A 122,345-nucleotide genomic window follows, 5' to 3' on the forward strand; every position below is an offset into this window, starting at 1 on the left:
TGCAATAGTTTGTCTGTAGTTCCAGTGTCATTTCTGGGATGTGCTCTGTGGGTTGCCTGGCCATCTTGTGTGTTGGATTCTCATTTCTGAGAGATTCCTGCCTCTCCCAACGCAACAAAAATACACAATTTGGAACGGGAAAGGAAATGTCCCGAGGCTGCTGGGGTTACGCACAGTGCCCACTCTTTGGGAAACTCTGTTTTAAAGCAAACTGCTTAGGTTTTCTGATCTCTTTGATTTGGCCAATGTTCATCCTAAAAGTCTCTGAGGAGGTCTCAAATCTGTACCTGCAAAAGTGCCTGAGAGATTGTAGGGATGACAGTCGGGAAGAGTTTTCCCTAAATGTGGCCTTTTCATATTCAGCTCTTTTTGAGCTGCTCCCTGGTTCCAGAATTGAACCTGGACATTTGAAGGTTGCCTAAATAGTCTCCCCTACCCCTGGCCTTACTGACTGAAGGGATATGGAGTGGGACAAAGTATTCAAACTTGAGTCCTTAAATGGAAATATCATAGTACAGAGTCACTGCAGAGGATCTGTTCTAAGGTAACTATCCCGTGGGCACATCATGGTTATTACTAAGCTGCAAAGCACCATCGTTTGGAATGTCAGGAGCCATGATAGAGAGTTTCAGTATAGTGACTGGACAGAGTAGGTAAATAAGAGTTCCTGTTTACCCTTGATCACAAGGAGCATTCAAAGAAATTCAGAACTGATCAGAGGAAACACTTCCCCCACGCGTGAAGTAAAATTGAGGTGGGTGCTATCAGTATATGAGAGAGGTGTATGTGGATGGATGGACAGATAGATGGCCATGTTTGAGAATGGACTGATGGCTGTCTGCCATTGCTGAGCAACCTTAATTCTGTGGTTAACAAAGTTTTGGGGTGGCAAATTTCCTTTGTTCTTTGAGGAATTGGTGACAGTGAAGGGGACGCAATTGGGTTGCAACTCTGAGGGTGGACAAAGAGGTTTCCTGGAAAAAGCTTCACTGTCAGATACAGAATCTGCCCTCTTCCTGCCCCTCCTAATCCCTTGTGGGTCAGGAATGTCCGTCGGGATGGGAGGAAAGAAGGTGGTAACCAACCGGCTGTGAGGAGCACATCTACCAGCTGGAGTTAGCAAGGGGAAGGAAAGGGGAACCCCCCCAGGCACCGTATTCCATGTTAGTGTCTCGTGTGGATGGGAGGGGCTCTGCTACCCCCTGCAGCATAGGACGTTCACAGAGACGTGAAGTGACCCATTCGTCTCAATGGGATGTTCTCACCTGAGTGAGACCCCACAAGGGCGTGGGGAGGTGTAAACTGACTCGTTCATCTCAACAGGCGTTCTCCTTCCCAAAGGCTGCCATGGCCCTTCTCGTGGAATACCAGTTTTCAAGACCGTCAGGCTACGGCAACGTAGGTTGGGTTTAGAGTGATACGAGTATTAAGATCAGCTCACTTACCGAATGACCCAGAAGTTGCATTAGGACATACAGCCTTGCCCCTGCTGTGACATAGCACTATCTCAGACAATCTCACTATGCCTGAGGATCTGAGAGCTGTCTGTACATTGAAAAGATGCTCATACTATAGAGGGTTGCATAGTGGGAACCCCTGGATCAAATTACTCCAAATTTTCTACCACAAACTCTACCCCGGAACCTATTGCAGCTTACTGGCTGTGAAGAAAAATCTCCCCATGCATAGAATCATAGGACTGGAAGGGACCTCAGGAGGCCTTCTAGTCCAGCCCCCTGCACTCATGTCCCCACTCGCTTGTCTCTTCTCCAGACTAAACAAACCCAGTTTTTCCAATCTTTCCTCACAGATTTCTAGACCTGCACGTGGCTTTCAGAGCAATTTGAATATTAACCCCTCCCCCAACATTTCCTTAGTAAGAGTATGTAAAGATATCCTAAGTATGTATCTGACGAACCTTCTGGACTAAATAACCCCAACGAGATTTACGAACTTTACCTCTGGCCCTCATGTGGCATGGCAATCGGATGGCGGGGAGGTAGCGCTCCCACCGTTACGGATGGACTGTGACCTAGTGTTCACATTCACTAGGAAAGATTAAAGAGAAGTCCACATGATCAACCCAGCACCATGTGACTAGGTGAGCTGAAAATTGAAACTGGTCTGCAGCTACCCACTGCTGAAAGAATCAGACTCAGAGACTTGAAGGTTGGCAGGGACCATCATGATCATCCAGTCTGACCTCCTGCACAACGCAGGCCACAAAACCTCGCCCGCCCACTCCTGTAATAGACCCAACCTCTGTCTGAATTACTGACGTCCTCAAATCATGGTTTAAAGATGTCAAGTTACAAAGAATCCGCCATTTACACTAGTTTAAACCTGCAAGTGACCCGTGCCCCATGCTGCAAAGGAAGGTAAAAAAAACCCATAGGGTCTCTGCCAATCTGACCCAGGCGTGGGGGGAAATTCCTTCCCAAACCCCAAACATGGCAATGAATTCGACCCTGAGCATGTGGGCAAGATCCACCAGCCAGACCCCTGGGAAAGAATTATCCATAGTAACTCAGAGCCCGCACCGTCTAGTGTCCTGTCTCCAGCCATTCTAAACATCAGGGAAGTGAAGTTCCCAAGGGGAGCAATGGGGGAAAAAAACGAGCTGGCTTCAAGACTGAGCTTGATAAATGTATGGAGGGTCTGATAGGATGGGAGAGCCTGTAATGGCATGCAGTCTTGAAGCCAGCTCGGTTTTTTCCCCCATTGCTCCCCTTGGGAGGCAGTTCCAGAACTTCACTCCTCTGATGTTTAGAAACCTTTGTCTCATTTCCAGCCTAAACTTGTTGAGGGCCAATTTATATTCATTGGTTCTCGTGTCCACATTGGTGCTGAACTTAAATAACTCCTCTCTCTCCCTGGTATTTATCCCTCTGATGTATTTATAGAGAGCAATCATATCTCCCCATAGCCTTCTTTTGGTTAGAATGCAGGGCTTTAGACAAGTGAAGATACAGATGGGACTGTATGAAACCACAGAAGGGCCCATGGCCAAATTTTCCATTAGGCAGAACAAGGGTGTAAGATAGTGTCAAAATGTACGCACACCTCTTTCCAATCAAGGGCTAAATCCTGAGATGGAGCGGCAAGTCCTCTGCCCAAGGGACTGAATTCTGAAGTCCCTTGTGAGCTTTTTCTCAGTCTTTACTAAGGTGAATCTCTCAGTGGAATAAATGGGTGCTTGGATTCATTGATCTCCAGGGCCATCTTAGTCCATTGAGTTCAGAGAGCATTTTGAACCCTTGATTTCAATGGGGGTTTTAGTCTAATGCCTTCAATGAGCGTTTTTGCTCCATTGATGTCAGTGGGAGCTTTGCCTGAGTAAAGGCTTAAAGAGAACCAAAGCCCGAAGGCACTGATCCAGATGGAATTCCAAATCCAGAACATTTGTCAGGATCCGGCCCAGTGCGGGTGTCTTTTGAAAAAGGATCTTACAGAAAGTAAGCAAAGACTTTGGTATTCTTTTCTGAGGATGTGCCATGGCTCATATGGTTCCTTGTTTATCCTGCCAGGACCCTTGCCTCTGACACTGCTTCATGCTCACAGCTTCAGTGGGGGGTGGGAAAACGTGTCTAACAACTGATCAATAGCAATTCTTCTGAAAAATTCTTCTGCAACCCTTTGGCTTAACATTCGGCAACATATGTTTGGCACCACCTTAAACGCTAGCGCTCAAACTCCTAGCCAGCAGGACGGCTGATGCAATGGCTCGACCCCATTTGTGCTGCACGATAGCGTGTGTTAACAAGCAGCGTTAATTGTCTGATTTCCCCAGTCAAAACCTGGAGATGTGTTTTTTTTAAAGGGTTATAAAGAGACCAGAATGTCCTTGTGACACACAAGAGCTGTGTGTCCAAGATCTGCAGATATGTTTCCCAGGTAGGTGAGGCAAAGTAGGTGAGGAAAATCTTAGATAAAAAACTAAACAGTTAGAGAGAGACAAGGTGGATGAGATAATATCTTTTATTGGACGAGCTTGTGTTAGTGAGACAAGTTTCTGAGCCACACAGAGCACTTCTTTGGTCTACTAAAAGATATTACCTCTCCCAGCTTGTCTCCCTAATATCCTGGGAACGAAACAGCTACAGCTGCTCTGTAAACACAGTTATAGGCAAACAGAATCGGCTATGGCCGCTTTAAGGCTCTGCATACAGGTTCCTCAGCCAGATACTTTGGACTTATAACTTCATTTTAGTATGGCAAAAATTTTCAGGAGAAAGCTGGAATATTATTCATGTTGCACCATAAAAGTGTAAAAAGCTTTTTCTTTCTTTCTTTCTTTGCAAGAGAGAGCTCTGGTTTTCTCTCTCAATGAATACAGAGAGATAGTGGCCGTGTCTTGAAGATGCACATTTCTTTTGTGTGATTGTTTAAATAACAAAGAAAATTCCTTATGCTTGGATTAATCAACGCTGTGATTTTATGGTAAAGGTGAGACTGCCTTTCTTTTACCCATGTAACAAGTTGTTATTTGCTTCCTATATTGAGGACAAGAAAGGACTGTAGAAAGGACTGATTCTTATCTTGCTTATGGTTGGTTTAGACTGGAGGGCTAAATAAATAGAAATTCTATGATGCAATTATATATCAATGTGTGACAAACTGGGAAAATGTCTGTATTAGATCTGAGAAATATTGTATCTGACTTGGTTTCCCTGTTCAAGTCTATGTTTCTTCCAGACTCAATGCATGGTTACATCAAACAAGATGGAAAAGCGGAATGGTAAGGAACTCAGGAAGGGTAAAACAATGACACAGATAAACCACCCTCCCAGGTAACTGCTTCAAACAATGGGCTGAGACATCAGTTGGGGGATGAATCTATGGGCTAGCACCATCCAGGTTAGAATGTTTTTATCTCCTGGAGGATAGGGATGAGATCAAAAGACTGAGAGGTTAAAAAGGTGCCCTGGGCTGAAAGGGAGGGGTGAAATGGTTAGCTGCAGATACACAGAGCTGGAGGCTGACACGGAGACAGACTTAAAAGAGAGCAGCAGGCTTGGGGAGGTGGGTGACATGGTTAGACTGAAAGGGAAAGAAGATGATCTTAACAGATACCTTTTGCAAAGATTTGAGAAGAGATGTAACATTACTCTCTTACCGCCCAGTGGTGCTATGAGGAGGCCTAATGTTTCTAGAGGGCTTTGAGATGGTTAAAGGCAACAGCTACAGAAAAGCAAATTGTTTTTCACCTAATAAAATGCATACTGTAACTGGGTCTGGTACCGAGACAGTACGTTAAGGTCAGGAGTCATTACAAATGTGTTAGGAGTTCTTTAAGGGACCAGGACAATTGCCTCTACATCTGGAAGGATGATTCAGCAAGAAGTAAACTTTATTCATAAATGATCTGGAAAAAGGGGTAAACAGTGAGGCAGCAAAGTTTGCAGATGATACAAAACTACTCCAGGTACTTAAGAGCAAAGCTGTCTGAAGAATTACAATAGGATCTCAGAAAACTGGGTGACTGACTCGGCAACAAAATGGCAAATGAAATTCAGTGTTGATAAGTGCAAAGCAATGCACATTGGAAAACAGAATTCCAACTCTACATACAAAATGATGGGGTCTAAATTAGCTGTTACCACTCAAGAAAGAGATCTTGGCGTCATCATGAATAATTTTCTGAGAACATCTGCTCAGTGTGCAGTCAAAAAAGCTAACAGAATATTAAGAATCATTAGGAAATGGATAGATAATAAGACAGAAAATATCATAATGCCACTATATAAATCTATGGTACGCTCAGATCTTGAATACTGTCTGCAGTTCTGGTTGCCCCCACTCTTAAAGAAAGATATATTAGAATTGGAAAAGATACAGAAAAGGGCAACAAAAATGATTAGGGGAGTGGAACAGCTTCTCTATGAGGAGAGATTTATTCCTACCCTTTTATTTTCTGTCTTTAAACCAGTTACTGATCTACGAGAGAACCTTCCCTTTTACCCCATGTCTGCTTACTTTGCTTAAAAGCATTTGGCATGGGATCTTGTCAAAGGCTTTCTGAAAGTCCAGGTACACTAAATCAACTGGATCACACTTGTCCACATGCTTTTTGACATCCTCAAGAATTCTAATATATTGGCGAGGCATGATTTCCTTTTACAAAAGCCATGAACTGGAACAATATTTTTAAAAACAACGAGAGTTCTGTGGCACTTTAAAGACTAACACATTTAATTTTTGTAGGCATAAGCTTTCGTGAGACTCAGCTCACTTCGTCAGATGCAGAGGTAGAATGATACAGTAAATAGGAAACACAGATATACAAGTGCGTAGAGAACAATGGGGGAGGTGGATGAAAGCCGGGTATTTGAGGGCTAATGACAGTCATTGAGTAGGAGGTGAGAATGGGTGAGCAAAGCAGTTACCTCTTGTAATGAGAGAGCCATTCCAAATCTCTGTTTAAACCCAGTTTGAACGTGTCAAGTTTGCAGATCATTTCTAACTCAGCAGTTTCTCTTTGAAGTCTGTTTTTGGAGTGTTTTTTGGAGAAGTACGGCGACTTTCAGGTCAGTGACAGTGTGCCCTGGGAGATTAAAGTGTTCTCCCACTGGTTTATGGATGCTATTATGTTTTATGTCTGATTTGTGTCCATTTATCCTTTTGCGTAGTGATGACCTATCACCTACAGTCCGCAACTAAAATCTCTCCAACACATCATTAAAGATCTATAACCTACCCTAGCAGATGATCCGTCTCCCGCTCAGGCAGTGGGCGACAGACCCATCCTGGCTTACAGACAGCTCCCCAACCTGAAGCAAATACTCACCAGCAACCGTACACCCTACAAAAAGTCCAACCCAGGACCCTATCCCTGCAACAAACCCCACTGTCAGCTCTGCCCACACATCGACTCTAGTGACAGCATCACTGGTCCTAACCACATCAATCACACCATAAGGGGCTCATTCACCTGTACATCCACTAATGTTATATATGCCATCATGTGCCAGCAATGCCCCTCTGCCATGTACATTGGCCAAACTGGACTATCACTACGCACAAGGATAAATGGACACAAATCAGACATACCAAATAATAACTTCCATAAACCAGTGGGAAAACACTTTAATCTCCCAGGGCACACTGTCACTGACCTGAAAGTCGCCGTACTTCTCCAAAAAAACTCCAAAAACAGACTTCAAAGAGAAACTGCTGAGTTAGAAATGATCTGCAAACTTGACACGTTAAAAATGGGTTTAAACAGAGATTTGGAATGGCTCTCTCATTACAAGAGGTAATTGCTTTGCTCACCCATCTTCACCTCCTACTCAATGACTATCATTAGCCCTCAAGTACCTGGCTTTCATCCACCTCCCTCATTGTTCTCTATGCACTTGAATATCTATGTTTCCTATTTACTGTATCATTCTACCTCGGCATCTGACGAAGTGAGCTGAGTCTCACAAAAGCTTATGCCTACAAAAATTAAATGTGTTAGTCTTTAAAGTGCCACAGAACTCTCATTGTTTTTGCTGTATACAGACTAACACGGCTACCCCTCTGGAACTGTTCCACATGGAAGGCACAATATTTTTAAAGCTGGTGAAATGTTCCTAGAATATTGTGTACACGTTATAAATCATCAAAGTTATTGTCATCAGAATAATAATCAGTCACTCAGTCTGGTGTTGGATGAGAGTGATTGTTAGTCATTTTTTTCAATGTGTTTCTCTCTTCAGGCACATGGAAGATAAAAATCAGACTACTGAGTTTGTCATGGTGGGGTTTGTCACGCATGCAGAACTTCAGAACTTGCTCTTTGTGGTGACCTTCATCATGTACATGGTGTCGTTGATGGGGAATATCCTCATCAGTGTCACAGTTTGGCTTGACCCGGCCCTTCACACCCCCATGTACTATTTCATCTCCAACCTGTCCTGGGTTGACATGTGTTACACCACAGTCACTATCCCCAAGATGCTGGAGAACCTGCTTTCGCAGGACAGAACCATCTCTTTCAATGGCTGTGCTGCCCAATTGTACTTCCTACTCTCCCTAGGGACCACCGAATGCTTCCTCCTCGCTGCCATGGCGTACGACCGTGTCTTAGCCATCTGTAACCCTCTGCGGTACGTGGTCCTCATGAACAAGCAACGGTGTGTCCAGCTGGTGGCAGGCTCGTGGGTCAGTGGTTTGCTGCTCTCCTTGGGGCAGACCTCACTCATCTTCACCCTGCCCTTCTGTGGGCACAACCGGATCAACCACTTCTTCTGTGACATTCCTCCCCTCTTGACCCTGGCCTGCGGAGACACCTCCATGAATGAAATTGCTGTCTTTGCGGCCGGGATGTTAATTACCCTGATCCCTTCTTTGTTGATCCTGGGGTCTTATATCCACATCATCTCCACCATCCTGAAGATCACATCATCCCAAGGCAGACGCAAAGCCTTCTCCACCTGCTCCTCCCACCTCATTGTCATCATGCTCTTCTATGGCTCCGCCAGCGCCATGTATCTGCGACCCAGGTCCAGCTACTCCCCAGAGAGTGACAAATTCCTGGCCCTGTTCTACTCCGTGGTGACGCCCACATTAAATCCCATTATCTACAGCTTGAGAAGCAAAGATATCAAGAAAGCCCTGAAGAGGGCGATCACCTCAAACGTATTTCTCAAGCGGTAAACAGGGACGGAGAGGACTGTGGGTCACCTTGTTACCCCCTGCCTTAAATGAGAGGGAGTCTTTCATGAGATATCTGGGTGCCAGTTCATGATACCATCCACCTTTCAGCCACTCAAGCACTTTCCTCTCAGCTACGCCAGCCCTAACTTCGCCTTGCAGGTTACCACCAGTCCTTAAGCCTCTTTGAATAATTCCACCAACACTGGCTATTCACAGAAATTCCCGATCCTATGCAGCCAGATATGCCGTGTATCCCAGTTTATCAGTTTCACCTTTAACCAGCGCTCCTGCATACCACATAGCACTTGTGAGCACGTACAATAAACCAAAAGGAGATTTATATCAGAAAGGGTAAGGATTAAACACAGGGGAAGTGGTGGAAACACATGGTTACGAAGCAAAACAAAATATGAACCTGGGTCTACTCTTATCAATAGTTACCTTTCCTATCTAGTTAGGTGGATCCCACCCTATCTCCCGAAGTTGGGAGCTGGTTGGGTTTTCATGGCATTACCCACAAACCACACTGTCCAAGGTCCAAGATCTGAGAGAGTCCACCCTTAATTCAATGTCTCTGGGAAAATACAGACTAATCATTTCACTGTCCTGCAAACAATTCATTAGTATTATAGAATCATGGAATATTAGAGTTGGAAGGGACCTCAGGATGTATCTAGTCCAACCCCCTGCTCAAAGCAGGACTAACCTCAGCTAAATCAATTCAGGCAGGGCTTTGTCAAGCTGCAGCTTAAAAACCTCTAAGGATGGAGATTCCACCACCTCCCTAGGTAACCCATTCCAGTGCTTCACCACCCTCCTAGTGACAAAGTTTTTCCTAACATCCAGGCTTGACGTCCCCCACTGCAACTTGAGACCATTGCTCCTTGTTCTGTCATCGGCCACTACTGAGAACAGCCTAGCTCCATCCTCCCTGGAACCCCCTTTCAGGTAGTTGAAGGCTGCTATCAAATCCCCCCTCACTCTTCTCTTTTGCAGACTAAACAAGCCTAGTTCCCTCAGCCTCTCCTCATAAGTCTTGTGCTCCAGCCCCCTCATCATTTTTGTTGCTGTAGTGAGGGTCTGCGGAAGATATATTGTGATGCGATTGAGATAGTGATGTGGCAGGGTTGATTAGGGCCGCTTGAGGAGTAAATAGGTTATGTAAGTTGTTTTGTAATTTGTTATCTGGTTGTACTTTGTGTTAAGGAAAACGAAGTGCGAGCAAGGTCAGTTGTTGTACATAAGCCAATTTCTGTGGTTCCTTAGAGTAAACATGCTATGCTGTATAAAAGCCTGAAATGCAAGTAATTAAATGAGACTTGGCCATGAGTCCACTTGGAGTGCCTGGCACCGATCCCCTGCAGCACATTTCGCAGAGCCGCTTGCTAGGGTCTCCCTCTGCTGTTCGGAGCGTATGCCGTGATTAAAGATAAGTGCACCTAACTGGTGTGGGCGTGTTTTTATTCCTCACCTGGTATCCAGAACCTGCAGGCAGCTGTGAGCAGCGGTGCCTGGCATAACACCTGCCTGCCCACCCATCCATCCATCCCATCTATCTATCCATCCCATCCATCCATATTAGTGGTTGCCCTCCTCTGGACTCTCTCCAACTTGTCCACATCCTTCCTTTGATCCTTTAATTAAGCTACTCAGTAAGTTGCCGGGAGATACCAAAGCTACACTAACTTTGACTGACTGCGGCATCTCCACTGCTCTGCACTGACAAGAAACGCCCTCCGGTCGACGCAGCCTTACACTTTTCACGGGGGTGGCTTTACAGCGTCGACTGGAGAGTGCTTCCAGGGTCAATGGAGTGGGTTTCCACTGCCCACTCAGTCGATCACGAGGGGTCGGTCTGGCAGTGTAGACATGCCCTTAGGAGGAACTTCAGACTTGGCTATGCACCATTTACATCCCATTTTGTAGGGCTTAGGTGGGGTTTAAATGGTGACTAGACTTTTGCTGCCTCTCTGCAGAGGGGTGAATGCCGCTATTATTATTAATTTCTAATCAGAGATTAGGGCCACCCTGTGCCAGGTTCTGTACATTGTTGCCACCGAAGTGGAATTGACTCTGAGCTCATTCACCCCAACATAAATCAGGAGTAACTTTATTGACTCAGTTGGGCCACTTCTCTACTCACTCACCCGCATGCATATCCTGAGGAATTACGCTGTAGTCAACGGGATGAGAGTCAGGGTTAGTTTGGGGGCAGGCAGAGTTGTGTCACTGGAACTGGGATCGACAACATATGGGGTGGGAAGGAGACTGGGATAAGTTGCAGTGAGGAGAGGATGGGAGATTTGGACCGGAACGTAGAGCCAAGGGGAAAGACTGTCAGTATGCCAAGGTGATAAGAGCAGAAGAAGAGGATTGGGACTGGGTCACGGACACGGTGCAGGGGCGGGGACAGAAGGGCTCAGACTTGTGGGGGAATGGGGACCAAAGGGGCCAGGATTGGAGAAAACAGAGGCAGAAGGGTCACTAGAGAGCACTTCCCCTCCGACCTTGGACCAGAACCCAGGATTCCTGGATCTTGCCATTCCTTTGTTGTTAGCAAAGAGCTGTGATAACACTGGTAAGGTGCATGGCTCATCTCCCTCTAGTGGCTAGCCCATATAAGGGATGACAACCTACTACTACTATCGGGTACCGTGTTAGCTCCCATATAGGATGTCTGTGCTGTAGATCTGAAGGTTGCAGCCCTGCAGATGCACCATGAGGGATTCAGCATGGCACCATAAGATCTGATACCTCTCTTTTTTTTTTTTCCCCTTTTCTTTTCTTTTCTTGCTTCTTAAGACACCTAGGAAATTACACCAAAATCCCCACAGTGAAACATGGAAATGAAATGTGATCATGTAATTAAAGACTGTATCATAACACTGATGAAGGGGCCAAATTACAGTTGCATAGGCACATAGCAAGCACGGGTATTTCTTTAGCTCACAAATTTGTGTCTTCGACAGGGATTGTATGTTTTGTTAAACTCTCCCAAATATTTTGATCCCTCTCCTTTCAGGGACTGAGTCACTCATGGGGAATCTGGTCTGGTAGGCCCAAGGAAGTGGGTGAGTCAGGGCTTCACAGTGAATGGCTCTTGCATTTTCTAAAAATTTGTTGGGAGGTGTATATCAGGATCCACCCCCATCCCTCTTCCTGAGTGCTTTTCTGGACAATCCTGCTAGTGAATTAACTCAATATAGTCATGGAGTAAGCATCATAATAACCTAGTCAAGAGACAGTATTCATAAATCATTACAGGCAGCTCCAAATCTGTCATACCATAGTCAATAAAACTTGACATTCAAATCCCCTAGGCAGCTATGAACAACTCAGACACATTCTTTAGTAAAATGTTTGATAATGGGCTCTTCTGTCTAGCAGACAAAGGTAAAACATGATCCAATGGCTGGAAGTTGAATGTAAATGATTTTAGACTGGAAAATGAGGCGCGGATTTCTCATGATGAGGGTAAATTAACCATTGAACAATTTACCAAGGGTCGTGGTGGATTCTCTATCTCTGACACTTGCTAAAGCAAGGTTGGAACTTCTTTTCCAAGAAGAACTGCTCTAGGAATTAGGTTGTGGTTCTCCTCCCTGTGTTATACAGGCGGGCAGACTAAATGATCATTGTTGTCTCTTCTGGCCTTGGTATCTGTGAATATTTATTTGCCTTGGGTACTGCAGGGGTACTGAAGATATTTGTGGGGAATCATCACCAGCAATAATTTTGTGGGTCATGCTCAGCGTGATTAATGCCCCACTCCTAAGAAGTATTTAGGCACCTCACTCCCATTGAAATCAGCAGAGTTTGTGGCTAGTTTCACGATGGGACTTAGACATCCTGGTACTCAGCATCACCATGCATAACCGTTAGGTGGCCTAGAAAATCACGGGGTTACCAAGCCGGAGTTTGCTGCCCAGACTCCTTACGCAATGAATGGGGAGAGAGAGGCACCTCAGAATGGGATTCACGAAAGCCAGCTCGTCGCCTGAACTAGCTGGTGGGAGATGCTGAGGAGGGAGTGTGTCCTAAGCTCTGTCCCTTTCTGGGATTTAGGTGCCTAAATCTGGGCTGCAGGGAGGCACATCCCTCTGCTTTGGAATCTCAGATGCAAACACTCCATTGGCATTAGGCACCTAGATCTGTTTTTGGGAGGAGGAGGCAGTGGCCAAGGACTGCACTTACTAGTCTTAACCCAGCCCTTAGACCTCTTGTTCAAGCCCCCCTTCTCCCTCCTTCACCATAAATGTGCTAACCACCAGGCCGCAGAGTCATTTGCGCACATGCTGTCTCTCTCTCTCTCTCTCTCTCTCATTATTTAATCCACCATGGAACAGTGTGAACGGGACAGTCCGAGGGAGACTTGCATCACAGTATTCCATAGCCAGGTGGTCCAGGCACTCATGTGCAAGGTGGCAGAGAGCCATTCAACTCCCTTCTTCCCCCCCATCGGGCTGAGGGCAGACTGGAACCAGAGGTCTCCCACCGCTCAGCGAAGCGCCTAACCACTGGGCTAAAAGTGATGAGAGACAGCCTTCCCCTGCCCCGGTTGCTTGCCTTGTGTGAGATGGCCTGTGGGGTCATGCTCCAGAAGATAAGCTGACCGCTAACTCAATTGACCAGGCTCCAACGGTGAGTTAGCTGGAGGAAAGCCTGTTGTTTCTCTCCATTGGTGCACTGCTCTGCGACTTAGGTGCTGGGATACCTGGAGTGAGGCTGCAGCCTGCATGGTCAGACGCAGGAATATAGGTGTCCAGGGAGCCTTTACTGCAGCTATCAATGTGTTGACTGAATTTAGATGCCTACAGAGTTTGGGGTCAGATGAGCTGGAGTTTTGTGAACCCAGGGGTGCCTGATTCTGGGATTTGGATGCCTCAAAGGGCTGTTAGATACCTTTGTGAATCTAGCCCTTGGTGCCTAACACTCATTGAAATTCATTTGTGTTAGAAAAAAATGACCCTAACTCCCCAACCACTAGTTAACACAGTCAATTGGACAGAAACCTCTAATGAAGTTTGTGCAAAGTTTCTTTATTTGAAATGGACTGATTCCCATGGGACACCCTGAACCCAACAAAGTCCCATAGTTTACGAAAATATTTTCCTCCTTCTCAGTCTCCTCAGAGCCTCTTTAACGTCCTTGTTCCTCAGGCTGTAGACCAGAGGGTTTAAGATGGGTGTGAAGACTGTATAAACCAGGGCCATCACTCTATCCACATCACCCACGTGGCTGGACTTGGGCCGCAGGTACATGGCGCAGGTGGAGCCGTAGAACAAGATGACCACGGTGAGGTGGGAGGAACAGGTGGAGAAAGCTTTGCTCCTTCCATCGGGGGAAGTGGTCTTCAGGACGGTGGAGAGGATGCGGGCATAGGACACCAGCACCAGGAGGCAGGGGAATATAATGATTGACATGCTGATGAAGAGAATGGAGACCTCTATCCTGGAGGTGTCCCCACAGGCCAGCTTCAGCACGGGGTGGATGTCGCAGAAGAAGTGGTTGATCTCGCAGTAGGACAAAGAGAAGATCCAAGAGACGTTGCCCAGGGGCATAAGGATTCCGCAGATCCAGCAGGCAGCGACCATCTGGGCGCAGGCTGTGGGGTTCATTATGACGGGATAGTGCAGTGGGGAGCAGATGGCCCTGTAGCGGTCGTATGCCATGGCGGCCAGCAGGTAACACTCCGCCGTGCCAAGGAAGATCAGGAAATACATCTGGATGGCACAACCCGAGAAGGAGATGGTCTTCTCTTCTGAGACAAAGTTGAGCAACATCTTGGGCAGGGTGACTGAGGTGTAGCAGATCTCCAGGAAGGACAGGTTGCAGAGGAAGAAATACATGGGGGTGTGGAGGGCAGAGTCCAGCACTGTGATGAGTATGATGAGGCTGTTTCCCATCAGCGTGATGGTGTAGATAAGGAAGAAAAGCACACAGAGAATCACCTGTGTGTGGCGGTGATGGGAGAAGCCGAGGAAGGTGAATTGGGTCACGGTGCTGTGATTTCCCCAGGCGGTGGGTCTCATCTGCGCAAGAAGGAGGAAAAACGTATTGTGCGTCAGCCAGATCCCCAGGTTTAAATTGACCAGAGTAAATGGGCCGGATGCCCAGCTGGTGTAAATTGACATAGCTCCATGAAAACTCTCCTTCCTCCCTGACAACCACTGAAGTCAATTTTAGGGCTGTATTAAGTCTCAGATTTTCAAAGCTACCCAGGACATTTGAACACCCAATTCCCAATAAAATGAAGAAGAATGATCTTCAGGCTTTGAATATCTTAGTCAGGATAGACTTGAAAGGCAGCCAATGTAAAACGTCAGCATTCACACGCACTACTCCTTGGATCTATCAGTTCCACCTCTCTTCTGAATTAGCCACCGGAGGTGTCCTACAGAAATCTCCCGGCCGTCCTCTGGATCGGATGTTCAAGCTGAGTGCACATAAGTGGAGTGGCATTTAAAAGTTGCCTATGGAATGTGGACACCAATGGAAAAATCTTTGCCTCAGATAAAAGATAAATTATACACATAGAAAGGGAGGGATAATGTGGAAGTAGTGATCTCTCTATTTATCTAATCTGAAACCTCTGTCCCTCTATACCATTGCTTCAGTACTATCTATGGTATATTTGTAGGCGTGGCAGAATTCAAATATTTTAAATAAGTTTGATGGATAATATCAATGTTTTTTGTAATCCTTTTTTTGATTATCAATTTAAATGCCCACAGCTGTGCAAAATGATGGATTTGAAGGATGTTTTTATTTTTATTGATGTAAATTTTCACAGTTGAGGGAACGTAGAAAGGGATCAGAAAATAGGCTGCATGAGACAATATTTAATAACAATACGCATGGATACTCAAAATGTTAAAGCTTTATATCCTTTAAAACTCAGATTCACATGTCAAAGTAAATATATCTCTGTAAGTTCTCAGACAGCATTTTTCTTACATTGTCTAGCTGTATATTTGATTATTTGAATATTTTTTCATCGGTTTGATCAGTGAAATAGATGTTTACTGACATTTACCAATAAAAATCTGTATTTGTAAATCACCTGTCACTGGACAATGTAAGCTGTACATGACACAAGAAATTAGTGTGAAGAAAATAATTGCATTTTAGTTAGTTAGTGTTTGAAAATGAACCTCAAGGATCATAGTCTTCAGTGTGGTACTTATGACCGCCCATTCCCTGCTAGCTTTCACTTGAAATGTTAGAGTCTAAATGTCCTATCACTCACACTGGTGTAAATCAGGAGTAACTCTCTTTAGGTCCCTGTGGCTCATTCTACATACACTCACCCTGTTAAGAAAAAGCTGCACTGGTGAAAGTGGATTCTCCTCTCACTTAATCTGATTTTAATCTTTTTTTCTTGTACCTTGCTCTGACTCAATGTCTGATACCCACCTAGAGGATTCTCACCCCAGGGCCCCCAAATAGAAAATAGAATATTGTGTATGTAACATTAAAAGGGAAGGAGCTTCCTTCAAGCCCGCACTCTCCCCCAAAAGGTAATCTATGGGATGGAAAATAACCCTGCAGATTCCTACTGGCCATGTTTACTCTGGAAAAGAAGACGCTGAGGGGAGACCTGCTAAAAGTCTTCAGCTCTGTGAAGGGTTTAAAGAGGACGGTGATCAGTTTTTCTCCACGTCCACTGAAGGTAGACCAAGAAGTAATGGGCATACTCTGCAGAAAGAGAGACATGGGTTAGATATTGGGAAGTTAAGCTCTGGAACAGGCTTGCAAGGGATGTTGTGGAATTCTGATCATTGGAATATTTTAAGAACAAGTTGCTAAAAACACCTGCCAGGTCTGGTGTAGGTTTACTGGGTCCTACCTCAGTGCCCAGGGCTGGACTTTCTGACTTCTTGAGGTCCCTTCCAGTCCTATGTTGGTGGGTTCCCATGAATCTCTTCTCATTCACGCCAGCACAAATCAGGAGTAACTCCACTGGAACCTGTGAGGCTAATCCTCCTTTCCTTCACCTCAGGGCAATCAGGAGTCACTCTGGTGCAATCAGTGGAGTTGTAGTATCAGAGTCACGAGAATCAGGCTGAGTGTTATCGATCTATAGCTTGAACTTCTCATGGAGATCATCCAATTCAAAGAAAGCCTTTTAAACTGAATCCAATGGACCCACTCTGCTTTATCTTCAGTAGTGCAGGTCTGGATTCACAACAAGGTAACTGGGAGCAGAGCAGAGCTTAGTAGCACTCTTGCATTGGCACTTTTATTTTGAATGGATGGTGGGACACACCACAAATACGGTTCGGAGTTGCACTGGTGAACACGGTTAATTTCAATGGCTCTGTGTAACTGAGAGGATAATCTGACCCTGTGCTTCCTTGGCATCGTGTGAGATTCCAGGCAAAATAAATAAATAAACAGAAGACATACCTTTGGCACCAAGAGAGAAATCTGCAATGGATGAATGTGTGGGTGGAACAGAGAGACTTCACCTCCCTTCTGAGACTGCAGGGAGAGTATTCCTTCAGCTTTTGGTAGGCTGCCTTAGGATATTTTACCAACCCAACTACCAGACAGAAGACCTGAATCTTTGTGGTTCTGAAAGTCTCCTCCGATGAGCTCTGAACCTGAACAATCAGGGGACTGGGTCTTTATGCTCAGCTTTTCAAAACCGCCTAGGACTTTAGTCAGATGGCTCTCATTAACATTAATATAATCTTTGTGGACTGTGCACCAGGGGACCCAGCTATAATTGCTCATGCTACACTGGTTTTTATGTGTGCTTCGCTGATTTTTTCTGCTGTCTGTAGTGCACACACACATTATCATCAGCAAAATCACAATGAAAGTCATCCTAACAACTGGCATGCTTCAAAACAAATGTTGAGAAATTAGAGATGGCTCAAAGAAGAGCCACAGGAATGATGTGGGGGCTGGAAAACCCGGCTTACAGTCAGAATCTCATTCTATAATCAATAATAAAATCAATAAGGGCTCAAACTCTTTAGCTTAATCCATGGAACATTAAGGGATGACTTGGAGAAGCACTTACACAGGGAGAAACTATCTCATAACAAAGGGTGATATATCCTTCAGACAAAGTCAGAACAAGAGCCAATGGCTCAAAGCTGAAATGAGATGAATGGAGACTGGAAATCAGGTGGACATTTTTTACAATGAGGCTAGTAAGTCATTGGAACAGGTTCTTGAGGGATGAGATGAATTTTCCTTCACTTTGGAAGTCTTTAAATTAAGATTGGGGTGGGATTTGCAAAGATGCCCAAGAGGGTTCAACGTGCAACATCTCATTGAATTTTAATCCGATTGAAGCACCTAACTCCCTTAGGCGGGTGTAAAAATCTCAGCCTACATGTCTTTCTAAAGGGAATGTTCTAGTCCAGAAGTTACCGGGCTCAGAGCAGAAATAAGTGGGTAGCATTCTTTGGCCTGTGTTATATAAGGGTGATAAAGCTCCATTCCGGCCTTAACCATCTATGAATTATTGTGTAGTAGTTGTGGTGGGAGTGGCGTACCCCGAGGGCCTCAGCCACATCATACTCACCATCTTTCCACGCAGATACAACACGTACACAGGGGTTAGGTCTAATTCCCTCCAGAAGGAGCCAGCCGCCTCTTTCTGCTTCTAGATCTTAGGCAATTGTCTATTGGAAAATGCTAATTAAGTGGAAGTGCAAAACGTTCTGCGGGAATGCATTGATTTTGTCAAAGATTTTGATGGAAACCAGCCAGCAAGCTGGGCGGTTGGCAGATGGGTGAGGGGATGGCATGCCCAGCTCCCCCAGTTCTCAGGCCAGTGAACTGTTCATGTCCCAGGGATCCCCAGTTTGTCAGCTCCCCGAGATCCCTGGCTCGCCATCTGTTGGTTGACTGACACCCTGTGCTGTCCCAGCTCCATTCTGTCCAAATCTCCCACCTGGCTCCCCAGTCTGGTCAACTCTAAGCTTTTCACTCCCCGAGTGCCCACCTGATGGGCGGCCAGGTTGCTCATCACCTTTTGATTCCAGGCTGCCTGGTCAGTTCTTGTGCTGCCAGGTTGCTTGCAATCCCCATTGGCACTCATGGTGGTTAGATAAGTGGGTGGGCTCCCCAGCTGTCTGGCTTCTTGGGCTCCAAAGAAGTCCAGCTCCTTGGCCTCCTTCTCTCCGCTGCAAAGGAAATTGGGATCCCTGGCCTGCCTGCCTGGTGCAAAGGTGGAGAGATGTGCTCTCAGGCTGCCTGACTCCCTGGGTTGCTTGGCTCCTTGAGATATCCGGGCAGGCAAGGTGCACTGCTTGCAGCCCCAGCTGCCCCGGTGGCTTGCCAGCTTGGTCATCTCCCTGTATGAGATTTTTTGGGGAAAAAACTCATTTCCACCCCTAGTGAAGTGGAATTTTTTTAAATGTCCCTGCTACAGAAAACGTTGCATCTCCAACTTTTCATTCTGCTTTCAAATCGGGGCAGGGGAGCAGGAATAGGAAATGCAATATTTTTCACACAATGTAAGTGGTAGTTCCCACAGAACTCTTTCACTCACTCTGTCTCTGAAATAAAAGACATAGGGTCTGTGGAAGAGCTGGACCAGTGACCGTGATGTGGCCAATCTGGGCTGGCGGCCAGCGCCGTGTTCAGGAACCAGAGGCCAATGAGTGGGTCTGAAGTCAGGAGCCAGGTGTCAGAGCGGAAACAGGATCAGCATGGAGTCAGAAAAAAAAGAACCATAGCCTGGGGTTGGAGCCAGGGCAGTCAGCAACCAGGGCTGGGAACAGGGCAGGGCTGGACTTAGTGACTGGCCAGTTGACAAAGTTATGTAGGCACTAAACGGTGCAGGTAAGTAACTAGTGCAATTTTTTTTAAAATGCCACAACCATTTGGCACCGAATTACCAATGGTTTTAGGTACTTAGGCACTCGTTAGTATCCGTTAATAAATATGAACCCTTTCAGTTCTTTTTGTATATTTGATTCAGGTATATATCAACTATTCTTTAGAATCTTTATGATATGTAACCGTATTTGGGAGTTTATGCAGTAGGCTGTTTTTTAATAATCCATGGCTCATTCTTAACTATAAATCTCCAGATATTCTTGGAAACCATCTCCTTAATATAGCTATAATGCTGACAGAAAAGTATATAGACTTGAAAACTAATAAGGGGGGATTATTCCAGCAGACGTTTTCGGTTGGGAAATTAATAGGGAAGGGTGATGTTGGGGGAAGAAGGACCCATGGAGAGAGATTACCTTGAAGAATTGTTCGACTTCTCAGCTGTAAAGAATGATGCTTCACACATAAATTAGGTAAACTGAGAATGTATGGAATGACATCAGAACGTGTTGGTTTTTTTGGCAAAGAGGTTTTCTTTGCTTGGAAATCCTACATAATGACACTAGTATGGGAACTTAGTTTGGTTGACTGAAACAGTGTGTCCCTCCAGATAGAGTAAAGATGAGACACAGAGCTAGCTCTTTATCCTTATCCTCATCCTCACATCAAAGAGTGGTACTGTATCTATTCTTTCCACGTTCTGTATACTGTTGTACTAATCCCTGAGTGACAACATTTGATTAAATAGAATCATAGAATCATAGAGTCGGAAGGGACCTCCGGAGGACATCTAGTCCAACCCCTGCTCAAAGCAGGACCAACCTCAGCTAAATCATCCCAGCCAGGGCTTTATCAAGCGGGGCCTTAAAAATCTCTAAGAATGGAGATTCCACCACCTCCCTAGGTAACCCATTCCAGTGCTTCACCACCCTCCTAGTGACAAAGTTTTTCCTAACATCCAGGCTTGACGTCCCCCACTGCAACTTGAGACCATTGCTCCTAGTTCTGTCATCTACCACCACAGAGAACAGCCTAGCTCCATTCTTCCTGGAACCCCCCATCAGGTAGTTGAAGGCTCCTATCAAATCCCCCCTCATTCTTCTCTTTTGCAGACTAAACAAGCCTAGTTCCCTCAGCCTCTCCTCATAAGTCTTGTGCTCCAGACCCCTCATCATTTTTGTTGCTCTCTGCTGGACTCTCTCCATCTTCTCCACATCCTTTTTGTCGTGGGGGGCCCAAAACTGGACACAGTACTCCAAATGCGGCCTCACCAATGCCGAATAGAGGGGAATAATCACTTCCCGCGATCTGCTGGCAATGCTCCTACTAATGCAGCCCAATATGCTATTAGCCTTCTTGGCAACCAGGGCACACTGCTGACTCATATCCAGCTTCTTATCCACTGTTACCCCCAGGTCCTTTTCTGCAGAACTGCTGCCTAGCTCATCGGTCCCCAGTCTGTAGCTGTGCATGGGATTCTTCCGTCCTAAGTGCAGGTCTCTGCACTTGTCCTTGTTGAACCTCATCAGATTTCTTTTGGCCCAATCCTCCAGTTTGTTTAGGTCCTTCTGTATCCTATCCCTACCTGGCAGGGTATCTACAATTCCCCCCAGCTTAGTGTCATCTGCAAACTTGCTGCGGGTGCAATCTACCCCATCCTCCAGATCATTAATGAAGATGTTGAACAAAGCTGGCCCCAGGACCGACCCCTGGGGCACTCCGCTTGTGACCAGCTGCCAGCTAGACATGGAGCCATTGATCACTACTTGTTGAGCCCTATGCTCTAGCCAGTTCTCTATCCATTTTATAGTCCATTCCTCCAACCCATACTTCTTTAACTTGCTGATAAGAATATTGTGAGAGACCGTATCAAAAGCTTCAATAATTCCAGTTGAGCCTGTTATTCAACCATCTTGAGTTGCCATTAACTCAGGCATGCAACACCTCCAGGCATCTAAATACCTTTAATAAACCGAGCCTCTGTGCCTCTGTTCCCATTTGTATAATGGCTTAGCCTGTGCTATGTACCTGTGGCCCAAATCCAACCACGTACGGGACGTAGACCAAGTGATGCTCTTTTTTATATCGTCATCACCCCCATGTTAAACCCTGTGATCTACAGTTTGAGAAACAAGGTGGTGAAGGATGCTGTGAGGAGTTCAAAGGAGGACGTTTTATAAAAATAAAGTAAAATTACCAAACAATTTCTTCTGCCTGGGTTCACACTACATGTAAGGTAGAGTCATTTCCTGGCTCCACGCTGGACTCACTGTGTCAGGTATAGACCTAGAAGTTTTAAGGACATGAGGGGTCATTATCACCCTCCAACCCAGACAAATTCATGATTGTTTCCTATGACATCTTTTCTACCCACTCATTTCTACGATTCTCTCGTAGGAGCACCAGTTGGAAAACTAAGCAGGGAAAGGCTATCTTAGGCAGGATGTGCTGTGAGTGAAGTTCTGGAACAGCCTTCCAAGGGGAGCAGTGGAGGTAAAAAACTGAGCTGGGTTCAAAACTGAGCTTGACACATTTATGGAGGGGATGGTATGAGGGAGAGCCTAGTTTGGCAAGTGACCGATCTTTGACTACTGGTGGTAGACATGCCAATGGCCTGTGAAGGGACATTAGGTAGGGGGGGTTCTGAGTTATTACAGAGAATTCTTTCTTGGGTGTCTGGCTGGTGAGTCTTGCCCACATGCTCAGGGTTTAACTGATCACCATATTTGGGGTTGGGAAGGCATTTTCCACCAGGGCAGATTGGCAAAGGCTCTGGGGTTTTTTGTCTTCTTCTGTGGCATGGGGCACAGCTCACTTGCTGGTGCATTCTCTGTACCTTAGTCTTTAAACCATGATCTGAGGACTTCAAGAACTCAGTCATAGTTAGAGGTTTATTACAGGAGTGGGTGGGTGAGGTTCTGTGGCCTGCATTGTACAGAAGGTCAGACTAGAGGATCATATTGATCCCTTCTGACCTTAGAGTCTGAGTCATTCCAGTGAAGTTAGGATTCTTGGGTCCTGTCATCACCTGAGTAATACGATTAATGCAAAATGTCTTGGTCGTTTGCCTTATTTTTAGATTTTTTTTTTCTTTTTTTCAGCATTGCTCTCACCGTATAACATGCATGGGAGTTAGCTACTGCTTTCCATCTATGGGGGCTATGTTCATCTACCATAGATTGCTAATTCTGTGGCTCACTAGATGAATCCAGTGTCCAGAGCTCCCTATCCAGAATTAGCATAACCTTAGTTGTACCTAACTTAACAAAGCATGGGCAAAGGCAGAACAAGCTGAGGTGTCAGTTCTGACTCTGAGGCTAAAAGATAGCAAAATTTTGTAATAGGTCTCAGAGAGAGAGAAAGAGAAATGGGGACGGAAAGAGAGAGACAGAGGAGCAGCCTTTGTTTTCACCATCACTTGCATAATTTTTGTAAAGGAAACTGAAAGCAGTTCCATGTCAGCATCATACCAATCTATTCAAATTCTTTGTGGGGGTCAACAAACACATGGACAAGGGTGATCCAGTTATTTAGTATACCTGGACTTTCATAGAGCCTTTGACAAGGTCCTTCACCAAAGGCTCTTAAGGAAACTGAGCAGTCATGGAATAAGAGGGAAGGTCCATTCGTGGATTGGTTAAAAGGCAGGAAACAAAGGTTAGGAATAAATGGTCATTTTTTAAAATTATTAGGAACCATTAGGAAAGGGCTAGATAATAAGACAGTCAATATTATAATGCCACTACATAAATCCATGGTACATCCACACCTTGAATACTGTGTGCAGTTCCGGTTTCCCTATCTCAAAAAAATATATTAGAATTGGAAAAGGAACAGAGCAGGGCAACAAAAATGATTAACTCCATGCAACAGATTAAAAGTACTGCGACTTTTCAGCTTGGAAAAGAGATGACTGAGGGGGAATATGATAGAGGTCTATAAAGTCATGACTGGTGTGGAGAAAGTGAAGAAGGAAGTATTCTTTACCCCTTCACATAACACAAGAACCAGGAGTTACCAAATGAAATTAATAGGAAACAGGTTAAACAAACAAACGGAGGTATCTCTTCATATAATGCACAGTCAACCTGTGGAACTTGTTGCCAGGAGATGTAGTGAAGGCCAATAGTACAACTGGGTTAAAAAAAAATAGATAAGCTCATGGAGGATAGGTCCATCAATAGCTAGTAGCCAAGATGCTCTGGGTGACCTTAAATCTCTGACTGCCAGATGCTGGGACTGGACGACAGGAGATGGATCACTCCATGATTGTCCTGTTCTGTTCATTCCCTTTAAAGCACCTGGCATTGACCACTGTTAGAAGACAGGATCCTGGGTAGATGGATCATTGATCTGACCCAGTACGGCTGTTCTTATGTTCGCAAAACTCTTGGGTACACTCAGCACAAATTCACAAATAGTTTGTTGATCCAAAACAATATTTTTCAAAGAATTAACCATTCACCCATAAAATTGTCACTCAGCTTGGATGGGAACTAAGTGGACTACAAGAAACCCCGTGCCTCCCAGGCAACAATCCATTCCACACAGGACACCAAAACCAGGAGTCCGTTTCTGGCACCAAACGCTTGTGATAAATGGGCCTACAATTTTACCCTAAGCATGAATTTAACTGGCAGAAGTGAGTGAAAGTTCATAAGATGCCGCGATAGCCTCAAAGAACTAACGTCGAGTGGAAAAGGTACAAAACAGAAACAGAAAGACTGAGTGAGTCCAAACAAAAAGGCCTAAATCAGGGACTGTGTTAAGATCATGCCTGGTAAACAAGCAAAGTGTGGAATCAGAAATCAGTGAACCAAAATTGGTGTGTGTGAAACTAGGCCTCATTGGTGGACAAAGTAATGAGGGAGTGGCTATTCCACTCACCGGTCTCTTTTGGGGTCCTTATGGAAAGAGAGACCTTGGATAGAAATTGGCTATTAGACACTGCTACCCCTACCTCCTCCTGGGACCCTGGCCTTCTTCATCCTGATCTTGAAAGATGTCCTGGGTAGACCGGGGTCAATAGAGAGACAAAAGACATCACCACCTTCACTGGTTCCAGCTGGATTCTAAAAAACCACCTGGGATAAAATGGGATTGGACGGTAACAATAACGACTACTGGAGCTCCAGGCCATCTCGACTAACGTTTCCTTTCCCCCAAAGGACAGCTATGACCATCTTCGATACCATCTAAGAAACTGTCAAACAAGGGCTTTTTTTCCTTCTAAAAACTCTCTCCAGGTAAAGGGAAAGGGAACGAGGGTTGTTGTAAAAATGAAAGCCTGACTTCATACTTTACCTTCCCAGTACTTTGACTGCTTTTCCTTCTTTTCTGTGTCTTTAATAAAGGGTTAAAAAGATTTTTAATGGTGTGTATGCCGTGGTGCCAAGCAGTCTGGGGTCTCTGTGTACCAAACCTTGTTTAATGTTGTCCAGCGACTGGGTTACATTAGCACCTTTGGCCCATGCTAAATCAACACAAGATCGACAAGCCAGATATTACCTCTTTTACTCACATGGAGTAGTATTTTACTCAGCGAGTAGCCCTATTGAAATCAGTGGGATCAGTCGCAGGATAAGGTTCTGCCCCATGTGAGGGAAGAAGGAAGAAATGGGTCTTTAAATTGCTAGTGGTTTCAATGCTTGGTGAAAGCCAGGCGTGACTCCTTCGCTCAGCCTGGCCAACGGTTACTGTCACTAGTAGCTCCCTTGACTTCAGAGGGACTATTTGTGTGCGTAACCATTCATTAATGTGACCAAGGGGTTCGTTAGCTGGCCCTCAGTGCACACCCAGAACTGGTCACTAGCACCTGAGGGGGCAGATTTTAACCGGTGGGATATGGACATAAACACAATCTGTATCCCATTTCCTGAGCCGGGCAGCGCTTAGCTGTTCCAATGGTAACTGCTAACAGCACAGGAGCCAAACTCACCCAGGGCGTAATCTCACTGCCCAGAGAGGAGTTACTCCCGGAACAGATCTGGCCCCCTGATGTTTACACAGAACTGGCTGGATTCCCCTCGATGCCCTTTGGGAGTTAACATCCCAAAGACATTTCCACCACTTGCTTCTCTGGGACCCAGTGGGGATGAGCGTTGGGGAAATTCATCTTGTCAGAATGAAGTCATCCACCAACTCTGCTGCATGTGATGGGGCCAGAGCCTCCGCTGGTGAAAGCTCCATTGACTTGCATGAGGCGATGCCAGTTGACTCCAGCTGCCAACCCAGAAAGTTTTGTTCCTCCTGTTTGGTGAATCCCGCAAGGTCTCATTGAGTTGCTGTAATTTAACATCAAGTTAGTTTCAGCCTTAACCACGACTGAGAAGTTAGCAAGCACCTCCCGTCTCTAGGGCGTTTAGTGCAATGGGCCAAATTCATCCTGAATGTAACTCGGTGGACTCCAGTGTCGTTACACCAGTTGAGCCCACGGAATGTTAACGATCCCCTCGGCGACCTGTGCGGAGTTGAAACTCTTTTTCATGATCGTTTCAAAGACTTTTTAATAATGCCCAGTGGGACCCATTAATCTTAAATGCCTTCTGTTGGTAGCTGATCAGCAGAGCTTAATTGTGAAGCGATAAATCAATACAAATAACAGATCAATAACATTATGATAATAAAAGTCCATATGGGCACTAGACCAGGTAGCTATCAAGCTGCTTAGATACCAAGGTGATGGACACCTTGGACATACCTAAGGTGCATAGATATGGATCATTTTTCCAATGTGATGATCCCAGTTGCAAAGCTAAAGTTACATTCTCTGAGGCTGAGTGACTCTGGAGAAAGCTAATTTGTGGTTTGAACAGACAGGGCAGCAGCGATGCAGAGTGAAGTTTGTACTGTCTCTGATGTGAGATGAATTGTCGGGTCTCACACTCGTTCACAATGGAAAGTCAATAAATAATTGTCTTTATAATATACAATGAATAATATAATAAACTCGTTCACAATGGAGACAATTGGCTTTTCAAGCGAGCTTGAGGGAGTTCAGTGTCCACCCCCCCTTGTTTTTTAATGACGTCAGGTGCATGACTTCCTTAGGCCACTTGGAAAATCCCACTCCAAAGGAACATCACAATTAACATTAATTAAACAGTCCTGTGTAGGCTTAGCCAGCGTGCAGCTGCCCTTCCACTGTGTGGTCACCCTAACCACTCTGTGTCCGTACTTCAGCCTTCGCCACTGTATTTATGCAGGGGAGGTTTGTGTACCAGTGTATTCTGGGAAAACCTGGGCAGCTATCCCATGATGCCTGAGGCAGGGGAAGAGTGCTAGAGGACAGACTGACAGATCAGCACATGGGCCTAACCCTCTATTTGCTATCCTAGCACAGAGAGTTGGGGGGAAGGAAGATGGGACAAATTAGCGACACCGGCTAGGTTAGGGGATGCTTTCTCCACTGCAGAAAATCAGGGTGACAGCTCACCTACCGGAGGAGAAGCACTGGCCAGCCTGAATCTTAGTCAGCAGCACTTATTGGGCGAGATACCCAAAAAGGGGCCTGAGCGTCAGAGTGGCGGGGCGCTCAGGACATTCTGTGGATCAGGCCCCTTCAAGGTGGCTCCAGGAGGGCATCCAAAATCACGTGTCACCTTTGAAAAGTTCAGCTGGGGTTTTCCAAAAGGGCAGAAGAGCCAGGAGCGTTTCTCCTACTGAACACCAGTGGGAGTTGGGTTCCTAACCCTGTTAGGCTCCTTGAGAATCCCAGGCTAACATGCAGGCACAAACCATGTTTAGAAAATACCAGGTCATCAGCCAGGACATCAACCTAACGAGGGAATTATCGTGTGGACAGGGATTTGAAGGGGGTCCTACCAAAAAAGGATAGCGCCGCATTTGGAAACCAGGCCTCGATGCCTATCCTGTTCTTTTAGTAGGGTAAAATAGGAGCCTCCGGGCAGGCAACTTTTCATTTGTTCTAAAATAACTTGTATATACAGGCCATTTTAATAAGAATCCCTGTGGTTTTTTATAGCACTTTTCATCCACTGATCATAAAGTACTTTACAAGGGAGATGAGTATCATTAGCCTCGCCCTACAGATGGAGAAACTGAGTCCTGGTGAGGTGAAGTGAGTTGGCCAAGGTCATCTAGGACATTAGAAGACCTAGTTTCTATTTTCAGCTCTGCTGCTGAGTCTTAGTTTAGCATTATAGCTACTAGCCCACCCTGCCTCTAGACAAGCAGGGACCATTCAGCTTAATTGTTCTTATAAAGTCATATTCATAGGTGAATCTCAGAGCACTTAAATTTACAAAGGACGCTGGTTAAATTTTAAACAGTGCCTAAGTGGTTTAGGAGCCCACGTCCAATTTTCAAAAGTGACATGGGCACTTAGGCGTTTTAGATAGTTAAAGGTATGTAGGCACCTAGTGCCATTTCCAGAAGTCTTTAGGTGACAAATTGCCGTGGGTTTCAATGGCATTTACGGGCCTTGATACTTTTGAAAATCTGACCAGGCACCTATCTGCAGTGTGAGGTGCCTAAATACCACTGAAAATGGGCTGTAAGTCTCACTGAGAGTTAGCAGGACTTAGAATCCTAAGTGCTCAAGGGTCAGATTTTCAAAGGCACGTACATATTTTTAAAAGCCTGCCCCAAGTCATTTTTGAAAATGGGATGTGGCTGTCTAAGTCAACACAAGAACGTAAGAGCTACCGTGCTGTGTCAGACCGACAGTCCATGGAGCCCAGTATCCTGTCTCTGACCAGAGCTTCAGAGGAGCGTCCAGAACATGGCAATTATGGAGTGATTCACCCCTGTCTTTCCCTCCTGGCTTCTGGCAGTCAGTGGTTTAGGGTCGCACTGAGCATGGGGTTGTGTCCCTGACCATCTTGGCTAACGACCCTCGATGGACCCATCCTAATTTTTTTTAACCTAGTGATGCTTTTGGCCATGGCGAGGAGTTCCACAGGTCGGCTGTTTAAAGGTATTTAGGCACTCAGCGCCCATTGAAATCAAGAGAGTTAAGTGCCTAATTACCTTTAAAAATCTGACCCTCGGTGCCTAACTCCTATTAAATTCAATGGGGGTTGGGCACCACGGTGCCTTTGAGCATCCTGTCTGCTTTCTTTGGCACCTAAATATATTTAAAAACCTGGCCCTTCCCCCATGTCAATATCTGCATGTTATAGATGGGGAAACTGGCACAGACAGGGGAAATGATTTGGTGTATGTCACACAAAGGGTCAGTGGCCAACGGGAACAGAACCCAGGTGTCCTGGCTTTCAGCCCACTTCCCAGATTGTTACTCAGAACTCAGTGTTGCACTAGAAGCTGAGGGCAGGAAAACTTGGGTCAAATCCTCATCTGGTGTAAACTAGAGTAATTCCATTGAAGTCAATGGAGCTATGCCCTTGTATATACCAGCTGAGCAAAGCGTGAGTCCTGATTTACCCCAGTGTAAGCAATAAAAGAATCACTCCCTTGTTTATCTTTCCTTACTGGATGACCTTGGACAATCATATCCCCTCTTTGTGCCTCAGTTTCTCTATTTATAAAACCAGGATCCTGGCACCCAGCTTCTATATAGCACCTTTCATTCATAGAGCTCTATGCACTTTACAAATGCAGGTCAGTATCCTTATTCCTATTTCATAGATGGGGAAACTGAGGCATGAGACCTCGAGCCACTTGCTCAACATTTCACATCATCTGTCACTTTGGGAAGGTGGAGAACCCAGATTGTGAAACTCACAAGCTACTGCCCTACGCACTGGGCCAATCTGCCATCTCAGTCACTGTTGTTATTACTATTCACTCATAGAATCATAGAAGATGAGGGTTGGAAGGGACCTCAGGAGGTATCTAGTCCAACCCCCTGCTCAAAGCAGGACTAACCTCAGCTAAATCATCCCAGCCAGAACTTTGTCAAGCCAGGCGTTAAAAACCTCTAAAGATGGAGATTCCACCACCTCCTAGGTAACCCATTCCAGTGCTTCACCACCCTCCTAGGGAAAACTTTTTCCTAATATCCAACCTAGATCTCCCCCACTGCAACTTGAGACCATTGCTCCTTGTTCTGTCATCTGCCACCATTGAGAACAACCTAACTCCATCCTCCCTGGAAACCACTCGCTCATTTCAAGTTCAATGTGAGTTTGATTTCAGAAAGGATTGAAGGATCCTGCTCCTTCGGGGTTTCAGGAAATCTGATGTGATCAACTTTGTGCTTGTGATACAACACAACAGACTTGTGTTGTCATCAGTCACAAAAACTTTGACTCCTGTGAATAGTGATGGAGAAGTTCTTAATTATCTGTGTGTCCCGAACTCAACCTAGTTGTCCCGTACCGACCATTATTTATATGTGCGTGTTCCTAATTCACTTGAGAAGGCCCACGCAAACTTTTACCCATGTGAATATTCATGAATCATGAGCGCAATCCCAGGCACCATTATTCATGTGAGCATTCCTTGCTTGAGCAAGTTAATCCAGGGAAAAAAATGAACCAATATGAGTATCCTTTACTGCTGCAAATAGTTGCATGACAAGCTTTATTTATGTGAGAATTCCTAACTTGAGAGTTGCCCCGTCAAACCATTACTCATGTGAGGAGTCTTACTCAAACAAACATTTACTCATGTAAACCTTTACATGTGTAAATCCTGATTCATATTCGTAGTCCGGTGGAAACCATTATTACTATATTCCTTACTCATGCATACCTTTGCTCATGTGAGCATTCCTAACTTGTGCTTGCAGTCCCTTGCAAATCAGTACTTGCATGAGTATGCCTCAGTTATGCTTGCAGTCCTGTTAAAAAATGAACGATTCTTAATTCGCCATGTGCAAATTCACTCACTTTACTTCTGCCTCTAGTCTCATTCAAGCCTTCATCCATGTGAGTAGTCCCATGCAAACCTCTACTCATGTTGGTAGTCTTTGCTCATGAGAGGAATCTCATGTAAGATTTTACTGTTGTCTATTTTCCTAATTCAACCAAGTAATTCCTTGCAAATTCAGGCCTGGTCTACGCTAAAGAATTAGATCGACTGAGCAATGTCGCTAAGGGCTGTGAAAAATTTAATGCCCGGAGTGCCGTGGTCAGGTTGACCTAACACTATAGGTACAGGCAGCTAGGTTGATGGAAGAATTCGTTCATCAACCTAGCTACTGCCTCCTGAAGAGATGGAGTCACTACACTGATGGGAAAACCCCTCCCATTGGTGTAAGAAGTGGCTGCACCATGGTGCTGCAGATCTATCTGCAGTACCACAGCCATGCCGCTGTAGTGTAGATGCACCTTTATACTCATGTGAGTATACCCAACTCATGCTAGCAGTCCCAAGCAAACCTGTACTTGTAGGTGTGTTCCTTACTCATGCTTGGAGTGAAATTTTCCTACCGGATAGGGATACTGAGAGGCTAAATCCATTGCTGATAGAGTAAGATTTTGCCTTGGAAGTAGCTGGGGCCACATAACTACCTAGAGAGATTTCAGATACACCATTGCATTATTTTAACGTAACATTTCTATACTCTACCGTTTTCTCTCAAAGGATCTCAAAGCACTTCTCCAAAGTGGATTAACTATCATTATTCTCATCGTACAGATGGGGAATTTAAGACACAAAGGAGGGAAGTGACTTGCATAAAGTCACTCAATGAATGAGTTGGTAGAGTCAGGAATAAATCTGAACACCCTTGACTCAACTCAGACACTAGCCATTGGAAAGCACTGCCCCAAACTTGGATGCTATGGGCTAAATAGCACCAAAGAGGCTGTAGGAGACATGAACTAGATGCGGTAAAAATTGATTGATTGAGACCATTTGGGGCATGATCAGAGCCATGTTTTGACCCAGAGATGTGAAAAAAAACCAACAACACTGTATTAATAGATGCCAAGCATCTGAAATGCTATTTTGTTTGGGGGCAGGGAGCTATGTCTTGGGTATCCCTTGCTCAAATGATACTGAATTTAAATCACTAACCGTAGTTTCATCATCATGAGACACATCCAATGTAAAGTCAATGCAGGTAAGCATACAATTTAAGAGTACTTAAAATAATGACTAAAAAGATTTAAATACAACAGAGCTAGCTCTTCGCTATAGTATACTCTGGTGGGGAAGAGAACCTCTTACAGAAGAGAGTTTAAGCACACAAAATAAACACACAAAAAAGGGAATAGAACAAAATTAAATTCTGGTATGTTACTGAACTTAAACCAGGTACATTTTGCAGGATTCATTCACATATATCAGAGTTTCAGGCAAAAATAACCCTTTCTGAATCAAAAGCTGATTCTCCTTGGCCCTACATTATTCTGAGAAAATGGGAATTTATTTCAGGAAGTGTCACTCCTGATTTACACCAATGTGAGAGAGAATAGATTCAGCCTATTGACTCTAAGGCAGTTATTGCTGATTTACACATGTGTATGTAAGAGAGGAAGGCACATTTAAATGGATGGAAACATAAACCTGAAGTAATTACATTTTCTGTAAAAATAGTTTCCTGCCCAGTATTCTTCTCAGGGCGCCTTTCACCTCCTTGTTCCTCAGGCTGTAGATGATGGGGTTTAACATGGGGGTGATGACCGTGTAGGAGAGAGAGAGCAGCTTCTTGGTTTCTGGGGAGTAGCTGGATTTTAAGGAATTTAGGGACCTATCCCAACAAAAGCAACATAGCTTGAGATTCAGATTCTTTCAATGTACAATACCAAAGGCCACATTGCAAGAGCCTTTCAGGTAACAGAAGCATTCACCTGCCTGGAAAGAAAAAAAAATCACAGTTGCCTTGAACACAATCGCCAGCCCAGCATTCTCCAGAGGGCCCCCTTCACCTCTTTGTTCCTCAGGCTGTAGATAATGGGATTTAACATGGGTGTGAAGACCGTGTAGGAGAGAGAGAGCAGCTTCTTGGTGTCTGGGGAGTAGCTAGATTTGGGTCGGAAATAGGTCAAGCTGGCAGTGCTGTAGAACATAGTCACCACCATGAGGTGGGAAGAGCAGGTGGAGAAGGTTTTGCGTCTGCCTTCAGCCGAGGGTATCCTCAGGATGGTGGAGATGATACGGACGTAGGAGGCCAGGATGAGGATGAAGGGGAACAAGACAATTAAAATGGTGCCCGTCACGGCGTACATCTCAAAGAGGTAGGTGTCTCCGCACACCAGCTTCAGCACCGGGGGGCTGTCACAGAAGAAGTGGTTCACTTCCGTGGGACCACAGAAGGGGAAACTGAACAGCCAGCTGGTCTGCACGGTCCCTACAGGAATCCCTGAGACCCATGAAGTCATCGCCAGCTGGATGCAAACCCTCCTGTTCATGACGACCGTGTAGCGCAGCGGGTTGCATATGGCCACGTAGCGGTCATAGGCCATGGTGGCCAGGAGGAAGCACTCTGTGCTGCCAAAGAAGAAGAAGAAATACATCTGCAGCATGCAGCCGTAGAAGGAGATGGTTTTATTTTCAGAGAGGAGGTTAGCCAGCAGATTAGGGACGATGACTGAGGTGAAGCAGATCTCCAGGCAGGACAAATTGCGGAGGAAGAAGTACATCGGGCTGTGAAGAGCAGGGTCTGCTGTTGTGATGAGGATGATGAGAATGTTACCCATCAGGGTGATCACATAAGCTGCCAGGAATACCACGAAGAGCAGATGCTGGATCTGGGGGAAGTTGGAGAACCCTAGGAGAATGAATTCAGTGACCACTGTCTGGTTGGCCCAGGTCATTCTATCACCGTTCAGGGCAGCATCACCTGTATTTCCCCCTCATCGCCACCTCTAGGGTCTCAGCTCCTCACGCATCATCTCTCTTGGGTAGAGACTCATGTCTCTCTCCCTCTTGACCAGGCGGTTTTCTGCCCTACCTACACTCTGATATCCCTAGCAAGCCAGACTGACTTAACAGGCCCGAGTCTGTGCTTTGCTTTCTCTCCCAAGGCTATGAATGGGTTAATCTGCCCCTCCCCAGGTATATCTTACCATGCAATTCTTTCTCAGCAAGACCTTTTAATCGTAAGGTGGAAGCAATACAGAGAAAACATATTAAAAAAGAATAAAAGAATCTATATGCATGCTAATAAGATAACCAGACATCAGCTCAACTCCAGACTTTCAGACCCCACCAATGTTCTTTTTTCCCCCTGAGGTTACAAGTTCATAACAGCATTAGTTCAGAACTCTCACATACACAATCACTTTTGTCTTTCCTGTACACAGCTTGATCCTTTGATCTTCGGATTCCAGGAACAGGTAATCAACAAGGAATGGTTCTGTCCTTGGAGCATAGCTTCAAGAGGCTGTGTTTTTCCATAACTGAAGGGTTGACATTTGCATTCTCCTCGCCCTAGAGATTCCCGGGAAAGCCACTTGCCATTGTATATGCTAAAAGTGTGTTCTTAGTTGGCCCATTCCCCAATATAGTCCTTTGAAACTCATACTACTCCTCAGGAATCACCTCCCCTTTCCCATGCTTGACAGGTCACATATAATCCTGGTCCACAATAACACATAAACCATTAATTTAATACAACGGACTCCAAAGATACTCACACTTAATTCAGTAAGGTTTTCCAAGGATATTGCAGGAAATTGCCCTATCTGCAACACATTCTTCTAAGCATTCTTAATCTGAGTTTACAAGAGGTTACTAAAGAGAATAACCCAGTTCTCCTGAAGCCTTCAGATTTCCCCAGCCACTTCAGGAAGTTTAATTATGTTCAGTGGAATTCACTCTGCAGGAGAGGTGGCATTTGCTCTCTCTCTGACTGTCCAGGAAAGTATTCAGAAGTGTCACCTTCTAGATTACCCCGTTTATGATCCATCTTCTGTTCCTGAGGCAGCCATTGACATCATCAACATCTCTGCCAAACGTAACATGATAGAAACACTCTGTGAAGTTATTTCAAGCCTGTGTCAGAGTACAAGTGGAATCCAGTACGAAGTCTGTGGGCTGCAAAACACAAGAATGAGGGGAAAAAAAAAGTAACCAAGAAATTGTATGGGCTGTTGTTTTCATAGCCTCTAACTAGGCCTGGGTGGGAAATGGATTTTCCACCCAGTTGCATTTTTGAGATTTCAGAAAAAAAATTCCCATCTTGAATCAGCCCCCAAAAATATTTTGTGAACCAAGAAACCAAATAATTCAATCATTCAATGAATCAATTAGTTGAACAAAACGTTTTATTTTCATCATTTTGAAAAATGCTTCATTTGAATTTTAACCTTTTGATTTTGATTTTTTTTTAAGTCTAAATAAAGTTTCATTTTGAAACAAAAAATCATTTTCAACTGAAATTTTTGTTTAGAAAATGTCCAAATGGAACATTTTAACAACTTCAAAACTTTTTTCCACAATTTTTATGCAGGGAAATTCATTGAAACTTACCTTTTCCCATGTATGCATTCAGTTTACGTGAATCGGCTTTTTTCAGCAAAAAATATTTTGTAGAAATATTCTCAGACAGCTCTATTTCAAAGGGAGTTAGGTGCCCAAGATCCATTGAAAGGCAATAGAAGTTGGGTCCCTAAATCCTTAGAAAATTCCATCTATAGTTGATATATAAATACATAGTATTAGCCTAAAACAAGAGTATGGTTGAAACAGTTACTCATACACATTGTGGATGGTTCACTACACTGTTATTCCAGCTTTATCCCGATGCAACTCCAGGGAAATGAATGCATTCACCAGAGTTATGGAATAGTGAAACCTGTCTGTTGACACCAGTGGGTTTTCCACTAGTATAATTCAGAGCAGAACATGTCTATCATTTTAATCCATTTCCCATGTTGACCTCCGAATCAACGCCAGATGTGATCCATTCTCTCTGTTTTATCATAGAGGTCTGAACATTTGAGGTCTTAATCTAATAATTCCTCACCATCTGTAACATCTTGTGATTCTGGGAGGAGAGTTTCAAGGGCAAAAAAGGAGAATTAGTTGCCTAACTCCCGTTTCAATGGAAATTGGGTATCTAAGTCCCCTTTGTGCCTTAGAAACCCATAGAATCATAGAAGTGTAGCACAGGAAGCGACTTTTATCGGTCATCTAGTCTAGTCCCTTGCACTCAGTGCAGGACTATATTATTACTAGATCATTCCTGAAGGGTGTTTGTCTAACCTGTTCTTAAAAACTTCCAGTGATGGAGATCCCACAACCTCCCTAGGCAATTTGTTCCAGTGCTTAACCACCCTGACCATTAGGAAGTTTTTTCTAATGTCCAACCTAGGCTTCCCTTGCTCCTATTTAAGCCCATTGGCTCTTGTCTTGTCTTGTACTTAGAGGTTAAAGACAACAGTTTTTCACCCTTCTCTTTGTAATAACTTTTTATGGATTTGAAAACTGTTATCATGTCCCCCCTCAGTCTTCTCTTCTGCAGACTAAACAAACACAGTTTTTTCAATCTTCCCTCATTGGTCATGTTTTCGAGACCTTTAATTATTTTTACTACAATTCTCTGGACTTTCTCTGATTTGTCCACATCTGTCCTGAAATGTGGCACCCAAAACTGGACACAATACTGCGGTTGAGGCCTAATCAACGCAGAGTAGGGTGAAATAATTACTTCTTGTGTCTTGCTTACATCATTCCTGCTAATACATCCCAGAAGGATGTTCGTCTTTTTTGCAAGTGCAACACGGTTGACTCATATTTACCTTGTGATCCACTATGATCCCCAGATCCCTTTCTGCAGTATTCCTTCCTAGACAGTCATTTCCCATTTTGTATGTGTGCAACCAACTGTTCCTTCCCAAGTGGAGTCCTTGGCATTTGTCCTTATTGAATGTCATCCTATTTACTTCAGACCATTTCTCCAGTTTGTCCAGATTATTTTGAATTTTAATCCTATCCTCCAAAGCACTTTCAATTCCTCCCATCTAGGTATCATCCACAAACTTTATAGGCATACTCTCTCTGTCATAATCTAAATCATTGATGAAGATATTGAACAGAACCGGACCCAGAACCGATCCTTACAGGACCCCACTTGTTATGCCCTTCCAGTTTGACTGTAACCACTGATAACTACTCTGGAAACAGGTTTCCAACCAGTTATGCACCCACCTTATAGTAGCACAGTCTAGGCTGTATGTCCCTAGTTTGTTTATGAGAACATCAATATAGACAGTATCAAAGCCTAACTAAAGTCAAAATATATCACAGCTACTGCTTCCTTCTTATTCACAAGGCTTGTTACCCTGTCAAAGAAAGCTATTAGGATAGTTTACCCTGATTTTTTCTTGACAAATCCATGTTGACTGTCACTTATCACCTTATTACCTTCTAGGTGTTTGGAAATTGATTGCTTTATGATTTGCTCCATTAACTTTTTAGGTACTGAAGTTAAACCGAATGGTCTGTAATTCCCTGAGTTGTCCTTATTCTTTTTTGTAGATTGACACTATATTTGCCCTCGTCCATTCTTCTGGAATCTCTCCCATCCCTCCCCCAAAAAATCCCTCCTCCAAAATTATTAAAAACACTAGGTAACACTTTTTGCCAATCCTTTGATGCCAATAAATCTACTCCAGATATGCACTGGTGTAAGTGAGGTCAGAATCTGGGTCAAAATATTAAAAGTAAGTAATTGCAACCATTGCTGACTTTGGTTGAAATCCAATGGCCTAATTGAAATCAATAGCAAAAATTCCTTTCACTTCAGTGAGGTGAGGTCTTCATTTTCTGGGTAGTACTGAAGTTCTTGGGACTAATCCTATTATTTAATGTTTCTTACCATAACTAATGTCTGCATACTCAACCTGTATGATAGAATAGATAGAAATAAATAGCACATATATTAAACAGCAATATATTAAATTGAAATATAATTATCAACACACAAACACACTTGAAGCAAGAAATATACAGAATAGATAATTAGGCTTGGAAGGACTTTTAAAGGCAAACATCAAAGTCCATTTTGCCACACACACACACACAAATATTTTTTTCAATAATAATTGAAATTTACATACAGGCAAAGTTAGAAAAATGTTGCTTGAGAACTAATAGTCTTTGATTTAAGGATATTGACTTTGTATATTTTGATGCAACGGTGAGAATTTTGTTATTAGTTATAAAGCTTTAACAGTTTGAATCTCAATGTCTACTATCATTAAATAATTATTGTCTGAGCCCCACATAATTTCAAGCAACAGTGAAAACTGAAATTGATAACAATCTAAAAATACTTACAAATAAACAGGGATAATATCCATTTAAATTATAAAATACAAAAATTGAATTTTGCCAAAAATGTATATATTTTTATATAGGAGGCCAGGGGAAAAGCATTGAAGAGAGAATGATGCATCATGTGGAAGGTTGTTGACAAATCAGGAAGAATGATTAGATTAGATTAGCTAAAATAGATAGATAGATCAGTGACCAGTTTTAATAAAGAAGCAGGTTTCATATCTTCGGAAATATAAATATGCTAGAGTTGTTGAACAAGGTAAATTACTGACAATGGTGCATAAGATTTCCCTTTTGGAGCAACACAGAACTGGGGGAAAGCATGTAAACATCCAGGGGGAGAGAATGCTGCTAAACCCACCTCATGAAAATCTTTACCTTCCTTTGCCAGGAGTGAGGGTTTTCTACAGACACCAAAGCAGAGTTGGTTGAGTCTCCTTATCTGGATTTACTCACTGACATTGGGACAGCTTCAACACAGCCATCCGATGGTAGTAAATACAAGCAAACTGACTCTTCACACGTTACCATAAAACCTTCTAGTATAGCTTTTGCATTGTGGTTAAGTGAGTTGATCTTATCTGGCCATCCTTCTCTGAGATGTCTGCTTACATATTTATGGGCTCATGAACTGTTTATGTGACTTTCTCCCTAAGGGGCTTGCTTCCTGGGGACACGTTATTGCCTCATGCAACTGTACATCTCTAGTTTGACTGATAACTATTACCTCGTTTATTGGTGATGTGTTCTGAATGGTGATGGGCCTGAACCGAACCGGCAGTATAGAGTGCTCCTACATTTGAGAGAGTTTGGAACCCAAAACCTGTATGATGTTTTGATGATATGCTAACGCTGGTGATATATCACCTGTCAGGAATGGTCTAGATAATACTCAGTCCTGCCATGAGTGCAGGAGACTGGACTAGATGACCTCTTGAGGTCCCTTCCAGTCATATGATTCTAAGAGACTCAGTCCTTGTCCTGAAGAGCGTACCGTCTAAACAGACAAGACAGAGCTGTTGCAGGAGGGAAAGCAGAGACAGGGAGGAGAAATGAAGTCACTTGTTCAAGTTCAAATGGTAGGTCAATGGCAGAGCTGGGAATGGAGTCCAAAAGCCCTGAACCCTAGTCGAGTACACCCCTGGCGATGAAGGCTAGGGTTGTACAATTAGCTTAAGGCACCTGACTTGTGCACCTAACTCCCTCGGACTCCCTTGAAATTTGCAAATGAAGAAGTGAGGAGTGCATTGGTAGATGGATAGGAAGAGGTTATTGGATTATTATGTGGATGGATGGAAAGATACAGTAGCCAGATGGACTGATGCATGGAGCAGGTGCATTGATAGAGTAGATGGATGGATTGTTTAATGGATGGCTGGACACCTCCCTCCCCACTGCATGAGCCCCACCTGCTCACACGAGCAGCCTGACTAATGCCCAGAGTAAACCAATTCACATGAATAATCACATGTGACTCGTGCTAGCTGACAGTATTAGTCCCGGCCACAGGTCCTGTTCACATGGGCATGGCAGTCTCACTTCCTCATGACTGTACGCAGAGAGTTTCAGGCCGGAAGGGAGCATTTGATTTAGTCTGATCCCCTGCAGAGTACAGGCCGTTACCTTCTCTTCTAGTTACTCTTTGATTGATCCTAATAATTTGTGTTTCTCAGAAGCACATCTAGCAAGGAATATCGTCTTGATCTGAAGACATCAACCGGTGGAGAATCCACCCCTGCCCTAGGTAGTTTGTTCCAATGGTTAATCACTGCCTCTGTTAAAAAACGTGAGCCTTATTTCCAATTTTGATTTTGTCTGCCTTCAGTTTCTAACTATTGGTTCTTATTCCACCTTTCTCAAATAGATAGACCTATTTACTGTGGTGGACAAAGTGTACCTACCCACACGCAGATCCCTTTCTCTGGTGTAGTCACACTTACTGACACAAGTAGTCCCGGTTTGTATTGACACACTCCCCTTCCTCAAGAGTAGTTCCATGGACTCAGTTGAATAGTTTGATCACATCATGACATCACGCGTGCACTCAAAACTAGTCCAATTTAGCCAAAAAATTTGCTCATGTGAGTAGGTTTTACTCATGGACTTAATCCCATTGACCCCAGTGACATACTGTGAAACTATGCCTAAGCAACTGTGAAATCGTTGTTTTCAGATTCTTTTACATGGGCCTGTTTCAACAGGACAATACAAACTTCTGAGTTGCAAACTTCAGTTTAATTCAGATAAGTCAAGGTTGGTCCTGCTTTGAGCAGGGGGTGGGACTAGATGACCTCCTGAGGTCCCTTCCAACCCTCATCTTCTATGATTCTATGACCCCATTGGTCTAGATCAGGGGACAGCAACAATGCCCAATCTTCGCCCCCACCCCTCTCCCAGTTCTGACATCAGTGTCCATGGAGGGGGCGATCTGGAGCCCCCGTTCCGGCGGCAGTGTCCATGGCGGGCATGGAGTGGTGCGGCTCTGGCCAGGGCGCCGCATGCTGCTCAAAGTCGACATGGTCTTTTCTTCCCAGAGTTCAAATGTCATCTAATTCCTTTACCCATCCTGGACTCATACTGATCCTCACAGCGACTCAACACACCCTAATAATGTCATTAATACATATTATTATCCCCATTTTACAAATAGGGAAGCCTAAGCACAGAGATGAGCAGGAAACTTTCCATGCAGGTTGCATAACTGTCTTCTGTGTGGTTTCTTGTACCTTCATCTAATGCATTTGGTATTGGCCACTGTCTGAGACAGGACAGTGGAGAAGGTAGATGACTGGTCGTAGCCAGTGTGCCAACACCTGCCTTCCATAGAATTGGTAAAGAGAGACACCTCCTTTGGGGATAGAAACTATTCTATCTCCAACACCGTCCCTTTGAGTGCACCCCTCTGTTATACCTGTTGTATGTAAGGTCTAAAAATAATCTATATTATTAACTCTGCCTTCACAACAGTTGAAAATTTCCATCAGCAGTATTCTCTGGAGAGATTTTTCCTTCTCATTTAATGAACCAAAGCAGACGTTTGCCTTTTGGTAACAGATCCAAGCCAACTCTGCCAGACAAATGGTCAGAATTTGTGTTAGTGCATGACTCCTAGGAACATAGGTCCCTTTACTGAGATCCATGAAGAATGCTGGGATAAGAGAGAGACTGTGGAACTGCTATCGTGGTCTCTAAAATGCTGCTTGAAAAGGTCACCTAGGAGATTCTTGCTTTTCTTGTACCAGTGTTGGAGGAAAGACAACCTTCCTTATCAGATTTCCAGTAAGTAAAGGATGATGTAAGATTATCTGTGTTCTCTTGCCAAATCACATCTTTCTAATAATGATTTCCCCCCTACCTTATAGTACTTATGTGGGCTCACAGAAATATTTCCATCAGCATTTATTTGATGGAGAATTTGAGTTTTCAAGGAAAGAATAATAGTCATGAAATGTGTCTATTTCGTTTGAAAATATTCATTATTTCATTGGAAAGCCAAAACCAAAGCAAATCAAAACACAAAAACCAAAACAAACCCAAACTGTTTAAAAATCAGATTTTGGTTGAATAATTTTCAGTTTGGGCTTTAAATTTTAGGAGTTTGAATGTTGTCAGCCAAAAACATTTGGTTTTAGGAATTTTAGTGTTGGTAGTTTTTTGAGCAGCTCTGTTCTCATATGTAATGAATAACATATAGCAGAAATATTGTTTTTCTATGGGACATGCCCTGAGCAGACAATTTTAGGTTGTAGAAATCCTGGATTTACTCAGGATTAGCCAGATTGGAGGTGTCTGATGTTTGTGTGGATTTATATAATTTTTTGTCTCCTATTTGCTCACTGCATAAACCATCTTCTAGATTAATGTTGTTTAAGTTTGCAGACAAATCAGTTCAAACAATTCTGCCCCCCGCCCAACACACACACACACACACCTTGTCTGGTCTGCCTATCTATCTATCTATCTATCTATGCATATTCATTAATTTGTTTCTCAGAGTGGTTTCTCAGTTACAGAAGATAAAAGAAAACTTAATGTACATAAATTTACAGTTTGAGTTGAGTGCAACAAAAATATTTTCTAGCACAGATGAATAAGAAATAAGCAAGCACTAATACTAATATTGTAACGCTTGACTAAAAACTTGTATACAGTTCTTTATTACCTGAGTCATTGGTATAAAACCCAGCTCTGAATGTGACAAGGATTTACTTGTGTTTGGATTTACTTCTGAGTATGTTCAGAAATCAAACAATGGTCTCAGAGCCCTGTGAAGATGTTCAATACTAATGTTTATCAGTAGATGATAAGCCACTTTACAGGGGACCATTACCCTCATTTTCAGCTATGGAAAAGGAGGTACAGAACTACATGCCTTTCTCAAGGTCACACAAAGGTGGGAATAGAGCCCTGCTTTCTTGACTCCAAGATTTCACCTATAGCACCAGACTACATAGGAGTAGCCAGCATAACAGGGGATAATCGAGGTTACAGAGATAATTGGGATTACAGTATCTATGTTCATGGTATTGACAGGACAAAGGTCAGATGCCTAGCAAAGCAGAGATCCTGCAAAGTTCATCCACAACTACACTGAAACTTCATCAAAATTACAGTGACACCACAAGACCCAAAATTATCTTTTTTCATGTCATATTTCACAGGTTATTTATTGAATTGTGTTTCTTGATAGAGACCATGGTAGACATGGCCTGGAGAAATCAAACAGCCATCACAGAATTCATCCTCCTGGGATTCGGGGATCTCCCTCAACTACAGATTCTTCTCTTCCTGCTGTTTCTAGTGATTTACATTGGGACTCTGGCCGGGAACATCCTCATCGTTACACTAGTTGTGGCTGATCAGCACCTTCACACCCCCATGTACTTCTTCCTGGGGAACTTGTCCTGCTTGGAGACCTGTTATGCCTCCACCATCCTTCCCAAGATGCTGGCCGGTTTCCTGACTGGGGACAGGACCATTTCTGTCCCTGGCTGTATTGCGCAATTTAATTTCTTTGGCACTTTGGTATCTGTGGAATGTTGTCTCTTATCGGTGATGTCTTATGATCGATATCTAGCGATATGCAAACCCCTGCATTACTCAGCCCATATGAACAGCAGGCTCTGCTTCCGGCTGGCAGCCGGGTCGTGGGTGAGTGGTTTTGTGGCTAGCACCATCACTGCATGCTGGATATCACAAATGCTTTTTTGTGGCCCCAGTGAAATTGACCATTTCTTTTGTGATTACACCCCATTGGTAAAGCTGTCCTGCAGTGACACCAGCTTGCTGGCTCTTGTGACCATCCTGTTCTCCTCCATACTAACACTGCCTCCCTTTCTATTAACCCTGGCGTCCTATGTGTGTATCATCACCACCATCCTGAGAATCCCTTCCACCACCGGGAGGCAAAAGGCCTTTTCCACCTGCTCCTCTCACCTCATCGTGGTTACGCTCTACTACGGGACCATGATCATTGCCTATCAGCTGCCGGACGCCAACACCCCGAGAGACCTGCACAAAGTGCTTGCGCTCTTCTACACCGTCCTGACTCCTCTGGTCAATCCCCTTATCTACAGCCTGAGGAACAGAGAGGTCAAGGAGGTGCTGAGGAAAGCTCTCCATGAGACTGTGAATTTCATAACAAGCAGCAAACTACGTCATATGGAATCACTGTAAGTTGCAATCGACTCAGGATAGTGGGAGCTCATCAGATGCAGTGGACCCATCCAGGCAGCCTCGTCCAGGCAGCCCTTGCGCATTAGAGCAGTACTTCTGAATACACTGGGTCTCCTGATGTGAGGAAGAGTGTATGAATAACGGCAGCAGGGCCAAGTAATCCCTGATGCACACCGGTCTGGATGGACCCTCGATCTGCCTGGGGAAACGTGAACAAATGGGGCAGAACCCATCCTATTGAGTTCAGCTCCGTGTATTACCCACTGACATCAATGAGAACAGCAGGGCTTTGGAAATGGTGAATTTCCCCACAGTGCGGAGGGTATATCTAAGGCATAAGTATTTCTCATTTCCCACCGAGGCCCTGTTTTCAGCAGTTAAGTGTGAAAGAAGTGACCTGTAGCCCTTGAATAGACCCTTCACAAAAAGGTGAATTTCCACTTCTCTCAGAAGTTGTGTCTCACAGAGGTTGTATCAGCAGCATCTTTCAAAGATTGATATTCACCTGTCTGTCTGTCTGTCTGTCTATTTGTCTATCGGGTTAATTCAAAAACAATATATGGTGTTTTTTTTAGTGTACCCTAATTGATCTTTATCTCTCCCGCCCTGTAATCCAGATCGGAGGTTGCAACAGCAGCATGTGTCAATAAAATTTTGGATTGATCTCTCTTTCTCTCTGTCCTCCTCTGTCTCAGATTAATTTTGAAAGAAACTGGGGTGGGCTTTAAGCCATTAAAATGGTGGTTTAAATGAAACAATAATCAGAAGATATGATGTTAAAATGTAATAATAATGATAGCGTTTCGATTTAAACTTTATTTTTATTCCTCTTATTATCCCTCAGTATTACATCAGGGGGATTTGTCTTAAACAAATAGCCTTCTCAACCTCTGAGACCTTTAAACCTAAAAAGGAGAAAGCTACAGTCTAAAATGCATGCCCATGAGTCAACAATAAATCCTGATCCTGAATTGACTCTGTAGGTTTGGATCGTCAGGAATTTTGTTAAACCCTCTGCAAAAAGTCCTGCATTTTAGATGCTCATCTGCACTCATTCTCCTCTGACTTTCATTCAGATTCTCACAGTGCCCAAGAGCGCTATCTTGCAGAGGTCACTGGGCATGATGTCTTCCACTCTGAAGGTGTTCTTGAGCTGCTCACTCATACCCAAGTACTTCAGTAATTGCTGGGATCATCTTTGTTCTAGTTTTCCATAATCATTCCACTTTGTGGCAGAGTACTTCATACTCCATCATCTTCACCTGTTTCTTTTTATTTTTCCCTCTGCTGATATGGCAATATCAATAAACATGGGCTTCTTTGCCATAAAGAGTTTCATTTATTATTATTATGATTATTTAGCACAGAATCTCGCACGTCGTTTCTATTTGAGGCTGTCATTCACACTTCCATGTTCCTAGAAATGAGAAATCAGAATAATTTGCTGTGTAACCTTCTCTTTCTTCAAAATGGGGCTCAGAGGAGCTCCCCCCCTCATGTGACCATGTTATCAATACATTAAGATTCAGACTGGACTTTGAGTTTACTGACCATGATACAAAACCTTGCTGCGTAATGGCTTTGATTTCAGAGGTTCTACATCAGTGTAAGATCACAGGGACAGTTACAATTTGCTCCCGCTTTACCAAGATGTGTGTAAATATTATCATAGGTAGCAGAAGGGTAGCTGGAAATGTATCTAAAGTTGGTGCTTTGTGAGTGGCTCCCGTTCCAGTCAGTAGAATAACGTTAGTGCTAATGTGGACAGAATCAATGCAACGGTAGTGTCAGAGGGAGAAGAACCAGACCCTATCATCACATTATCCAGGTAGCAAACCCTCATGGTGTGAGAAAATTGCCCACCGGGTCAGGAAGATGCAATTTCCCCACACACAGTGCGGTCTGGTTCTCCTCTCACTTGTTTCAGTTTACATCAGTGTAACTGTGATGACTTCACGGGAGCGACTCGTAATTTACACCGGCAGAAGTGAGAGGAAGATTTGGCCCTTTGACTTCCCTAGAGTTACTCCTGATTGATATTTGGGTGAGTGAGAGGTGAGTCAATCACTACTGACTCTAATGGAGTTACTCCTGATTTACACCAAGGTGGGTGAGAGGGGAATAAGCCCCACTCACTCCAGTTGTGTTACTCCTGATTTGAGCATGAGCCCACATAATTATAACTGTGCCATTTATTATATGGATTTCCCTATTTGACAAAGGCTCCAGGAGCTCTGGCCATAAAAACCCTACTGCTGACTCCATGTTACTATCAGCATTGGCCCCTCCCACTGAGATTTTCATAGCAACCTAACAGAGCTAGATGCCCAGTGCTCAGACTTCCAATGGGGATTGGCACCTAACTCCCCTAGGCCCTTTCAAAAACTACAACCTCAGTGCATATCAGATAGATCATTTCAAAGGAGGTGGGGAAAAATTATATTCCCATTTTAGAAGCGGGGAGTCAGAGACAGAATGTTTATAATCAGAATGTCCAGACTTGTTAAATGAAAGCTGAGGAACTTGGTGCCTTTGACAATCAGGCTTTGTTTATTTAAAGCCTCTCAGCAGATATTTTGGTGCCGATGTATAGAATCATAGAAGATGAGGGTCGGAAGGGACCTCAGGAGGTATCTAGTCCAACCCCCTCCTCAAAGCAGGACCAACCCCAACTAAATCATCCCAGTCAGGGCTTTGTCAAGCTGGGCCTTAAATATATAGCATTCAAAGTGTGGAAAAGTTGCTGTTTACAGTTCCTCATTAGAAAACCGGGGACAATAATATCCCTGCTTTAGTCTGGAGAGCTCATGATGCTGTACGATGTGAGGCAAATATTATACCCAATCCATAAAATCTTTACTGTTATATTTAAGGCCCTGACAGAGGTGAAAAGTATCATTAAGGGCACCCAAGAGAAGTGGGAATCCAACTCAAAGATTCCTTTTCTCCCAAAATCTTTGATAAGGCTAGATCTTTACAGGTATTCAGGCACCTAATGAGATTTTCGAAATAACCTAGACTCCTAAAACTCATTGATTTAAATGGGAGGCGCTTCTGAAAACACCACCAGGTGCTAAATGTCTGTAAAAATAGGGCCCAAGGCCATAGGGCTTCACCGTGCCACATTGGGTACTAAATGACAGTAAATAATTCCTTACCACTCTTGATCAATGGGAAATTTGCGTGAGCAAGGAATATAGGAAATATCTTCTCATCTCTACAGTTCCAACTTCTTACTGTGTGGGAGGAATGGGTGTTTGCTATGTGGGCGTCGTATTCTGTAGGTCCAATTATCACAAAAGAACCCAATGGCCATTGGAAGTCAATGGGCATTGTGTAACTAACTCCTTTAGAAAACCCACCCAAACAATATGCCTTGTATTCAGCTTTATTAAACAGACGGGCTGAGATTTTCAAAGCAACCTAAAGGACACCCAGTTCCCGTAATAATTAATGAGAATGTGGCATGCAAACACTTTAGGGACCTTCAGAAATTTCTCCCTTTCTGTCTGATTGTAACTCTCTTACCAAGCAATCCAAATCACTCTGTAACAATGAATTATCCCTATTATTATTAACCAACCCTCCGATTTATCATTATGGTTACTGCTGTTGTACTTGTTTATGTTATGGTAGCATCTAGAAACTATGGCTTTGTTTTACTAGGTGCTGTGCAAACACATAACAGTGGGATGGTCCCTGCCCCAATCTGCTACCAATCTAAGAATAAGACAACAGGGGGAACAAATGAAGAGATGAGGAAGGTACAAGGAAACAATTAAATGTAACTGGTTATCATGAAAAAACAGGGGATCAGGTGAACCAGCTGCTCATCAATTGGCAGGATATTTTTGTTGGCATCACAGCAGGGAAGAGTTGGAAAGATGAGATTTTTGTGTCACCCAAAAACTTTACCAGGAATGTTTTTTTATATTTAAAATAATTAAATAGAAAATAGAAAAATAAAAGATTTAAATAGAAAATATATATTTATATTTCTTCACAAAGCAAAGATATGTATGGAGAAAGAGAGCGAGAGAGAGATTCTATCCCGGCCCAATCACATCTACCTTATATGCTAATTGTTATAAAATTTGCTGATGACACCAAACGGAAAAGGGTTGCATGCATCTGGGAAGGTTTAGAATTCATGCGTCACTGAAACATGCCTTGCCTCTCTGGCCCATTTTGATTTGGGTCGGTTTCAAACTATCTTCTAATGAATCTTCATTCCATCCAGACAGGAAGTGAGACCCTCACCTATGTCGCTTAGGCTACCCTGAGAGCAAGCATAACCCTTTTCCCCCCCGACATGGTAGTCATTAAACTTATCGTGGAAATGGAGGCATGCATAGTCCTCATAAAAATATTACAAAAATTCCCTCTTTGTCACAGGCAAACTATCATGAGTATTATATGCAAGACATGAGAGGTAATTGTTCTACTCTACTTGGCACTGGTGAGAAATCTGATGGAATATTCTGACCGGATTTGGGCACCACACTTTAAGAAAGACGTGGACAATTTTGGCAGTGGTGGGTGGGAATAGTAGAATTTTAGTTTCCAGCACTAATGTCCTGTCCAGCAGCAAAGTACTGCTAACATGGAGCAAGAAAGGCGCAGAGAGGAGGGAACTGTGTCTTCCTAATTCAGCAATCCTTCCCTTGGCTGCTCCTGGGACAGTGTAGCAGAGACTCACCACCTCTGATGAAACAAAGGAAAGGAAGCTTGTGGCCATGGAACACTCAATAATACTGCTGAGGGCTAAGATATCAATGAAAACTCCTGGCACACCTGTACATTTACCTTCCTTCACTCAGTCGTGGCAGGTAATAGAACTGCAACGTTCAACTTAGCAGGAGATGAAGAGTGGGGGTTGGTTGATTTACCTCTGCTGTCACCAGGGTCCCACTTAAAAGTGACCTAAGCTACTGATTTGGCCACCTGTGAAATTTATTCCTAATCTAGTGGTGTGACACAACTTTTCTTAACAATTTAGCTGCATTATTACTGAACATCTGCAAGTGTGGCCTACACACATATTTCAAAAGAGTTTTAACATAACAGAAAGTGTGAAGAGTATGTTTTATTCCAGTTTTAAGATCACACGGGACAAAGAAAGAGATGACAAATGCTAAATTTCTTAAGCATCTCGTTTTAATTGTTTTCTTCTCCTGAGCTAAGTAAAATATTTACTTGCAAATTACTCTATTCTCAAAGAATAATAATCCAGATGCAGGGGGGTTGCACAGTATTCTTCAGACCTTAGTGTGGGAATGAGGCTGCAGTGAATGTCTAAGGTTTCATGTGCTAATTTTCCTCCAAAATGAGTCTGACGGCACACACACACAAACACACATATTAAGCATGTATTGATTTAAAAGACAAAAAATCTAAGGACAGCTTTTCTCAAGGCTTCTTTTACCTCCTTGTTTCTCAGGCTGTAGATGAGGGGGTTGACCAATGGAGTCAAGACTCCATAGAAGACAGAGAACACTTTGTTCAGGTCCCGCAGTGCGTCCGACTCTGATACCAAATACACAATGATCAGAGTCCCGTAGAAAATGGTCACCACCATGAGGTGAGAAGAGCAGGTGGAAAAGGTCTTTTGCCTCCCGCTGGTGGAAGGTATTCTCAGGATGGTGGAGATGATACAAACGTAGGATGCCAGCGTCAGTAGAAAGGGAGGCAATGTGAATATGGAGGAAGATATTAAAGCGGTGACTTCCACTATGTAGGTGTCAGAGCAGGACAGTTTTATTATTGGGCTAAAATCACAAAAAAAATGGTCAATTTCATTGGGACCACAGAATGTTAATTGTGACATCATAAATATAAAGATGGAAACAGACAGAAATCCACCTATCCACAACCCAGCCACTAGCTCGAGGCACAACCTGCTATTCATAAGGGATGCGTAATGCAGGGGTTTGCATATTGCTAAATACCGATCATAGGACATCACTGATAAGAGAGAACATTCTGTGCCTGCCAGAGAGCCAAAGAAATATAATTGTGTGATGCATCCAGTAACAGAAATGGTTCTGTCCCCAGTCAGGAGACTGGCCAGCATCCTGGGCAGGATGGTGGAGGAGTAGCAGGTCTCCAGGCAGGACAAGTTCCCCAGGAAGAAGTACATGGGGGAGTGAAGGTGCTGATCAGTCACAACGAGCACAATGATGAGGATGTTCCCAGCCATGGTCAGGGTGTAGATCACTAGAAAGAGAAGGAAGAGAGGAACTTGCAGATGAGGGAGATTCCCGAATCCCAGAATGATGAAATCTGTGACGGTTGTTTGATTTCCCTTATGCATGTTTGCCGGAGGTTTCATCTACAGGAAATGAAACACATTTTGCAGTTGAGTCCATTACAAAAGGGTCATATTTTCAATTCTGGCTTCTCCCTGCTGTTTGCCCTCCCAATGCTTGAGTCAAGACTCCAGATGGCAGAGGCATTTGGGGTAAAAATTTCAAAAAATGCTGCAGTTAATTCACATTGGAAATTTAGCTACCATCTGCCATCTCTATTGAACACATCTCAGCTTCCTGAACATGTTTGTGTATTACTTTAGTCACAGTGTCTGAGATTATTTTTGTAGATTAAAGGAATTAAATGTCACTCCATTGGCTTCATGTGACAACCTCGGAAAAACCCCATTGCCGGGCTCACACTGCATTTACCCATATTTCCATGGCAGAATCCACCAGATTCCAGGGGAGTGGACAGTAGAATTTGATTCCAGAGACCTGGTCTTTATTCCTGACTCAACCACTCCCTGACTTTGGGTTATCACTACCTCTCTTTGTGCCTCTGTTCCCTCCATTATGTAAGAGCTGATGGTGACCGACGAACTAGGCAGCAGTTCTGCAGAAAAGGACCTGGGGGTAACAGTGGATAAAAAGCTGTATATGAGTCAGCAGTGTGCCCTGGTCATCAAGAAGGCCAATAGCATATTGCGCTGTATTAGGAGGAGCATTGCCAGCAGGTCGCGGGAAGTGATTATTCCCCTCTATTCAGCATTGGTAAGGCTGCATTTAGAGTATTGTGTCCAGTTTTGGGCCCCCCACTACAAAAAGAATGTAGACAAGTTGGAGAGAGTTCAGCAGAGGGCAACAAAAATGATTAGGGGGCTGGAGCACAGGACTTATGAGGAGAGGTTAAGGAAACTGGGCTTGTTTAGTCTGCAAAAGAGAAGAACTAGGGGGATTTGATAGCGGCCTTTAACTACCAGAAAGGGGGTTCCAGGGAGGATGGGGCTAGGCTGTTCTTGGTGGTGGTAGATGACAGAACAAGGAGCAATGGTCTCAAGTTGCAGTGGGGGAGGTCAAAGTTGGACATTAGGAAAAAGTTTTTCACTAGTAGGGTGGTGAAGCACTGGAATGGGTTACCTAGGGATGTGGTGGAATCTCCATCTTTAGAGGTTTTTAAGCTGAGGCTTGACAAAGCCCTGGCTGGGATGATATAGTTGAGGTTAATCCTGCTTTGAGTAGGGGGCTGGACTAGATGATCTCCTGACATCCCTTCCAACTCTAATGTTCTATGATTCTATGAACCCGTTTACCGTTTTTTCAATAAGACTTGAAATTTATGCAAGAAGAGGTGTCTACCTAGGCTTATATGCTCTTGTGGAGATGGAGATATGACACGTAGACACGTTACAATGTTTTAAGATTTATGTCAATTGGTGCTGTATAACTTCTCAGTGTTAGCATACAGCAATGAGACCATGCATAACTTTCAACACACTCTAGGAATGTCATATTTCCACCTCAATTTCTGCAGAAATGGCATCAGGTTTTTGTTTAACAACACACAACGTTTTTTAGATGTTTTCGTTACACCCCCCCCCCCTCCATATTACGGAAAGATGTCTCTCAAATCTTTCCTAAAGAGAATCGGAGGGTTTCATTTTTCGGCAAGTATATGCAACCTTTTTTTTTTTTTTTTTTTTTTAGAGCTATCCAGCACCTAACTTTTATGGCTAATATTTTCAAAAGTGCCCAAGGCCAGATTCTGTAAATTATCCATGCACCTAAATCTGAAGATTGGACCCTCAGTACCTTTGAACATCTGGCCTTGAGACACTGTGTGAAAGAACATAGGGTTAGTTAGTTAGATTAATGAGTTCTGCCAATGCTTGCTTGGCTAAAATTGCTGTCACAGTTTGGGGAACATGTCTTTGTCCATTTTATCATTCTGAATTGGATCAATTCTGTCATACCAGAAAACATGGAATAGGTCATGGAGAAGCCATGCCTCAAAAGCCATGACAATTCTATGAAGATCTTCAACACTGAGTGGCTCATGCCTGGTGAAACAGGGGGAGTGTTGAAAAACCCACATCCAGGAACATTGATCAGACATTGCCCGTACTCAAGTGTTTCGGCAGCACATGGGATTTAGAAGTGCGATCCAATCATAACAATCTGGTGTCTGTTTTGAGCGGGGAATTGGTCCAGAATGTTATGGCTGAAGCCAGGTTTTCCCCTTGATCAATATTTGAAATTGGCCCACTAAAGAAACAAATAAGGATATTCACTAATCCAAAGAAGAGAGCCCACCCCTCATAAGATCTGCTGATGTCTCAAGTCTCCTGTTAGACACAAGGCTTCTGATAACCATTAGAGATTTGCTGTTAAAAGTGCTGTGTTCATGGCCTGATATTTGAACATCACCTTTTTCATAAGCCCCTGGCTGTTGCCAGAAAGCACAGATAGGGTTGAAATTTGTAATAATGAAGTAATGACCAACAGGCAGCATAACTACAGATATGACCTGGCACACAATTAATGCCCATTCCTACAGAATCAAGCACACAAGAATCTAAAATTTCAGATTTCAAACGAAGCCTTTGGAATAACAACACACACACAGGGGCACACCCACACGCATTCAGGTGTGTATGTCCTAGTCAGGGGAAGCCTGTAATTTTACCTGGGGTGCAGGAGCACGATGTGCGCACGGTAGGGATATGGAATGCAGATGATAATAACCTTATCTTAGAATTTTGTCGTAATGCAGAACGTTGAAGCTGAGGATTGTGAAATGCTGAAATGGGACATAGTCACCTAATCACCATTGAGAGAAATTTTCAATGGGAAAAAAAAGAGCAGTTTGGTTGAAAAGCCAGACATTGCCCATGACTGACCTGGTGACAATCTCTGTAATGAGATTCCAGGATTGTGACCCGTGTCATTCTGAAGCATGTTAAGCCTGAAAACCAGAAGGAATCCTGTAAAAGCTGAAAACATGGACAAATAGCTGAGGATGAGTATGAAAGAATGCCACAAGCACATACGGAGACAATCAGAAAAGCTAAGGCACATAATGAGTTTCACCTAGCAAGGGAACTATGCATACACACACACAGATCAACCCAAATCTGCCAGCACAATACAACCCACACACGAATCATCACAACCACCCCACACTGCAACTCAGCCAGCATACACAATAAACCCAACCACACATAGCCCCTAACCAGGACACAAACCCTTGTTGACCACAGACACAAATCAATACAAATGCAGCACAAGCTACACATAGATCAACACAACCAAATATACAACTTAACCAGAACACACGATCACCTCAAATGCCATTCTGAAGACTAGAATGTGTATTGAGTCTGTAAGAAATGGTGGAAACAGATACAAGAATGATTGAGAGCCCTTTCTGCTTCGTGTATCACCAGATTCCATGATCATGGGATTCACCGTCTGTCGTTGTCCAATTGTTAAGTTCTCAGCCATTTTGGGGCTTTTTAACATACATGAGTTTACCAACTACACTCGTGTGACAGCAAAGGTTTTTGGCTACCTATGGAAGATGTAAGCAGATTGCCTCCAGGAATAGAAATTTGGCACATGGCAGCTAAAGAGCAATTAATATTTAGAAGAAGAAGGACCTCAAATTTGGAAAAATTAACTCTAATTTTTAAGAGCTTTTGATTAATCACTAACAGATGGAAACTGAGATGTCATTCTCCTTCCCCCTCTTCTTACTCTTTCCCCTCCCATCCAGACCTTTTACCTATGTTTTCTTTTACCTTTTTTTTTTTCCTCTTCTTTCAATTTTTGCCAATAGATTTGTACTGTGGTGGAAATCAATAAAAGAAAAAGGAAGCAGGAAAAAGAAATGTGCGCTCTTAAAGGTGCATCACAGGAACTGAGTTAACGTGAAAACTAAAATGACGATTTAAGCTTTTTGAGGAGGTAATCAGGGAACAATTCCGCTCTCACTTACCCTAGTATAAATCAGGAAGTCACTAGAGATGCGCTGCTGTAAAACTAGGGTAAGTAAGAGAGGAATGACACCAAAAGAGAGGCGTCCTTCTTCTTCTTCTTCAATTTTTTATCTCTCTATACAAAGTCCTGCCCAGTGCAGCTGCATAGACCCAGAATGTCACGTTCACAGCACCTTTCCCCATGTGCAGCATTGCAGTCACCTATATATGTTTTGGTGATCACGGGGGACTAGTTCCCAAAGAGAATCGACTGTGATGTTGCCAGGCAATTTAAACCACCCTTAGTTACAAATGGCAAAGAAGTCAGCCTTTCAGAACAAAACAAAGTTTTCTGCCACCTCTGCTCCAGGGCTGGGGTTTCAAGTGGACCCTTTGAATGTCTGGGAGCTGGGAGAGGTGAGGGAGAGTTGACTGGTCACCAGGCAAAGCAGCAGAGAGATGCAATAAGATCACGGTTCCCTGGCTGTTGCTTTGCAGGGACTGTGCTGTAGAGCGGTACCATGTCACCGTGATGTGACGTGGACGTGCCGAGGCAGCATTGGGCTGCAGACGTTGTCAAAGAACAGCCAGCCTCGTGCACCATCATTATAGGTGCCCCTCCATCACCCTCATTTCACCTTTGGGAGCAGATTCATTCCTGTTGTGTCTCCAATATCTTTGATGGAGTGAAATCCTCGTCGCCTCTTTCCTCTTTCTTTTCCTCAACATTTTCAGGATCTCCCTCTGCCTCCCTGCTGGAGAGAAGGCAGATGTTTCCTCTCTCTTCCTCCTCCTGAATTCTGAGGATCCTTGTTCCCTCTTCCTCTCCCAGCCCTTCCTGGGGTGTGATCTTCCCACCACAATGCATGAATAATTCCAACCGTGCTGTACCCTGTGGCTGTCAGGAAGAACAGGGCCCTGGGCGGGACCTGAGGGGAGTTGTCCTGTTTTCTAACTTTCCCCTGTATCACACTCAATAATAGGGATCGCTCCTCTTTGCCGGCCAGCCATGGCTCTTGTTCCATTCTACCACAGCCTGGAAACAGTCTCTCCAACACGTGCTCTCCATGATAGCCACGTATGGCAACCCCCAAATCCTTGGAAAAGTCAGTGGCGCACATGGAGGGGCTTCCTGAATTCTTACGTGGGCAAACGTCCAGTGAAGTTAACGGAGCATCTCACATGAGTCACGATGATGCTCAACGATTCACAGATGCTTGAATTTTTACCCTGTCTCCTAACCCCTTATACTTAACATGAGAAGATTTCTGGCACAGGTTTCTCTCAGCTCTAGAAACGTGTCCAATTGCTGAGTGCCACTGAAATCTCCATGCAGGCTGGAACTGTGCTGACTTCCATCTTGTCTCTTTGGTAGATCGGTTAGACGTCAGACAGTTTTATGGATGTGGTGCCCTAGGATAAATGTGCACCACCTATGTGCATTTACATGTCTCCCTCTAATGTCTGGAGCAAACAAATATAGCAGCCTGCCACCAACTGACATACCTTTAGGTCTAGAAGTAGAGGCCTGAGTTCTTGTTACGGGTCATTCTGGATTAAATAGGTAGATAGATAGACAGACAGGCAGGCAGGCAGGCAGGCAGACAGACAGACAGAGACAGAGGGGGTGTATGGGGATACATAGATAGATAGTGTGGAAGAAATAAAGCTTCTCTCTGTGTTTAGTTGAGACTCGTCAGAGATACGAGACACTTTTATTAAGTACAAGCAATTGCAGGGGGTGTGAAGGGAAAAGAAGATGGGGTCTCTGTTTCCGTTGAGAACTGATCAATAGAAATGGCTGCAAAAGCCTGAGATGGAAAGTGCCTTTCTAGCAGATGTTTAAATCTTAGAATGTTAAGGGTTAACAAGATAGTTATGAAGTCTGGACGCTAGCAGGGATGGAATGCAGAGGAAGACCTTGTAACTTAGATAAGGAAAGTTCAAAATACTGAGCTAGAAAATTCCTAGATAAGCAGTTTTTTAGTATGTATGGCCATGGAAACTGTGACGTATAAAGACTTGTTTGTGTGAGGCTATAAAAGCTGTTAGAATTTTATGTTAAGGGTCGCCCCTTGCATAAAGGGACCATCTTCTTTAAATAAAGAATAAACTTTGACTTTGCTAATCTGTTGTTTGGCTTATTCTGGACCATCCGCCAGGCAACGGATGTGTTAGTAAGGACCTCTGAGTTTGGGTTCTTCCACAGGGAGAGCCACTGACAGTTTCCTCTGGTCAGTAAAGGGTCTCCACCTTCAGGCAGATTTTAACATATATTTATGGCAGTGTTAGGTTACAGAAACATTCCCTTTCTTATCAGCCAAGGTTACAGACACAAACAAAACTACAACTCATGCATTTAGCACTTCAAACAGTTACATTTCTTAGCACATTATTGCTCTTTGTTCTACCCCCTCCCTTACCCATAAGACATATTTTCCTTGACCAAAGTTTAAGGCCTGCACAGTTTACTTCAATACTGGCAATAACAGTGATGGTTACATCTTGTTTCCCAACTAATCCCATACAGTGGGAACACCTCCTGTGGATACAGCCTGTAATCCAGGCTGGGAGCCAAGGGAATCGGGTGCAGAAATCTCAGTCTCTTTTGGGCTCCTAATTCCCTCAGGCTCGTTTGAAAATGCCCATCCTTATCTGTTATGACAAGAATATGTGTTGTTCTCAAGGATTATAATGCAGCATGATCACACAGCCTTATCTTTGCCCGGTTGTGTGTATGCAAAACTAGAGTAATTTTTGCTTTCCCAGTGACATGCAGTAACATGTACAACCCCCCTTGACTGTACTCCTTTGGGTCTGCATTATGATAAAGTCTTTATTTACATGAGAACAACCGTTGACTAAAAGGTCACCTGTTTTTCTCAAAGAATTTCCAAGGAGTGCCCAGTTCCCAACTTAATGGCAGGTAAGCACTTAACTCCTGTAAGCCTCTCTGAATATTCCCTTCTTAGTGACTGTAACATGAATAGGTACCCTTAACTCTGCCCTCTTGTGCATACATCTGCAAAATACTAGACAGGGAGTGAGCAGCTGGCGTATTGAGACCACTGCTTATCATGGTCATCTCACTGTTGTCTCCATCTTTAGGTGCCAGAATCCCTTTGTAATCCTGGTCCACAGATAACACAGAAACTGGCCTGGAACCAGGGAACTCTGGGAAAGATCCCAGGGCCTGTGGCAGGCTGAGGGATCAGACTAGAAAATTGTAAGGGCTTTAAAATCAAGCCATTGGTGAACTTTTGCCTCTGGGCCCCTGCTTCTGAGCTGTGCAGGGCTCCAGGGAGTGAGTCCCGCTAGCCCTTAGCAAACAGACGTGGATAAATTGTCTTCCTGCAGCATCGCTCCTTTAACGTCAGTGCAGCTCACAGTCAGCTACACACAGCTCATCTGTGGAGAGTGGCAGATCTGAGTCTGGTTCTGCCAGGACAGTCTTAGAATGAGGGGGAAAGGATTCTCAGATAGCTGTGCCTTCAGTTTCTAGATTCTGGTATAGAGATAGATATTGATCAAATAATCCTGGTGCTGGATGACTGGATGCATCACCTGTTGTGGAAAAATCCACAAAGACCAGTACAGTAAGTTCACTATTTCAATTAAATATGTTGGGGGTTCAAAATACAGGGGGAAATTAAGATGATAAATATGAATTGCTATGTGAACTCATTAAGACTTTTATTCTCAGTTTAATCAGATACCAACTGCTGATTAGATTTTTTCCACCCTTCAGGAACATTTTGATTTCTCATTGAGAACCCAAAATCCTTTCCTTTTTCTTTTAAGTTTTTGTAGGAGAGTAAAGAGTTAAAAGCTGGACAAGTAGTCAGGCCTAAACTACAGGGAACGGGTTCAAAGCACGGGCAAACCTTGTTTCTGCTAATTGCTGTGAATTTTAGTTAGAGTCTGTTCTCTCTTTTCTTTTCCTCCATTCCTGGCCATCTGTGCTGTGAATAAGGCCAATAAAATCATTATCACCATTCCTGCATAAGGCTTTGGTGGGAAGAAAACATTTTTTTTCCTTCTCCTCATGGCATGCCTTTACTTCAAAGAATGTTAGTGTAAAATGTATAGGTTTTAAGGTGATGTGCCCACCCACTGTATGCTAATCCTGTTAACAACAAACAGGGGCAGGTATAATTATATTCATTATGTAGTTGTTAATATTCATTTTATAGGTGTCAGTGTAACCAAATAAGGGTCTATGGGGAGTTGCTGGAAATGTATACATTTACATTTACATACTGTTATGGGTAAAAGAATTGTGAAGTAACCTCCTCGTTGCTCACTCCCAGAGTGGAGGTGGAATGACCAGGCAATAAAGGGTTCCATCTACTCAATTCGCCCCCAGGATAACCTGTTGGTTATTTTTAACAGTTTTGGCAACTGAAAACTTTCTGCCGAAAACGGGTTTTTTTTTAAATCACAAAACCAAAAAAGTTTTGGTTTTGAGTTTCTAAATTTCTTTACAAAACAATCCCAAAATGTTGGAGAAAAGCAGACAGATTCTGAGATTTGTTGTTTAGCTGAAAACCCAATCCCCATTAAGAACAATGCAGCTGAAAATTTCCACCCAGCCTTAAACTTTAAATAAAATTGCAGAACGTTAAGATTTCTTGATTTCAAACCCATTTATTCTATTGCATCCGTGTGATTTCTCTTTCAAAGGGATAGTTGCCAGGAGCTAACAACTGAATAAATAGTAAAATTGATAGAGCACACAGAATATTTTATATGGACTAGCCCCTTTAAACCCTGGGTTCAAGCTGAACCGAGCAGCAAACGCCTGTCTATCCTGACCCCTTTCAACGACAAATAGGAGCTCATGAGGAAGAGAATTACCTCTTGGTTTAGCTCCTGACTGTTGCTGGCTGAGCGTAGACGGGTGTGCAGAACGTACACATAACGAGATATGGGGTGATGTTTCCAAAGGTATTTAAGCACCCAGTGAGGTTATCAGAAGCACCTAGGAACGTAAACTTCATTGATTTCAAGGGTTGCTCAGTGCACAGATGGTTCTGAAAATCCCACTAGGGGCCACAATACATTTTAAATTATGGACCAGGGCCCCTCACCAAAGTATCTTGAAGGCCTAGTTGATAAGGCAGAGAAAGGGAGGGAGGGGAACAGTCACCAAGAGGGAAATGACTGGCCAAAGGTCACATAGCAGGTCGTTGGCAGGAACAAGAACAGAGCCCAAGTGTTCTGGCAACCACTGCACCACACAGCACAGAGTAAACAATGCAACAGAGCTGGGGGAGAAAAGCTGCCACTTACCTTGCTGGAGGAGTGCACATCATATTGCCCTGCAGCGTGGGAATCAGGCGGTGCTGGCGTTTTAGTCTATCAGCTTTATGGCCAAGCTGTGAGGTTGGTGATGGTCACGACGGAAGGCCCTTCTTTGCGAGGATTGTTGGATTTGGATTTTACTTTGTTCCATCCTTCACTCAGTATTTGAACAAGCCTCTCCTTGAGACGCAACCCCAGATGAGGTCAAGTAACAAAGTTCCATTGATTTTGAAGGAGCCGATCCAATGTACACCAGTGTGACAACACCGCTTGATTGATTGTCACTGTGACGAGCCCTGACAACAGCTAGTCATTGTAAATGATGAGTGCTCTGCACCTTTGACATTCATACAATCAGATCTCAGGGAAAGGGGAATCTGGCCCATTCCCTTTGTAGCTCAAATCCTAACCATCTCCTGTCTCATTCCCTCCACAGCCATCACACAATAGACTGAGGATAAAAATGTCCAACCAAACCACCCTGACTGAGTTCCTTCTCCTGGGATTCTCTGATGTTCGGGAGCTGCAGATTTTACACTTTGTAGTGTTTCTAGTGCTTTACCTGGCATCCTTGGTGGGGAACCTTCTCATCGTCACAGCTATAGCCCTCGACCATCATCTTCACACCCCCATGTACTTCTTCTTGATGAATCTGTCCATCCTAGACCTTGGCTCCATCTCGGTCATCATCCCCAAATCCATGGTCAATTCCCTCCTGAACACCAGGTCCATTTCTTACTCCGGATGTGTCGCCCAAGTCTTTTTTTTCTTATTCTTTGCTTCAGCAAATTTTGCCTTATTGACCATCATGGCGTACGACCGATACGTCGCCATCTGCCAACCACTGCACTATGAGATGGTGATGAACAGGGGAGCTTGTGTCCAAATGGCTGCCAGTGCCTGGATCAGTGGTATTCTCAACTCCGCACTGCACACCGGGAACACTTTCACAATCTCCTTCTGTGGGGGCAACATGGTGGATCAGTTCTTCTGTGAAGTCCCCCAGCTCCTCAAGCTGGCCTGCTCTGACTCTTACCTCAGTGAAGTTGGAGTTATTGTCTTTAGTGTGTGCTTAGTCTTTAGCTGCTTTGTTTTCATAATTGTGTCATACGTTCAGATCTTCACCACAGTGCTGAGAATCCCCTGTGAGCAGGGCCGGCAGAAAGCTTTCTCCACCTGTCTCCCTCACCTCACTGTGGTCTCCTTGTTACTTTGCACTTCCTTCTTTGCCCACCTGAAGCCCACCTCCAGCTCAGCCACAGATCTGAATCTCTTAGTGGCTGTTCTCTATTCCGTATTGCCACCGATGATGAATCCCATCATCTACAGCATGAGGAACAAGGAGATCCATGGTGCAGTGAGTAAATGGATGTGTTGGAGGTTATTCAGGAAGAATAAAATGTCCATATGTCTCCTTTGGTAGCAATTTCATTCGGAGTTTCTTTATAAATGTAATCATCTGATGACATTATTGCCTCCATGACAGCATACTCTGCAATCTGTTTATGAAGAATTGGGTTTTAACACTAGTAAAAATCCAGGAAAACATAACTCAAGAAAAAAAGTAGTTACTGTAGGTTTACATTAATGCAATTAAGACTGGAATCTATCTATCTATCTAATCTATCTAAGCATGCTACCCATCACCATAGTATTTGATCACCTTTATCATACTAAGCATAGCAAAATCCTTTGCGTGTTCGGTGGCTCTTCTAAATTTTAAGGATAAAAATTATGACAGAGATATGAGCACTTTTGTTTGTTGTGTTTTTTGTTCGTTAGTCACAGTTTTAGTTTATCTTTCCTTAGCTGTTTTTTAGTTTTCTTTGTATATGTGTGCCAGGTGGCTTTGGAAGGGGGAATGTCTGGAAAGATGGTAAGTGTTTGGTAAGACAGGATTTTCGATATTTGGCTTCTCTTCAGAGTACCCATATGTCTTCTCTTTAATGGGGTTTTCTGAGAGAGCTGTAGGTTTTCTCCCCACAATGATAAAAGGATGCAAAAGAGGTTTCTTCATGGCCAGTTTCCTCCTGAAATGATTATACTGTTGGGATATTATTGTGTTATTGATGATGTGTTGAGGGACAAAGAAACTCAGGTGGTGTCTATTTATTATTTTAACCCTCAATGAATATGTCAAAGCTGTATGCAGTGGATCTCTGTCAGTCCCAGGATATTAGCATGACAAGGTGGGTGAGGTAATATCTTTTATTGGACCAACTTCTGCTGATGAGAGAGATTAGCTTTCGAGCTACACAGAACTCCTCTTTCCCGGACCTTACCAGCTCTGTGTGGCTCAAAAACTCATCTCTCTCATCTAGAGAAACTGGTCCAATAAAAGATTTTACTTCACCCACATTCTCAATGTAAAAGCTGTGTCAGTCTGGCTATGGTGGAAAGACTGCTTTGAAGAGAAACTTTTCCCAGTCTTTTCTAAAGAAACTCTAACTCATAGAATCATGGAATCATAGAAGATGAGGGTCGGAAGGGACCTCAGGAGGTCATCTAGTCCTAACCCCTGCTCAAAGCAGGACCAACCCCAGCTAAATCATCCCAGCCAGGGTTTTGTCAAGCCGGGCCTTAAAAACCGCTAAGGATGGAGACTCCACCACTCGGTGTAATGAGGTCAAATTTGGATTCCATGAAAGTCATTGGGGTTTAGCCCCTCACTTCAAAGTGATTAAGATTTGGCCAATAGTCTATATACGCAAATCATCCAGATTTGGCTGAGAGCTCTCTGGAGAAAGTGAGTGTGATGGAGATGTAAGGGTCTGATTTCCCAACTCATCTAGATCACCACCAACGTAGACTAGACCCACTGCAATCATCAGTTTAATACTGATGAGGTTCTGGCCCAAAGTCTCTTCACTCAAACACTGGTGTAAGTTACTTGACTGGGCTCATTTTGTTCTAGCCTGGGTATAGGTGGAAAAGTGCCATCACACACACTGATCTGTTATTCCATACACCATCACGAGTCGATCTACTCACTTCCAAGCTGAGAAAGGGTCTTAGAGGTTGGTCTGTTAGTAGTATTAGGATACCATCTTTGTGCATGGTTGTGTACATTACACATATGACAGAGAAAACACATGATTAGAGAGAGACATGGGCAGATAGGACCATTCCTTGTCCTAACACACAACCTCATAATGATAGATCTCTATTTGATTGTGGATTACGTTAGCTAGGTATCCAGATAACAATTATTTTATGCAAATTATTGTGCTTCTTTTCCTGTTAATGATTGTCTATGTTCAGATCATGATTTTCTTATAAGTACTCCTTATTAAATATTATTTAACAAGGATTTTTTATGACTATATCTTACTCCATCGCTCAATTACAAAGAGCTCATCCTAAGGACTTGGTGTTTGAAGTTTGAGCCGTTTACACTGGATACATTTTAAATATGCTCTGGTTTGCTTCTCTAAATAAATGGAAGTTTCACACTCAGGTTCCTGAGAAATCAAGGGGCCAATTCTCAACGGGTTTAATTTGTCCTAACTCTATTGACGTCAATAGATCTCTGAGAATTTACACGTAATTTGGACGATGTGGTGCAAACACCTGTGATTGCGAATTTAACACTCACTTTAAGTATTCTGTGCAAAGGCCCTGATCCCACAAGCCACTTCAGCCCATTCTTCACTTTAAACATCAGGTTGGCCCCATTCAAGGTTGAAAGATGAACTCATGCTTAAATCCCAGCTTGTTATGGGTTAGGGTTATGGATACGGCTTAAGGCTAACACCAAACTAGTATCAGAAGCTGACACTGTCCGCATTTCTCTCCTTTTATCATCAAGAAAGCTGATGTAAAACAGGTCAGACCTTGACATGAAGCATGGCTGATGTGTTAGAACTCTGTTAATCTCTCCAAAGGAGGCACAAGAAACTTGTACTTATGATCAGACCAGTGGGAATAAAAGAAATCAAAGTGATTAAGTCATGGAAAGAGTGTGTTTACCAGAGAAAATACTATATCTATCTATCTATCTATTTATAAAGGGTGTCACTCTGCATTTAACACGGACTTATTTCAATTCTGAATTAGTCAAATGTCAACTTCCAGCCATTGGACCCATGCTATATATTTCTCTGCTAGACTCAAGAGAGACCATTATTAAATATTTGTTCCCCATGTAGATACTCACAGTCATCCTTTACTTTCTCTTTGTTATGTGAAATAGAATGAGCTCCTTGACTCTATCACTATAAGGTAGGGTTTCTAATCCTTTAGCCTTCTCATGGCTCCTGTCTGAACCCTCTCCAATTCATCAAGATCCTTCTTTAATTGTGGGCACCAGAACAGGACACAGTATTCCAGCAGCTGTTGGACCACTGATGAATAAAGAGTTAAAATAACCTCTCTACTACTGCTTGAGATTCCTGTGTTCATGTATCCAAGGATTCCATTACATAGTGTTGTACCAGGAGGTCATGGTCAGCTGATTGTCCTGCATGACACCCAAATCATTTTCAGTGTCTTTCCTGTCCCTGATAGAGTTTCTCATCCTCTAAATACGGCCGACATTTTTTGTTCCTAGATGTATATATTTACATGTAGACATAGTAAAATTCATATTGTTTGTTTACCAAGCAATCCAGGTAACTCTGTAGCAATGGCCTGTCCTCTTCATTATTACCCACAACTAGAGGCAGGTGTCACATTGTTCACCATTTTCCATCAGTTACCAAGACAACAGAGATACTGCAAAAACCAGATCCTAAGCTAGTGTAGATCAGTGCAACTTCATGGAAGTCATCTGGGGCTAGATCCACAAAGGGACTTTGGTCTTTCACTGCCTAACTTTTAGTCACCATGGACCTGGTTCATCAAGGTATTTGGGCACCTAGGCCTAGATTCACAGAGGGATTTAGGAGTCGTGATGATCAGAGTCACAACTACTAACTTCTAGGTGCCTTGAAAATCACTGGAATTCACAAAGCTTTAGTTAGGTGCTGTGTCTTCCCATGAAAGGAATGCCAGGAGATAGTTGTCTGAGAACAGGATTTGCAAAGCAAGCACACTGGATGGCCCCTCACCTAAGCTAGCCAATGAGCGATACCAAGGAGAGAGGATTGTGTTAAGTCCTGCCCCTTTTAGGGATTTGTGTTTGGGATCCTCTGCTGTGAACCCTTTCCTGGAGTCTGGTGCCTACGGCATTTCTTGCAAGGGGCTGGGGGATGGGAAGGAAGTCTTCTCTTGTTGCTTTTAGCCCAGTAGTCCAGGTACACACCTCAGATGTGGGAGACCACTGGTTCAAATCCCCCATCTGCTGTAGGCAAGACGTGATTTGAACAAGGCTCTGCCACCATCCCATAGCGCTAACCGATGGGCTATGGGATGTTCTCATGCTGGGAGTCTCTTTTGATGCATTACCATATTGAGTAAATAACTAAAGCTTCACTGGAGATGTTGGGGTCCAGACCCAAGGTTTCTACGTTCTGAGTGAGTGCACTAATGAGCAGGGGATAGAACCATTCTCATTCACTTTCTCTCATTCTTCCTTCCCTCCCTCCCCTCCACCTTGCCCATGACTCTTTTTATTCATCCAAGTGCAACGCCTTGAAGAGGAGAGATGGAGAGAGCCAAAAACAGAGACAGACCAGCGAGCTGTTGTACTACATGTCCACCCACATATCTGGAGAACTCATTGTGTCATAGTTGGACAGAAAATAAGGAAGAAAAACAATGAAACTGTTTGTCATAATTTGGTTTTTCTTTTTACCCCAGATTTCTTGTGCAAATTTAAAGGAACTCTGACACCCTCTGTTCTGTCTCTATGTTCATTGGGAAGGTTAATTTTTGGAAGATTTTGTGGTGCATAGTCTTTCTCAAAGCCTCTTTCACAACCTTGTTTCCAAAGTTGTAGATGAAAACGTGGGGATGCCAAAGGTAGAAAACACGGATACACCATGTGGGAGGTGCAGGTGGAGAAGGCTCTGTGTCTGCCCTCGGCAGAGCGAATCCTGAGATGATATAGATGTAGGAGATGAGCACAATCAGGGCAGTGTCACCATGATGAGGCCACATAGGATAAACATCACAAGATTATTGACGTACGTGTCACTGCAGGGCAGACTAATCAAGGGAGGGCCATAACAGAAGAAATGATCCATCTCATTAGACCCACAATAGCTCAGGGTAAAGGTGAAGCCTGTTTGCATCATGGAATTCACACAGCCGCAGATTTACGACCCGGCCACCAGCTGAATGCAAACCCACTTGGACATGGTGATGGGATACCGCAGCGGATCGCAGATGGCGGTGTAGCGATCATAGGTAATCGCTGCCAGGAAGAATCCTTCGGAGGTGAGGAAGAGAACGAAGAAGAATTGGGTGGCACACCCGTTGTAGGAAATGACTTTGTTCCCTGCTAGGAAGCTCACCATGGCTGTTGGGGCGATGGTGAAGGAGTAGCAGAGATCTAAGAGCGACAGGTTCATGAGGAAGGAGTACATGGGGGTGTGGAAGTGAGAGTTGGCTCTAATGAGGAGGACCAGGACGATGTTCCCCATCATAGTTACTATGTAAATCACCAGGAATATCACAAAGGGGATCATCTGATGAGCTGGACCATTTCCAAAACCCATCAAGATTAATTCCGAGAGTGCTGTGCGGTTCCCCAATCTCACTGGCTCCATGGCTGTTAAATCCTTGGGAAAAGGAATGAGATACAGATTAAAGAAAGGGCAAATGAAGAAGATGTAAATGAAGGGCTTAGTGAAAAGAAAAAGGATGGTGATGGGGAAAATACCCTGGTCTGAGGGCCTGGCAGATCAATGTTCATTTTCCAGCTCTGCCACAGACTCCCTGTGAGGCATTGGCCCAGTCTCTTGGGCTGGAATTTCCAAAGCAGCCAAAGGGCATTGTGTGCTCAACTCACATTCAATTTCGATAGGATTTGGTCACCTCAGACAAGATTTGTAAAAGTGTTTATGGGTCTAGTAGAATTTTCAAAAGCACCTAGGTACCAAAATCTCATTGATTTCAAGGTCAGAAGGAGCCATTCTGATGAATACCTTTTATCCTAAATACTGAAATACACTAAATTGATCATAAATACCTTTAAAAATTCAGGCTTGAGCTTTTGTGAAAATGTCCAGCTTTGCTATTTCTGCCTCTTGTTGGAAAAAGATTCCAAATGAGGTTTGTTTACACTGCACCAGATAGAAAAGAGATCCACGCAGGTAGTTGGGCAGTCTCCAAGTTTTATTTCTGCAGAGGTCAGACACTTCCCAGCAAGTGGACCCCGAAGGCATGCTCTTTTGCATATTTATACAAACATAGACAAAGAAATTATATATGCATAAATTCTTAATACTTAATGCTTATAGGTACATTCAAATTATCTCTATTACTGTTGGCCTACTTCTTCTAAAGGTATTCATAACAAAAAACATGCTAACAAAAGATTTCAGCTTATCTCTCTGGGCTGCTTGGTCTCTCTCAAGGCTATATAACTAGTTAGAACCAGTTGAGGCTATCTCCTTGCTTCTTCTAGGAATGCTGTCTCTGACCCTGGTACAAAACAAGCACTGTAAGAACAAAAAAGGGGGGGGGGCTGGCAATCTCTACAAAATAGCAGAACACTAAAAAGAACTAAAATGGAGTAACTGTGGTCAAGCAAACAATTATTTTCTTTCACTCTCAGTTCACTTTCGGAAAATGAAGATAACGTTATTTCCCGATCTCAGAGGGTGTGGTGATGATAAATTCATTAATATTTTAAAATATTTTGGAAGTGCTCACGTGCTATCCTTACAAGGGATACAAAAATTTTCTTGTCAGTGGTTTTCAAAAAGAGCCACCCAACTCCCATTGACTTTCTATAATATTTGGGTGCTTAATTCACTAAAGTTCTATTGACAATCTCATCCTAGACAGATTGAATCTGATGGCAAAGGTGCCTTTGACTTCACTGTAAGAAGATCAGGCTCTTGTAATCCACGTGAAACAAATTCCTAATAAAATTTGAGTTGCTCTTTTGGAAGGCATATTTTCAAGAGTAGCAGCCAAAGTTACCAACTTTTCCTTTCAGTTGCAACACAAAGCACAGCTACTCAGCCAAGTTGGACAATTGCAGAATCTATCCTCCCATACGTGAAACCATTGGTTTATAAAAAGGTGGCAGAACTGGGACTTTAACATCAGCTATTCCATTCCCTATCAGTCTAAGAATTAACATATTTGCCTTATTTATTGGACTAGAGATAGGTTAACACAGTACCTATGTTAGAAAAGAGGAGCAAATTCAATGCGGTGAATTATAGAGCATCTTCAATACCTGGAAAGATACTCAAACAAATTACTAAACAATTAATTTGTGAGCACCTAGAGGATAATGGGGTACTAAGCAGTGATTAATTTGTAATGCTGGAGATGCCGGGGCTAAGGTCCTACAAGCCCAGCACAAATTAAGCACTGGTTAGAAGGAATGGTAAGCATGGATTTGTCAAGAGCAAATACCACCAAACCAATCTAATTTCATAGAATCATAGAAGATGAGGGTTGGAAGGGACCTGAGGAGGTCATCTAGTCCAACCCCCTGCTCAAAGTAGGACCAACCAAGACTAAATCATCCCAGCCAGGGCTTTGTCAAGCCACCCCTTAAAAACCTCTAAGGATGGAGATTCCACCACCTCCCTTGAGAACCCATTCCAGTCCTTCACCACCCTCCTTCACCACCCTTCTCCTTCACCATCTGAAAAAGATTTTCCTAATATCCAACCTAGACCTCCCTCACTTCAACCTGAGACACTGGCTCTTTGTTCTGTCTTCTGCCACCCTGAGAACAGCTTAGCTCCATCCTCCCTGGAACCCCGCTTCAGGTAGTTGAAGGCTGCGATAAGATCCCCCCTCATTCTTCTCCTCTGCAGACTAAACAAACCCAGTTCCCTCAGCCTCTCCTCAGAAGTCATGTGTCTCAGGCCTCTAATAATTTTTGTTGCCCTCTGCTGGACTCTCTCCAATTTATTTACATACTTCCCATAGTGGGGGGCCCAAAACTGAACAAAATACTCCAAATGTGGCCTCACAGAGCGGAATAATCACATTGACAGAAGACATTGAGGCTTCTCTTATGTTAAAGTACATTACACCTTATTAATTTAACTGGGATATAGACACACTTCCCTCCAAACACAGCATTGGATTGGTTTGTAATAAAAGTAAATAAGTTTAGTAAACAAACAACTTTGTTAAGTGATAGCAAGGAGAAGTAATACAGGCAAACAGGGGTACAAAAAATCAAAAGTAAAATACATGTGCTAATATCTAAGATCGAATTTAATACGTTAGAGCCAGTGTACAAGATAGGTTCCTCTCCAATATGCCTTTCCCAGAAATGGCTAATTAGCATGCAGCCAGGATCCACGCAGGTTCCAAGGCATTGATTTTCCTTGTCTCCTCTTTTCATTGTTCAGGAAATGTATTCTTCTGAAACACATCCCCCGATAAAGTCCCTTTTCCCTGCTGACTGTCTGGGATAATCTCCATGCTGCCTTCTGCCCTGCTGGTGATTGGTACAATGCAAATTATTTCTTCCTGCAACCTTTGATACAAATGAATAGTTCATTGAATTTGGCCACACCTTTTCCTTTATTTGGAGAAAACTTGTTTATCGACTCACCCTGACATGCCGGTTTTCAACTTCTGTTAGTCAGACTTAAAAGCATAATATGAGTGAGTATCCATAATTCGGTGTGTTGGTCACACGCAGCATTATCACATGCATTTCTTAATGATATTATTGACCAGCGTGTCATCAATTTTTGAACGATACCTCACAAGGCATATTTTGTACAAATATTATTGCAGTAGTGTGTGGGGTGTGAATACAGGAGTGCACAATTGGTTGAAAGACCATATTCAAAGGGTAGTTTTCAAACTGGGAGGATAAGTCTAGTGGGGTCCCACTGGGTCCCATTGGAGAAGATAGGTATTAATACAAGAATTGAAAGGTGGGAAAGAAACTGGTTAAATGCGAGGTTACAACAGGTCATGATGAAAGGTGAATTGTCAGGGAGGAGGGAGATTATTAGTGGAGTTCTTTAGGATTCAGTCTTGAGACCAATCATATTGACATCTGTCATTAAAGAGCTTGGCAGAAAAAGTGGGAGTGTGCTAATAACATTTGCGAATGACACAAAATTGGGAAGTATGACCATCATGGAGGAGGCCTGGAATATCATACAAGTAGATTGGATTACCTTGAAAACTGGAGTAATAGAAACGGGGAAGAAAGAACAACTAGAATTTTTGCTATAAACTGTAGACCTACCGGTGGGAAGCAGCAAAATAGGAGAAAGACCAGGGTTTATTAGTCTATCACAGGATGACTATAACCCACCAATATGATGCATCCATGAAAAAGGCTAATGACATCCTGGGATGCATCAGGCAAGGAATTTCAAGAAATGATAGGGAAATGTTAGTACCATTGTAAAAGGCATCGGGTCTCCCATGTTTAAGAAAATTTAATTCAAACTGGAAGAGGTGCACAGAAGGACTACTAGGCTGATCGGACAAAATGGAGAACCTACCTTATGAGAGGAGACTTAAGGATCTTGGCTTGTTAAGCCTGAGCAAATGAAGACTGAAGGGAGATAGGACTGCCTTCTATAAATAGATCAGAGGGATAAACATCAAGGAAGGAAAGGAGTTATTTAAGTTATGTTAAGGGCCAATGTTTCCACCTCTCCTTTCTGGAAGCACCCACCTCAGGTGCTTGGCCCCTTGCCCTGTCAGCCCCAGGGTGGCATCTCATGGCTCTTCCATTCGTAGACCAGGACTTGGCTGCGCTGCCCCATCTATACCGCTGGCCTTTTTGACACAAGCAGCTAGTCAAAGCTTGGGGTCCTGTGGGCCAACCAGCAATGGAGGCATCATCTGCCCATCCAGCTAGTGGAGGGGTTTGTAGAGACGGGGCAGATCCAGCACCTCAGATCCCAAAGCCCCTCCCTTGAACTTTGAGGTATTTGGGATCCCAGAGTGGATTAGCGTCTGGGCTTGGGCCCATTTCTGCTTTTCTGTTGTGTGGACACTTTCCTCCGAAGGGGAATATTTCTGCTCTTGGCCTGAGTATGCCTAGACGCTACATTCCAGAAAAGTGCCCATCATGTTCCCTCTGGTGTGTCTAGCTCGCTGTGTCTGCAATGAGTTCTGGGTGAAGGTGGTTGGGAATTTGCCATTAGAACGAGTTTCCTGTGTAAAATGCCTGTTTACAAAATCAACATTTTCCAGGAGAAAGTTGTGATTTTCAGTGTTTAAGGTGAGTGTCCCTGTGTCCAGTTCCAGCTGACTTGGCGTAGCCACAAGAGCTTCTCTGTGCTGCCCAGGATTTCTGTCTGGGAAGCTCAGCCCTTAAAGGCACAGTCCCCAGTAACACCCCGTCCACCCCCAAATTCAATTGGAAAAAAAAAAAGGATTTTCTATCTGGAAATGTGCAGTGACGGCTCCCTGGTCTAAAAACTGGCCAAATGATAAAATCTAAGAAACGGAAAACCAGCCAGGCTAACTGTTACAACCTGGCCTGGGGCCTGACTGTACCATCACCGATCTGTTGTGGGAGGACCCATCACTGGTTTCAAGTGCTTCAAAGTGAGCTGGGTCTGGATAGACTCCAGCCCTTCTTGCTAGCTCCAGGATTCTAGGTCACACTCCCAAGCTGAGCCTTCTTGTCCAATTTCCTTCCTTTGGCCATAGGAGGCCACCGTCCATCTGCTCAAAACCCAGGTCTGACTTCTAGTTTAACCCCTTTCGGCACAATGTGGCAGGAAAACAAGGAACACAGGCTGAGTAAAAGAGTTCTTAATCACAGTCACTTAATTCTTAACGCCCACAAGACTTGGATACTATGTGCCCCCTCCCTTGACAATAATTCCATAGATATTACAGCACAGAGTTTAGGATTTCATGCCATCATATCCCAGTTACACAAGCAAACAATAAACCAAGCACCATCATGACCCAAGCAGAGTTTTATACACCGAAAAGGAGAAGACCCAGAGACCTCAGGAAGTCCACTACACTTTGATCTGGCTACTGATTTAATGTGGAAGAGGCTCAGATGGCCTGGGGATGGTTGGCAGTACAAAAACCTAAGTTAGAAACATAGATAGATAAATAAATTACAATCTCATTTCCACTAGTGTAAATCTACAGTAACTCCATTGACGTGAGTTTGTCTGCATTTTTGCCAGTGTAAATACCCTTTGCATGTAAAGAGATTGCAAAGCATGTTCTCACAGAGACATTAATGTCACCCATTGATTACATTTCTATACAAACCCACTACAGGACAGACCCAACAAAGGAAACAACAGAACACCACTGGCCATCACCTACAGCCCCATTAAGGATCTACAACCTATCCTAGCAGATGATCCCTCACTCGCTCAAGCCGTGGGAGGCAGACCTATCCTTGCTTACAGACAGCCCCCCAACCTGAAGCAAATACTCACCAGCAACCGTACACCATACAACAAGAACACTAACCCAGGAACCTATCCATGCAACAAACCACGTTGACACACACAACGACTCTAGTGACAGCATCACAGCTCCTAACCACATCAGCCACACCATCAGGAGCTCATTCACCTGCACATCTACTAATGTAATATCTGCCGTCATGTGCCAGCAATGCCTCTCTGCCATGTACATTGGCCAAACTGGACTGTCACTACACAAAAGAATAAATGGACACAAATCAGACATAAAAAATGGTAACATCCATAAACCAGCTGGAGAACACTTCAGTCTCCCAGGACACTCTGTAGCTGACTTGAAAGCTGCCATACTTCTGCAAAAAAATTCAAAAACAGACTTCAGCGAGAAACTGCAGAGCTGGAACTGATCTGCAAACCTGACATAATCAAACTGGGTCTGAACAGGGACTTGGAATGGTTCTCTCATTACAAGAAGTAATTGTCACTGTTCACACATTCTCACCTTCTAATCAACGGTTGTCACTAGGCCTCAACTACTCTAACTGAATGGGCTTTGTTAGCACTTGCCCTCCCCATTGTTGCTTCTTACACTTGGATGTATATATATACCTCCTATCTGTGATTTCCATTTCATGCATCTGATGAAGTGGGCTGCAGCCCACGACAGCTTATGCCTGCAGAAATTTGTTAGTCTTTAAGGTGCTACAGGACTATCGTTGTTTATACAAACACAGAATGAAATCACAGTCAAAGCCAAAAGATGGACCTTTAATTTTTAGTGGATAACCTCCACCCTGTCAGTTTCCGCAGGGAAGCTTTGATCTCCTTGTTTCTCATGCTATAGATGATGGGATTCATCATTGGAGGCAGCACGGAATAGAAAACAGCCACCACGAGATCCAGCCGTGACGTCGTGCTGGAGAGGGGTTTCAGGTAGGCAAAGCTGCCAGTGCAAACTAGCAAGGAGAGCACCGTGAGGTGAGGCAGGCAGGTGGAGAAGGCTTTGTGCCGTCCCTGCTCTGAGGGGATTCTCAGCACTGTGCTGATGATCTGAACATACGACACAATTATAAAAACAAAGCAGCGTAAGTCTAAGCCCACACTAAAGAGAAGGACCCCTATTTCAGTGAGGTAGGAGTCCGAGCAGGTGAGCTTGAGTAGCTGGGGAATTTCACAGAAGAACTGATCCACCTTGTTGCCTCTACAAAAGGATACAGCAAATGTGTTCCCGGTGTGCAGGGCACCATAAAGAACACCACTGGCCCAGGCCCCGGCTGCCATTTGGACACAAGCTCCCCTGTTCATCACTCTCTCGTAGTGCAGTGGCTGGCAGATGGCAACGTAGCGATCGTACGCCATGACAGTGAGAAGGAAAAAGTCTGCTCCCACCAAGAAGAGGAGGAAAAAGACTTGGGTGACACATCCAGCATTAGAAATGGACCTGGTGTTCATGAGGGAATTGGCCATGGATTTGGGGATGGTGACAGAGATGGAGCCAATGTCTAGGATGGACAGATTGATCAGGAAGAAGTACATGGGGGTGTGAAGGTGGCGGTCGAGTGCTATGACTGTGATGATAAGAAGGTTTCCCACCAAGGCTGCCAGGTAAACCGCTAGAAACATCACAAAGAGCAAAATCTGCAGCTCCCGCACCTCAGAGAAGCCCAGGAGAAGAAACTCGGTCACGGTTGGACATTTTCTTCCTCAGCACATTGTGTCCTGTCTGCGGAGGGAAGGAGAAGGGCAGTGGTGAGGATCAGAGTGACCGAGGGAATGACCCTGATTCCTCTCTCCATAATGACTGACGATGTGACTGTCCGAGCACAGCCCTGATCACATCCAATGAGCAGGGGCGGTGAGGGCTCCTCGCTGTGCGGCATGGGACGACTAGTCCGGTGCATTATCCTACTGATGTCAATCCGCACAAGTCTTGCAAGCTGGGTCAGTTCACACCTGTGAAGATCTGAGCCACAACCTGGCATCACTCAGCTACTGCTGTATTGTATCATTTCCTTTTGTGACTTTGTGTCTGTGCTGTGCGGGTCAGTGGCAATCAGGACACCTGGGTTCTGTCCTTGGCTCTGCCATTGACCTGCTGTATGACTTTCAGCCAGTCACTTCCCCCCCCTGGGACTCTCTTTCCCTCCCTCCCTTTCTCTGCCTGGTCTGCTAGGACTCTGAGCTCTTTGGGGGACGGGCTGTGTCTTATAATGTGCATATTCTGTGCACCTAGTTACAGTATTTGTGCTCAGCTGTCAGCAGTGATGGAGCCTGGATATGGTGCTAGACAAAGAGGTTTCTAGTCCCAGTGACCTCCTCCCTGTCCAGCTAAGCTCCATGTCAGGATAGACAGATCTGGCAGCTGGGTGCAACTCTGAAACTGGGTTCAAAACTCCTAGCCACTATAACACATATTCTGTGGGTATCGGCTTTGCCGCTTACTCAGTTTTACTTTCCTTTGAAACAGAAATCAAACAGCTGCAACCGAATCAACGGGTTTCCAGTTATGGTGTTATTAGCCAACATTAAAATTTCCGCACCCTTGTCTGAAGTTTAAGTCTGGTTGGAAATTTTCAGTTAAATTTTGGTTGGTTGGTTGGTTGCTTTTTTGGATGGAAAATTTGGGTTTGCAGCAAAACAACATTTTTCTCACCCTGTGTCTGTTTTCATTGAAAATCTGTTATGCTGGAAAACTGAACACTGAACAAGCAATCCTGTTTGGTTTTCATCTTAAATGTACACTCTTCAGCTGACAGTTTTTAATTGCCTAAAGGTGAAAAAAATGGATTTGGGGTTTCTGATGAAAAGTTGACATTTTCGAAAGAAGGAATTTTTGTTTCTTCTCTAGTTGTTTGAGTAAATTAATAGTGAAATCCTTACCCAGTGTTGACAGCAATTCTGATTTGTGTTCTTTAAATTTCCCTTGTATCCTAATCCCCACACATATATTTAGTTGAAATAGGACACTTACTGTACTGGCCTCTGTGGATTTTTCCCCAACAGGTGATGAATCCGGTCGTCCAGCTCCAGGATTCTTCAGTCATTATCTGTCTATCGATCTATGTAGAAGCCAAGGACACAAGTGTATAAGAGTCATCTCACCCCTCACTCTGAGCATGACCTGACAGAACTAGACTCAGACCAGTTGCTCTCTGCAGCTGAGCAGTGTGTAGCTGGCTTTGAGCGTCACTGGCATTAAAGGAGCGATGCTGCAGGAAGGTGATTTATCCATGTCTATTTCCTAAGGGCTTGTGGGACTCACGCCTGAGAGACCTGAACAGCTCAGAAGCAGAGGCCCAGAGGCAAAACTTCACAGACTCATCCATTGTAAAGCCAAAAGGGGCCGTTCTGCTCCTCTAATCTAACCCCCTGCCTAGCACAGGCCCGAGGATTTCCCCCAGGGTTGCCTGACTCCAGCCCAGCTTGTGTGCTTTCTGTGAGCCAGGTTTACCAAGGGATTTGGGCACCTAAAGGTGGGGACAGGTATATTCTGGGATTTCCCAAAGCTCCTAAGTCTGCCAGGTAGCTAAATCCCATGGGCATCCATTGGGAGTTAGGCACCTAACTTGCTAAGGTGACACTGCAAATCCCACAAGGCAACTATCAGCTTCGTTAGATGCCTAAACCCCTTTGTAATTCTGGCCCTGGGTCTCTTTTCGCATCTTCCAAGGCCTGGGCTTCTCCTGACTTTCAGAACTATGAAGGCTGGGATTTGCAGAGGAACCTAAGGGAGATTAAGGCATGCACGTCTTGGGGGCCTAACTCCCTTCGACTGCCTTGACAATCCCAGCCTACAACGATAACAAGGGCAGCCAGGCAACAGGGGTTATAGAGAGGAGGGGAAGACACCTGGTGCTCTTGTGATCTAAGCCCAGCTACGCAACTGAATTACCTCAGCTCTCCATGCCTCAGTTGCCCCATCTGTAACTTGGGGGAGAAGGCCTGGCAGTGGAGGAATAATTCATAATGGATGGTGTAAAAAAGGGGTTACGCTAAACTTAGTTTTATTTGAACTCTGCCTGGGGTCTCCTAGCCCCTGTACAACAAGAGCAAGAGACTTGTGTCTGGCAAGTGTAAATGGGAGTGGTTCCCCCTGGGCTTTGTCTGTGGGTCTGGGAGCCCAGGAGGGGGCGTCCCCTCACTCCCAGGCTGGGGTGGCCACATGGCAGGAGTGAGACTGCTGTTAGCGCAGCCCTGGGGGAGGGGCAGAGAGATGGGGGCAGTCGGAAGCTCCTGTCATGTGATGAGGGAGCTCACGTCCCATTGACTCTCACCCTGCAGGTGTTGGTTCCATTTCAGATTTTACTTTTTTCAAAAAAATTTTTTTTACTCTTTTTAAAAAGTTTTAAAGTGTATTTCATAAGCTTTGAAACTTTTTACAAATATATTATTTTAATTTAATTGCCATTTCTTCCATGTTCTGGACCAGCCCCTCCCACCAGGCCCATGGCCACGCCCCCCAACAACCAGACAGCCCCTCCATCCATACCTCTGGCCCCGTGCACTCTAGGCTGGCCCCTCCAGCCAGCCCCATCTCCACCTCCACCCCCTAGTCAGGCCAGACCAGCCCACCTTGCCAGGCCCCTCAGCCCCTCCAGGCAGCCCCCTGGCCCCCCCCACTTTGTCTGCCCCTGCAGCTAGTATCCTTGCCGCCCTTCTCTCACCAGACCCTGCAGCCTGACCCCTTGCCTCCAATTCTGGCCAGCCCGCAGAGCTGGGCCCATCACTCCCCTGCACACTCTAGCCAGACCTGTTTGCCCCCTACTCTGTTCTGCCTCCCCAGTCACTTCAGCCCCTCCATTCTGGGCAGTAACCCCCCAGCTGGATCCCCTCCACTTTGACCAACCTTCCCAGACAGACCCCTTGCCCCCCGACACTCTGGCCACTCCCTCTAGCGAGTCCACTCACCCCCCCCACCCCACTGCATCCAGCACCTGCCCGCACACCCCAGCCTCACACTATTGAACAGGTCTAGAGTTGTTTTCTTTCTTTCTTTCTTTTCTTTCTCCGTCTTGCCAAGTGACTCTTTCGTCATTTATCCACAGTGGAACAGGAAGCCTCTGTCTTTTCGGGGGGAGGTTTCTTTATATTGCATCAAAGCAAGCGGAAGAAGAACAGAGCAAATGCACTTTCACGCACATCAACATACAGCACCTAGACAAACAAGTGCTAATGAGGTATCTGGAAGTCTCTATTTGTGACCGGCTGCAATATGGCCTGTAAGGAGTAGAAAGTCAGAGCCTGAGGCATGAGGCTAGGATAACAGGCCAGATAGGGGGCCTGAGGCCCAGCTGAAGTAGTTGGGTGCTGCTGTTATAAAGCAAAGTTAGCAGAAGTCATGCTAGGAACCTTGCACACACATAGCCAACATCTGCTGGTGGCAGGGGGTCTTGGGGTGGAGATGGCAATAGACAAATTTTCATGTGCAACGCACTTTCTATGCTTAAGTTCACACACTAGTTGCACCCAGAAGCAGCCGTTTTTGTTTCCTTGTTTTGTTTTCCCCCCAAACATTTATTTTGATGAAAAATTGATTATTCTTTGTCTTAAAAGATAACTAAAAATATTGTGGAGCACTGTCCTTTCTTTTGATTAAACAAATGAAACTGTTTAGGGTTTGTTTGTTTTTTTGTTTGTTTTCAAAAACTGGTGGAAAAATAGTTTGGATCATTTTCTTTATCCCCTCCTTTTCTAGTGAAAAGGTATAAAAAGATCCCAGAAAAATTCTAAGAAAAATTTTCTAATACAATGAAATGATTGTGGGTGGGTGGAACAACTTTCTTTAATGAAAACTTTTAAATGTTAGAAATGAAAATTAAATCAGGATGGGGGGGGGGGGGGGACTCCCTTTTCCTCTACCATTCTACTTTTCCAGCAAAATGGGAAAAAATAGGGGGAAAACATCTTCAAAATGCAAACACCAAGCAAAAAAATAATTTTTATTCCATCAAAAGAAATTGAAAATATATTGTTTTTAAAGAAGATTTCATTTGAATTTTTATAGCAAAAACATAGCAATTTTAACCAGATCTAAATGCAGCTTTTTGAACCTTGTCAATTCTTTTGGAGTAAAACTCCCACCCTGGCATTCCCAGCTAGCCAAGTTCATCTGGACATTAATGACTTGAACTCCAATAGTGATTTTCTTTCCAAATGCGTTTAGAAGCACAACATTAAAATGTAGAGGTGCACTGTTTATGAAAATGAAACCCATTATGTTCATCATTTTTATTTAACATTAAGAATTTGATAACAGAGAAACATCAACGCATGACAGGAAGAATTCACAGAAACTGCCCTTTGGATTTAAGGATCCCTGATGTGCCTATACCATTATATCACATTGATTTGAAAATGCTCAGAATGTAAGTGATCTCTCACATTGTGTGTCACTCTTTGAATTTCCAACCACCACCAAGAAAAATAATAGAAAATTTAGACAGTAATTATGTCTTAAAGCTGGAGGTGTTTGGAAAATGGTAAAGAATTGAGGATGACATTTTTGAAATAAGTTTCATTTGGTAACTTTCCACAAGGAGCGATTTTCATGGATTTGAAACATTTTGACATTTTTCTGCATTTTTGCTTTTTTTCATGATTTTTTTGTTTGTTTTCCACCTCTTCTTCCCCATTACCCCTCCCTCGCCTTTTCTGTCCAGTTATATCCTCTTTGCATTTTGCCACAAATATCAGGGGGGAAAGTGGGAATAAAGAAGCAGAAAAGAAAAGAAAAGAAAAAACCTAAACAATTAAAAAACAATAAGTGAAAAACTTTCATTTGGGGATGCTAAGGGTCAGACTTTCAAGTTGTTTAGGCAGTTAAAGATGCATTTAGGTGCTTAGCTGGACTTAGCAGGTTACACACCTAACTCACATGGCAATCAATAGGAGTCAGGAACATAGCCTGTGTAGAAAATCCCAGTCAGCTCCTAAATAGCTTAGAACATGTTGTCTTTGGCTCCTAAGACAACCATAGTTGAGGTAAGAACATGGGTTTGTTAGAAGGCTTTTTTGCGGGCTGAGAAAAGTGGAAGGAATTTCTACCACTGACAACCACCTGGTTTGAGGACATGAGAAAGACCAGGAGGAAGGCAAAATAAAAAATAACCTGGGGGTGGAAGAAATTGGATAAAAAAAAAGAGAGGAAGGAAGAGAAAGAGACTGGGAGGGAGAAATGCTGAGAGAGCAGGAGAAGCTGGAGGAGAAAGGAGGGAGCAAAAGAAGAAAGGAATGTGGAATGGATGGTGAGAAAAGAGAATGAAGAAAAGGAAAGATGGGGGCAGGAGTGTAAAGAGATGTATAAACAAGCTGCAACCATGTCCCCAACAGCAGTGACAAAAATCAGTCCTAAACCCGAGTGAGTGTTTGAGCAGTCAGAGCTTTTGTATTGAGTTCATTTGTCTTCTCAGGTTAGCCAGATAGCTACAGGCCACCTGGACTCTGCCTCTCTGCCTCAATGAATCAGATCAAATTATCTCCATTTCCCTGCCAGTGAAAAGCAATTAATGTGATGTGTGTGACATCGCGTGAAAGGCACCAAGTTACGGGCTGCTTTCCTCAGCGCCTCCTTCACCTCTTTGTTTCTCAGGCTGTAGATGAGGGGGTTGACCAGGGGAGTCAGGACGGTGTAGCAGACAGAGAACACTTTGTGAAAGACCCTCAGCTGGTTGGTGTTTGGCAACATATAAACCACCATGAGCGTCAAATAAAAAATTGAAACGATGATGAGGTGAGAGGAGCAGGTGGAAAAGGCTTTTTGCCTTCCCGTGGTCGAAGGGATTCTCAGGATGCTGGAGATGATAAAAATGTATGAAATCACAGTCAGTAAAAATGGTGGCAGTGTGAATATACAGGCCAGGATGGAATCCAGGAGTACAACGAGGCGGTTTGCACTGCAGGAGAGTTTTATTATTGGGGTAAAATCACAAAAGAAATGGTCAATTTCATTGGAGCCACAGAAAATTAACTGAGACATCAAATATATTACTGAGCTACAAGCCAGAGATCCCAATATCCAAGACCCAGCTGCAAGCTGGAGGATAACCCTACTGTTCATAAAAGCTGTATAATGCAGTGGTTTACATATTGCTAAATACCGATCATAAGACATTGCTGCCAGGAGATAACACTCTGTCGCTGCCAAAGAACAGAAGAAATAAAATTGTACAATGCAGCCCTTCACAGAAATGGTTCTGTCCCCAGTCAGGAAACTGGCCAGCATCCTGGGCAAGATGGTGGAGGAGTAGCAAGTCTCCAAGCAGGACAAGTTCCCCAGGAAGAAGTACATGGGGGTGTGAAGGTGCTGATCAGCCACAACTAATGCAATGATGAGGATCTTCCCGGCCACCGTCACAATGTAGATCACTAGAAACATCAGGAAGAGAAGATTCTGTAATTCTGGGAGATTCCCGAATCCCAGGAGGATGAATTCTGTGACAGCCGTTTGATTGCTCCATTTTGTATTTGCCATGGGGCTTATCTAGGGAAAATGGAACAAACTTTGATGTATTTTGGGAGACTAAAGAAAATATCACATTTTCAACAGATTATGAGCAATTAATTTAATATCAGTTTTCAGTCTCCCAGCTTTAGGGAGATAGGCACCCAAATTGAATTGGATTTGGGTGCCTGAGCTCAATGGGCTGTTTTGAATATCTCAGTATACATTAATAGCATGTAACTGTCTCCCCTGGAGTGTTACTGGAAGGAAAACTAGATGGAGAATGCAGTTGCAGGAGAGTAAAGAGTTAAAAACTGGACTAGTGGTCAGGCCTAAATTACAGGGAACGGGGTCAAGGCACGGGCAAACCTTGTTTCTGATAATTGGTGTGAATTCTAGTTAGAGTCTGTTATCTCTCTTCTTCTCCTCCCTTCCTGGCCATCTGCGCAGGGGATGAGTCTATCTCCATTCCTGTGCAAGGACTTTTGGTGGGAAGAAAGCATTATCTTCCTTCTCCCCCTGGCATGCCTTTACTTCAAAGAATGTTAATGTAAAATGTATAGGTTTTAAGGTGATGTGCCTGCCCACTGTATGGTAATCCTGTAAACTACAAACAGGGGCGGGTATAATTGTATTCATCATGTAGTTGTTAATATTCATTTTATAGGTGTCAATGTAACCAAATAAAGGTCTATGGGGAGTTGCTGGAAATGTATACATTTACATACTGCTATGGATAAAAGAATTGTGAAGTAACCCCCTTGTTCCTCACTCCTGGCGTGGAGGTGGAACGAGCAGGCAATAAAGGGTTCTGTTTCCCCAATCCACCCCTGGCACAACCTGTTTGATTATTTCTAACAGCAGCCTATGGAGATATTTTGCCTGGAACAAATTTTCTATCAGGTTAGGCAGAATATCAATCTGAAAAGTTGATTAATGCCATGGAAAATTGGATAAGGTGCCCAGACACCACTGTGATAGATAGATAGATAGATAGATAGATAGATAGCATGGAGACAGAGAAAGAGACAGAGAAATTATTTTTTAAAGGTATGTAGGTAGTTAAACTGTCAAGTTCTCTTCATAACTCCTCTGTCCCGCTTCCTGACATACCAGATAAGAATAATGTGATTTATTCTGGTGTAGTCAGAGTCTTTCTAGTTTAATATTGAGAGATAATTACAGTAGTGAGGATTTTAGGGGGAAAGCAAAGCAAACAAGTAATATTACCTCTTGAAAAATATTAGTTAATATCACTCATTAAAGACTCCTGCAGGTGACCCAAATATTCAAACAGGAATGAAGTGTGAAAACTGAGCTTATTATTTCAACTGCAAATACAGAAAATATTTTTGTTGATCTAACATTCACGCTGTGTGACAGAGAGGTCGATATCTGCTAACAAATGGTATTTAATATGGATCAACGATTGGATGACAAAAATGAGTTTTACAGTGTGTCTGTGCTGCACAAAAAAGTCTGTTTCATAGATATTCATCTTAGCTATATTGAGGTAGGAAAGGGAGGATGCATCCTATTTAGAAAGAGGCTTACAAGTGGAGCTACACAGTATTACTAACAATGAGATATCCTACATGACAATGTCCCAAGGAAAGAGACAAAAGCATCTCCTCTGAAATGATTTAAAGATATACATGAGAAAGCTGTGAAAAATACCACAAAGTCATCTTAATAATTAATAGTAACTTAAAAAATTAATAGTATCCTGCACCTTAAAAATCCCACAGTTTTCATTAGCAAAGCACTTCACCAACATTATCTCACTAACTCTCTCCATGCTGCGTTGAAGTAGGTCCCCACATTGAAGGGTAAAATTCCGCATCGAGCAGAGATGATGGACAAGGTGACCAGGCAGGTCTTTCCCTTCTTTAAATCTGATCATGATAATAAGATTGCAAAAGAGCTTCTTTACCTCTAAGGTAGTTCTGTTACGAACTGAACTCTCTGACGTGATTGCTTCACTCAGCATTTCAGGGACCAGGTTCTGGGCCCCACACCCCATCGTCTGTCTCTAACCACTTCTTGTGCTTCGCTGCTGAAAGTAACGGTACCTGCATGTCCCCTGGTTCTCCTGCTCTGCTTGGTATGATGGAGTCCACATTGAGTCCAGCAGCACCAAAAAGGAATCATCTCTTCTGGTGCATTATTTATCCTTTATGGGAGAAGGTGACATCTCTCTTGACGATTCTGCTGGTGGGAATATTAATTACTGAGAAGGAAAAAAATAGAGTTATTTTCACATTCAAGAAGAACAAAATTAGTACTGCAGTGAAAGATCTAATTGCAAAGGGAGATGGAGAGTACATTGCCACAAAAGTTATTTAAGATAAAAACACAAGAAAGGTCACACTGCATCTGAACAATGGTCCATCTGGCCCAATATCCTGTCTGCCAACAGTGGTCAACGCCTCGTGCTTCAGAGGGATGGAACAGAACAGGTCATCATCAATTGATCCATCCCATCGCCCATTCCCAGCCTCAGACAAATAGCCAGAAGATCTGTCAGTATAGTTTGTGATGCACATCTATCTATCTGTCCTAAGGACTTATGCCCCCATTACAATTGCCTCTGAATTTGTCACCGTTTTTATCCTTTCAACGTCCCTGTGAGAGAGGAAAATGCTATTCCTCCCAGTTTATGGTTGGGGAACAGAGGCACAGAGAGCCTAAGGGCCAGATTTTGGAAGGTATTTAGGTGCCTAACTCACATGGGAAAATACCTTTAAAATCTGGCACTAAACTCCAGATTTTTAAAAGTCCGTACTTGCCTTGGACGATTTTCAGAAGCACCAAGTGCCTGATACCAGTTGATTTCCATGAGTTTTAGGCACCTGCTGTGTCGTTCCACCCTGCAGTATGGACTGGTGTTTTGCTGGTCGCCCCCATTCCTCACTCCTGGAGCCCATTTTACCCTGCCCTGCAGTGTGAATCCCCTGCTCCTGGGTCAGCCCGTGCACAGCGTACAGCAAGCACGCTGTTCTCAACTAAGTGAGTGAGCACTTCTGGCCAGTCACTCTTGGGATCATGCACTGGTATGACCCCAGCCCCAGATTCAACCCCAGGAACTGAACTGCAGTTTCCCACTGAACACTGCAAACTTATATGTTCATCGGTTTATCAAAGAAATTGATATGCACCAGCCTTTTCACTTCCAATGGAGTCTCTAACACACCTTGAACCACATGCACTGCTTTAGATAAAACAAACACACACATTTATTAAGTTCCTTGTGGTTCCTTGTTGATTCATTTGTTGACGTCCAGGCCAGTCCTTTGCTCCTGGAATGCTGAGCTGGGTTGTTCTATACTAGTCCTAATAAAGCACGAATTGCTCCTCAGCTCTGTAGAGTTTTGCCTAGATCTGTCTCAAGCCATGAGAAGTTTGGGAATATTACATAGCGAAGCCTCATAACCATACACATGACAATGCAACAGACATGTTACTATAACAATAATGTTCAATATGCCAGCAGCATTCCAAAAACGTCTCACATGACATACTTTGCATTTCACAATACATGATTACACTAGAAGGGTGAACATGAATAATATATAATCACACCATAAGGGTGTACATGGGGGCTCAGTGTGTCACACCTGGATACTTTGGAAAGTCCAACTGGGTTCTTAAATGGCTTACTCAAGGTCATACATTAAGTCCATAGCAGAGTAGGGAAAGGCACATTGGTACCCCAGCTTGAAAGCACACATCCTAACCACTGAACCCTCCTTTCTGCCTAGCACTGGAGTAGAGCACACTTGTGTCTATATTACTCCCTATAACGTTCTCCCCATGTCCACATTATACAGCTTCTGGAAGCAAAACAAAGCCAGGTACATGCATGACTAAATGTCTTTAGTTTGGGATAGGGACTGTCTCTAACCATATGTTGGTACAGCTCCCAGCACAACAGGGCTCTGTTCTGGGTTGAAACCTCCTGGTGCTACTGTAATTTTTTAAAAAAGTATTATAGCTGGGATATTAAAAGGAGCTCAATAAAGCTGATTTAGCAGAGAAAGGTCTCACAAGATCTAATGGTTGGAGTTTGAAGCTAGACAAATTCAGACTGGAAAGAAGGAGTGCATCTTTACCAGTGATGTTAACCATTGGAACAACTTAAGTTGTGGTGGTTTCTCCATCATTAACAGCTTTCAAATGAAGCCTGGATGTTTTTTTTCTAGAAAAAAATCTGCTCCAGGATTTATTTTGGGGCAGTTCTCTGGCCTGTGTTTCACAGGAGGTCAGACCAGGTGATCACAATGGTCCCTTCTGGCCTTGAAATCTATGACTCGATGTATTAAGTGCCTAAATCCAATTGAAACTGGGCTGCTCATTCCCTTAGGCTCTTTTGACAGTCTCAGACAATAACAACAATACTCCAGGGCATATGGATTAGGACTGATTGAAAACTGAAATTTCCATGCTATGAGACTCTTTCTTTTCATGCTGGATCAGGAAAGACAGTCCAAATATTGAAACTTTTCAAGGAATGATGAACTGTGGTCATAGGGCTCCATGATGCGTCTTGTCAGCTCAGCAAGAGGGTGATTGCAGTGCATCATGGGAGATGTAGTCTGGCCAGAAGGCCTGGCCCTTCGGGGAAAATGGAGGCATGAGGCAACCAGATTACAACTTCCAGGAAGTACCTCAGCAACTCAGGGAAATGCAGATTAATGTTGAGCTGGCCTGACTGAAAACATTTCAATTTTATTTAAAAAAACTAAACTAAAACTAAATTTGGGCCCAGCGGAAAATTTAAAAAAATCAACATTTTCCCACAGAAAATTCTCATTTTGACAGAAAATTTCCCAACAGCTCTAACTGGCCAAACTTGGAAGGGGCTACACTCAAGTTGGTGTTGTTTCTCTGTTTGTCTGTCTATAACACAATGACTTTTAAATTGCACATCTGAGCAGTTCCAAAATCTCAGGGAACGTTTTTAGAATGAATGGGATAAAATCCTATTGATTTTGGTGAAAACTGGAAATGAGAGGAGGCTTAGCAGTTTCAGTGAACTCTGTAATTTTCCAGAGATCAAAGAACCAGTTGATGGGAGCTGTTGACACCTTTATGTCCCTGGCATGAAACAGGGTATGGGAGTTGCTGGAAGTACCTGAAATAGAAGGGGATGGGAGCTCGCGGGATGCACTGACATGCAATGAACTTGGCCAACAAAAGCTACCACGTGCATGATGCCCTACTTAATGCAAAACTTGGCACTGACCGGGCATCATGCACGGAAAACTATCCCAATCTGGATTTGCACATCTTCCACTCATTTTTGAGGGACACTTCTCCAAATAATTTCATCTCTGCGGTCACTCTGCCCTGAGCTGTTCTATGAAGGTGGTAGCAGTAGAGAGTCTTCTAACATTGCTATAGAGGTTAATGAAGACAACAAAGGAAAAAGAATGATTATCCAGCAGTTGCAATGTCTTTGTTTCCTGGTTTAGAGATGGAATAGGAGGACCGAGATGGGAGAAAATACTTTGGCAAGTGAGTTTGTTACTGTCACCATCCTTTCATATTGCAGTGTTGAACTATAATTTTAAAACAAAATGTTTCATTGAAAATTACATAATACTTCAGACCAGGAGTATATCATTTGGACTTAGAGTCTATTGCATAGCCCTATACCTATTCATCCTGTGACATTGCTACTAAATGACACAGGGCATGATTCTTAGCAGTTGTGTATGCTAAAACATAGTTTTCTTGGGTTTTTTTCCCTTCAAACTATTAATAAAGTACTGTGAGTAGTAAATGTAAGATTATTTACTGGGCTTATGGTAAATGAGAGGTATTAGTAACTGAAAAAGACTGGGGGACATGTGAAATGTCTTCAAATATGATGAGGGCTCTTATAAAGAGGATGGAAATCAGTTGCTCTCAATGTCCACTGAAGGTAGGAAAAGAAGTAATGGGCTTAATCTGCAGCAAGGGAAATTCAGGTGAAATATTAGGAAAATCTTTCTAACTATGCGGATTGTTAAACTCTGGGATAGGCTTCTACGGGGGTTGTGGAATCAACATCTGTGGAGGCAATTAAGAAGAGGTTGGACAAACACCTGTTAAAGATGGCATAGGTTTATTAGGTCCTGTCTCATCACAGGGGGTTGGTCTTGATGACCTTTCCAGGTCTCTGCCAGCCCAGCATTTCTGTGATTCTATGATCTCTGCTCTGTTCCAAGCTGATTCACTTCCCCACCACTCCCTTCTTATGACAGTGAATATCACCCATCTGCGGCTTGATGCTTGTGTGTGTCTCTCACAGTTTATTAGCAGGGTTAGAAATTGACTCATTTTTAAAGAAACGTTGGTGACATTTTAAACTAACTCATTTTTAAAGAAATGCTGATGACATTTTTAATCCAAATCAGTAACAAAATTACAACTGAAATCACTATTTCATTTATACTTATAGTGATTTCAGTTGTAATTCGGTTACTGGTTTTGATAAAAATGTCACCATCATTTCTTTAAAAATGAAATAAAAATAATTTACCAGAACAACTGTTGTGCAGTAAATGATATACAACCTGATACCCATTTTGATAATTATTTTGAAAATTCAAATTATTTTAATGTATCCAAGGATGGGGCCCTCAACCAATGGAAAAAGGTGGCCACAATTTCAATAAAGAGTTTGATTACAATTAAAATATCTAGAAAAAATGAAAAAGGTCAATAAGGTGGAGCATTTTCATGAAAAACTTCTAATTGAAGAATGGCTGTTGGATGAGGACACAGAAACAATGAGACAGAGACACCACACCCTAGTTAAATGCAGAAGCCAGGACTTTATGAAGTATTACCTACCTAGGTTAACCATACTAACCTAGCTCGTTGGGTTGTTTCAGGGCATATTTCAGCTGGCCCCAATGGAGCCAGGGGATTATACATCTGAAGGTAAGTGTGTGTCGTGCCCATGCTCTACTCCCAAGGCTGCCACGGGACATGATTGGAAATCAGAGTCCTGACTGCTCTTCTCCTTCACATTGGAGGTAGGCGAGCTAAGGTGAGGGCAACCATAGAAGAGGGAGATGTTGAAGTACACTCTGTCACCATATAATGCCATGCATAGGACGAGTGCCCAAGAAGCCATCTGGGACTCAGTCACACCTTATCTTATCTGGCAACTTCACTGGAATATGACAAAGTTGTTTCAATTATATCTTAACCCTTCTCCTGCCTCCCGCCAAGAACCAGACTTCCTGGATGCCAGATGAAAGACAGAGGGGAAAAAACCCACCACCACAAAGTAGTTTGCCAATTTAGCCTTTGGGGAAAATCTCTACTCAAACCCAGTGACCAGCCTAACCCTTAGCATCACAGGAAATCCAACAACCAGATTGAATGAAGGTCATATTTGCATTGTGAATGTGGAATCTTGGGGGAAATAATCTGTCATAAAATGAATTAGTTACATCTTTCACCATGTGATTAAATCAACGGGCAACTTAAATGGTTAAAGTTAAGCACATTCTTAAGTGTTTTGCTGGATCAGGGCCAGGATGTTCAGTATCTTGCAGATTGGGAGTGAAGACTGAAAGCATGTTTCTTGCTTTTTGAAAGCTTAAGTACATTTAGAAGCATGAATAATATTATTCCTCCAGGAAAGCGCATACTGTGGAAAAGACAGATAAAGAGAGAGAAACCAACTTGGAGAAAGAAAGAAAGAAAGAAAGAAAGAAAGGATAAGAAAAAGTGTGATATATACTATTTAATTTTTGTTTTAATAGATGTAGATTTTTAAAATTACAGTGTTTCATATCCAAATAGATACATACATCATTTCCTCTGCATCTATGCTGACATTTTAAAAATAGTGTCATGGAGTTAGATGTTCAAGTTAAGATCCAAAGGGAGTTAGGTTCCTAACTCCTTTAAGCCCCTTTGAGTTTTTGTCCTGTACCAGCCTTCCTCCCCTCCATTTATCTCGATTAATTTTGCCCTGGATTGTGTTGAAGCCTTATAAATTTTACCCTGTCTAGGCTACGGGATATTCAGATTTGAGTCTCCCTGAATCTCTCCTGTCAAAGTTGATCCACTTTAACTGAATAACTGAATATCAATTGAACAACTGAAAGAGGAAGAAGACTCAATAACCCCGTGGTTAGAGCACTCACCTACGAAGTGATAGAACCCAGTTCCTATCCCTATGCCTCAGCAGGGAGAATGGGAAATTTCAACATCCCACGTGAGTAACATAACCACTGGGCTAAAGGCTAGGATGGAGGAGACAGGAGCCCAGATGCCTAGAGCAAGGCAGAAGTAAGCATGCTGAGAAGCAGAAACATAGGCGCCTAGGGAATTCTTACTGAAAAAAACTGCTGAGTGAAGTTAGGAGCCTACGGTTAGCCACCAGCTGAGCCTGGGTTTTGTGGATTGCCTAGTGCCTAAAAATGGGATTGAGCACCGACATCTGGACTTCTTGGGTATCTAAATCTGGGGCTAGGATTCTATGTACCTTTGTGGAGCCAGGCCATTGACCCTGAATTTCATTTTGCCCATTCCACTGTCTGGTGGGTTTGCCAGCATATTTCTGAAAGCCACCATCCAACTGTGAACAGCTGGGGGATGCAAAAGTAGACTTCCCTTTGACCCCTGGCCTCACCTTCCCCTGCCTAAAATGAAGAACAAAAGAGCAGCAACAGAGAAGCTGGGTGAGAGTAAATCATAACTTCCCCCAAGACTGTGTGTGAGGCGTCAATGACCAATTTTGAACCTGAATGAGTCAAACAGAGATCAGTAAAATGTATGGTGCTTGATGTCCATCAGGCCAGAGGAACTCCGCCAATGTGACTCATTCATTCAGCTACGATCATTTCCCTTTCCTGTTTACTTTAAAAATCCACATGGATTCTCTGATCTCTTGTCAAGGCCACACACTTACTCACAACGTGCCCCAAAGCCTCCTTGACATTTTTATTTCTCAGGCTGTAGATGAGGGGATTGACCAGGGGGGTCAGGACCGTGTAGAAGCCAGAGAACACTTTATTCAGCTCTCGCAGTGTGGGGGTTTTGGGTAACAGGTACACGATGATCAGGGTCCCATAGAAAATTGTCACCACGATGAGGTGGGAGGAGCAGGTGGAAAATGCTTTTTGCCTCCTGGTGGTGGAAGGGATTCTCAGGATGGTGGCGATGATGCAAACGTAGGAGATGAGTGTCAGTAGAAATGGGGGAAGGGTGAATATGGAGGCCAGGATGAAAGTTACGAGTTCGATCAGGTGGCTGTCACTGCAGGAGAGTTCAGTCACAGGGGTGAAATCGCAAAAGAAATGGTCAATTTCATTGGGTCCACAGAAAATTAAACGTGACATCAGAGATGTTACTATGGCACTAGCCACCATCCCATTGACCCAAGACCCTGCAGCTAGCTGGAGACAGAATCTGCCGTTCATGAGAGTTGCATAATGCAGGGGCTTGCATATCGCTACATATCTGTCGTAAGACATGACAGACAAGAGACAACACTCAGATCCCGCTAGCCAGGTAAAGAAATAATATTGTAAGAAACAGCCATTTACTGAAACGACATATTCACTTGTCAGGAAACTGGCCAGAATCCTGGGCAGGATGGTGGAAGTGTAGCATATCTCCAAGGAAGACAAGTTCCCAAGGAAGAAGTACATTGGGGTGTGAAGGTGCCGATCGGCCACAATCAGCACAATGATGAGGATATTCCCAGCCATGGTCACAATGTAGATCACTAGAAACATCAAGAAGAGAAGGATGTTCATTTCAGGTTGATTCCCAAATCCCAGGAGGATGAATTCTGTGATGGCTGTTAGATTTCCGTGTTCTCTTTTTGGCATGTAGTTTATCTAGAACAATTGAAAGAAAGTCTGTGATACTATTTAAAAAAGATGATACATTTTTAGGACAGCAATATAAATTTAAGTCCATAATTATTACATAACTCATGTCGTCTAGTTGGTTACAAGTCAAATGGCTGATCTGAAGACTCACATTTGAGTAGCCAGCTGTCTTGAATCCTCCACTGGAATTTTTAAAGCCATCTAATGGAGTTTAGCACACAAATACCATTGATCTTAACCGGGATTTGTGTGCCTAACTTTCTTCTTCTCCATGGAAAACCTAGCTCCTATGTTCCAGAGGGGTAGCCGTGTTAGTCTGTATACAGCAAAAACAACGAGAGTCCTGTAGCACTTTTAGCTCTAATGATCACTTAAATGTTTTATTATTCCAAATCCTTCTCTTAAAAATCAGTGAAAAGATCCATCCAGAGACCCAACAAAGAAATACATACCCGAGCTTCATCAAACTTGTCTTCTGACCTAAAGCCTTCACTGTGGCCTCATGCCTTCTTGTATAAAGAAACTGGCACATCTAGCACACAATCCACACAAGTCTGTCTTCATTGTACATTAACATTGCCAATGTCACCATTGATATTTGTCCTCATGTATGAAATAGTCCAAACATATGCAATATAGATAATCACAGACTTGACAACATCTAAGCAGAGACAAAACAAGAAAAGCATGAGTCCAAGAGACAAGCTATTCACTTGTAGAATGAGGAGAGAGAAAGAGAGATTTGAGGTCTCTTTAATTCATATTATATTGTAAAATCAAGATCCAACAGATAGATATTGAAACTTGGCAAATTCAGACTGGAAATAAAGTGTAATTTTTTAACAGTGAGGGCAATTAACCATTGGAACAACTTATCAAGCATTGTGGTGGATTCTTCATCACTGGCAATTTTAAAATCAAGATTCAATTTTCTTCCTAGGAAATATTTTCTAGTTCAAACAGGAATTATTCTTGGGGAAGTTCTATGGCCCGTGTGATACAGGGGGTCAGACTAGATTATTGCAGTGTCTCTCTGGCCTAAGAATCTTTGAATTTATTAAATCTGTGACGGAAATAAACACTTTGAGGGGAGTCTGGCTGGTTCTCTGAGTAAGATAAATAAATAGAAATGAAATCCAGGATCTTCAAAGCCACATAGGGGATTTAGACGCCCAATTCTCAGTGACATGAATGGAAATCTGTCATCTGCATCACTTAACCAGCTGTCAAATTTCAGATGAAAAGATCCTTTGCCTTTGAATTCTTGTTTGAATTTGGTGGCAGAACTGTGCAGAACTTAGGGGCTGTTCATCATAGAAAAGAGAAGACTAAGTGGGGATAAGATAGAGGTCTATAAAATCATGAGTGGCATGGAAGTAGAAAAGTTTATTTTCCCTTTCCCACAAGGAAAAAAGCAGGTGTCACCCAGTGAAATTAATAGGCAACAGGTTTAATACAATCAAAAGGAAGTACTTTTTCACTCAACAGGCAATTAACCTGTGGAATTTATTGTCATGACATGTTGTGACGGCTGAAAGTATAACTCAATTCTAAAAAGAACTAGATAAGATCCACCAATGGTTTTTAGCCAAGTTGGTCAGGAATGCGACCCCTTGTTAGGAATGACCCTAAACTTCTGATTCTACAAGCCAGGAGAGGAAGACAGGGGATGGATCACTCAATAATTACCCTGTTCTGTCAACTCTACCTGAAGCAGTGCTACTGGCCAATGTCAGAGACAGAATACTGGGCTTGATGGACCAGTATGGCTGTTCTTATGTTCTTATATGCTTTTGATCTACGATAGGAGATACCATGAATGCTGCAGATTCAAATCTCTCAAGTCCATCCTGTGAGCCAAGGCAGAGAAATGTAGTACATAAGTCTTGGGATGGACTGTGAGATTTTTCTGCCGGTTACCATCTAGGCTGTCCTATTGGCTGAAGCTGATAGGTACAATTGTATCACCTGGAAGATGAATATCCAGCTTCTAAGTGCATTACAGACTGCTGGGTTTGTGCTAATAATATTGTTTCACTTTAAAGAATTTTACAACATGGATTTGTTGATGGTTCACCAGAGTTAGTCAATTTTTTTTTAATTGAAATATATTCAGTGATAAATGGGTTTTTAACAAAGGGAATATTTTAAATAGAAAATACAGTACTCATTCTGGTAAAAAAAAAAAAAGATTTTTTTATGTGAAAAACCCCAATATTTGGGAGTGATTTTTTTTCTCACTTCATTAAAAAAGTGCAATCTTTCAGTTCAGTTTTCCATAAAAGAAAATATTTTTGAAAAACAAACATGTCTACCAAAATCTGATTATTTCAAACCATAAAAAGCAAGATGTTTTACGGGAAATTTTTTTTTGGTTGGGGGGGGGGGGGGGGGGGAAATAGGAAAAGAAATGAAAATTTCCTGTGAAAAAATATTAGATGTTTCCAGGTGTGCTGTTATTGGCCAACCCCTGTGAAATATAAACAGCCTTTAATATAGGAAAACCTTGCATATAAATAGGGTAAATGGACAAGGTAAGTTAACGTATCTTTCTTTCTCTGCAGTGATTAATTTCAGTTTAATCAAAAAGAGTGGTGAAGTTCCATTTACGTTAAGATTGCTATAGAAGAAGCCTGAATCTTTTAGGGGAGGTGTTCCCATTCTATCACTAAAAATAATGTGAAACATTTATATGTATAGTCTTCTTTCGTCTTTAAAGCATTTTCCAATATTAAGGCTCTGATTCAGTCAGGCACTTAAGCACATGGTCAGCTCTTTCCCTCTTCAACACATCACTCTGGTGTTGCCTACTTTTATGCATTAACTCTTATTGCCTTCAGTGTGATTTAAGCACATGAGAGGAAAATCAGGACCAAACTCATTTGCTTTTTGCATAACTCTGTGACTTACAGAGTAGAAAAATCCTAAAAGATTGGGAAAATGTTGTTTACCTTAAGACAGATACAGAAGAAGCCAAATGTCTGTCGTGTCCACTTCATTCAGTGCTTCAGAGACAAGAATACAGATTCTGAAGTCTTCAATTCTCACCTACTGCATCGGCTCTTCCAATCTCTCAGTAATGAAACCTGGATGCTCCTGATTGGACACTTCAGTGCTGTTGACATTCTCGTGTGTTTCACCTTATATCTCTTAGCAGATAATGAATATCTCTCCTGTTGCATCATTTATTTGGCGTACAAGAAGTGAAACACCCTTGACACCTTTGCTAACGTCCATCTTCAATTATCGTGAAGAGTATGTGTATAAGGATTTATTTTATTTTCAAACAAATAAACATTAGTAGTAACAGAGTCAAACAACCTCTAGGAAAGATCATGGGGAGAGGACAACTTTTGAGATCTGAGAATTGTTTTCCCCACTTTGACGGGACAAGTGACTGTCAATGGTGAAGCAATGGGTCACCATTCGAAACAGAACATTTGAAGATCCCAGTGTTGCGTTCCTTATGTACCACAGTCTCCCCTTGACTCAAAGTCAGAATTTAGGAAATTCACATTTCAATTTACTTCTCTAGTCTCCTCTGTACCCTGCGACCCCACCCACCTTCTGCAGTCAGGACCGAGAACCCACCCACTCCCACAAAGAGGGTACTCAACTGTCTTCCTTTACATATGGCCCCAATCCAGCAAAAGTGGGATAACTCATGCGTAAAGTTATCCATGTGCTTAAAGTTAGCCACATGCTTAAGTGTTTTGCTCATTAGGAATGGACTTAGTCATTTGCTTACAGTGTTTTGCTGAATTGGGGGCCTGTATGAATTAACACTGCATATAACTTGGGTCTCACTTTATACGAAGCTTCTACTTACAAATAGTTTATAGAGGGTTAATCAATATTTTAATATGTGGTCAATCAATTGTTCGAGAGTCCAACACAAAAGGTTGCTTACACCATGGTTGATTACATTTAACAACATCTCAAGGCATACACAATAACACTATAACTCATGCTACTCAGACTTGCAACATGCTTATAATAATTATTGATCTCACCCAATTGTCACTGGTAAAATGTTAGATTTTGGAAAGCACCTAGTGGGGCCAGAGGAGAAGGTTTACTTTGCTGCGTTGCATAAACAGTTATGCCATGGCTATTTGGAATGGCCTACAATAAGAACAGAATGTGTCAAATATGGAACCTCCTGCTTCAAGAATATAGGCCTCAAAGTAAATGAAAGTGAATCCGCGCCAGCTCTTCACAGCAGAGGGCACAGAATGCGTACTAGAGACAATCTAAATCAGTAGCTGGCAGTGTTGCAAACACATGTGCGCACACATCCACTCACACATCAGCAAGGTCGTTGAAATATTATGGTGTGACCATTGTATTCATGCATCACCGCATATTCCTCACATTTGCTTCCCAGAAGCTGTTACTTTTAGCACCGAGATTTTGGATCAACTACGTCCCAGAAACACCCGAGATAAATTGTTCTATTTGTCAGGGGGAGAGACGGAATAGCCACTTGAGCGGACTGCAGAAAGAAAACTGAAAATTGTTGTTCTCATTCACATTGGTCTGGAATCTTTTCTGTCCCAGATACAATGGCCGCATTATACAGCCGTTATTGCTGAAGCTGTTTTGACAGGCAGAAGCAAAAATAAGTATGTTAAAAACAATCAAACAACAAACTACTCACCTAACAATAGTAATGATAATAATAATGGTCTCTTGCCATTATGTTGTTAGATGGCACGCAAACCGCTCCCCAGTTACTATCCATACTTTTGTGTCTCTGAAGCTTTGATACTAATAATGTCCAATCTGATTTTTCTTGTCCCTTGTGTCATTTTGGCTGAAGGATTTTTGTTTTTTTTTAAATGTCTAATGACTCTCTAGAAAAAAAAAACACTTCCACTAGTTGTGAAAATTAATTTAACCCCGAAGTATTAAACCCAAAAGGATGATCTCCAGTAACGTACTGACTCAGTCAATATTGGGTAGCCATCAACTGCTGCCACCTAGTGCTCACTGCATAGAACAGCTGCCAACACCTTTCCCACCGCTACCACTAAACAGCCATTATAGAGTAGGGCAGCCCCTTCCTCGCCCCCACTCTCTGCTGCCCCCAGTGCCCAGTATGCAGTATAGCCTCCCTTTTCCCTCCCCTCATGCCCATTTTACAATAGAGCCGCCCACTTTCCTATACCTCACTTTTTGCGGCCACTAGCGCCCATGATTCAGTATAGCCACCTACCCTCTCCTTCCTCATCCCTCACTGTGTGCTGTCTCCTTACAGCTATTACACAGGGTCCATTATTGTGAAAACCCCGGCTTTAGTCCTACACCAGAAGCATTTACATGTTTATTATTTTCTTTTCAAAACTGCTTGAGCACCTTCCGAATTTTTGCTGTGCTTAAATTACATTCCCCCAAAGTAAAGAATCACTATGACAGATTGCAGCAAGACACACTGCCATCTTCTTTGTTTCAAATCGCCACCCCCATTGGGAGTTGAACTAACAGCAGGGCATGGCACTCAGATTCAATGGCCATGACAGCGGCTCAGAGCCACCCATTTCCTATCAGTCACAGTGACCATTCAGCAGGAATTATTTTGGGATCTTCTCTGGCCTGTGTTATACAGGAGTTCAGACAAGATGACCCCTTCTGGCCTTGGGATCTATGAAACTATGAACACTCTCTGTCTCACTGCCTGTGTTCAGCACAATCTGTTTGGCTCCTAACCATTACGTTCTACATGGAAATAAACTCTTTTTTGAACGCGGTTCTCAAATTTCCTTCTATGAAGGGGCAGTGGGTGCCGGGCACTACGTGCTAAATGTCTAACAGTTGAGGACATTTTTGCCACGTTTAGGTCCTTAGGTCTGTGCAAAACAAATCACCAGAATTTCCAATCTTGAGAAAAGCTGCTTTTGTCTATGTGTCTGTGGGGGCACTGGAATTGTGTCTTGGGGACCCTTCTCAATACCCTATAATTAGAGTCAGGAATTGTAGAATCATAGAAAATTAGGGTTGGAAGGGACCTCGGGAGGTCATCTAGTTCAACCCCCCGCTCAAAGCAGGACCAACCCCAATTACCTTATTTAACCTTTTTATTACTGACCTTGGCACAAAACGTGGGTATGTGCTAATAAGGTTTGCAGAGGACACAAAGTTGGGAGGTATTGCTAATACAGAGAAGGACCAGGATATCATATAACAAAATCTGGATGACCTTGTACACTGGAGTAATAGAAATAGGATGAAATTTAAGGTCATGCACTTAGCGACTAATAACAGGAACTTCTGTTATAAGCTGGAGAAGCAACAGTTGGAAATGACAGAGGAAGAGAAGGACCTGGGTGTGTTGCTTGATCACAGAATGACTATGAGCCCCCAACGTGATGGGGCCATGAAAAAGCTAATGTGGTCCTTGGATGCATCAGGCAAGGTATTTCCAGTATAGATAGGGAGGTGTTAGTACCATTATACGAGGCATTGGTCAGACCTCATCTGCCATACTGGGTGCAGTTCTGCTCTCCCATGTTTAAGAAAGATTCATTCAAACTGGAACAGGTGCAGAGAAGAGCTACTAGGATGATCCGAGGAATGGAAAACCTGCCTTATGAGAGGAGACTCAAAGAGCTTGGCTTGTTTAGCCTAACGAAAAGAAGGCTGAGGGGAGATACGATTGTTTTCTATAAATACATCAGAGGGATAAATACCAGGGAGGGAGAGGACTTATTTAAGTTCAGCACCAATGCAGACACAAGAACAAAATGGATATAAACTGGCCATCAGGAAGTTTAAAGTTGAAATTAGACTCAGGTTTCTAACCATCAGAGGAATGAAGTCCTGGAATAGCCTTCCAAGGGGAGCACTGTGAGTAAAAAAACCTAGCTGGCTTCAAGAATGAGCTTGATAAGTTTATGGAGGGGATGGTATGATGGGACAGCCTAACTTTGCAATTGACTGATTTTTGACTACTGGTGGTGAATATGCCCAATGGCCTGTGAAGGGATGTTAGATGAGGAGGGTGCTGAGTTACTACAGAAAATTCTTTCCAGGGTGTCTCGCTAGTACGTTTTGCCCACATGTTCAGGCTGATCACTGTATTTGGGGTCAGGAAGGAATTTCCCCTCAGGGTTTCGCCTTCCTCTGCAGCGTGGGGCACGGGTCACTTGCTGGTGGATTCTCTGTACCTTGAAGTCATTAAATCATTATTCGAGGATATCAGTAACTCAGTAATAGGGGTCTATTACAGGAGAGGGTGGATGAAGTTCTATGGCCTATGTTGTGCAGGAGGTCAGACTAGATGATGATAATCATCTGTTCTGACCTTACAGTCTTTGAGTCTAAATCATCCCAGCCAGGGCTATGTCAAGCCGGGCCTTAAAAACCTCTAAGGATGGAGATTCCACCACCTCCCCAGGTAACCCATTCCAGTGCTTCACCACTCTCCTAGGAAAAATGTTTTTCCTAATATCCAACCTAGACCTCCCCGACTGCAACTTGAGACCGTTGCTCCTTGTTCTGTCATCTGCCACCACTGAGAACAGCCTGGATCCATCCTCCCTGGAACCCCCTTTCAGGTAGTTAAAGGCTGCTATCAAATCCCCCCTCATTCTTCTCTTCTGCTGATTAAAGACGCCTAGTTCCCTCAGCCTCTCGTCATAAATCATATGCTCCAGACCTGTAATCATTTTTATTGCCCTCTGTTGGACTCTCTCCAATTTCTCCACATCCTTCCTGTAGTGGGGGGCCCAAAACTGGATACAGTACTCTAAATGTGGCCTCAGCAGTGCCAAATAGAGGGGAATAGTCACTTCCCTCGTTCTGCTGGCAATGTTTCTACTAATGCAACTTAATATGCCATTACCCTTGATGTCAATAAGGACACACTGTTGACTCATGTCCATCTATTTGTCTACTGTAGACCAGACCTTTTAGCCAAAGTGCTGCCTAGCCAGAAAGCTCACTCTAGGGAATAAAGTATCTGAACAGTTTTATTATAGGTATGATGGTTTGTCCATCCTTAACGGAGGGGCTGGCAAGCATGAAAAAGCAGCTATATATTGCAGAACTGGATTTTTTTAACAGACTGTATGAGACAGAGAACTTTGGGAACTGGGATATAACGACTCACCAGATGACGTAACAACCATGTGGATCTCTGATACTGTGTCCATTGTGTAGGGGGGGGGAATTAGTCAAGGTGGAGTTAGCTGGAAAAGAGCAAGTTTAGTCTGAATTTGAGAAAAAATGAGCTGAGCACACCAACAGAAAAACCAAAAAGAACTTCCTTAACAGGAGGGTGTTTTAGGCTGTGGGATTGCTTATTCTGATAAAGGAATTTATAGAAAACTTGACTGTGATTTTCAAAGGCATTTAACAAAGTTAGATGCTGAAGTCCAGTTGAAATCAACAGTAATTAGGATCCTAACTGTCTCAGCCTTCTTTGAAAACCCCAGTTCTTTTCTGGATGAAAAGGTCGAACAAAATACCATGGGGAACATTTACTGCCTAACGTCTATTTTACAAATGGCTCAGTGCTAGCCTAACTCTGCACCCACTAAGGTCAACGGACGTTGGACCAGGTGAAGAAGGACCACGAAAGCACTGAAGAGTGACCTTTTCCGGTACAAAGCCCCGAGCTGTTTTCCTGCATGGCCTAGTCCCATGGCAGGCCATAAACTGTCACTGACACTCACAAGGGCACCAAGTTATCATAGTTGCAGGGTGAGCTGTGTCTCTGTCATCCCCTCTCCGAGTGTGTCCGCTCTGGTGTCTGGATTTTAGCCCAGATCCCGGGTTCCAGCACTCCGTGCATCCACCGTGCTTACCCGGTGGGCCCAAATTGGTTGAACTCCCTGTTCTTCTTTCCTTCAGTGACCAGTGGAAAATACAGTAACCCTGACAGCCTTCTTAACCCAAAGCATTGTTAACTTTCAGCAGTAAAACAAAAGATTTACAGTAAAAAGGATTTTCACACTCTAAGAGAGGCAAGTTAAATAACAAAAAAGTCATTGAAGAAGATGGTCTGGAAATCTGGACTTTCATCTCCCAAAGAAGTGGGCCAACCACCAGGCCCTACAGGCGTTTACCCCACCACATAATGCAAAAACCAGGGGGGTGTCACCTGATGAAATTCATAGGCAGTAGGTTTAAAACAAAGACATGGACGCACTTTTTCACACCACTCACAGTCAGCCTTTGAACTTCTTTCCTGGGGATGTAGTGAAGGTGAAAAATATCACTTGGTTCAAGACAGAATTAGGCCCCGCAGACAAGATTGAGGGGGGTACACCTAGTTTGGATTCACCCCAGGATTTAGCAATCACTGTGCATGCCCACTGGTTGAAAGTTAGGCACTGAGATGGTTAGGAAGCAGCTGAGTAGGGGTTTTAAGGATCTAAATTTTGCACTGGGGCACCTAAGGTGACAGTTTGGTGCCTAAACCTGTTTGTGGATCTAGCCCCCAGTGGGATTTTGAAAAGCACCTCAGGGCATGTTGGAGAGAGACTCCCTGACCCTATCCACAGACTAGGGCTAGGAGGCCTCATGCTATAATGGTAAAAATAGCTGTGTGGACATGGCGGCATGAACTGGAGCGTGGGCCCTGAAACCTAATGTCAAAGCACTGTCCTCACGGCTATTTTTAGTTTGCCAGCAAGACCCTCACTATGATAAGTCTGGAGACTTATTTAGATTTAAATTTGCCAACATTTAGATTGCTGTGTAGACACTAAGTGTGTTAGGTAACTAATTACCATTGACTTTCCATAGGAGCTAACCTGTTTAGATGATTTTTTTTATTACCAGCGGTGACGTGTCTGTGCCATTCTGCAATGCTGTTATAGCTAGCATTTACTGACGCTGTTTATGAAATTCTTAGCAGGGTCCATAGACAGAAGAGACCATGAAGATGGAATCTGCTTTCTGTCCTGGAGGACTTTCAAGTCAATGTAGGCTCTGTTGGAGCTCCTGTCCATTCTGGAGTTATGGATAGACGTCCCCAGGGCCCCTAATGCAGTATGTCTTCTCTAATTCTAACTTAGAGATAACAAACACTTTTTCCTTAGGGACATCCTTAAGGGGAAGTGCTATCTTCTTTCTTTTGATCATAAAATCCCCAGTGTGGAGAAAGAGATTTTAAAAGCTCCTTTTCAGTGCTTAATTACTCAGAGGCAGATGTAGAGAATGAGAGAGAAATTCTTTCTTCCAGAGGTAGGAGTGGATAGATTTAGTTCTGTGTTGTACATGCTAGGGGACTGATAGGGCAAAGGAGACGGTGTGGTTATTGGAAGTTCTGTGGCCTGTGTTATGGGTGAAATCCTGGCTCAATGGAAGTCAAGGGCAAAACTCTCAGGGATTTATGAAGAGTTGTGTTTTCAGGTGTTTGCTCATCCAACAGATCAACAGTCCTGGAAGAACTAAGAAGATCCTCATTTTCCAAAATCAGCACTCGTCTAGCTCTGCTCTCATTGACGTCAAAGGTAAAACTCCCCTTGTCTTCAGTGGGAGAAGAGCTAAGCCAATGCCTGGTGCTTTTCAAATTCAGACCGTACAAGCCTGCAAGGGAGTGACAGGTATTGGGGGTGCTGCAGGGATTTCTATTTACTGATTTTTCTCGAAGATTCAATCCAGGGGAGGAAGAATGAAAGGTTCAGTGAAGGCAGAGGAAAGCACCAAATGTTTGGTTTGGTCACCTGTGAACTGTGTTGGGAGGGTGAGAGTCTGCAAATCCAGCCAAGCAAAATCAACATCATTATCCCCTGCTTGACAGGCAGACCGAGAAGTAGGGATGGCCTCTCTCATCATTAGAATTGTTCCATCCAGCTCAGTAAAAACTATTTTGATTTGTCTGAGCAGAGAGTGCTGCCTGTGTTTTGCGCACTCTAAAGACATGAGGTCAGTCTAACAAAGGCTGCCAACGCAAGTGTTACAAAATAAACAGAAGAAGAAGATGAATCCTGAGATTCCCCACTCGTTTTTGCTCAGTGTTTACTCCAATGTAATCAGGAATATGTAAAAACTGACTAGTTGTCAAAGGATTACAGTAAGGCAAAACCATGCACATAGAAAAGAGTAAGGATTGAGTAAAACCTGGAGAAGATCCTCTGGATTTTGCTAATGTATAAGGGAGATGTGAGCTATTAGTTAATGCAGAATTGCTTACTAAGATGTGCTACTAGTCTGGCTGTGGCCATCACAAAGAGATCTGTATTGCAGCTCATTGCAGCTGTATTTGACAGAAAGCAAAAGAGAAAGCATGCTTTATTCCGCAATGCTTGTAAATATATGCTTACTTTCTCTCTCTCTCTGTCTCTCTCACACCACACATGCATACACAGAGTATCTATGAAGCAAGCACATTCTAAAGGGAGTGGATGTTCAGTTTGCTAAATCTCATGATCCCCTTTTTCAAAAACTTTGAAATTTCCACAAAGAAGCACCTGCTTGTGATATCCAATTGTCAGAAGTATCTGACTTCCCCTAAGGGTTGCTGAGACTGGACAAATATGGTTTGAAATAGAAACATCTTAATCTGTTGCATAATTACTGTCTACTGTTAACCCTGGGATGGATCTCAGTAAGCGAAAGCTTCATTGATTGATTCACTTTCTTTCCAAGATGCACAGACAGCCTGCTCTGCTGCTTTATCTGGCAGTTTGGGGCCCCAGTTTACACCAGATTACAAACCTCCGCAATCTGTTCTTCAGTTTTTACATTCAATTGCATGGCCATCTCTGGTCATTAAGATTAATTTTTTACATGATGAGAATATTGAACTAGAGGTGGTTGGAAAATGGAATTTCTATCTTCTGGGAAATATGGACATTTCATAATTGGCTTTTGTCCTGAATTGGAATATTTTGAAATTTTCATGAAATCGATATTCTGAAAAAATTAATCCAGATACATCAAAGTAACATTATTGAAATGTTTCTTTATCATGTTGAAATGTTTCATTTCCGTAATTCCAACTCGTTACAGATATAACATAATGTAAAACATCATACAGAATACCAAATAGTGTTGGATATAATATATAATATTGAATTTCATATTAAATTTTAATTGTTTATCACCTAATGTGTCAGAGAAGTCATAATAAAATAAAAATCTGGAACAAAATGAAATGGTTATGTCTACAAACAAAGCACTCCATTTTGATTGAAATAATTAGACATTTTTTCTGTTGAATATTTTCTCAAACTTGGCCCATTCCTGCAACATATTTTGATTTCAGCAAAATGTCATTTTTCAAAGGAGATCAGTTCCATCATTCTCCTCCCTCTCCCACTACCTCTACATCAAATTTTAACAATTGCTCCCCGTTGTTTTCAGACTCCAAGATCTCTGCTGAAATGTGTTGATGGTATGGAGAAGAACAACCAGACCTGTGTGACTGAGATAGAGCTGCTGGGTTTCTCTGATTTCCAGTCACTGCAAGTCTTACCCTTTGTGCTGGTCTTCACCTTCTATGTGACAGCCCTGGTGGGGAACACGCTGATTGTTATTGTCACGATTGCTGACTCTGCCCTTCACACCCCCATGTATTTCTTCCTCAGGAATTTGTCCTTCCTGGAGATCTGCTACACCTCAGTCACCCAGCCCAAGATGCTGGTGAACCTGCTGTCACAGACCCAGACGATCTCCTTCGCGGGCTGCGGTGCTCAGATGTGTTTCTTTGTTTTCTTCGGCATCACGGAGTGCTGCCTTCTCTCCGTCATGGCGTATGACCGATACGTGGCCATATGCTATCCCCTGCAATACACCCTCAGGATGAACCAGGTGGTTTGTACTTGTATGGCAGCTGGTTCCTGGACCATTGGTGCCCTGGTGGCTTTTGGACACAGCCTTTCAATATTTACTCTGCCTTTTTGTGGGTCTAATAGAATCAGCCACTTCTTCTGTGATGTTTTCCCTGCTCTGAAATTGGCCACCACAGATACCTACAAAAATGAAGCTGCTGTTACCACCACCACAGTTCTCTTCATCATGCTCCCATTTTTGCTCATCCTCTTGTCCTATGGCCTCGTTATCTCCACCATCCTGAAGATGCCCTCAGCTGAGGGCAGACGCAAAGCCTTTTCCACCTGCTCCTCCCACCTCATTGCGGTTTCTCTCTTCTATGGGACTGGAACTTTTATTTATATGCAGCCCAGTTCAGTGCAGTCTCAGGGCAGTGGCAGGTTCTTTTCCCTTGTATACACGGTGGTGACTCCAACATTCAACCCCATTATTTACAGCCTGAGGAACAAGGAGATAAAATCTGCTCTCAGGAATACAATAGGCAGGAAAATGTTTCCTAAGATAACATCTATGAGATGATGCTCTTGATGCTGTTGTCCATGGGAGACTGGCAGTGGGGAAATTGTACATTTTCTTTCTTGTCTGAAATGGCTTAAATATTTTCCTCTCACCGGGCACAAATCATGCCTAACTCCACTGAAATATTAATTCTCTTTACACTCACCGTAGTGTAAATGTGTAAAACCCTGGTGAAACCATTGCTGGAATTCTGTTCACAGTTCTGGAGTCCCTACATTAAATTCATATTGAGTACCTGGAAAGGTTTCAGAGCAAGGCTAGAAGATCGATTCATGTGCAAGAAAGGTGAAGGAGCTAGATCTATTTTGCTTATTGAAAGGAAGGTTAAATAATGGCTTTATCACAACGAATAAGTAACTGGGAGTAAATTACTCTAAAATTTAGCGGACAAAGTCATAACAAGATCCAGTGGCTTGAAGTTGAACTAAGAAAACATCAAAGTACAAATATGATCCAATATTTTACCAGTAAGAGAATGAAATCATTACTGCTAAAAACTGCAGATGACACACATATTGGGTCGGGGTAAACAATGAAGAAAACAGGCCACATGAATTCAGAGCCACCTGGATCGCTTTGTGAAAATAGTCTGTGTTGTAATACAGCTAAATGTAAATGTATGCATCTAGGAACAAAGAGCATGGGCCAAACATGCAAGGTCTGGCATTCTGTCCTGGGAAGCAGTGATTCTCCACCACTGTCAATTTTAAAAATCAAAATTGTGTATTTTGATAGTTCTGCTCTCGTTGAAAAGGAATTATTTTGGGGAAACTCCATGGCCTGTGTTCTGCAGACTATATGATCACAGTCATCCCTTATGGCCTTGGTATCTATAAATTATCTCTAGGAACAACTTCCAGGAGGATGTGAGAGATTCTCCATCATTTGGAGTCTTTAAATAAATTTTGGATATCTTTCTGAAAGGTACCTTTGTTTTCACCTTAGCTTTCTGGGCTTCCTTCAGGAATCACCAGCTGAGGTTCCAAAGATGACTTTGAAGGAAGTGATTACACTAATGGCCTCTTCTGGTCTTAAAATGTTTGAATCTATGAATAGTTCACTAAAAGCAATAGTCCAGATTCCCCTCTAACTTAAACTGGTGTAAAAGAGAAGTCATGGAGTTGAGGTAAATACATTCAAGCCATGTAAACCTCATCTAGGTAAGAAATGTTGGGCTCTTTATCACATATGTATCATATGATCGATGGAGTTTTGATGTGTCTTAAAGTGTCATTATTTGGTGGTGTATAATTTTTTATGGAACAGTAATCTTGTGTGAAACTTTTCATATTCTTCTGTATTCTATAAAGTAATAATGATACCCTGAACAAAGTCCTTTCAAATCATTGTATTTGCTATCCATATAAACCCTGAATACACTGTTAATAAACATAACATAATGTTTACCAACCAAACTGACGTGGATTTTAAAGAGAACTATCAGAGTTAGAAGTCTAATTCCAAGTGATTTTCAACGGCAATCAGGCACCTAATTCCCTTTGGTTGCTTTGAAAATCTTAGCCATAAAGAATCATGAAGTTCTAAGTGTCTTCTCGAAGAAAATGGCATGGTTATTAACAAGCATACTTGAGTGTTTAACTCACAACCTTTTTTGGAGGCATTAATTAGTTAGTTAGTCACGCTAAAAGCTTAAGTTTCCGTACCTACTCTGCATATATTCACTCCTACCCCATCTAAGGGTATAAAGTGACAAACAATTTAATGATGGACAGATCAAACTCCACCAGAAGGCATCAATGCCTCTCCTGTTGGATTAACACATATCCGTCATGTTCTTGGTCTGTAGCTGTAGTCAGGGCTTTGACATGCGTCCACTAAAAAATGTGCCAAGGCTCCCAAATTGTTATCACATTTTATCAATGTTTAGACAGCAGCAAATTCTCTGGATTCATAGCAACACCTAGGGATGAAAATCCCAGCTGACTCTTCCAAGACCTTTGCGCTATTAACCTGTTTGCAGCTACTGAGAAATTTGGGAGTTAAATAACTGATGTATAAACGCAACACAAGAACTCTTCGATGGACAGATTCTAAACTTTCTCTTTGTTTAATATATCCCATTGGTGATGGAGGATTTATAATTAGACCCTTTGGGTATTAATTCAAAACAACATGTATTACATCAAGTCCTCTGAAATGTTACTAGTTAGTTTTCAATGGCATGGACCAAACTGCTCCTTGGTGCAACTCCTCTCATTTCACTGTGGTTGCACCAGCGATGTGTCTGACCCAGCATGATTGTATCACAGAAATTTTGGGCCAGGTTCTGATCACACATACACAGCTGGAGTAAGCGAAATTAGTCCATATTTACACCAGAGTGACTGAATTGAGAATCTGGCCCATTGTGCACATTCAAAGTTCTCCAGTATCTCAAAATAGGAATGCGTCATAAAAATCGAATGTCAAAAGGAGAACAGAGAAGAAGCTGTTGTGCTTCCATTGTAACCAGGCCCTTTACACTGCTCCCCCTTTATCCTATACCCCACTTGTTAAAGCACTCAGCTTGGATGTGGGAAAACATGACTCCACCCCCACATTATACCTGAGAGGAAGACGAACTTGAACTTTCTGTTTGCCTTGTCCAAGAGAATGCAGTGACAAGTGGGGAATGGGTTAGGATGGCGAATTGCTTTTTCATTCGGCCCAGTTAATCTATTGCCCTTTGCATGGAATATTTACATGTTCTTGGGGCCTAAATAAAATCAGGACTGAGTCTGTAGCCTGGTTGTTAATGCAAGTCTTTAGGGGCGTCGGAGAGTCATGTTCAAGTCTCTGCTGCAGTGAAGAGATCACTGGTTTATAACAAGTGGAACGGTGCCATCGGGTGAGGTGGAGAGAACCATAGCCTGCGGGTGTGGAACTCACCTAAAAGGTGAGATGTTGAGCTACATAGTCCATGAAGCACTGCAGAAGGATATCCGATCCAAAATACTCCAGCTTCAGGATATATGGGTTCTCACTGCAATGTTCCATCAAATGCAGAACCGTTTCATATGTTTGTTTGAAAAACAGTTTTGCTGGAAAATTGCTGACCAGCCATATTTGACGGTAGTTACGTAGCTGACGTGATAAGCCTCTGCTTTTCATGCTTCTCCAAGTTGTCTTATTGTTTCATTTTGCTCCCTCTGCCTGTTCATTGTATCCTCCCGAAGTCTGATGTCTTGCACTTAGGCAGTCAGGACTTTGGAGGAGGGGACTGTCTCTTTGTTACGTTGTCGCACATTGATTCCCTGATTTATGACTGGGACCTCTAGATTCATAGACTTTAAGGCCAGAAGTGATCATTGTTATCATCTAGTCTGACCTCTTGCACATTGCAGGCCTCATAAGCTCACCCACCCTCTCTTGTAATGATTGTTACAGAAGATGTTTTCTGTTGAAGAATCCACAGGGAATAATGATTATGGGGGAAGAAAAACCCAATGAAATAATATGCGACTCTTCCTGAGATCTTTGAAACAAATGAAGGGAGAGAGAAATGACCAGCTCTAAATAAAGAGATATCCTGTTCTCTCTCAGCTCCCACCAACAGCCCAGTGTTTTAACTTGCCGACTCTCTACACTGACAGCAAATGACAAAAATGCAACTGATGCCAATCATCCTACCTCAGGGATAACCATTAACACCAGAAAGTGATTATCATCATTGCAAACTTCTCAGGGCATCCTTGACCTTCCTGTTTCTCAGACTGTATATGAGGGGGTTGACCGTGGGAGTCAGGACATTGTAGAGCATGGAGAAAATTCTGTTTAGACCTGAAGACTGGTTTCCTATTGGGATGCCATAGATAGTAATAATGATCTTACAGAAAAAACTAACAAGGAGGTGGGTGGAGCAAGTAGAGAAGGCTTTTCTCTTCCCTGTGATGGTATGGATCCTAGAGATGGCCAATACGATACAGTCCCCCACAAGTTCAGCAAGTTAAAGAACTATGGGTTGGATGAATGGACTATAAGATGGATAGAAAGCTGGCTAGATCATCGGGTCCAAAGGGTTGAGATCAATGGCTTGTTGTCTAGATGGCAGCTGGTAAGAAGCAGAGAGCCCCAGGGGTCAGTCCTGGGGCCAGTTTTGTTCACCATCTTCATTAATGATCTGCAGGAGGGGTGCACTGCACCTTCAGCAAGTTTGCAGATGACACTAAGCTGTGGAGAGTGGTAGATAAACTGGAGGGCAGGGATAGGATACAAAGTGACTTAGACAAATTAAAGGATTGGGCCTAAAGAAATCTGATGAGGTTCAACAAGGACAAGTGAAGAGTTCTGCACTTAGTATGGAAGAATCCCGTGCACTGCTACAGACTGCGGACTCGCTAGGCAGCAGTTCTGCAGAAAAGGACCTGGGGGTTGCAGTGGACAAGATGCTGGAAGAAGTGAACAGTGTGACCTGGTTGCCAAGAAGGCTAACAGCATATTGGGCTGCATTAGTGGGAGCAATGCCAGCAGATCGAGGGAAATGATTATTCCCCTCTATTCGGCACTGGTAAGGCTTCATTTGGAGCATTGGGTCCAGTTTTGAGCTCCCCACAACAGAAAGGATATGGACAAATTGGAAAGAGCCCAGCGAAGGACAACAAAAATTATTAGGGGGCCGGAGCACATGACTTATGAGGAGAGGCTGAGGGAATTAGGCTTGTTTAGTCTGCAGAAAGGAAGAATGAGAGGGGATTTGATAGCAGCCTTTAACTATCGGAAAGGAAGTTCCAGGGAGGATAGAGTGGTGGTAGATGACAGAACAAGGAGCAATGGTCTCATACTGCAGTGGGGGAGGTCTAGGTTGGATATTAGGAAAAAGTTTTTCTCTAGGAGGGCGGTGAAACACCGGAATGGGTTACCTAGGGAGGTGGTGGAATCTCTATCCTTAGAGGTTTTTAAGGTGCAGTTTGACAAAGCCCTGGCTGGGATGATTTAGTTGGAGTTGGTCCTGCTTTAACAAAAGCTTGTGTATGTCTTCTCCACACTGAAAGAGAGGCAAACTGGGTAATAAACCTATAGTGGTCAGGTTTCTGACAAGGGCAGGACGGTGTAACTTCGGGGCGCAAGGCAGGGAGCTGGGGTGGACTGGCTGGTGTCTTTCTCAGTGTGATTCATGAGTGGCTCAGGCAGCATTGATATGATCTAGCTGGTTGTTGGCCTCAGTGATAACAGCACCCAGAGGGGTTCACTCCTTCACACTGGGAAAACATTGTGAGAGACAGCCCAGCCTGGAGAATTAAGAAGGCACAGCGGTACCCCGGTCCCAGGTTGTACCCCAGAGGAACCCATTGCACTCTCCTTTTCTAAACTAGGGCCCTGATCATATCCATGTTTATATTTTTTGAGTATGCTTATGCACATATTGCTGCTATTTACTACACAATAGATAGATAGATAGATAGATAGATAGAGAGAGAGAGAGAGAGAGAGAGAGGCACTGAGGGGTAAGGTGAAGGTCACTCTGCAGCAGAAGGAGTGCACTCCACGTCTTCAGATACCCATGTGCTAGTCCTTAACCATATGAACATTCTTCCTCCCTGACTGTCTGCATGAGCAACTTATGCACCAGAGCTGATTCCACAGCAGGTCAAAGAAGGGTTGCTGATACCCATCATGGCTGTGCAGCACAGTGATGTTCTATGTCCCACCAGTCACAGCACCCCACAGGGCTCAGTCTCCAGAAGCTCAGGAAGGAGATCAGAGTGGAATGAAGGCAATACAGTGAGGAAGCAATAAGTCACTGGCTGACTATGCATTTTGAGCAGGGCATGACCCTGTCCAGGTGTTCAAAAGGGTAAATCAGTCCTGGGGTAGATGGACATAAATCATGAAAAATGGTGAAGGCTTTCTCCACTTACTCATGATAGGATTTAAGAGGGGCCTTGTGTTCAGGGCCCACCATCTGGAGAATGCAAATGCAGGACCGAGGGAAGGCAGAATATGTGAAGGACAAAGCAGAAAACTACGGGGAATTCACAGTATGCAAGACTGTTTCTATTCTATTCCTATGAGTGAGAAAGGCCCCAGTGTCCCCTGATCACCCACTCAGACATGGAGGGCCAGATGCATTTAATTTAATTGACAATGTTACATTTGGTAATGCTCTTCTTGGAACATGGCTGTGTGTGGATACAAACATCACTTTCTCTCTAATCAGCAAAGGGGACTGAATCGAAAATCAGGGGTAACAAGAACCCAGGTCGCTACCAATTGATCTAAAGGAATAATATCTTTGCCTGGGAGTCAGTGGCGGGCTACTATGCTATTTGCAGGGCTGGGATGGGATGGTATGTTGCTACTGTTGCTGTGTCGAGTTACCAGGAGACAGGCTCTTGGGCAAATAAATGGTGCTTATTTATATGTTGGTACCATGTTCACCACGTGGTCCGAGGTCTTACTGATTTACCAGAGCAGAGAAACTGGCGCCATCATGGTTACAGCATGTATGGCATGTTCACTTGCATTGGGCCATGGGACAAGTTTCTAGCGCTGAAGAAAGTCAAACCTAGAAAGTAAAACCTAGTTATGTTAGATAGGGAAGTGGGGGGCCGATAAGTTGGGACATGAGGTCAAAATTCAATTATCTGTGATTCCTTGGGTAGCCCCAATAACGTGAATGAGTCAGGATTCCATGAATCCATCAGTATTTTGTATTGATATCAACTATGGTATGGGGTGGCCATATGTGGCTGTGATGGAGACCACATATTGGAGAGGCTGTTTCCAGGCTATGGGAGAATTCAGGCCGAGTAATGGCTGTCTGGTAAGTGGAGCAACTGCTATTCTTGAGGGTGATACATGAGGAAGTACAGAACAACTCCACCCAGATCCCACCCAGTGACCCTGTTCTTCCTGCCCACCACACTATACAAGGCAGTTTGAATTATAGACACCATGTGGGGGGAGGCTCTCATGCCAAGAAGGGTTCAGAGATGGAAAGGGAAGACAAAATGCTCAGCATTCAGGAGGAGGAAGAGAGAGAGGAAACATCTCCCTTCTTTCCTGCATGTAGGGAGACTGTGGAATATCCTGAAATGTTGAAGAAAAGAAGTCATAGGTCAAAGGTAATGATGATCTAACTCCATCAAAGATGCTAGAGATACACAGGAATGAATCTGCTTCCTAGTGTGAAATGAAGGTGATAACATGTCACCTGTAACTTTGGTGCAATATTCTGGTTATGGTTGAACAATGTCCCCCGTCCTCCTGGTGCCTATTTACAGCAACATGGCACCTTTCTCCAGCACAACGACTACAAAGCAAGGGCTACAGAACTGCAATCATATTGTGCCTCTTTGATTGACTAAGCAACCACCCCTCAGCTCTTCCAGCCCCCAGGGATTGATGCTTCCCTTCTAACACCCATCCTGGAATCAGATGGAGCAGAAAATCTTGTGTCTTTTTGGAAGGTTGATCTCATCACCATTTGTTACTAAGAGTGACTCAGATTGCTGGCGACACCCCAGCAGAGTCTCTTGGGAAGAATTCCCATGTGGTCACCAAAGCGAATATAGGTAATTGCAACGCAGCACACGGTGAATCATGCTGTGTAAGTGACCATTTGTATCTGTGCAAGTGCGTAAGGCAGGAAATCTGAATAGCGACATTAAAAAATTGAAGAAGAAGAAGAAGACACCTCTGTTTTGGTGTCATTCTCCTCTCACCCCAGTGTTAAAGCAGCACATCTCTGTTAACTTCAGTGCAGTTATTCTTGATTTATACTGGGGTAAGTGACAAGAGAATTATTTCCTAATTTACTCCTTTTTTAAAATCTTCATTCATTTCAATGATAATTCAGTCACTGTAATGTACACTCAATATGTACATTTCTTATTTATTTACTTCTATTTTATTTTTCCCCAAAAACACCCTAAGGGGAGAAGAAGAGAAAGCAGAAGAACATAAAGGTAAAGGAATGGGAGGGGAAGGGAAGAAAAAGAAGGGAGAAAGAAGGGCAGTGAGTGGAGAAGAGTGCAAAAACTCAGTTTCCATACACTAAGGATTAATCAAAGGCTTTTAAATGTTAGTGCTAATATTTGTCTGAGGTCACACTATGCCGAAACATTATTGGCTCTTTCAGCCAAGACACGTCGTAAGTTTATATCCCTGGAGGCATGCTGCTTCCTTCATCACTAGTAGATATTGCACAGATTCTTAAAATCATCCCTGTTAATAAGATTGAAAAGAGTTGATAACTTAAAAATTGGACAGTTCTAGATTGTGAATCCCAGTGGTAAATGAACCTGGTGTTATCTGAACAAAAAGATCTCTCAGATTTCCTGCATCACTTCACACTGCCTCAGCATTTGAGGCTTCAGAGACTTGTTTGGGGATATTTGTGTGATGGTTGTGTTGATTTGTGTGTGGGTTGTTTTGAGTAGCTGTGTGCTGCACTGAGGAGCTCTGTGTATTTGGGGTTACTGGTTGTGCTGTAGGAGTGATTGTGTGGATTTACACCTAAGAGGGCTTGAGCTAGGAAATTGGTCTTGATTTTTGCAGTGGCAGCTGGGACAAGTAATCCTACAACTAATGACATTGTTGCATGGAAAGCTGGAGAGTGAAGGTGGTGTTTCACAAAGGTCTAGGACTCTTGGCATGTCAAAGGCACATGCCTTACTGTACCTGTACACTGCACATGTGCAATTTGTAAAGCTAGATGGTTGAGAATATAAGATTTGGACAATGGGAGACCGTGAATCCAAGGGATGACTGAACATGGAAATATTCTGAACAAAAACAGATGTCAGCCATACCTGTATCTGTTTCCATAGTTTCTTAAAAACCTCCTATGATGGGGATTCCACAACCTCCCTTGGTATCCTGTTCCAGTGCCGACCTATTCTTACTGTTCAAAAGAAGAGAAGAGTGAGGGGGATCTGATAGCAGCCATCAACTACCTGAAGTGGGGTTCCAGGGAGGATGGAGCTAGGCTGTTTTCAGTGGTGGCAGATAACAGAACAAGGAGCAATGGTCTCAAGTTGCAGTGGGGGAGGTCTAGGTTGGACATTAGGAAAAAACGTTTTCACTAGGAGGGTGGTGAGGCACTGGAATGGGTTACCTAGGGAGGTGGTGGAATCTCCATCCTTAGAGGTTTTTAAGGCCCGGCTTGACAAAGCCCTGGCTGGGATGGTTTAGTTGGGGTTGTTCTTGCTTTGAGCCAGGGGTCAGACTAGATGACCTCCTGATGTCCCTCCCAACCCTCATCTTCTCTGATTCTATGAAAGGGTATTTTTTAATATCTAGGTTAAATCTGTCTCTCTGCAGATTAAGCCCATTACTTCTTGTCCTACTTCCAGTGGACATGGAGAACAATTGATCACTGTCCTCTTTATAACAGCCCTTAATATAATTGAAGTCACTTATTAGGTCCCCCTTCATTCCTTTTATCGCAAGTCTAAATGTGCCCAGCTGATCTTTTTTTTTTAACCTTTCCTCAAAGATCAGGTTTTCTAAACCATTTATCATTTTTTTTTCTCTCTTCTGGACTCTCTCCAATATCTTCCCGGAGGTGTGGTGCCCCAAACTGGACACGAGCTGAGGTCCAGCTGAGGTCTCACCAGTGTAGATAGAGAGGGACAATTGCCTCCCATCGTACATGTGACACTCCTTTTAATACTCCCCAGAATGAAATGAACTTTTTACACAAATGCCTCACATTGTTGGCTGATAGTCTGTGATCCAGTATAACCCACACATCATTTTCATTGGTACGACCACCTAGCCAGTTATTCCCATTTTTGTAGTTGTGCATTTGATTTTTACTTTCTATGTGAAGTACTTTGCACTAGTCTTTGTTGAATGGAATGTTCTTCTTCTCAGACTTCTTCTCCAGTTGGTCAAGGTCATTTTGAATTCTAATCCTCTCCTGCAAAGCGCTTGTAACCCCTCTCACTTGGTGTCTTTGTACTCTCCACTTCATTATCCAAGTCATTAAAGACAATGTTGAATAGCACCAGATCGAGGACAGACCTTTGTAGGACCCCACGAGATATGTCCTCCCAGTTTGATAATGAACTACTGCTAACTACTCTTTGAATAGAGCCTTACAACCTGTTGTGCACACATCTTATAGTAGTTTCATCTACACCATATTTCCGTAGTATGGTATGAAAATGGTATGAAAATGCCATGTGGGACCTTGTCATAAGCCTTACTAAAATCAAGATTTATTATATCTACAGCTTCCTCCTATCCACTAGGCCATGTTAAAAAGGAAATTATGTTTGTTTGGCATAATTTGTTCTTGACAAATACGTGTTGTCTATTTCTTCTCCACTTATTAACCTCTAGGTACTTACAAATTGATTGTTTAAACATTTGTTCGAGTATCTTTCCAGTTATCAGGATAGGCTGACAAGTCTAAAATTTTCCAGGTCTTCTTTGTCCCCCTTTTTAAAGATATGTACAATCTGTGCCTTTCTCCACTCCTCTAGAAACTCATCCATCCTCTGTGCATCCTTAAAGATAATCACTAACAAGAAGTTTTTCCTAATATCCAACCTAGACCTCCCGCATTGAAACGTCACACCATTGCTACCTGTTCTGTCATCTCTCAATACTGAGAACAGCTTAGCTCCATCCTCCCTGGAAACCCCTCTTCAGCTAGTTGAAGGGTGCTATCAAATCCCCCATCAGTCTTCTCTTCTCCAGACTAACCAAGCCTAGTTCCCACAGCCTGGCCTCATAAGTCACGTGCTCCAGCACCCTAATTATTTTTGTTGCCTTCCATTGGACTCTCTCCAATTTATCCACATCCTTTCTGTAGTGGGGGGCTCAAAATTGGACACAATACTCCAAATGTGGCCTCACTGGTGCCAGATAGAGGGGAATAATCATTTCCCTCGATCTACTAGTAATGATCCTACTAATGCAACCCAATATGCCATTAGCCTTCTTGTCAATAAGGGCACACTGTTCACTTCTTCCAGCTTCTTGTCCACTGCAACCCCCAGGTCCTTTTCTGCATAACTACTGCCTAACCAGTCGGTCCGCAATCTGTAGCAGTGCCTGGGATTCTTCCGTCCTAGGTGGGGGACTCTGCACTTGTCCTTGTTGAACCTCATCAGATTTCTTTTGGCCCAATCCTCCAATCTGTCTAGGTTGCCCTGTAGCCTATCCATGCCCTCCAGCGTATCTACCACTCCTGCCAGCTTAGCATCATCTGTAAACTTGCTGAGGGTGTGATCCATCCTATCCTTCAGCTCATTAATGAAAATGTTGATCGAAACCGGCGCCAGCACTGACCCCTGGGGCACTCCACTTGTTACCGGCTGCGAAGTAGACATCGACCCATTGATCACTACCCATTGAATCTTTAATCTTGCCATTTAAAGACTCCCTCTATAGCAGTGAGATGAACAAGTCCCACTGAAACACCTTTAGTCATTTCAAAAATCTCAGCCCCTTTCATTCTGGTTTAAATAAAAATTCCAAGTTGGAATGATTTCCTGCTGGGTGGCTCTGCATTACATTTCACTCCTGTACCAAATGGAAAATTGCAGTGTTTCGCTGACTAGTGCATACACACGGGAATAAGTGTGTGTTTGTGTTTGTGTATCAAACCATTCAAAGTGTTTATTTGCATGCTGAAATGTTGGCTTCTTGGTGTGTGTCTATTAGCGTAGGGGATGGGCCATTGAACAGGGCTGACAGCTATAGTGTGCTAGATTATCTTTGGAGTTATGTTGAATAAATGAACAGCATCTTTCCATATTCCCACATATGTCACCTCACTGTGGCTTATTAACAAATGCTAACCCTGTCTGTGTTTTTTGGCAGTAGCAATGGGGTTACAAAAAAACCTGAAACCATGAAAATGGTACTTTTAGCAAAAAAATCTCCAATTGCCATTAGAAGCCTTGTTCTAATACAGAAAGCAGCAGACCCTGTGAGGGCTCTGTTCTATTATTTGCATTACAGAATACACCTGTGGCTTTGAAACTGGAACCATTTCAATTTTCAGTCAAGGGGAAAACCTTCTGCTGCAAAAGAGATGATCTCATCCAGTACAATTATCACGATCACAAATAACATTATTGAAAACCAATGGAATTAACAACTGGGTGACATATTCCCAAACTGTCACAGTAACCTCAGCCAAGGAGCCAAGACCTCCTTAATTTAGCTATCCAGACTATGCTCTTTAATATGGTATCTCAAGACCAGATGTTCCAAGGTGCAAGTTTTGGTTAGCTTTCAAAATGTTACTTTTAGGTCCTTTTGAAAATGTTGCATGCATTTAGGTGTTGCACAGCTGTCAGACAGAATGGTACATATCTTTGCAGAGAAATCAACATGCTATGTGATTCCATTAAGGAGAGATTTGAGAGATATCTTTATTCATGAAGGAAAAATGAGGAAATCTCTAAAAATTATTGTTAGAAATAATCAAACATGTTGTCCCGGGGGTAGATTGGGGAGACAGAACCCTTTATTGCCTGCGAGTGAGCAACGAGGGGGTTACTTTACAATTCTTTTATCCATAACAGTATGTAAATGTATACATTTTCAGCAACTCCCCATAGACCCTTATTTGGTTACATTGACACCTGTAAAAGGAATATTAACAATTACATAATGAATATAATTATAACCGCCCCTGTTTGTTGTTTACAGGATTACCATACAGAGGTCAGGCACATCACCTTAAAACTTATTATTTTTACACTAACATTCTTTGAAGTAAAGGCATACCAGGGGGAGAAGGAAGATAATGCTTTCTTCACACCAAAGGCTTGCACAGAAATAGCAATAGACTCATCCCCTGCGTAGATGGCCAGGAAGGGAGAAGAAGAGAGATAATAGACTCTAACTAAATTCACATCAATTAACAGAAACAAGTTTTGCCCTTGCCTTTATCCCATTCCCTGTAATTTAGGCCTGACCACTTGTCCAGCTTTAACTCTTTACTCTCCTACAATTATGTGTGTTATTAAACACACAACTGATGTCATGTCTACACAAATTGAGGTGTAAATATAAAAATTTAATGTGACTGTCAGATATATTTAGTTTCTCTTCCTAGAAGATCATCAGAAGGTCATCCAGTCCAACCCCCTGCTCAAAGCAGGACCAACCACAACTAAAACCAACTGCAAAAAAATGATGCATGGTGTCATAGCAGTATGATAATGTTTATAAGTTATATAGCAATCCTTATCAGAGATATTAAAGAACTTTCTAAGTATCATTATCTCCATTTTATACAACAACAACTGAGCATATGTAGAGAGCTGTTGTTTCATAAAGCTCAACACACATAAAGAGAATGATAACTCATCGACTATTTCATAGGCGAGGGAAGACCGGCCTCGGGAGAGAAAGTCAGAAGCACAATGGCCAGGAGAGAATGATCCAGGAATAAAATGTAGATCTCTGGGATCGAATTCTAGTGTCCACTCCTCTGAAACGTGCTGGACTCTATAGTGTAAATATGGGTAAATGAGATAGGAACCGTAGCAATAAGGTTTGTCCGGGATTTTCATATGAATCCAAGGGAGTGGTACTTAATTACCTGAGTCTCCACTGATGATTACAGACATTGTGGCTAAAATCATATATAAGGATGGTCAGGAGGCTAGAGAGGTGTTCAAGCGTAGAGATCCCAGACAAAAGGAATATTTCCAGTGTGATTTAGCATATGCACTTTGGAAAATTGTACCCAGAATGCCTCTACCATCTGAAGTCTTGACTCAAGCCTTGGGATGGCAACCAGCAGGGAGACACTGGAATTAAAAGGTTGAAAGTTAGCCTATAAATTGCAGAATATGTTTTTATTTCCCCTAGATGAAACTTACTGCATACAAACAACTGGGAAATGAAACACTCATTGCAGAATTCATTCTCCTGGGATTCGGGAATCTCCCTGACCTGCAAATTCTTCTCTTCCTGCTGTTTCTAGTGATCTACGTGGTGACCATGGCTGGGAACATCCTCATCGTTATGCTAGTTGTGGCTGATCCGCGCCTTCACACTCCCATGTACTTCTTCCTGGGGAACTTGTCCTGCTTGGAGATCTGCTACACCTCCAGCATCCTGCCCAAGATGCTGGCCAGTCTGCTGACTGGGGACAGAACCATTTCTGTTAGAGGTTGCATCACACAATTTTATTTCTTTGGTTCTCTCGCAACCACTGAATGTTCTCTCTTATCTGTGATGTCTTATGATCGGTATTTAGCGATATGTAAACCTCTGCATTACACAGCTCTTATGAATAGCAAATTCTGCATCAAATCAGTGGCTGGCTCTTGGATAAGTGGATTTGTATCTATTGCCATATTAATATTTATGATGTCACAGTTAACATTCTGCGGCCCCAATGAAATTAACCATTTCTTTTGTGATTTAACCCCAATAATAAACATGTCCTGCAGTGACACCCACATGCTGGAAGTTACTGCCTTCATACATTCCTCCATATTCACATTGCCTCCATTTCTTTTAATGGTGACATCCTACGCGTGTATCATCGCCACCATTCTGAGAATCCCTTCCACCACAGGGAGGCAAAAGGCATTTTCCACCTGCTCCTCTCACCTCATTGTGGTGACAATTTTCTATGGCACCCTAGTCACTGTGTATTTGCTATCAGATTCAGATGCCCTGAGGGACCTAAATAAAGTGTTCTCTGTTTTCTATGGAGTCTTTACCCCACTGGTCAACCCTCTCATCTACAGCCTGAGAAATAAGGAGGTAAAAGTATCCTTGAGAAAAGCTGTCCTTAGATATTTTGTCTTTTACAAGAGCACAGATATTTCTAGCTAACATACATATATGTAATTGGGCGAATAATTGGGCTATGACCAGCAAAGACTGATTCATGTCAGTAGCCCTAATTTATCTTTGTGTGCCTGTTGAACTATTGACTATCAGGATCAGGACATCCTGAGCTCAAGGACAGAGTCTGTGTGTTGTGTAGCTCTGCTCATGTGATAAAATTAGGGGGGGAATTAGGACACCACACCAGATCCTGAGACTTACAATGCTCCCCCACTTCCACTCTAATGTCTGAAGAATACTGTGTATCCTCTCTGAACTTCGATGACTTATTCTTTGACCATGGGTGACATTGCAAGTAAATATCTTAATTAGCTCATGAGATTAAAATAACTAAAACAAAGTTTTTGAATTAAGTTAGCATTTTTCACCTTTACGCCAAATGTTCTTAAAAACTGGAATAAAGCATGCTGTTCACACTTTCCATCAGTGTTAAAACTCATTCAAAATATGTGCGTAGGCTACGTTTGTCACCATTAGGTTTTAATGATGCTAAATTAGTATGAAAAGTTGTGTCTAATCATTAGATTAGGAATAAATTATGCACATGGCCAAATCAGCAGCTCAGATCACTCTTAAATGGGACAGTGGTGACATCACGGGTAACTCAACCAATCCTCACTCTTCCTCTGCTGCAAATTTGGATGCTGCTGTTCTATGAACTGAAATGACGCCATGAGGGAAGATAATATACGGGTGTTCCAAGACATCTCATCGATGATTTAGCCCCCATTGGTGTTATTAAAGGTTTATCTGCTCCTGTGCTTCATCAAAGAGGTGGTGAGTTTCTGCCACACTGCTCCAGGAGAGGCAAGGGAAGGATTTCTGACTCAGGAAGACATAATTCCCTCCTCTCTGCTCCCCCCTTGTTCCCTGGAAGCAGTAATTTCCTTCTGCCCCCCTCATCAGCAGTGGAAACTAACATTCTACCATTCAGTCCTTCCTATCCACAGCCTGCCGAGTTCATCCATGTCCTTCTAAAAGTGCAGTGTTGTTAGTGCCACACAGTGGTTCTGCTGCAACGTTGTGAAGACTACTAATGGTACGTCTACATTGACGGCGGCAAAGTCAGTGAAGACCCACTTAGTCGATCCAGAAGTAGACGCAGTAAAACCACCCCCTCAAGTGGCGTAGTACTGCGTTGACTATCCTGTACTTTGTACTTGCCAGTTGGAACAAAACATCCTCATGCCTTATCCTGTATTTCCCTCCTTATCTTACAGGGGGCCTGCCGTCTATGTACCATCTCCTAGGAATGTGTTTACACTGTTATTTGAGAACTCTGGGTCTTCCTCTACCATCCTCTCAGGTCAGGAATGTGCTTATTTGGTTTAGCTAATACCTGGTGTGTTGCTATGTGCCTGCACACTTTCACCCACAAACACATACACACACAAAGTTCTGCAAAGATGAAGTATAGTTACCAGCCTTTGCTGCTCATGTTAGTCCGCTAGCCAGGTGGCTAAGACAGGAGGGGGACGGAGCAGGTATCTGCTGACGTGCACCGATGCTCTTGGAGGATGATTATAGAACCAAACCCAAAGTCCTCATCTTTCAGTCCCTTCTTTATACTGCCTGATCAGTTAGTCCCCATTTTGTTGTTGTTCATTTGATTTTTCTTTCCAAAGTGAAGTACTTCACACTTACCATTATTGAGTTTCATCTTGTAGGTTGCACACCAATTCTCCAATTTTGTCACATTGGTTGGAATGCAAAACCTATCCTTCCAAGGACTTGCAACCCACTTCAGTTGGTGTCATCTGAAAATGTTATAACCCTACCATATAAAATAGATGTGCATATGGGGTAGATAGATACTAGCTGGCTGGCTAGCCAACTAGCTGCAGAAAATATTGAATTCTAAATCACGCGTAACAAAAGCTTAGGGCTTTACGACTTGATCTAAAAGAATAACATCGTTTTAGTGGCACACTGCTGTATTTGTTTGGTTCTAATATTAGAAAGAAACAGGATCTTGTGCACATAAATGATACATACATTAGAGTATCAAACCGACATCTTACTGATACACCAAAGCGAAGAGACGGAAGCCAGTGTGGTTGCAACACACATGGCAATTCCAGTTGTACTCAGCTATGGGACAAGTTTATAGAGCGGAGTGATGTCAAATCTGTGCTGTAAATGTATTTACATTAAGTGTGCGGGAAATGGATTAGGACATGGGGGCAAAATTTGATTGTGTGAATCCTATGCATGCACCCTGACTCATATGAGTTGTCTACTAACCGGGGGGATTTTGCCTGAGTAAGAATTCAGTAAGTCCCCCAAGGTTTGCCATTGATTTTTAGAGGGATGTCATAGGGAGCACATATTGAAGAGGTTTTTTTCCAGGCTATGGCAAAACTGAGACAGAGTCACGACTGGCTAGTAAAGAGGACCAGTCCCTATTACTGAGTGTGGTATATGAGAAAGGACAGGGGGTGCTGAGGAAACAGAACAGCTCCTCCTTGATCCCATCCAGGGCTCCTGTTCTTCCTCTCTGCCACAGTGTACAACAGTCTTTGAACTATTCATGTAGCAGGCGGATTGCACCCCAGGAGGGGTGAGAGGTGGAGGGAACAGAAAGGAAACATCTCCTTTCTCTTCAGGATGCAGGAAGGGTGAGGGGGATTCTGAAATGTCAAAGAAAAGAAGAGATAATAATGGTCCAACTCCATCAAAAATACTGGAGACACGGCAGAAGTGGATTGGCTTCAGGTGGAAAGTCACCTAGAACCATGCTCAACATGCTGGCTACTATTTCATAACTTGTGTGTCCTCATAGTGCCACACCATGACATTACAGCAACATGACACCGTCCCACGGTGCAATCACTGCAAAGCAACATCTGGCAAACTACAATCATTCTGCGCCTCTCTGCCTCTTTGTCTGATGACCAAGTGACTGCCCCTCAGCTCTTCCAGCCCCTGTGGATTGAAGCTGTCTATTCTATAACCCGTCCCTGTTGCAGATGTAGCAGAAAAACCTTGCCTCATTCTGGAAGTCTGACATCATCATTTGTTACTAAGGGTGGCTTGGTTTGGCTGGGAACATCCCTGCAGAGTCTTTGGGGAGAATTCCCATGTGGTCACCAAAGCAGATATAGGTGATTGCAGCAGAGCACACGGGGAATCCTGGAGTGAAAGTGACAGTCTGAGTCTGTGTTTGTGCGTTAAGCAAGAATTTGTATAGCGACATTAAAAATTGAAGAGGAATATGAAGACACTTTGCTTTTGGTGTCATTCTCCTCTCATCTTAATTTTATAAGAGCACATCTCTGTTGTTCTCCATTCAGTTATTCCTGATGTATACCGGGGTAAGTGAGAGGGGAATTGTTTGCTAATTACCTCCTTAAACATCTAAACCTTAATTATTTCAATGTTAACAACTGTAATGTACTCAAGTGTGTACATTTCTTTTATATTTATTTATGTATGTATGCATTTTTTTATTTGTATTTTGTTGATTCCCTCCCCCCCCCGGAATGAAGTGGAGAACAGAGGGGAGGGTGACATTTCATATTCCATCCATTAGGGATTAATCAAAGGATTTTAAAAAGTTAGAGCTATTTTTTTCCAAATTTCTCTGAAGTCCCTCTTCTCTAAAATGTTAGCTGCCGTTTAGCTGCTCGTCAGCAAAATCACTGTGCCAGGCAAGCTTCTATCGCTTCAGACAATGTGCTTATTTCTTCACTAACTCCTAAAAGCCTGTGCTGTCTCACAAGCGTCGCTCATCTGTGTTAAAAAGCCTGAAACTGGCTGAGAACTTAGCCAAGAGTGAAGCACAGTGATAAATGAAGCTGGTGATATTCTAAACAAAAAGAGCTCTTAGTTCTTCTCGTGGCTGTTTCCATCACTTCACACTGACTCAACAGGCACTCATTTGGAGAGATGCTTTGGGCTAATGTGTGTGCTGGTTGTGTGGATTTGTCAGCCTTCTTGATGTCATCCATTATTAGTTCTTCTTCCCTGCTAAAAAGAGGACATACACTGTCCTTCGTCTTTCTCCTAACGTTCTCATAATTCCTCGTCTTATTGCCTTTTATGTCTCTTGCTACATGTAACTCATTTTGCGCCTTAGCCTTTCTGATGTTGTCCCTATACGCTTGGGGTATTCTGTTATAGAATCATAGAATATTAGAATTGGAAGGGACCTCAGGAGGTCATCTAGTCCAACCCCCTGCTCAGAGCAGGACCAACCCCAACTAAACCATCCCAGCCAGGACTTTGTCAAGCCACACCTTAAAAACCTCTAAGGATGGAGATTCCAACACTTCCTTGGTAACCCATTCCAGTGCTTCACCACCCTAGTAGGGAAAAACTTTTTCCTAATGTCCAACCTAGACCTCCCCCACTGCAACTTAAAACCATTTTTCCTTGTTCTATCATCTATTACCATTGAGAAGAACCTAGCTCCATCCTCCCAGGAGCCCCATTTCAGGGAGTTAAACACTGCTATCAAATCCCCCCTCATTCTTCTCTTTTGCAGACTAAATAAGCCTAATTCCCTCAGTCTCCCCTCATAAATCTTGTGCTCCAGCTCCATAATCATTTTGCTGCCCTCCACTGGACTCTCTCCAACTTGTCCACATCTTTTTTGTAGTGGGGGACCCAAAACTGGACACAATACTCCAAATGCGGCCTCACCAATGCTGAATAGAAGGGAATAATCACTTCCCTCAATCTGCTGGCAATGCTCATATTAATGCAGCCCAATATGC

The 122,345-nt window shown here is 43.2% G+C and overlaps 11 protein-coding genes across 12 annotated transcripts; 5 read left to right on the plus strand and 6 right to left on the minus strand.

Annotated features, from left to right (window-relative positions):
- The first annotated feature begins 7,704 nt into the window (after window positions 1–7,704).
- Window positions 7,705–8,640, plus strand: LOC137144851 (olfactory receptor 5V1-like). Its single transcript, XM_067535338.1, has one exon. The coding sequence runs from the start codon at window positions 7,705–7,707 to the stop codon at window positions 8,638–8,640; it is 936 nt and encodes a 311-aa protein (XP_067391439.1).
- A 5,096-nt stretch (window positions 8,641–13,736) lies between these two features.
- On the minus strand, window positions 13,737–18,952 carry LOC137144852 (olfactory receptor 6N1-like). Its single transcript, XM_067535339.1, has 3 exons — window positions 18,605–18,952; window positions 16,213–16,338; window positions 13,737–14,672 (listed from the first exon to the last, which is right to left on the minus strand). The coding sequence occupies exons 1-3, from the start codon at window positions 18,950–18,952 to the stop codon at window positions 13,737–13,739; spliced, it is 1,410 nt and encodes a 469-aa protein (XP_067391440.1).
- A 12,938-nt stretch (window positions 18,953–31,890) lies between these two features.
- On the minus strand, window positions 31,891–33,131 carry LOC137144831 (olfactory receptor 10A4-like). Of its 2 annotated transcripts, XM_067535317.1 has the most exons (2): window positions 32,244–33,131; window positions 31,891–31,947 (listed from the first exon to the last, which is right to left on the minus strand). In XM_067535317.1, exons 1-2 carry the CDS (start codon window positions 33,129–33,131, stop codon window positions 31,891–31,893), a joined length of 945 nt encoding a protein of 314 aa, XP_067391418.1. The 2 variants fall into 2 exon arrangements, with proteins under 2 accessions (XP_067391418.1, XP_067391417.1); XM_067535316.1 differs by lacking the exon at window positions 31,891–31,947 and having other exon boundaries at window positions 32,187–33,131.
- Window positions 33,132–42,291: 9,160 nt separating this feature from the next.
- On the plus strand, window positions 42,292–43,275 carry LOC137144853 (olfactory receptor 10A4-like). The gene has a single exon (XM_067535340.1). The coding sequence runs from the start codon at window positions 42,295–42,297 to the stop codon at window positions 43,273–43,275; it is 981 nt and encodes a 326-aa protein (XP_067391441.1). The 5' UTR covers window positions 42,292–42,294.
- Window positions 43,276–48,652: 5,377 nt separating this feature from the next.
- LOC137144819 (olfactory receptor 11L1-like) lies at window positions 48,653–49,606 on the minus strand. Its single transcript, XM_067535305.1, has one exon. It carries the CDS (start codon window positions 49,604–49,606, stop codon window positions 48,653–48,655), a length of 954 nt encoding a protein of 317 aa, XP_067391406.1.
- A 9,661-nt stretch (window positions 49,607–59,267) lies between these two features.
- On the plus strand, window positions 59,268–60,227 carry LOC137144815 (olfactory receptor 14A16-like). The gene has a single exon (XM_067535300.1). It carries the CDS (start codon window positions 59,268–59,270, stop codon window positions 60,225–60,227), a length of 960 nt encoding a protein of 319 aa, XP_067391401.1.
- An 11,803-nt stretch (window positions 60,228–72,030) lies between these two features.
- Window positions 72,031–73,142, minus strand: LOC137144854 (olfactory receptor 14A16-like). The gene is made up of 2 exons (XM_067535341.1): window positions 73,069–73,142; window positions 72,031–72,961 (listed from the first exon to the last, which is right to left on the minus strand). The coding sequence occupies exons 1-2, from the start codon at window positions 73,140–73,142 to the stop codon at window positions 72,031–72,033; spliced, it is 1,005 nt and encodes a 334-aa protein (XP_067391442.1).
- A 5,591-nt stretch (window positions 73,143–78,733) lies between these two features.
- LOC137144856 (olfactory receptor 6C4-like) lies at window positions 78,734–79,732 on the minus strand. Its single transcript, XM_067535342.1, has one exon. The coding sequence runs from the start codon at window positions 79,730–79,732 to the stop codon at window positions 78,734–78,736; it is 999 nt and encodes a 332-aa protein (XP_067391443.1).
- An 8,837-nt stretch (window positions 79,733–88,569) lies between these two features.
- On the minus strand, window positions 88,570–89,544 carry LOC137144835 (olfactory receptor 10A7-like). Its single transcript, XM_067535321.1, has one exon. It carries the CDS (start codon window positions 89,542–89,544, stop codon window positions 88,570–88,572), a length of 975 nt encoding a protein of 324 aa, XP_067391422.1.
- Window positions 89,545–101,895: 12,351 nt separating this feature from the next.
- On the plus strand, window positions 101,896–102,849 carry LOC137144857 (olfactory receptor 10A7-like). The gene has a single exon (XM_067535343.1). It carries the CDS (start codon window positions 101,896–101,898, stop codon window positions 102,847–102,849), a length of 954 nt encoding a protein of 317 aa, XP_067391444.1.
- A 13,785-nt stretch (window positions 102,850–116,634) lies between these two features.
- LOC137144858 (olfactory receptor 11A1-like) lies at window positions 116,635–117,612 on the plus strand. The gene has a single exon (XM_067535344.1). It carries the CDS (start codon window positions 116,635–116,637, stop codon window positions 117,610–117,612), a length of 978 nt encoding a protein of 325 aa, XP_067391445.1.
- Window positions 117,613–122,345: the final 4,733 nt, after the last annotated feature.

The sequence above is a fragment of the Emydura macquarii genome, unplaced genomic scaffold (assembly GCF_026122565.2).
Source record: "Emydura macquarii macquarii isolate MOO-44397 ecotype Brisbane River unplaced genomic scaffold, CSIRO-AGI_Emac_v2 contig_3487, whole genome shotgun sequence".
Taxonomy (NCBI): Eukaryota; Metazoa; Chordata; order Testudines; family Chelidae; genus Emydura; species Emydura macquarii.

Excerpts from the sequence above, each read along its gene's own strand:
- LOC137144835 (XM_067535321.1), bottom strand. The coding sequence starts at position 89,544 with ATGCCAAAAAGAGAACACGGAAATCTAACAGCCATCACAGAATTCATC.
- LOC137144853 (XM_067535340.1), top strand. The coding sequence starts at position 42,295 with ATGGTAGACATGGCCTGGAGAAATCAAACAGCCATCACAGAATTCATC.
- LOC137144856 (XM_067535342.1), bottom strand. The coding sequence starts at position 79,732 with ATGGCAAATACAAAATGGAGCAATCAAACGGCTGTCACAGAATTCATC.
- LOC137144815 (XM_067535300.1), top strand. The coding sequence starts at position 59,268 with ATGTCCAACCAAACCACCCTGACTGAGTTCCTTCTCCTGGGATTCTCT.
- LOC137144852 (XM_067535339.1), bottom strand. The coding sequence starts at position 18,952 with ATGACCAAGCTGGCAAGCCACCGGGGCAGCTGGGGCTGCAAGCAGTGC. Across the intron at positions 16,339-18,604 it reads GCAACCTGGCCGCCCATCAG|AGTATGCCCATTACTTCTTG; the intron begins GTGGGCACTCGG and ends CTCTTTCTGCAG. Across the intron at positions 14,673-16,212 it reads TCAGCGTCTTCTTTTCCAGA|ATGAGACCCACCGCCTGGGG; the intron begins GTAAACATGGCC and ends CTTCTTGCGCAG.
- LOC137144831 (XM_067535317.1), bottom strand. The coding sequence starts at position 33,131 with ATGACCTGGGCCAACCAGACAGTGGTCACTGAATTCATTCTCCTAGGG. Across the intron at positions 31,948-32,243 it reads ACAGCCTGAGGAACAAAGAG|GTGAAAGGCGCCCTGAGAAG; the intron begins GTGAAGGGGGCC and ends AGGAACAAGGAG.
- LOC137144858 (XM_067535344.1), top strand. The coding sequence starts at position 116,635 with ATGAAACTTACTGCATACAAACAACTGGGAAATGAAACACTCATTGCA.
- LOC137144857 (XM_067535343.1), top strand. The coding sequence starts at position 101,896 with ATGGAGAAGAACAACCAGACCTGTGTGACTGAGATAGAGCTGCTGGGT.
- LOC137144819 (XM_067535305.1), bottom strand. The coding sequence starts at position 49,606 with ATGAAACCTCCGGCAAACATGCATAAGGGAAATCAAACAACCGTCACA.
- LOC137144854 (XM_067535341.1), bottom strand. The coding sequence starts at position 73,142 with ATGCCGCACAGCGAGGAGCCCTCACCGCCCCTGCTCATTGGATGTGAT. Across the intron at positions 72,962-73,068 it reads TGTGCTCGGACAGTCACATC|AAAATGTCCAACCGTGACCG; the intron begins GTCAGTCATTAT and ends GTGCTGAGGAAG.
- LOC137144851 (XM_067535338.1), top strand. The coding sequence starts at position 7,705 with ATGGAAGATAAAAATCAGACTACTGAGTTTGTCATGGTGGGGTTTGTC.